Raw genomic sequence first — 144,179 nt, 5'->3', positions numbered from 1 at the left:
TCACTGAGCAGGTTATTGCTGAGCAGGTGCTGCTTGATAGCGCTGTCGATGACCCCTTCCATCACTTTACTGATGATCGAGAGTAGACTGATTGGGCGGTAATTGGCCGGGTTGGATTTGTCCTGCTTTTTGTGTACAGGACATACCTGGGCAACTTTCCACATTGCTGGGTAGATGCCAGTGCTGTAGCTGTACTGGAACAGCTTGGCTAGGGGTGCAGCAAATTCTGGAGCACAAGTCTTTAGTGTCATAGCTGAAACATTGTCAGGGCCCACTGCCTTTGCAATATCCAGTGCCTCCAACCATTTCTTGCTATCACGTGGAGTAAATCAAATTGGCTGGAGACTGGCAGCTTGAGATGCTGGGGACCACTGGAGGAGGCCGAGATGGATCATCCACTTGGCACTTCTGGCTGAAGATTGTTGCGAATGCTTCAGCCTCATCTTTTGCACTGATGTGCTGGGCTCCTCCATAATTGAGGATGGGGATATTTGTGGAGCCTCCTCCCCCAGTGAGTTGTTTAATTGTCCACCACCATTCACGACTGGATGTGGAAGGATTGTAGAGCTTAGATCTGATCCATTGGTTGTGGAATCATTTAGTTCTCTGTCTCTTACTTGCTGTTTATTCTGTTTGTTATGCAAGTTGTCCTGTTTAGTAGCTTCACCAGGTTGACGCCTCATTTTTCGGTCTGCCTGGTGCTGCCGTGCCCTCCTGCACTCACCATTGAACCAGGATTGAGTAGAATTCTGCTGCTGGTTCAGCACAGTGGTGGTGCCACACACTATGATGGAAGACATCCTCAGTGTGAAGACAGGACTTCACCCCCCACGAGAATTGTGTGGTGGTCACTCCTACCGTTACTGCCATGGACAGATGCATCTGTGTCAGGCAGGTTGATGAGGATGAGGTCAAGTATGTTTCTCCCTCACTACCTGTCGCAGTCCCAGTCCAGCAGTGATGTCCAGCTTGGCTGTGGTGGTACCATTGAGCCACTCTTGGTGATTGAAGTCCCCACCCAGAGTACATTTGGTGCCCTTGCCACTCTCAGTGCTTCCTCTAAGTGGTATTCAACATGGAGGAGCGCTGATTCCATTGGCTGGGATGGCCCAGTGGTTAGCACTGCAGCGGCAATTTAGCACGGTCAATCCATAAGACCATAAGACATAGGAGCAGAATTAGGCCACTTGGCCCATCAAGTCTGCTCCGCCACGCAATCATGGCTGATATTTTTCTCATCCTCATTCTCCTGCCTTTTCCTCATAACCCTGATCCCCTTATTCATCAAGACCATACGTATCTCTGTCTTAAAGACACTCAATGACCTGGCCTCCACAGCCTGCTGCCTAACCCGCACATCTTTGGACTGTGGGAATAAACCGGAGCACCCGGAGGAAACCCACACAGACACGGGGAGAAGGTGCAGACTCCGCACAGACAGTGACCCAAACCGGGAATCGAACCCAGGTCCCTGGCGCTGTGAGGCAGCAGTGCTAACCACCGTGCCACCGTTAATGTTAGTGGGAGGGAAAGGAAAGGTTTTATGAAGTGAGTAATTCTCTGTCAGGGAGTCGCACGGAAATGTTGTGATCGATTCAGTCATCCGAATCTCTCCACTGAATGACTGCCTTGGAACTCCGCATCCTCCATCTGTTGTCCTCTGTGAATGAACCATCCACATCCATTCCTCGTGACATCTGTGCCCTCTTTAACATGTGAATTGAGTCACACGCAGGCAGCATTGCCCGGGACTGGGAATCTCCGCTCCATCTGGGAGCCGTTCACCTGCACCAGGGAAAGTAGCATTTGTTTGAAAGCTGTGGCTTTGCACTGGGCTGGGAATTCAGGACTGAATCCTCGATGGAGCAGTGCTGTCAGAGCTGTTGGCTCGTGGAGCAGAAATGTTGTGTTTTTTTAATTTGGGAACATTCTGAAATTTACTTTCCAGATTTCCTCCAAGCGGCGGAAAGTTGTAATGGGTTTCAGATATAAAATATATTTCACCCGCAAAGGAGTTCAAAAACAATCTTAATCTCTCACACTCAGCTCAAGCACTCCCTCTGCTGACTTTATAGCGTAAATTGAGTTTGTCCTGTTTGTGAATCAGAACTCCCACTCACCTGATGAAGGAGCAGCGAGCGCTTCGTAAGCTGGTGGCTTGTGCTACCAAATAAACCTGTTGGACTTTAACCTGGTGTTGTGGGACTTCTTACTGTTTATAGCTTACTGCAGTATAGCATCACCACACTCTCTCAGGAGACTAAGGAAATTTGGCATGTCAGTTACGACTCTCACCAACTTTTACAGATGCCCCATAGAAAGCATTCTTTCTGGTTGTATCACAACTTGGTCTGGGCTCCTGCTCTGCCCAAGACCGCAAGAAACTACAAAAGGTCGTGAATGTAGCCCAATCCATCACGCAAACCAGCCTCCCATCCATTGACTCTGTCTACACTTCCCGCTGCCTCAGAAAAGCAGCCAGCATAATTAAGGACCCCGGACATTCTCTCTTCCACCTTCTTCCGTTGGGAAAAAGATACAAAAGTCTGAGGCCACGTACCAACCGACTCAAGAACAGCTTCTTCCCTGCTGCTGTCAGACTTTTGAATGGACCTACCTCGCACTAAGTTGATCTTTCTCTGCACCCTAGCTATGACTGTAACACTACATTCTGCACTCTCTCCTTTCCTTCTCTATGAACGGTATGCTTTGTCTGTATAGCGCGCAAGAAACAATACTTTTCACTGTGTGTTAATACATGTGACAATAATAAATCAAATCAAAATCAATGATATGATTGGTCACACGGCATCAGGTTAAAGTCCAACAGGTTTATTTGAAATCACAAGCTTTCGGAGCGTTGCTCCTTCCTCAGGTGAAGTGAAATATCAAATATACCTGATGAAGGAGCAGCGCTGTGAAAGCTTGTGATTTCAAATAAACCTGTTAGACTATAACCTGGTGTCGATGTGACCCCTCACCTTGTCTACCCCAGTCCAACGCCCGCATCTCCACATCACAAAATATACTTACACACATTCATATACATCGATGCACATTCTCATACACACAAATGTACAATACTCACATGCACAAATAACTTGACACATATATACACACAGATGTACTCACACACGTACATAGACACGGATACACTCACACATACATATGTTATTGCTCACACACACAAACATACATACATTAAAACCAGGAATCGAGCAGTATTTCACAGACAGGACGAGGACCCATGTAAACCAATCAGGTCAATTCCTAGAATTCATGAGGGCTACAGCAGAAATCTGACAATGAAACTTCCTGTAAGGACCTCTTCTGGGGCAGGTGGGACCTGTACAAGAGGGACGGGTTACACCTAAACTACAAGGGGACCAATATACTTGCAGGGAGGTTTGCTAGTGTTATTGTGGAGCGTTTAAACTAGATTTGCAGGGGGATGGGAACCAGAGTGCCAGAGCAGATAGTGGAGCAGGGGTAAAAAGACAGGTTAGTTCAAGCAAAATCACAAATGGAAGGGTAGAGTGTGGTGGAAATAACCTTTTGAGGTGTGTCTATTTCAATGCCAGGAGTATTGTGGGGAAGGCAGATGAGCTGAAGGCGTGGATAGACACATGGAAATATGACATTATAGCCATTAGTGAAACTTGGCTACAGGAGGGGCAGGACTGGCAGCTCAATGTTCCAGGGTTCCAATGTTTCAGGTGGGGGGGGGTGGCACTGTTGGTCAGGGAAAATGTTACAGCGGTACTCAGGCAGGATAGCTTGTCTACAGAGGCCCTATGGGTGGAGCTGAGAAACAGGAAAGGTATGACCACATTAATGGGGTTGTATTATAGACCACCCAATAGTCAGCGAGAATTGGAGGAGCAAATCAGCGGAGAGATAGCTGACAACTGCAAGAAACACAAAGTTGTGATAGTAGGGGATTTTAATTTTCCACATATAGATTGGGACTCGCATACTGTTAAAGGTTTAGATGGGGTAGAGTTTGTAAAATGTGTTCAGGAGAATTTTCTACATCAGTATATAGATGTGCCAACTAGAGAGGATACGATATTGGATCTCCTATTGGGAAATGAGTTAGGGCAGGTGATGGATGTGAGTGTGAGGGAACACTTTGGATCCAGCGATCATAATGCCATTAGTTTCAACCTGATCATGGATAAGGATAGATCTGGTCCTCGGGTTGAAGTTCTGAACTGGAAAAAGGCCAAATTTGATGAAATGAGAAGGGATCTGGGAAGTGTGGATTGGCACAGGCTGTTCTCTGGTAAGGATGTAAATGGAAAGTGGGAGGCCTTCAAAGGAGAAATTTTGAGTGTGCAGAGTTTGTATGTTCCTGTCAGGATTAAAGGCAAAGTAAATCGGAATAAGGACTCTTGGTTCTCGAGGGAGATTGTAACACTGATTAAGAGGAAGAGAGAGTTGTATGAAATGTACAGGCAGCAAGGAACAGATCAGATGCTTGAGGAGTATAAAAAGTGCAAGAAGCTACTTAAGAGGGACATCAGGAGGGCTAAAAGAAGACATGAGGTTGCTTTGGCAGACAGAGTGAAGGAAAATCCAAAGAGCTTCTATAGGTATGTTAGGAGCAAAAGGATAGTGAGGGATAAAATTGGTCCTCTTGAAGACCAGAGTGGTAGACTGTGTATGGAACCAAAAGAGATGGGGGAGATACTAAATGGTTTTTTTGCATCCGTCTTTACTGAGGAAACGGGCATGGAGTCTACGGAAATAGGGCAAACAGATAGGGAGGTCATGGAACCTTTACAGATTAAAGGGGAGGAGGTGCTTGCTGTCTTGAGGCAAATCAGAGTGGATAAATTCCCAGGACCGGACAGGGTATTCCCACGGACCTTGAGGGAAGCTAGTGTTGAACTTGCAGGGGCCCTGGCAGACATATTTAAAATGTCAGTATTCACGGGGGAGGTGCCGAATGATTGGAGGGTGGCTCATGTTGTTCCGTTGTTTAAAAAAGGTTCCAAAAGAAATCCGGGAAATTATAGGCCAGTAAGTTTGATGTCGGTGGTGGGCAAGTTATTGGAAGGTGTGATAAGGGATAGGATCTACAAATATTTGGATAGACAGGGACTTATTAGGGAGAGTCAACATGGCTTTGTGCGTGGTAGGTCATGTTTCGCATATCTATTAGAGTTTTTCAAGGAGGTTACCAGGAAAGTGGATGAAGGGAAGGCGGTGGATGTTTTCTACCTGGATTTCAGCAAGGCCTTTGACAAGGTCCCTCATGGGAGGTTAGTTAGGAAGGTTCAGTCGCTGGGTATACATGGGGAGGTAGTAAATTGGATTAGACACTGGCTCAATGGAAGAAGCCAGAGAGTGGTTGTGGAGGATTGCTTCTCTGAGTGGAGGCCTGTGACTAGTGGTGTGCCGCAGGAATCGGTGTTGGGTCCATTGTTGTTTGTCATCTATTTCAATGATCTGGATGATAATGTGGTAAATTGGATCAGCAAATATGCTGATGATACAAAGATTGGAGGTGTAGTGGACAGTGAGGAAGGTTTTCAAAGCTTGCAGAGGGATTTGAACCAACTAGAAAAATGGGCTGAAAAATGGCAAATGGAATTTAACGCAGACAAGTGTGAGATATTACACTTTGGAAGGACAAACCAAAGTAGAACGTGCAGGGTAAATGGTAGGACTCTGAAGAGTGCAGTTGAACAGAGGGATCTGGGAATACAGGTACAGAATTCCCTAAAAGTGAAGTCACAGGTGGATAGGGTCGTAAAGAGTGCCTTTGGTACATTGGCCTTTATAAATCGGAGTATCGAGTATAAAAGTTGGAGTGTTATGGTAAGGTTATATAAGGCATTGGTGAGGCCGAATTTGGAGTATTGTGTACAGTTTTGGTCACCTAGTTACAGGAAGGATGTAAATAAGATTGAAAGAGTGCAGAGAAGGTTCACAAGGATGTTGCCGGGACTTGAGAAGCTGAGTTACAGAGAGAGATTGAATAGGTTGGGAATTTATTCCCTGGAGCATAGAAGAATGAGGGGAGATTTGATAGAGGTGTAAAGATTTTGATGGGTATAGATAGAGTGAATGCAAGCAGGCTTTTTCCACTGAGGCTAGGGGAGAAAAAAACCAGAGGGCATGGGTTAAGGGTGAAAGGAGAAAAGTTTAAAGGGAATATTAGGGGGGGGGGCTTCTTCACGCAGAGAGTGGTGGGAGTGTGGAATGAGCTGCCGGATAAAGTGGTAAATGCGGGGTCACTTTTAACATTCAAGAAAAACTTGGACGGGTTCATGGATGAGAGGGGTGTGGAGGGATATGGTCCAAGTGCAGGTCAGTGGGACTAGGCATAAAATGGTTCGGCACAGACAAGAAGGGCCAAAGGGCCTGTTTCTGAGCTGTAATTTTCTATGGTTAGCCAGGGCTAAAACTCTGAAAGAAAGACAGCGCTGGCCGGAATCTTACCAATGTTCTCGCCGGCGGGATTTTCCCATCCCGCCACCCAACTCTCAGAATTCACTGCAGCGGGAGCAGGGCGTGAACGGCTGGAAAAATCACGCCCTGGTTGAAAAGCCCACATTAGTATTTCTCGCACACTAATCTAGAACATAGAACAGTACAGCACAGAACAGGCCCTTCGGCCCACGATGCTGTGCCGAGCTTTATCTGAAACCAAGATCAAGCTATCCCACTCCCTATCGTCCTGGTGTGCTCCATGTGCCTATCCAATAACCGCTTAAATGTTCCTAAGGTGTCTGACTCCACTATCACTGCAGGCAGCCCATTCCACACCCCAACCACTCTCTGCGTAAAGAACCTACCTCTGATATCCTTCCTGTATCTCCCACCACGAACCCTATAGTTATGCCCCCTTGTAATAGCTCCATCCACCCGAGGAAATAGTCTTTGAACGTTCACTCTATCTATCCCCTTCATCATTTTATAAACCTCTATTAAGTCTCCCCTCAGCCTCCTCCGCTCCAGAGAGAACAGCCCTAGCTCCCTCAACCTTTCCTCATAAGACCTACCCTCCAAACCAGGCAGCATCCTGGTAAATCTCCTCTGCACTCTTTCCAGCGCTTCCACATCCTTCCTATAGTGAGGTGACCAGAACTGCACACAATATTCCAAATGTGGTCTCACCAAGGTCCTGTACAGTTGCAGCATAACCCCACGGCTCTTAAACTCCAACCCCCTGTTAATAAAAGCTAACACACTATAGGCCTTCTTCACAGCTCTATCCACTTGAGTGGCAACCTTTAGAGATCTGTGGATGTGAACCCCAAGATCTCTCTGTTCCTCCACAGTCTTCAGAACCCTACCTTTGACCCTGTAATCCACATTTAAATTAGTCCTACCAAAATGATCTGTTGCAGTTCTTTGAAAATTAGTCCTTTGAAAATTAGTCCTACCAAAATAATCTGTTGCAGTTCTTTGAAAATTCCAGCCACAAATCCAGCATTTATTTTCTAACTTATACCAAAGTCCACTGCTCATCCTTTCCAGTTGTTGCAGTGTTTCCACCGGGAGATACCAGCCAGGCAGGAAATGGCCTATTTGGTCATTGAGCTGTTACTGTTTACAGTGTTCCTGGTGAGAGAGTGACTGCATTTACTTCCGTGACAAGACCGGAATCAAAGGTAAATCACTCGGAAACACTTCCAGACACTTAAAGCTGCAATGTAAATGAATGTACTAAATCACATCACATTCGCAGTCCAAAGATGTGCGGGTTAGGTTGATTGGCCATGTTAAAATTGCCCCTTAGTGTCCTGGGATGCGTAGATTAGAGGGATTCGCGGGTAAAATATGTCGGGATATGGGGGTAGGGCCTGGGTGGGATTGTGGTCAGTGCTTCCGATGTGGGATGTGGGAGTTCCTGCAAACACCTAGCTTCCCAGAGGTTCATATATGTGCCAGGTGCGTGGAACTGCAGCTCTTGAGGGACCGTGTTAGGGAACTGGAGCTGCAGATCGCTGACCTTAGCCTAGTCAGGGAAAATGGGAGAAAAATTGACAGCAATTATAGGCAACTAGATACACCGGGGCATCGGGAGAATGACACGTGGGTCACAGTTAGGAGGAGTAAAGGGCAGAAGGGTAAAGTACAAGGGAGGACTCCAGAGGTGTCTCAAAATAGGAAGGGCTTGGTGACAGGTGTGAGAGGGGAGGGGAGTGGACAGTTAGAAGAGGGGTCACCTATGGTTGTCCCACTCCAAAACAGGTACATTGTTTTAGATAGTGTGGAGGAGTGTGCCTCTCCAGGGGTAAGACACAGTGACCAGGTCACTGGCACACAGTCAGGCTCTGTGGCCCGGAAAGGGAAGAGAGGGGTTAGGAGAGCGATAGTGGTGGGGGATGCGTCAGTTAGAGGCACAGACAGGCGATTCTGTGGGGGCGAACGGGACTCCAGGATGGTAGTCTGCCTACCTGGTGCTGGGGTCACGGATGTCTCCGAGCAGATAGGAGGCATATTAAAAGGGAAAGATAAAGAAACGGATGTCATTATACACATTGGTGGAAATGACGTAGATAGGAAGAGTAGGGGGGTCCTAAGAGAGCAATTCAGGGAGTTGGGAAATAGGTTAAAAAGTAGGGTCACTAGGGTGGCCATCTCTGGGCTGCTCCCAATGCCTCGTGCCAGTGAGGCTAAGAATAGGGAGTTGGTTCAAATGAATGCCTGGCTAAAGGACTGGTCCAGGAGGGAGGGCTTTATTTTCATAGACCAATGGGAGGTTTTCAGGAAAGGATGGCACCTGTACAAGAGGGAGGGGTCACATCTAAGTTGGAAGGGCACAAATATCCTGGCTGGGAGCTTTGCTAAAGCAGTTCGGGGGGGTTTAAACTAGTATGGCAGGGGGGTGGGGATCAAACTATTAGGTATATAAGTGTGGTGGCTGGGGACGAGCTTGGGGCTGGGACAAGGCTGGCAAAGAAGAGGAGCACTCTGGGGGAGGACGACCTCACTGAGCCTGGGGGTCTGGAGTGCTTATACTTCAATGCAAGGAGCGTAGCAGGTAAAACAGACGAACTTGGGGCCTTAATGCGCACGAGGAATTTGGATGTGGTTGTGGTGACAGTGACTTGGTTGAAAGAGGGACAGGACTGGCAGCTGAATACTCCAGGGTACAAGTGTTTTAGGCGAGACAGAGGAGGGGCCAAAAGAGGTGGGGGAGTAGCGGTATTGGTTGGAGAGCATATTACAGCGGTGCAGAGGGAGGATAATTCGGAGGAGTCGTGTAGCGAGTCACTCTGGGTGGAGCTTAGAAACAGGAAAGGCGCAGTCACTATGTTGGGGGTGTACTACAGGCCCCCCAACAGCCCAAGGGAAGTGGAAGAATGGATATGTCAGGAGATACTGGATAGGTGCAGGAAATATAGGGTTGTTGTAGTGGGAGACTTCAATTTCCCTGGTATTGACTGGAAATCGCTGAGGGCAGGGACTCTGGATGGGGAGGAATTTGTAAAATGTGTACAGGAGGGTTCGTTGGAACAATATGTGGACAGCCCGACTAGAGAGGGGGCTATACTGGACCTGGTACTGGGGAATGAGCCCGGTCAGGTCTTCAAAGTTTTGGTTGGGGAACATGTGGCAAATAGTGACCACAATTCTGTTAGCTTTAGGATAGTGATGGAAAAGGATGAGTGGTGTCCCAAGGGTAAGGTGTTGGATTGGGGGAAGGCTAACTTTATTGGGATCAGGCAGAAATTGGCAGCTCTTGATTGGGAGAGGCTGTTTGAGGGTAAATCCACATCTGGCATGTGGCAGTCTTTTAAGGAACGGTTGTTAGGGCTACAGGACAAGCATGTGCCTGTAAAAAAGAAGGATAGGAAGGGTAGGATTAGAGAACCGTGGATAACCAGGGAAATTGAGGGACTGGTCAAAAGGAAAAGAGAGGCGTATGTTAGGTCCAATCAGCTAAAAACGGAGGGAGCTCTGGAGGAATACAAAGAAAGTAGGAAAGAACTCAAACGGGGAATTAGAAGAGCAAAAAGAGGTCACGAAATGTCCTTGGCAGACAGGATTAAGGAGGATCCCAAGGCATTTTATTCATACGTTAGGAACAAAAGGGTTGTCAGGGAAAAAATCGGACCTCTCAGGGACAAAAGTGGGGAATTATGCTTGGAGCCCAAAGAGGTAGGGGAGATCCTAAATGAATACTTTGCGTCGGTATTCACAAAGGAGAGGGATGTGTTGACTGGGAGCGTCTCGGAGGGGAGTGTTGAACCGTTGGAGAAAATCTCCATTACAAAGGAGGAAGTGTTAGGTTTGTTAGAGAATATAAAGACTGACAAATCCCCAGGGCCTGATGGAATCTATCCAAGGCTACTCAGGGAGACGAGAGGTGAAATCGTTGGGCCTCTGACGCAAATCTTTGTCTCGTCACTGGACACAGGTGAGGTCCCAGAGGATTGGAGGATAGCCAATGTGGTCCCGTTATTTAAGAAGGGTAGGAAGGATAACCCGGGTAATTATAGGCCGGTGAGCTTGACGTCCGTGGTGGGGAAGTTGTTGGAGAAGATTCTTAAAGATAGGATGTATGCGCATTTAGAAAGGAATAAACTCATTAACGATAGTCAACATGGTTTTGTGAGAGGGAGGTCATGCCTCACTAACCTGGTGGTGTTTTTTGAAGAAGTGACCAAAATGGTTGACGAAGGAAGGGCCGTGGATGTTGTCTATATGGACTTTAGTGAAGCGTTTGATAAAGTCCCTCATGGTAGGCTAGTGAAAAAGGTTGGATCCCATGGGATAAAGGGGGAGGTGGCTAGATGGGTGGAGAACTGGCTTGGTCATAGAAGACAGAGGGTGGTAGTGGAAGGGTCTTTTTCCGGCTGGAGGCCTGTGACTAGTGGTGTACCGCAGGGCTCTGTATTGGGACCTCTGCTGTTTGTGATTTATATAAATGATCTGGAAGAAGGAGTAACTGGGGTGATCAGTAAGTTTGCGGACGACACAAAACTGTCAGGACTTGCAGATAGTGAGGAACATTGTCAGAGGCTACAGAAGGATATAGATAGGCTGGAAATTTGGGCAAGGAAATGGCAGATGGAGTTCAATCCTGATAAATGCGAAGTGATGCATTTTGGTGGGAATAATGTAGGGAGGAGCTACACGATAAATGGAAGAACCATAAAGGGTGTAGAGACGCAGAGGGATCTGGGTGTGCAAGTCCACAGGTCTTTGAAGGTGACGTCACAGGTGGAGAAGGTGGTGAAGAAGGCATATGGCATGCTTGCCTTTATAGGACGGGGCATAGAGTATAAAAGTTGGGGTCTGATGTTGCAGATGTATAGAACGTTGGTTCGGCCGCATTTGGAATACTGCGTCCAGTTCTGGTCGCCACACTACCAGAAGGACGTGGAGGCTTTGGAGAGAGTACAGAGGAGGTTTACCAGGATGTTGCCTGGTATGGAGGGGCTTGGTTATGAGGAGAGATTGGGGAAACTGGGGTTGTTCTCCTTGGAAAGACGGAGGATGAGGGGAGACTTAATAGAGGTGTATAAAATTATGAAAGGCATAGATAGGGTGAACGGTGGGAAGCTTTTCCCCGGGTCGGTGGTGACGTTCACGAGGGGTCATAGGTTCAAGGTGAAGGGGGGGAGGTTTAACACAGATATCAGAAGGACATATTTCACACAGAGGGTCGTGGGGGCCTGGAATGTGTTGCTGGGCAAAGTGGTGGAGGCGGACACACTGGGAACGTTTAAGACTTATCTAGATAGCTATATGAACGGAGTGGGAATGGAGGGATACAAAAGAGTGGTCTAGTTTGGACCAGGGAGTGGCGCGGGCTAATTGTACCTTGTTTCTCATTTCAAGGCCTCATTCTATGATCATCTTGCTGGTGCCAGTACAGAGCGAGACTGCGGATAGTTGGGAACCTGTCTCGGGGGCAGGGAATTCATATGGTGTTCGTGGAAGTGGAAATGACTAGGGTTGGGAAGCATTTTCCGATCAGGGCCATTGTGATCTCCTGGACTCGTTTCGATCGCCTCATGGGGTCGGAGAGGAATTTCCCAGATTTTTTTTCCCCATATTGGCCCTGGGGTTTTTCACTCTGGGTTTTCGCCTCTCCCTGGAGATCACATGGTCTGGAATGGGGGGGTGGGGGTAAGTTAATAGGTTGTGATGAACAAAGCATCGTAGCTGTGAGGGACAGCTCGGTGGATAGGATATTAGTATGTAGATAGGCTGGAAAATTGGGCGGGGACCCTGGATTCAGGATTCAATCCTGGACCGGGGAGCGGCGCGGGCTTGGAGGGCCGAAGGGCCTGTTCCTGTGCTGTATTGTTCTTTGTTCTTTGTGGTCGGTGCAGACTCGATGGGCCGAATGGCCTCTTTCTGTACTGTAGGGTTTCTATGATTTCTATGATTTCTATTTACCCAACCTGGACAGTAACTTACGAGAAGTTCTGTGCCTTTTATTTGTCCCTGGGTCCTGTAACCTGCAAACATTGCCATGCGAAGCAACTGTGACTTTATTTGATAAAAGCAAATTACTGCGGATGCTGGAATCTGAAACAAAAACAGAAAATGCCGAAGATTTGATTTGATTTTGATTTGATATTTTTGTCACGTATTAGTTTACATTAAAAATACAGATAGACATACCGTTCTTAGAGAAGGAAAGGAGAGAGTGCAGAATGTAGTGTTACAGTCATAGCTAGGGTGTAGAGAAAGATCAACTTAGTATGAGGTAGGTCCATTCAAAGGTCTGATGGCAAAAGGGAAGAAGCTGTTCTTGAGTCGTTTGGTACGTGACCTCAGACCTTTCTATCTTTTTCCCAACAGAAGAAGGTGGAAGAGAGAATGTCCGGGGTGCGTGGGGTCCTGAATTATGCTGGCTGCTTTTCCAAGGCAGTGGAAAGTGTAGACAAAGTCAATGGATGGGAGGCTGGTTTGTGTGATGGATTGGGCTTCATTCACGACCCTTTGTAGTTTCTTGTGGTCTTGGGCAGAGCAGGAGCCCCATACCAAGCTGTGATGCAACCAGAAAGACTGCTAGAAACTCAGCAAGTCTGATAGCATCTGTGGAGAGAGAACAGAGACAACGTTTGACCTCTCAGAGTCATCGAGACTTGAAATGTTGGTTCTATTCTCTCTCCACAGATGCTGTCAGACCTGCTGAGTTTCTAGCATTTTCTGTTTTTGTTGTGTTGAATTTATCCAGTTACCTGATCTCCTCAAAGCAACAGGAGATGAGAACACTCGTTTCTCAAGTGGAGTCATGTTTGTGGCCTGTGTTCCTTTGCTTCTCCTTTTGCCCAACCACCCACTGCCAGACCACCTCTCCCTTGTATCTCAGTGTCCAATTCTCTCTGTCTTCCAGGTTTGGAATCGTTACGAGACAGTGCTCACTCCACCCCTGTGCGATCCACCTCACACACGGATGCCTTTGGTACTCGTACGACAGGCAAGATCTTCTCCGCCGAGGGCAGTGAATCCACCTCCGTGATAGCAGATGAGCTCTACAGCCCCGCCAACAGTGTCCTGCCCACCCCGGTGTCTGACCCCAGTCTGGAATCAATCCTCCCTCGGCAAACGAATGGCAACACCAGCAACTGTGGCATCGAGGAGGAGAAGGAGTGTGACACTGGCACGCCCGCAGAGCCCGAGGAGCCAGCCAGAGGAGCCAGTGCCTTACCTGAAGGTGTTAGTGACAGGGCCGAGAGGGAACAGGTGAATACATTTGTTTTAAGTGTGGTCCGTTTACTGCTTGTGACAATTGGCCTCCTCTTTGCCTTGCTCCTGCTCCTGATAGGGCTTACAGAGTCAGATATTGACGTTGCTTTTTTTCGTGATATACGTCAGACACCCGAGTTTGAACAGTTCCATTATGAATACTTTTGTCCCCTCAGGCGATGGTTTGCCTGCAAGGTGCGGTACCTGCTAAACCTTCTCACTGACACTTGACATCATTCAATCTGAGCTAGCGGCCCAGGGACATTGAGAAGACAAGATGGTATCACGTATGGAACAGTCTGGGCTCCCCTCCTCCCCCCTCTCTCCCTCTCTGTGGCACCATCGGGCATGTAACGCCACCTTTAACAGATGAATTCAACCACTGTTGGGAGACTTTGTGAATCATCACGATTTCAAGAAGGAATTTGAAATAAGGAGGGAAATCTACATTCAACACCTTTCCCTTCCACCCATAACCAACATGAAGTTCTTGAGACTGTTGTGCTATATAAAAGTCTATTAGAATAAGTGATTAACTATTAGTAGCCCCCAGGAACCGAGTAACAAAGTGTAAAGTTTTGTTATTGTGATGTTGAAGAGGTGTCCTGTTTCCTGGCTTTAATAAAAGGACCGAGACGATCCCGTGATATTAATATTAGTAACAACAAGCCTCTATGTTTAAATATAACCCAGTATTCTGGTTTAGTGAAGAGAGATTTTCCCTCAGAACTGTTAGACTTTTAATGTTTGTTAATCATTTCCTTGTAATATTTTAACAATTTGACAAAAAAAAACTTATTTTGTTTATTGAACGCTTTCCAGCTTCACAGGACATCCTTAAAAATCCCTGGATAGGTTTTTCCACACTGACTAGAGCAATAAATCTGCAAAAAGAGGCTAAAAATGGAAGCATTGTTTGAGGATTCAGACTGTTCAAGTTTTTAAGATTGGAATAAAGAGAAGGCAGGGGAGCAATGATGAGTGCTTTTCATTGTGTACATATCTCCCCCACCCAACATCCCCACCAGAGTTGTCCCTCTCACTTCTTGCTCAGCCAATCGTCCCAGTAAGAATTGCACTGGCAAAAGGAGGATAATCAGTTAAAAGGAGCACATGTGTGTGTGTGTTTGTGTGTGTTTGTGTATGTGTCCGTGTGTGTGTCTGTCTGTGTATGTGTGTGTGTTTGTGTATGTGTCTGTATGTGTATGTGTCTGTGTGTGTATGTGTCTGTGTGTGTGTGTATGTGTCTGTGTGTGTATGTGTCTGTGTGTGTGTGTATGTGTCTGTGTGTGTATGTGTCTGTGTGTGTATGTGTCTGTGTGTGTGTGTGTCTGTGTGTGTGTGATTGCTTTCATTTACAAGTCAGTACAGATGATGAGGAGTCGTGAAGCAGTTGTGCAGCAAGGATCCGGGAGCCCCCTGCTGGTTTTGGGTTCTTTTTTGCAAAGGTTGAATCGCAATGAAAATATTTGTGCCAAACCCAGCAACATGGTGGGCACAGTGGTTAGCACTGCTGCCTGACAGTGCCAGGGACCCAGGTTCGATTCTGACCTTGGGTCACCACTGTGTGTGCGGAGATGGATTATCGGGGTCAGTGCATGGGTATGATGCTCTGTCAGAGATTCTTTGATTTGATTTATTGTCACGTATTAGTATACCGTGAAAAGTATTGTTTCTTGCACGCGATACAAAGCATACCATTCATAGCGAAGGAAAGGAGAGGGTGCAGAATATGGTGTTACAGTCATAGCTAGGGTGTAGAGAAAGATCAGCTTAATGCAAGGTAGGTCCATTCAAAAGAAGTCTGACAGCAGCAGGGAGGAAGCTGTTCTTGAGTCGGTTGGTACGTGATCTCAGACTTTTGTATCTTTTTCCTGAAGAAAAAAGGTGGAAGAGAGAATGCCCGGGGTGCGTGGGGTCCTTAATTATGCTGGCTGCTTTGTCGAGGCAGTGGGAAGTGTAGACAGAGTCAGTGGATGGGAGGCTGGTTTACATGATGGATTGGGCTATATTCACGAACTTTTGTAGTTTCTTGCGGTCTTGGGAAGAGCAGGAGCCATACCAAGCTGTGATACAACCAGAAAGAATGCTTTCTATGGTGCATCTGTAAAAGTTGGTGAGAGTCGTAGCTGACATGCCAAATTTCCTTAGTCTCTGGGATTCTGTGGGGTGGCATGGCGACACAGTGGTTAGCACTGCTGCCTCACAGCGCCAGGGACCTGGATTCATTTCCAGCCTTGGGTAACTATCTGTGTGGAGTTTGCACGTTCTCCCCATTTCTGCGTGGGTTTCCTCCGGGTGTTCCGGTTTCCTCCCACAGTCTGAAAGATGTGCTTTGGATTGACCATGCTAAACTGCTCCTTAGTGTCCCAAGGTGTGTAGGTTAGATGGATTAGCCATGGGATAAATGTGTGGGGTTACAGGAATAGGGTGGGGAGAGGGCCTGGGTAAGTGACTACATCAGATGATGGGCCGAATGGCCTCCTTCTGCTCTGTGGGGATTCTATTCTATGAAAGCGAAACAAGTAGTTTTCTTGCTTTTAAGTTTGGTGCAAGTATCTCCTCACTTTCTGAGAAATGAGTAGAGTAATATTGTCCCAACTCCACAACACACATCCCTCCTCCCCTACAGATTCACAAGGTTGTAACTATCAGGAAAGGCTGGGGCCTCTTTCTCTGGAAAAGAGAAGATTGAGATGTGACCCAAGTCTTCTACGATTTGCAAAGATAAGAGTATGAAATGAGACCAGTATTAGAGGCTATCGATATAAGGTAACTGCTAACAAATCCATTCGGGAATTCAGGAGAAACCTCTTTATCCAGGGAGTGGAGAGAATGTAGAACTCAACTGGCTCAAGGCGAGTTGAATAGTTCAGATGTGTGGTGTGAGAAAACACCTTTTCACACAGCGAATGGTTGGGGTTTGGAATGCTCTTCCTGGCAGTGTAGTGGAGGCAGGTTCAATCAAGGCATCAAAGAGAGCATTAGATGATTTGATTAGAAACAATATGCAGGGTTTTGGGAAAAGACAGGGGAATGGCACCAATTATGATTACATGATGGGCTGAATGGCCTACTTCTGTGCCATAAAAAAATGGTGATACACAAGTACATGAGCGAGAAAGGAACGGAAGTGTATACAGATTGTGAAGTGGAAGGGACATAGACCAATTGGACCAAATAGCCAGTTACCATGCCATTACCTCTGTGTAATTCTATGTCAATATCAAGCCCCTGTGAGTGATGCCAATAGTGCGCAGGACAGGGTGAGAAATTGCTGCTGAAGCTGTGGAATAAAGCTGGTTCATGTTCACTACAGCATATTAATTTTCCAGCATTGGCAGAGAATAATCATTCAAAAAATGAACAAATGAAAGGTTAATATGAAATTTAACCTGAAGTGTTTGCACTTTCTGATTTAATAGCTGGTGATCGGAGAGCCAGCACATTCCTGGTGTCTTGCTTGGAGGAATGCTTCCATAAGCCTTGCTTTGTGCTGCCGCAATGTTTAGTTACACTTCCGTTGATAATTTCCATTCAAAAGATGGAACCAGATCAATTGTTGAGGCTGCCAACCCTTCATTGACCTGTCCCACACCGGTGCTTGAGGCTCACAGTAACACAGTACTGACATGACAAAAATGATGGCAAGGCGACATTCTGATGCTCATTGTGGGAAGGCAGGTTACTCTCATTGAAAGTCATCTTGTAAAAAATGTTTTTTTTAATCCATTCTTGGCATTGCTGGCTAGGACCAGCATCGATTAGTCATTTCTAATTGCCCTCCAGGAGATGGTGATGAGCTGTTCAGTTGGTGCAGGTATATCGTGCTTTTTCTGTAGCAGTTTGATATGACTCATTTCAGAAAGCAGTTGAGAGTCAACCGCATTGCTGTGGATCTGAGTCACATGTCGGCCAGACCAGGTAAGGACGGCAGATTTCCTTCCCCAAAAGACATTAGTGAACTGTACAAGTTTTACAATAACCTGGTAACTTTATGGTCATTATTAATAAAGATCAGATGTTTTCTCCAGATTTATTAATGAGCTGAATTTAAATTCCACCGGTTGCAATAATGACGATTAAACTCATGTCTGGGTGACTAAGTCCTGTAATTTTATCACTCTGCTACTTTTATTATTCTCCCATTCTGTTCATTCTCAGAATGTGTGTGTCGCTGACATTTACTGCCCACTGGCTCTGAACTTTGAGTCACTTCAGAGAGCAAAGGGTTGACCATGTTGATGTGAGACTGGAGTCACACATGGGGTCCAGAGTGGGTAAACACATTGGGGCTTTATTCCCCAAAGGAACAGGTTTTATCAACAGCCTGACAACTCCTGGTAATGTTCACAAATAAGTAAGAAGTCTCTAACACCAGGTTAAAGTCCAACAGGTTTATTTGGTAGCACGAGCTTTCGGAGTCTCGCTCCTTCTTCAGGTGAGTGAGGAGCTGTGGTCACAAACAGGGCATATACAGACACAAACCCAATTTACAAGATAATGGTTGGAATGCGAGTCGTTACAGGTAATCAAGTGTTAAAGGTACAGACAATGTGAGTGGAGAGAGGGTTAAGCACAGGTTAAAGAGATGTGTATTGTCTCCAGCCAGGACAGTTAGAGATTTTGCAAGCACAGGCAAGTCATGGGGTGGCACGGTAGCACAGTGGTTAGCGCTGCTGCTTCACAGCTCCAGGGTCCTGGGTTCGATTCCCGGCTCGGGTCACTGTCTGTGTGGAGTTTGCACATTCTCCTCGTGTCTGCGTGGGTTTCCTCCGGGTGCTCCGGTTTCCTCCCACAGTCCAAAGATGTGCAGGTTAGGTGGATTGGCCATGCTCAATTGCCCCTTAACTTTCATAGAATTGTAGGTTAAAGGGATTGTGGTCGGTGCAGACTCGATGGGCTGAATGGCCTCCTTCTGCACTGTAGGGTTTCTATGATTTCTATGGGGGTTACAGATAGTGTGACATGAACCCAAGATCCCACTTGAGGCCGTCCTCATGTGTGCGGAACTTGGCTATCAGTTTCTGCTCAGCCGAGTGTCGTGAAGGCCGCCTTAGAGAACACTTGCCCGAAGATCAGAGGCTAAATGCCCGTGACTGTTGAAGTGTTCCCCGACAGGAAGTGAACACTCCTGCCTGGTGATTGTCGATTGGAGTTCATTCATTCTTTGTCGTAGCGTCTGCATGGTCTCCCCAACTTACCATGCCTTGGGACATCCTTTCCTGCAGCGTATCAGGTAGACAACATTGGCCGAGTCGCAAGAGTATGTACCGTGTACCTGGTGGATGGTGTTCTCAAATGAGATGATGGTATCCGTGTCGATGATCGGGCACATCTTGCAGAGGTTGCTGTGGCAGGGTTGTGTGGTGTCGTGGTCACTGTTCTCCTGAAGGCTGGGTAGTTTGCTGCGGACAATGGTCTGTTTGAGGTTGTGCGGTTGTTTGAAGGCAAGAAGTGGGGGTGTGGGGATGGTCTTGGCGAGATGTTAGTCTTCAATCGGTGACATGTTGAAGGCTCTGAAGAAGATGTCGTAGCTTCTCCGCTCCAGGGAAGTACTGGGCGACGAAGGGTACTCTGTCCGCCGTGTCCCGTGTTTGTCTTCTGAGGAGGTCAGTGCGGTTTTTCGCTGTGGTGCATCGGAACTGTTGATCGATGAGTTGAGCGCCATATCCTGTTCTTACGAGGGGATCTTTCAGCTCTGTAGGTGTCTGTTGCGATCCTCCTCATCCGAGCAGATCCTGTGTATACGGAGGGCTTGTCCGTAGGGGATGGCTTCTTTAGCGTGTTTAGGGTGGAAGCTGGAGAAGTGGAGCATCGTGAGGCTATCCGTGGGCTTGCGGTACAGTGAGGTGCTGAGGTGACCGTCCTTGATGGAGATGTGTGTGTCCAAGAATGCAACCGATTCCGGAGAGTAGTCCATGGTGAGTCTGATGGTTGGATGGAACTTGATGTCATCATATAGTTGTTTCAGTGATTGTTCACCATGAATCCAAAGGAAGAAAATGTCATCGATGTATCTAGTGTATAGCATCGGTTGAAGGTCCTGTGCGGTGAAGAGGTCTTGTTCGAAGTGGCCTTCACGACACACAACGCAGAATTGCTGAGCAGAAACTGATAGCCAAGTTTTGCACACATGAGGACGTCCTCAACCGGGATCTTGGGTTCATGTCATAGTATCTGTAATCCCCACGACTTGCCTGGGCTTGCAAAATCTCACTAACTGTCCTGGCTGGAGACAATACACATCTCTTTAACCTGTGCTTAACCCTCTCTCCACTCACATTGTCTGTACCTTTAAGACTTGATTACCTGTAAAGACTCGCATTATCTTGTAAATTGACTTTGTGGCTTTATATGCTCTGTTTGTGAACACAACTCCTCACTCACCTGAAAGCTCGTGCTACCAAATAAACCTGTTGGACTATAACCTGGTGTTGTGAGACTTCTTACTGTGCTTACCCCAGTCCAACGCCGGCATCTCCACATGAATGTTCAGAAATACCAGCTTTTGTTCTCTGAAATATTAATTCAGCACATAAGCACTACATTATACAGTGACTTCATTGTAGTGTTAATGTAAGCTGATGTGTGACTAATTCATAAATCCAGTAGAAATGGCAGAGGTGCTCAATGAGTATTTTGCCTCGGTTTTCACAGAGGAGAAGGACCTGGGTGGATGTACTGCGGGCGTGCGGTGGACTGAAAGGATTGAGTATGTGGACTTTAAGAAAGAGGTTGTGCTGGAATCATTGAATGGCATCAAGATAGATAAGTCGCCGGGTCCGGATGGGATGTACCCCAGGTTACTGTGGGAGGCGAGGGAGGAGATTGCAGAGCCTCTGGCGATGATCTTTGTGTCGTCGATGGAGACGGGAGAGGTGTTGGAGGATTGCAGATGTGGTTCCTGTTTTCAAGAAGGGGAATAGGGATAGCCCAGGTAATTACCGACCGGTGAGTCTAACCTCAGTGGTTGGTAAACTGATGGAGAAGATCCTGAGGGACAGGATATATGAGCATTTAGAGAGGTTTAGTATGCTCAAGAATACTCAGCATGGCTTTGGCAAGGGCAGATCGTGCCTTACGAGCCTGGTGGAGTTCTTCGAAAATGTGACTAAACACATTGACGAAGGGAAGGCGGTAGATGTGGTTTATATGGATTTTAGCAAGGCGTTCGATAAGGTCCCCCATGCAAGGCTTCTAGAAAAAGTGAGAGGGCATGGGATCCAAGGGGCTGCTGCCCGGTGGATCCAGAACTGGCTTGCCCAAAGGAGGCAGAGAGTGGGTATAGATGGGTCTTTTTCTAAATGGAGGTCGGTCACCAGTGGTGTGCCCCAGGGATATGTTCTGGGACCCTTGCTGTTTGTCATTTTCATAAATGACCTGGATGAGGAAGCAGAGGGATGGGTTGGTAAGTTTGCCGACGACACGAAGGTTGGTGGGGTTGTGGATAGTCTGGAGGGATGTCAGAAGTTACAGAGGGACATAGATAGGATGCAAGACGGGACGGACAAGTGGCAGATGGACTTCAACCCAGATAAATGCGTCGTGGTCCATTTTGGTAGGACAAATGGGATGAAGGAGTACAATATAAAGGGAAAGACTCTTAGTACGGTAGAGGATCAGAAGGACCTTGGGGTCCGGGTCCATAGGACTCTGAAATCGGCCCCGCAGGTGGAGGTGGTTAAGAAGGCGTATGGTGTGCTGGCCTTTATCAATCGAGGGATTGAGTTTAGGAGTCCGGGGATAATGATGCAGCTATATAAGACCTCGTCAGACCCCACTTGGAGTACTGTGCTCAGTTCTGGTCGCCTCACTATAGGAAGGATGTGGAAAAGATTGAAAGGGTGCAGAGGAGATTTACAAGGATGTTGCCTGGATTGAGTGGCATGCCTTATGAGGATAGGCTGAGGGAGCTCGGTCTTTTCTCCTTGGAGAGACGAAGGATGAGAGGAGACCTAATAGAGGTGTATAAGATGTTGAGAGGCATAGATCGGGTGGACTCTCGGAGGCTTTTTCCCAGGGTGGAAATGGCTGCTACGAGAGGACACAGGTTTAAGGTGCTGGGGGGTAGGTACAGGGGAAATGTTAGGGGTAAGTTTTTCACACAGAGGGTGGTGGGCGAGTGGAATCGGCTGCTGTCAGTGGTGGTGGAGGTGAACTCAAGAGAGTCTTTTAAGAGACTCCTGGATGAGTACATGGAGCGTAATAGGACGGAGGGTTATAGGTAGGTCTAGAAGGTAGGGATGTGTTCGGCACAACTTGTGGGCCGAAGGGCCTGTTTGTGCTGTAGTTTTTCTATGTTTCTTACATTGCTGTGAAGGTTACCTTTTAAAACAGGCACAAAACAGCAGGATTTTAGAAAAGGAATGTTTAATTGTACCACATTTTAAAAATTGTTTAATATTTCTACTCATCTTCCAATAACAAAATGTGGAAACTGCTCATTCATCTCTGCGTAAAAACACTTGAAATTTTGCTCCTAAATTCAGAAAAGGTCTTGGAGTTTGCACCACCTCCACAGGGTTTTTAAAACTTTTAAATTGTTTAAGAGAATGAAGCCTAGCATTCTACACTGGCTCTGCACTGAGAATATGTTTCAATCCCTGCACTTAAGTTTGCAGACCTTTAGAAAGCTTGGTCCACCTGCCGATCACTGCATTTTAAATCAACACTCACAAATGCGTAGCTAACCTTCAGGTTCCAGTGAATACAGAATAATGTAAAAACAAAAGATTGTGGATTCAGCAAATCTAAAATAAAAACAGAAAATGCTGGATAAACTCATCAGGTCTGGCAGCTTCTGTGGAGAAATAAACAGTTAATGGTGAGTCTGTGTGACTTTCCGACCTCCCCTCTTCAGCTCTGTAGGAATAGAATCCACGGGGGTCCAAGGGGATATTGCTTTGTGGATCCAGAAGGCAAAGAGTGGTTATAAATGGGTCATATTCTGAATGGAGGTCGGTCACCAATGGAGTGCCCCAGGGATCTGTTCTGGGACCTTTACTCTTTGTGATTTTTATAAATGGCCTGGATGAGGAAGTGGAGGGATGGGTTGGTAAGTTTGCTGATGACACAAAGGTTGGAGGTGTTGTGGATAGTGTGGAGGGATGTCAGAAGTTGCAGCGAGACATTGATAGGATGCAAGACTGGGCGGAGAAGTGGCAGATGGAGTTCAACCCAGATCAGTGTGAGGTGGTTCATTTTGGCAGGTCAAATAGGATGGTGGAATATAATATTAATGGTAGGACTCTTGGCAGAGTGGAAGGTCAGAAGGATCTTGGGGTCCGAGTTCATAGGACGCTCAAAGCAGCTGTGCAGGTTGAGGCTGTGGTTAAGAAGGCGTATGGTGTACTGGCCTTCATCAATCGAGGAATTGAGTTTAGGAGTCGTGAGATAATGTTGCAGCTATATAGGACCCTGGTCAGACCCCACTTGGAGTACTGTGCTCAGTTCTGGTTGCCTCATTACAGGAAGAATGTGGAAGCCATAGAAAGGGTGCAGAGGAGATTTACAATGATGTTGCCGGGTTGAGGAGCATGCCTTATGAGGATAGGTTGAGTGAACTCAGCCTTTTCTCCTTGGAGAGACGAAGGATGAGGGGTAACCTGATAGAGGTGTATAAGATGTTGAGAGGTATTGATCGAGTGGACAGTCAGAGGCTTTTTCCTAGGGCTGAAATGGTTGCCACAAGAGGACACAGGTTTAAGGTGCTGGGGAGTGGGTACAGAGGAGATGTCAGGGGTAAGTTTTTCACTCAGAGGGTGGTAGGTGTGTGGAATGGGCTGCCAGCAACGGTGGTGGAGGTGAATTCGATAGGGTCTTTTAAGAGACTTTTAGATAAGTTCATGGAACTTAGTAAGATAGAGGGCTATAGGTAAGCCTAGTAATCGCTAAGGTGGGGACATGTTCGGCACAACTTTGTGGGCTGAAGGGCCTGTATTGTGCTGTAGTTTTTCTATATTCTATGTTCTAGAACATAGAACAGTACAGCACAGTACAGGCCCTTCGGCCCTCAACGTTGTGCCGAGCTTTGACCGAAACCAAGATCAAGCTATCCCACTCCCTATCATTCTGGTGTGCTCCATGTGCCTATCCAATTTGTTCCTTGAACAAGCTCCACTTTTCATTTGTGCCTTTCCCTGACAGTTTCTGTTCCCATCTTATGCTCCCTAATTCTTGCCTAATCGCATCATAATTACCCCGCCCCCAATTATAAACCTTGCCCTGCTGTATGGCCCTATCCCTCTCCATTGCAATAATGAAAGACACCGAATTGTGGTCACCATCTCCAAAGTGCTCTCCCACAAACAAATCTAACACTTGGCCCGGTTCATTACCCAGTACCAAATCCAATGTGGCCTCACCTCTTGTTGGCCTATCCACATATTGTGTCAGGAAACCCTCCTGCACGCACTGTACAAAAACTGCCCCATCCGAACTATTCGACCTATAAAGGTTCCAATCAATATTTGGAAAATTAAAGTCACCCATGACAACTACCCTGTGACCTCCACACCTATCCATAATCTGCTTTGCAATTTCTTCCTCCACATCTCTATTACTATTTGGGGACCTATAGAAAACTCCTACCAACGTGACCGCTCCTTTCCTATTTCTAACTTCAGCCCATATTACCTCAGTAGGCAGATCTCCCTCGAACTGCCTTTGTGCAGCCGTTAAACTATCCTTGATTAACAATGCTACTCCTCCACCTCTTTTACCACCTTCCCTACTCTTACTGAAACATCTATACCCCGGAACTTCCAACAACCATTCCTGTCCCTGTTGTAACCATGTCTCCGTAATGACCACAACATCGTAGTCCCAAGTACCAATCCATGCTCCAAGTTCACCTACCTTATTCCGGATGCTCCTTGCATTGAAGTAGACACACTTCAACGCACTTTCCTGTCTGCCGGTACACTCCTGCGACCTTGATACCTTCCTCAGTACCTCACTACACTCAAACACTGGCTTCTGGACTACAGCTCCTTTTCCCATCCGCCTGACAAATTAGTTTAAACCCCCCCCCCCCCCCCCCGAAGAGCCGTAGCAAATTTCCCTCCCAGGATATTGGTGCCCCTCTGGTTCAGGTGCAACCCTTCCTGTTTGTACAGGTCCCACCTTCCCCAGAATGTGTTCCAATTATCCACGTAACTGAAACCCTCCCTCCTACACCATCCCTGCAGCCACATGTTTATCTGCACTCTCTCCCTGTTCCTTAACTCGCTATCACGTGGCACTGGCAACAAACCAGAGATGACGAGGCTAATTTTAGTGGGATTAGGCAGAAATTGGCAGCTGTTGATTGGGAGAGGCTGTTTGAGGGTAAATCCACATCTGGCATGTGGGAGTCTTTTAAGGAACAGTTGTTAGGGCTGCAGGATAGGCATGTGCCTGTAAAAAAGGAGGATAGGAAGGGTAGGATTCGAGAACCGTGTATAACCAGGGAAATTGAGGGATTGGTCAAAAAGAAAAGAGAGGCGTATGTTAGGTCCAGGCAGCTAAAAATGGAGGGAGCTCTGGAGGAATACAAAGAAAGTAGGAAAGAACTCAAACGAGGAATTAGAAGGGCAAAAAGGGGTCACGAAATGTCCTTGGCAGACAGGATTAAGGAGAATCCCAAGGCATTTTATTCATACGTTAGGAACAAAAGGGTTGTCAGGGAAAAAATCAGACCTCTCAGGGACATAAGTGGGGAATTATGCTTAAGAGCCCAAAGAAGTAGGGGAGATCTTAAATGAATACTTTGCGTTGGTATTCACAAAGGAGAGGGATGTGTTGACTGGGAGTGTCTCGGAGGGGAGTGTTGACCCGTTAGAGAAAATCTCCATTACAAGGGAGGAAGTGTTAGGGTTTTTAGGGAATATAAAGACTGACATATCCCCAGGACCTGATGGAATCTATCCAAGGCTGCTCAGGGAGATGAGAGATGAAATCGCTGGGCCTCTGATGCAAATCTTTGTCTCGTTACTGGACACAGGTGAGGTCCCAGAGGATTGGAGGATAGCTAATGTGGTCCCGTTATTTAAGAAAGGTAGAAAGGATAACCCAGGAAATTATAGGCCGGTGAGCTTGACGTCCGTGGTAGGGAAGTTGTTGGAGAGGATTCTTAGAGATAGGATGTATGCGCATTTAGAAAGGAATAAACTCATTAACGATAGTCAGCATGGTTTTGTGAGAGGGAGGTCATGCCTCACTAACCTGGTGGAGTTTTTTGAAGAAGTGACCAGAATGGTTGACGAGGGAAGGGCCGTGGATGTCGTCTATATGGACTTTAGTAAAACGTTTGACAAAGTCCCTCATGGTAGGCTGGTGAAAAAGGTTGGATCTCATGGGATAAAGGGGGAGGTGGCTAGATGGGTGGAGAACTGGCTTGGTCACAGAAGACAGAGGGTGGTAGTGGAAGGGTCTTTTTCCGGCTGGATGCCTGTGATTAGTGGTGTTCCACAGGGCTCTGTATTGGGACCTCTGCTGTTTGTGATTTATATAAACTATCTGGAAGAAGGTGTAACTTGGGTGATCAGTAAGTTTGCAGATGACACGAAAATGGCTGGACTTGCAGATAGTGAGGAACATTGACAGTGGCTACAGAAGGATATAGATAGGCTGGAAATTTGGGCAAAGAAATGGCAGATGGAGTTCAATCCAGATAAATGCGAAGTGATGCATTTTGGTAGAACGTAGGGGGGAGCTATACGATAAATAGCAGAACCATAAAGGGTGTAGATATGCAGAGGGACCTGGGTGTGCAAGTCCACAGATCCTTGAAGGTGACGTCACAGGTGGAGAAGGTAGTGAAGAAGGCATATGGCATGCTTGCCTTTATAGGACGGGGCATAGAGTACAAAAGTTGGGGTCTGATGTTGCAGTTGTATAGAATGTTGGTTCGGCCGCATTTGGAATACTGCGCCCAGTTCTGGTCACCACACTACCAGAAGGACATGGAGGCTTTAGAGAGAGTACAGAGGAGGTTTACCAGGATGTTGCCTGGTATGGAGGGGCTTAGTTATGAAGAGAGATTGGGTAAACTGGGGTTGTTCTCACTGGAAAGACGGAGGATGAGGGGTGACCTAATAGAGGTGTATAAAATTATGAAAGGCATAGATAGGGTGAACGGTGGGAAGCTTTTTCCCAGGTTGGTGGTGGCGTTCACGAGGGGTCATAGGTTCAAGGGGGGGGGGGGGGGGGGAAGGTTTAACACAGATATCAGAAGGACGTATTTTACGCAGAGGGTGGTGGGGGCCTGGAATGCGCTGCCAGGCAAGGTGGTGGAGGCGGACACACTAGGAACGTTTAAGACTTATCTAGATAGCCACATGAATGGATGGGAATCGAGGGATACAAAAGAATGGTCTAGTTTGGACCAGGGAGCGGCGCGGGCTTGGAGGGCCGAAGGGTCTGTTCCTGTGCTGTATTGTTCTTTGACAACATGGTTTGCCTTGGCTCTCAGCTTCCACCCTAGCTCCCTAAATTCCTGTTTTAAATCCCCATCCCTTCTTTTACCTATGTCGTTGGTACCAATGTGTACCACGACTTGTGACTGTTCCCCCTCCCCCTTAAGGATCCTGAAAACACGGTCCGAGACGTCACGGACCCTGGCACCCGGGAGGCAACATACCATCCGTGAGTCTCTTTCGCTGCCACAGAACCTCCTATCTATCCCTCTAACTAACGAGTCCCAAATAACTATTGCTCTCCCCCCGTCCCTTCTGAGCCACAGGGACGGACTCAGTGCTGGAGATCCGGTCACCGTGGCTTACCACTGGTAGGTCGTCCCTGTCAACTGTATCCAAAGCGGTATTCTTGTTGCCGAGGGGAACGACCACAGGGGATCCCTGCACTGACTGCTTCCTCCCAGCCCCTCTCACCGTCGCCCATCTATCTTCATTCCTCGGAGTAACTACATCCGTGAAGCTTCTATCTATGTACTCCTCTGCCTCCTGAATGATCCGAAGTTCATCCAGCTCCAGCTTCAGTTCCCTAACGTGGTTTTTGAGGAGCTGGAAATGGGTGCACTTCCCACAGGTGAAATCAGCAGGGACACTGACGACGTCCCTCACCTCAAACATTCTGCAGGAGGAACATTGCACTGCCTTCACACCCATCCCCTCTAGATAACTTGCTGATACAACAAGAAAAAGAAAGAAAGCCTACCTTCTCTCACTCCGAGTCTTTTTTTTAGGTTAGGGGAGGGGGGAGGGTGTGATGGATTGCACAGTGGGAGAGGGGGAGTGGCAAAGGGAGAGCAGAATAGAAGGTCAGGAATTGCGGGGGTGCTAAGGAGCGATTGACAAAGTTTCATGGACATGGGCGGCACAGTGGTTAGCACTGCTGCTTCACAGCTCCAGGGTCCTGGGTTCGATTCCCGGCTCGGGTCACTGTCTGTGTGGAGTTTGCACATTCTCCTCGTGTTTGCGTGGGTTTCCCCCAGGTGCTCCGGTTTCCTCCCACAGTCCAAAGATGTGCGGGTTAGGTTGATTGGCCAGGTTAAAATTGTCCCTGAGATGCGCAGGTTAGAGGGATTAGCGGGTAAATATGTGGGGGTAGGGCCTGGGTGGGATTGTGGTCGGTGCAGACTCGATGGGCCGAATGGCCTCCTTCTGCACTGTAGGGTTTCTATGATAAGACAAAGAGAGTGTTAAGGGTAGCATTACAGACCAAAGGTGGTGCTGTTAATAGCATAAAGGTAGGATGGCAGAATGTGTTAAATTTTACCTTTATGCCACCATTGCATCTTTTTTCAGTAATTAACGCCACCATTAACGCTCCCTTTGTCATGGCTATGACATCTTTGTGGATCTCTCCACCATCTGTCCCGGTTTCTATTCTGCTCCACCTTCACCACCCTTCTCTCCAATTGTATAATCATTTCTCCCCCTCTTCAGTTCTGTAGAAGAGTCACAGGGACTCAAAACATTAACTCTGTTTCTCTCTCCACAGATGCTGCCAGACCTGCTGAGTTTATCTAGCATTTTGTGATTTTATGTAAGAATACAGCATAGTTTGGGGGGAGGGGAGTGGTGCCACACCAATGGGAGATGCAGGAGAATTTCAAACGTAACAAGCAATATTGAAACTTCACGATGGTAACTATAGAATCTTCACTGAAAACGCAATAAACTCAAGTCCCCGTTGTTTTTGAATGGAACTCTTTGACTTTGCAATTCAGATACAATAAAGGCAACACTTGACAATAAAAAAAAAGTAAAAATGTTTTGAACCATCCCCAAGCAGCTCTGTTCAAGACTGCGTCACCAATGCTATCAGTCTCCAGCAGACTGCAGTTCATCAGGAGTATTGGAAACTGCAGCCTGTTCTGTTTGACCCACATTTTCAATCTAATTACTTAGAATACTTTTCTAATTTGATTCCTGTCACTTTCTTCTCATTATGAAAAGTTTCTCTCCTAAAGTCAAGTGGACTAAGGTCATTCCTACCCATTCAATGGTGATTTTTGAGAAGAGGGGCAGATTAAAAATACCTCCTCATTCCACCTGCCTGTTCCCATTCGCCTGGACGCACGAGTTTTGTTGCGATTTCTAGTCTGTACATGCTATTTCATTAACTGTGTACTGAAAGCTGCCCGTCTATCAATTATAATTTAATAGGGCAGATATAAAACCCAAATTCCAAAGGATCTTTCTCCTGAATCATATAGTGCATAGCCTGACAACACGCCCCCTTCACCCTCACAATGACTGAGAGCTTTGGCCCACACATTCAGCAGGGAATCCCACTATCGTCCACTTAATGAGCTGTCCGTGAAGACATGAAGGCGTCCACTGGAGTTTCCACCAACCAGGATGTTCTTTGTTGGGTGCATCACATTAATGGAGCACACCGAACCCAGCCAGTCTGCGTCCCTGAATTCATGCACTTTGGAGCCGGTGTCGTGGAACACTTCTATTTGCCTCGGTCTGGCCATACTACCCACAACAAAACAATCGTCCCTTTTCGGGTCCCATACAGCTCGGAACTTAGTCAGCCAGCGCCCAGTGTAATTGTTGTGCCTGTTTAAAACAACAAGAAAAGGTTAATAATCCATCGACACAGGTTTACAAAATATTCACAGCAACTGCTCCATGCTGGCGTTAGTGCTGTACACCAGTCTCCTCGTTTCTCCCTCTTAGCATCTTTCCATTTCCTCCTCCTCTCTGTGTTTATACAGCTTCCCCTTCAATAGATCCACGATATTAGCAGCTAGAATCAAAACATGTATAGTTAGATAATAATTCCGTCACCTCTGGAACCAAGGTTCTCTCTTATGTTCTGTTTTCCAGATAAAATCATACGCCTCTGGTGACTATTTTGGAAGTTGTGCACATGACCGACAACTTCTTGCTTTCCTCCCCCCCTCCCAGCCCCTGATCCATAATACCTATCCATCAGGGGAGGTGGTGGCGTAGTGGTATTATCACTGGACTAGTAATTCAGAGACCCAGGGTGATGCTCTGGGGCCCCGGGTTCGAATCCCATCATGGCAGACGGTGAAATTTGAATTCAATAAAAATCTGAAATTAAAAATCTAAAGATGACCATTGTCGATTGTCTTAAAAAACCCATCTGGTTCACTTATGTCCTTTAGGGAAGGAAATCTGCCGTCCTTATATGGTCTGGTCTACATGTGACTCCAGGCTCACGGCAATGTGGTTGACTCTCAACTGCCCTCGGGCAACTAGCAATGGGCAATAAATGATGGCCAGCCAGTGATGCCCGTGTCTCATGAATGAATAAAAAAACAAATAAAATAAAACCACTCCTCGAAGAAGCCAGCACTTGTGCATGCTTTATTTTGGGTGTTCACCATTGGGTGGACTAACCTGTTTGTCCACTGATTACTTCCTTTTCAAACCTTCATACCAGTCTCCAGGAAGAATTAACAATGTTCTGCTCCTGTTTCCACTCTCCAACATTGGACAATCTGCCTGTCCATGCAAAGAGTGAGAATTGAACTCCGGGTTCACACTCCCGAGTCCTAACCCATGACACCTATCGGATATTGGAAGCAAATTAGTACTAGGCAAAAAACAGAACTGACTGCAGGATAGAGCAGGATCAAACAGTCTATTAGCACTCACTGTCTGGACTTGCGCAGCTTTGGAATGGGACCCCAGTATTAAATCGGGGTTGGGGTGGGTGAACAAAGTGAAGTCTCAGGAATGAGAGTACTTTCCGAAGGAGCTTATTTCAACTTTAACATCTCTGACACATCACAGATTAATCTGTCATTTCAAAAAATGGTCACTTACGCTATTGACGCCACAACAGGAATCTTGGGAATTATGGCACTTGTGTCAAATATTCTGCAACAAATTATTTAAAGATATTTTAAAAGATTTAATCCAATGAGAATCCGAGTGTTAAATATAAAAACTAATAAACCAAAAGGGTAGTTTTTTCTGGAAATTATCAAATTTTATTTTAAATAAGCAAAATAAATTCCCCCCTTAAAACGGAGGGTTCCTGGTAAATTAATTGTTCATCAAATCAGTGCAGCATAGATCCAATTCCATTCTCCATGGAGTGCAGGATAAACACCAGAATGGAACAGTCAAAGAATAAAGAGCAATAAAGCACAGGAACAGGCCCTTCGGCCCACCAAGCCTGCGCCGATCATGTTGTCCTACCTAGGCCAACCACCTGTATCCCTCTACACCCCACCTGTTCATGTGCCTATCCAGATAAGTCTTAAATGTCGCTAACGTGTCTGCCTCAACCACCTCACTTGGCAGTGCATTCCAGGCCCCCACCACCCTCTGTGTCAAAAAACTTCCCCCGCACATCTCCACTGAATCTTTCCTCCTTTACCTTGAACTTGTGCCCCCTTGTAATTCTCATTTCTACCCTGGGATAAAGCTTCCAACTCTTCACCCTATCCATGCCCCTCAGTCGTGCTGAATGACCTACTTTCTATGTCATTCTATCCTCACTCTTACTGTAAAGAATCACAACCAAATCCATTCACACTGTTCCAAATAGCCAACAGTTCACTAGTTATTTGTGTTTCAATGTTGTAGCACACAGAGATTGCCTATTGTCAGACAAGGTAATGACTTCAAAATCTAAACTTCACAACCTCCAGTTCTGGTCCCTCAAAATGGCATTGCTACGAGTGTACAGCACCCTCCCTGAATCAGCTTCGGAATAGTGGCAGCTAATGGAAATGCGTTGGATGGAGGTAATGCTCTCAAGGCAATCTAAGGAATGAAGGAACCTCCCCACTACATCTAATACTAGCACTGACATAGGAGGATCAGTAAGAGAAATCACATCAAATAAAAAAAAAAGCAAACTTTGGCCTTCGGTTCTCTGGTACAATTGAACTTTTGAATTAACCATTCAGATATGTTCACTCTGCAACTTGTTACCTGATTCTATCGTCCATGCTGATTGTCACCACTCGATTACCAGTAATTGGTGAAAAGACGGCAGAGTTTACTTTCTTTGTGTGTCCATTCATGTGAGCTACAGCCTTATTGTGCGATTTCTTTAGATTCCGAATATCAAAGATAGTTGCAGACCTTGCAAAAACCAAAGGAATAAGGTCAGTTTCTGCCTCTCAGCCAGGAGTTCATTAATTAATGGCATTGGAATAGAAATTAAAAATCAGTGACCTTTGGATCAGGAATAGGCTATTCACTATACCAGGAGAAGGCTATTTAACCCCTTAAGCCCATTCTAACATTCAATGAGATCACGGCTGATCTGTAAGCTAAGTCTATATACCCACCTTGCCCCATATCCTTCATATCTTTGGATAGTAAGCAACTACCAATGAGAGATTTTAAATTAACAATTAATCTAGCAGAAATGACTATTCATGGAAGAGAGATCCATTGAAATGTTTCCCAATTTCAGGCCTGAAAATGGCAGTTCCATTTGGTTAGACCCGCAGCTGATTTGTTTCTTAACTCCATCTACTTTCCTTTGCTCCCCACCCTCAATAACCCCATTGAACATAAAGTTCAACAGACCCCCAGCCTGATCCGTTACTTGGGGAAGTTTCACATTTCTATTCTTGTATGAGAATAGAATGAAAGGTTTTTATATCAAATGGAAAGATCAGTTCCTCTAACATAGAAATTAGGAGGAAGCCATTCGGCCCTTCTAGCCTACTCCACCATTCAGTGCGATCACGACTGATCCTCTATATCTCTAGAATCCGTATAGTGCAGGAGGCCATTCGGCCCACTGGGTCTGCACTTACTCTCCAGAAGAGCATCTTACCCAGGTCAAACCCCACCCTATCCTCGTAACCCCCCACACATTTATCCCACTAATCCTCCTAACCTGCACACCTTGGGACACCAAGGGGCAATTTAGCGTGGCCTATCCACCTAACCTGCACATGGGAGGAAACCGGAGCACCTGGAGGAAACCCACGCAGACACGGGGAGAATGTGCAGACTCCACACAGGCAGTCACTGAGGCAGCAGTGCTAACCACTGTGCTACTCTGTATCTATCTACTTCCTTCTTAAAGATATTCAGTGATTTGGCCTCCACAGTCTTCTGTGGTAGAGAATTCTGTGGTAGAGAGGTTTACCACTCTGAATGAAGAAGTTTCCCCTCTCGGTCTCTGCCCTCCCATCCCCCTCCCAGTCTAGCTTGTTCATCTGGAGTTTACTATAGTTCAGTCGCAGCTCAGATTCATTGAAAAAAAACATCTGACATCAGAGAAGTTGATGAATGTTTTGGAAAAAGCTTTCGTCCACCCTCTGATGTGCAGAAAAAACAGCAATGCCAGTAACAATGTTTTCTAAGTAAGCTTACTGGTCTCCGGCAGTAACAAAGTATTGCCGATGTACTGGGTGAACACTAACTGTCCGCAAATGGTTTATGCCCAGATATGCATCCGATTCTGCTGAAGTGCTGTGGAAGGAAAACAAAAATGTCATTCGATTTGGTAACGTGTAGATATTCATCGTTTGCTACAACCGAAACAAGCATTAACAGTGCCTGCGCTAGTCTAGATTGTGCATCTGGAGTTAACGATAGTTCGATAACACCTTAGATTAATGAAAAAAAAATATTTTAAAAATTATTCATTCATGGGACATGGGCGTCACTGGCTGGGCCAGCATATTATATCCTTAGTTGCCCTTGGAGGGCAGTTGAGAGTCAACCACATTGCTGTGGCTCTGGAGTCACATGTAGGCCAGACCAGGTAAGGACAGCAGATTTCCTTCCCTAAAGGACATTAGTGAATCAGATGGGTAAATCAGAGATATCAGGGAAGCTAATAAATCTTTTGGAAAAAGTTTTTGAGTGCTTTTGTCCATTTTTTGCTGTATTCCACACGCCCACAATAAGCTTTTAAATAAACTGAAAATATTTAAATTCCATATTCTGCAATAACATGAGTATTTTGAATCTTTACCTTCACTCGGACTTCAGCCTCACCAAATCTGGGATTGGGACAAACAGCTAATGTAACATGCATGGTGCTAACTGGGGATTTCAGCATGTACGGTGTACACTTTTGTGTGTACATCTGTATGTATGTGTGTCCCCTCTGCAGTGAAACCAATCGCAGAGAACCCCTTTCCCAAACCAGGATGCAACATGCGGAAAGAATTGCACTCGGTGAAGGTGCATTTATTTAGCACCTTTCACACCCAAAGTGCTTCACGTCTTATTGATTGAAAATGCAATCAATTTGTATAGAGTCAGACAGTGCAGAAAAGGCCCTTTGGCCCATCGAGTCTGCACCGACAACAATTTACCACTAAAGTCGCACGAATCCCATTTTCCTGCACTTGCCCCATATCCTTGAATGCCATGATATTTCAAGTCCTCATCCAAATACTATTTAAAAGTTGTAGAAGGTTCTGTGGAAGGTCAATGGACTTGAAACATTAACTCTTTTTCTCTCCACAGATGCTGCCAGACTTGCTGAGCTTATCCTGCATTTTCTGTTTTTATTTCAGATTTCCAACATTGGCAGGAGTTTGCTTTGAGTTGAGTTGTTGCGCCTGTTATACTGATCCCAAGCCAGTTAACAGTACACTAATACTTTTCTTGCTAATGGATTTATTCAGAATGCGGTGCAGTATTTGTTTGCTTCCAACCAACTCAGTTTCCCAGCAACTTCTCTTTACGTTTTGAGTTTAAAAACAGATGGGCAAACTAACAAAACAAATTAAAAAGTGACAGCAACAAAAAATAAAATCTTAAAGGAAACTTATCATGCTGCAGGTTAGGCCGCATTTGGAGTATTGCGCACAGTTCTGGTCACCACACTACCAGAGGACATGGAAGCTCTGGGGAGAGTGCAAAGGTGGTTCACCAGGATGTTGTCTGGTCTCAAGGGTGTTGACTATGAGGACAGGTTAAATAAACTAGGTTTGTTTTCACTGGAAAGACGGAGGCTTTGGGGAGATCTCATAGAGGCTTACGAAATTATGAGAGGCATAGATAGGATGGATAGTCAGAGGCTTTTTCCCAGGGTGGAAGTGTCAATTACAAGGGGCTACAAGTTCAAGGTGACAGGGGGAATGCTTAAGGGAGGTGTGTGTGTGTGTGTGTGTGTGTGTGGGGGGGGGGGGTGTTTTTTTACGCAGTGAGTGGTGGGTGCCTGGAACGCGCTGCCAGAGGAGGTGGCAGAAACAGGAACATTAGCAACATTTAAGAGGCATCTGGATGGGTAGATGAATAGGGAGGGAATAGAGGGATATGGACCGAGTAAGGGCAGAAGGTTTTGCTTTTAGTGTAGTTAGGGCATCATGATCGACACAGGCTTGGAGAGCCGAACGGCCTGTTCCTGTGCTGTACTGTTCTTTGTTCTTTATTACATCAAATTAAAGTGTCATTTTGGGGGCCAATGATGCCCTCCAGCACCTGTGGTGCTCACCAGTTGCGGAAGAATTTCTCTTTGCATCCTTTTGTGTGATACGGGTGAAATAAAGTGGACTGATAATGAATTGACAGGTTAACAAATGAGTTATTGGCCAATATTGACGAATATTTTTCGTCAGTATTCACACAGGAAAAAGACAATGTTGTCGAGGAGAATACTGAGATACAGGCTATTGGACGAGATGGGATTGAGGTTCATAAGGAGGAGGTGTTAGCAATTCTGTAAAGTGTGAAAATAGATAAGTCCCCTGGGCCGGATGAGATTTACCCTAGGATTCTCTGGGAGGCTAGGGAGGAGATTGCAGAGCCTTTGGCTTTGATCTTTATGTCGTCATTGTCTACAGGAATAGTGCCAGAAGACTGGAGGATAGCAAATGTTGTCCCCTTGTTCAAGAAGGGGAGTAGAGACAATCCCTGGTAATTATAGACCAGTGAGCCTTACTTCTGTTGTGGGCAAAGTTTTGGAAAGGATTATAAGAGATAGGATTTATAATCATCTAGAAAGGAATAATTTGATTAGGGATAGTCAACACGATTTTGTTAAGAGTAGGTTGTGCCTCACAAACCTAATTGAGTTCTTTGAGAAGGTGACCAAAGAGGTGGATGAGGGTAAAGCAGTTGATGTGGTGTATATGGATTTCAGTAAAGCATTTGATAAGGTTCCCCACGGTAAGCTATTGCAGAAGATACGGAGGCATGGGATTGAGGGTGATTTAGCGGTTTGGATCAGAAACTGGCTAGCTGTAAGAAGACAGAGGGTGGTGGTTGATGGAAAATGTTCATCCTGGAGTTCAGTTACTAGTGGTGGACCGCAAGGATCCGTTTTGGGGCCACTGCTGTTTGTCATTTTTATAAATGACCTGGATGAGGGCGTAGAAGGATGGGTAGTAAATTTGCAGATGACACTAAAGTCGGTGGAGTTGTGGACAGTGCGGAAAGTTGTTGCAGGTTACAGAGGGACATAGATAAGCTGCAGAGCTGGGCTGAGAGGTGGCAAATGGAGTTTAATGCGGAAAAGTGTGAGGTGATTCACTTTGGAAAGAGTAACAGGAATACAGAGTACTGGGGTAATGGTAAGATACTTGGTAGTGTGGATGAGCAGAGAGATCTCGGTGTCCATGTGCATAGATCCCTGAAAGTTGGCACCCAGGTTGATAGGGTTGTTAAGGCGGTGTACGGGATTGAGTTTCGGAGTCAGGAGGTCATGTTGCAGCTGTACAAAACTCTGGTGCGGCCGCACTTGGAGTATTGCGTACAGTTCTGGTCGCCGCATTATAGGAAGGATGTGGAAGCATTGGAAAGGGTGCAGAGGAGATTTACCAGGATGTTGCCTGGTATGGTGGGAAGGTCTCATGAGGAAAGGCTGAGGGACTTGAGGCTGTTTTCATTAGAAAGAAGGTAAGAGGTGACTTAATAGAGGCATACAAGATGATCAGAGGATTAGATAGGATGGACAGAGTCTTTTTCCTCGGATGGTGATGGCTAGCACGAGGGGACATAGCTTTAAATTGAGGGGCGATAGATATAGGACAGATGTCAGAGGTAGGTTCTTTACTCAGAGAGTAGTAAGGACGTGGAATGCCCTGCCTGCAACAGTAGTGGACTCGCCAACACTAAAGGGCATTTAAATGGTCACTGGATAAACATATGGATGATATTGGAATAGTGTAGGTTAGATGGACTTTAGATTGGTTTCATAGGTCGGCGCAACATCGAGGGCCGAAGGGCCTGTACTGCGCTGTAATGTTCTATGAGTTGAATCGATAGCTTCTTAAGGGAGCTCTGCAACAAAAGGACAAAATCCCAAAGGAAATTTATAAAATCAAAATGTCATTCTGGGGGGTGGAGAAAGCACTGTGCCCACCAATCACGGAAGAGTTTCTCTGTATACTCTTCTCAATTAAACAAAACTGTAATGGGGTGACAGCCCCTGGGGGCACTGTAACTACAAACACAACTTCAAAGGAAATTTAACTAATTAAACCAAAATATTATTTTTGGAGAATTTCCATTTATAAGTACTTAATTAAACAATGCCCTTCACCCGTCTATCATAACAATATCATTAACATACCATTAATACTGACTAACACCACTAATTTACCATTAACATTGACTAACACCACCAATTTAACAAAGGGCTCAAATTGTTCACCTAAGGGTTTATAAATTGTGAACACACTTTTACTAACAGGTGCCTACCTTGGGGTCCGCCTGTCCACTACAGCGACATCTCCATCCCAGTGACTGACAATCAATGTGGAACCATCCTCACTCAAGAAGTCAAAGGCAGAGCAATTCCATGTGTTGGATGTGTACACCTAGAAAACAGGTTAAGTGCAAGGGGTAATGTTAAATGCAACTAACTACTAGAAAAGGAAAAGCACCCAATCAAGTTAGAAAGATGCACAAGTTTCCTTGGACGGCATTTCTACTTGAGAAGTTGGTGCTAAACAAAGTTCAGACACATTTGAGCAATAAGGTAAAAGCAAACTGGAATTCACTGGAATTTCATATTCAGTTCTAACCAAAGGAAAGATGACACCAGATCATTCCCTGTGGAGACAGCAAAAAGGGAACAATACAGTTTGTAACAGGAGAGCGGAGGAGCTGGTGTAGCGCTGGTTCGTATTGGGTGTATATTCTACTATTAATTTTAAATCATTGGAATGAACATAAAATGATTATAGCCCGCGAGCTGCCATTGTGTTTGTGCAGGCTGTGTGAAAGAGTTCATCTAGTGCCACCCCTAGTTCATCTAGTGCACACATTTCCTCTTTATATTATGACCCAATTCCCTTTTGAATGCCTCAACTGACCCTGCTTCCACCACTCAGGCAGCGCAACGTAGATCCTAACCACTCACTGTGTGAGAAAGATTTACCTCATGTTGCCATTGCTTCTTTTGCCAATCACCATAAACCGGTGTTCCATGGTGCTCAAACCCTCCACAAATGGAAATAGTTTCTTCATAGCTACTCTGTACAGACCCCACACGATTTTGAACACCTCGATCAAATCTCTTCTCCAAGGAGAACAGTCCCAACTTCCTCAATCTAAATTACTTAAGTTCCTCATGCTTGGAATCATAAATCCCTACAATGCAGAAGGAGACCATTCAGCCCATCGAATCTGCACTGACCACAATCCCACCCAGGCCCTATTTCCATAACTCCACATGTTTACCCTGTTAATCCCCTGACACTAGCATGGCCAATCAACCTAACCCGCACATCTTGGGAGGAAACCGGAGCACCCAGAGGAAACCCATGCAGACACGGGGAGAATGTGCAAACTCCACAAAGACAGTGACCCGAGGCCAGAATTGAACCCGGGTCAATTGGCGCTGGAGGCAGCAGTGCTAACCACTGTACCACCGTGCCGTCCTAACCTGGAATATTTTTTGCATCCTCTCTAATGTCTTTACATCCTTCCTAAAACATGGTGCCCAGAACTGAACACAATACTTTGGGTTGTTTTATACAAGCTTAACATAACCTTTGTCTGCCATGCCCTTACCGATAAGCCCAAGATGCCGTATAAACTAATAAGAGTGCACATTATTCGGGACGTACAGGTGATTTAAATTCCTGTTGAACATTTCTCTTGTCTTGCAGCTCTCCCCATCCCAACTGATGCCTTCTGAAATCTATAAAAGATGCTGTGAATGAATGAGAAAGTAGTACAGGTGCATGGAGGCTCCCCCTTCAGCGATCACTTTAACTCCACATTTTCCAAGTTTCCTCCTTGAAAATCATGCTTCTGATCAAGAGTCCTCTAAACTCCCTGAGCGCCAAACACAGCAAGATACCCATTTCACTGGAAGCAACACTCCAGCCAAAGTAGTATTGGGATTCATAGCGTGACTACAATTGGAGAATTTCTACTTCGCTGTGTGATATTCTTCCGTGTACTGAAGGTGCCCAGAACAGCAGGGCTTAAACCAACTTCAGACGCGGGAGTCAAACAGCACGTTTTTGTGTCTCCAACCACCAATGCAACACATTCAAGCCTGCCCATTCATATAAACCCCACAGGAAGTGAGACGGTTCAAAGAGCTGTGGTCCATTTTACCTCATCGAAGACAGCAGCAGCTACGTTCCCACAGCGAACGGTCCCATCATTGCTCAGTGACAGCAGCTCAGCCGAGTTAGAAGGTGAAAAATGCAAACAGTTAACAGCGCCAATGTGAAGCCTGAACTGATGGATGGCATCAGCCTCGGAACTCTGCAAATAAAACACACAAGCGAGCCCAATCAGAGTTAGACTATACAAAAAAAAAACATTTCTATAGCGCCTGCCCGAACTTCAGTGTTTAACAGGTGCATATATCCATCAGGCAGTGGAAGACATCCTGTAATTCACACTGATTTACTGTTACACTATAGTTTGGAATCAACACTGGTTTCCACTCTTCCCGTCCGGATCCTCTCCCTGCTCAGAGGAAACCGAGGAATAACCCAGCTCCTAAGTACAGGCTTCAATGAGCATCACCTGCTCCCAACTCACACTGAAGCTCGTCCAAGTTTATTCTCAACATTATCATTCAGGATGTTCCCTTTAAAGCCAATAAAAGTTCTTTCTGAAAGGTAGTCACTATTGTAATGTAGGAAACAGGTAGGCAGTCCAAAGATGGAGCCGGAACGAGGCGACTTCTTGCAAGCTGTGCCCAGCATACCTGCTAATTCTATCTTTTACTCTCCTTCTCTATGACTCTAACACTACATTCTGCACTCTCTCGTTTCCTTCTCTATGAACGGTATGTTTTGTCTGTATAGTGTACAAGAAACAATACTTTTCATTGTATACTAATACATGTGACAATAATAAATCAAATCAAAAGTTTATACACAACATGCACCTGTCTGTGTGGAGTTTGCACATTCTCCCTGTGTCCATGTGGGTTTCCTCCGGGTGCTCCGGTTTCCTCCAAAGTCCAAGGATGTGCGGGTTAGGTGCATTGGCCACACTCAGTTGACCCTTAGTGTCCTGGGATGCGTGGGTTAGAGGGATTAGCGGGGTAAATGTGTGGGACAACGGGGATAGGACCTGGGTGGGATTGTTGTTGGTGCAGACTCGATGGGCCGAATGACCTCCTGAAGGGTTTCTATGATTCTCCTTTACACAGCAGTGTGACAATAGACAGATAATCTTTTACTGATGTTGGTTGAGAGATACATATTGATTAGAACACCAGGAATAAATCCCCTGCTCACCTTCAAGTTTTACAGGATCTTTTATGTCCTAAGGGAGCAGACAGACCTCGGCGTAGCACTCACACGGAAGACGGCACCTCAGACAGTGCAGCATTCCCTCACTATTGCGCTGGGTAGTCTGCCTAGATTTTGTGCCAAGTCTTAGGAATAGGATTTGAACCCATGAGGCAAGATACCCTTTTCGTCACAGCTGACACATCACTGCACTGCAAATGCAAACATTCCCAGCATGGAATGAACCTGGAATCACGAGCATCTGTTACTCTCTTCAACCCCCTCTCCGGAAAACTGCCGACCCTCATTTAAACCAACTTCCCCAACTGCTCAGGATTCCACCTTGTAGAAGGTCACAGACACAAATTCATCTCAATCATTCCACAACACAGGTTGGTTGTAACAAAAAGGGCCATTTCTATAGAATCATAACTATTTATACAGCAGCAAACGCATGTGGATTAGATGCAATTCGTCCGATCAATGTATTAACAATGAAATGCAAACTTCCTCTTCATTTTTCTGTATGTAACTCATTTTGGTCCCTACGTTTCAAACCAGCTAACAACCAGCAAGCTCTATAGAGAGAAAAACTTGAAGTCTATTTATTTATTAGTCACAGGTAAGGCTTACATTAACACAGCAATGAAGTTACTGTGAAATTCCCCCAGTCGTCACACTCCGGCGCCTGTTTGGGTCAATGCACCTAATCAGCACGCCTTTTGGACTGTGGGAGGAAGCCGGAGCACCCGGAGGAAACCCACACAGACATGGGGAGAACGTGCAGACTCCACACAGACAGTGACCCAAGCTGGGAATCGAACCCGAGTCCCTGACGCTGTGAGGCATCAGTGCTAAGCACTGTGCCAACGTGCCACTCCCAGAAATATTGGATGTTTCTGCTATGTTTTGAACTGGTGAACATTTGAGGCGAATGTGATCACCACTACACTACAGAAACAACTAGCATTCCTGACCGACGGAAGTCACCTCTGGTGAATGTGAGTGCACTTGGTTTTATTCAAAGTGATGGGGGTGTTCTCCCCTGGTTAACTTTTAATCACAAACAGAATCTCTGCTATTTGTGGGAGTTTGTGAAGCAGAAAATGATTGCCCCTGTTCCCTACAACAGTGACAATGCTTTAAAAAAAAAATTCATTGGCTGTAAAGTACTCTGGGATGTCCAGAGATCACAAAAAGAACAAAGAACAAAACAGCCCAGGAAACAGGCCCTTCGGCCCTCCAAGCCTGTGCCGCTCATTGGTCCAACTAGACCATTCGTTTGTATCCCTCCATTCCCAGAATGCTCATGTGACTATCCAGGTAAGTCTTAAACGATGCCAGCGTGTCTGCCTCCACCACCCTACTTGGCAGCGCATTCCAGGCCCATATACTATAGGAATCAAAGTCTTCCTTTCCTGTATCACAAATGGTAAAAACAAAGAGTACACTGACCAGATCCCAAAGTCCGACATGTCCATAAGTGCTCCCTGCAGCCACCAGGAACTTGTGCTGAGACGGATGAAAAGCCAGTGAGCAAATACGGTTTGTTGTCACTTTTGCAACAAAGCCTTCCTGGACGGTCATCTTGTTCAAACTGGACTTGTACCTAGTCAGAGGGATAATGGTGAGGGAACGGGTTTATCAAAAATAAAACTTATAAAAAACTGGAAATAATCTTGTTTATTTAAAAATCAATCTCAGACCGAAGAAACTTACTTTTTCAATTCTACTGGCTGCTTTCCTTTAATGCGCATCTCACCCTGGAATAAAAATGTACTAAGTGTTAAATTAATGACAAAATTAAGAGTCCTTTGTTTGGCAATTCAGTTCAAGTTGTCAACATTTTCTGCTTTAGTTTGACTGAACACCAAAATTAAGTTTTTAATGTTAATATTACTTTGAGTTGGAGACGACGCAGGATGGGGTCAGGAAAAAAGACAACATTTAAATTTGAAAAGGTTAAGATACTGAAAAAGTATTGGCTAATTATAAAATCTCCTAAAAAACAATTGCAGTAACAATCAGCTTTTACACACATCTATATATTTCATATAATTAGAAATACCTAACCAAATGGTAACATGGCAGTTTAACGTAACTTTGAAAAGCACTTACCCAGCTGAACGTTACATAAACTAGGTATCTCTTAAAAGGGAGCAAAGCCATTAACCTTGAGACGGCACAGTTGCAAAAGTGACAACAAACCGTATCTGCCTCACAGCGCCAGGGACCCAGGTTGAATTCTGATCTCAGGTCACTGTCTGTGGGGAGTTTCACATTCTCCCCATGTCTGCGTGGGTTTCCTCTGGGTGCTCCGGTTTTCTCCTGCACTCCAAAGATGTGTGGGTTAGGTTGATTGGCCATGCTAAATTGACCCTAGTGTCAGGGGATTAGCAGGGTAAATATGTGGGGTGACGGGAATAGGGCCTGGATGGAATTGTGGTCGATGCAGACTCGATGGGCCAAATGGCCTCCTTCTGCATTGTAGGGATTCTATGATTCTATGAATATTGACTGAGAACTATTGGCCAAGTTTTTAAATTCTTGTGCAAGGATCAGTATGTCCGTACAGCGAGCCTGGAACCCTTTAAATCGCTGGGCTATACTCAACAACTAAGTTTGAATTAACTTTGCCAGTACACAAATGTCTCAGTTCAACTGTAGTGGAATACCTGACTAATCTCCAGCCATGTGTTCATCAGATTCTCAGTTATTTCGTTCCCCTCTTCATTTCCAATCATTTTCACAGGTCCAGAAATCTATGGAAAATAATATAACCAATATAGAATTACACAGAATATACAGCACAGAAACACGTCATTCGGCCCAACCAGCCCATGCTCTCAGTTAGGATCCACTTGAGCATTCTTCCATCTTCTCACTCTCTCAGCATTACCTTCTTTTTCCTTTCCCGTCATGTATATCCAGCTTCCCATTAAATGTATCGATGCCACTTGCCTCAACTACTTCCTGTAGTAACAAGTTCCAAACTCTCACCTTCAACATTAGTGTAACATTTCCTTCCATAAGCTCTAGTCAAGTTGGGGGAATTAGCTCAGATGGTAGAGCGTCAGCTTAGCACATGAGAGATAGTGGGATTGATGCCCACATTCTCCACTTTGATTTAGATACATGAATTGACAGGCAATAAAGGGATATGGACTACATAAAGGCAAAAGGTCTTTCGGAAAGCCTCTTAGTGTGTATTTTGTCCAACGTGATCTTCACATCTGCGTGGGGTAGGATGTAAGCAGCCGTCAGGGTAGCAGAGGTGAACACCCGCGGAAGGTAGTAGGGGCGGCATTTTAGCGTCAGCTATTATAGGTCCGGGGAGCTAATTTCTACTTCAACCCCTGTCCATATCAACGGGGATGAAGTAGAAATGGTCGAAAGCTTCAAGTTTTTAGGTGTCCAGATCACCAACAACTTGTCCTGGTCCCCCCACGCCGACATTATAGTTAAGGAAGCCCACCAACGCCTCTACTTTCTCAGAAGACTAAGGAAATTTGGCATGTCAGCTACCAAATTTTACAGATGCACCATAGAAAGCATTCTTTCTGGTTGTATCACAGCTTGGTATGGCTCCTGCTCTGCCCAAGACCGCAAGAAACTACAAAAAGGTCATGAATGTACCCCAATCCATCACTCAAACCAGCCTCCCATCCATTGACTCTGTCTACACTTCCCACTGCCTCGGAAAAGCAGCCAGCATAATCCAGGACCCCACGCACCCCGGACATTCTCTCTTCCACCTTCTTCCGTCGGGAAAAAGATCCCAAAGTCTGAGGTCACGTACCAACCGACTCAAGAACAGCTTCATCCCTGCTGCTGTCAAACTTTTGAATGTGCCTACCTCGCATTAAGTTGATCTTTCTCTACACCCTAGCTATGACTGTAACACTACATTCTGCACACGCTCACTTCCTTCTCTATGAACGGTATGCTTTGGCTGTATAGCACGCAAGAAACAATACTTTTCACGGTATACTAATACATGTGACAATAATGAATCAAGTTATGTGTCAGCACAGGCTTGGTGGGCCGAAGGGCCTGTTCCTGTGCTGTACTGTTCTTTGTTCTTTACATGTACCAGTTTAGATAGTTGGTTATGCAATGAATAACTATTCTTCTCAAGCATCACTAGTCTTGAAATTCAGTGAGAATACATTGGATAGTCGAATAAAATTCCTACATAAATTACAATCAGTAAAAACAGACAATTTGCAAACCCACCCAGCAGACTCTACAGTGACGGTGAAAACATTAGTAAATTTTTCATATTTTTAAAGATATTTTCCAAATAATATTTTTATGTAGAGATTAGCAGCCTAGGTAGGGACCTGACTGTTCTGATGACTTCTGCAACTCAAATATTAAGCTGGATTTTCTCTTCACAGGAAGTCCTCGATGAAGTTACTACTGCTTGCCACCGTTTGCAGTTTTTCTCCAAAACAATTTTCTTTGCTTTGATGGTTTCTAAATGATCTGATAATAACACAGGATGCAGTTTGAAAGTGGCTGTTCGTGTCACAGGCTTGCCAATCCAGTTAACAAACTCTCCTTCCCCAGTGAAACCAGGTCCCCATTAAAGCAAAAGAGAAAATGCTGGAAAATCTCAGTAGGTCTGGCCGCATCTGTAAGGAGAGAAAAGAGCTGACGTTTCGAGTCCAGATGACCCTTTATCAAAACTAAAAGGCAGAGAAAGTGGGATATATTTACGCTGTAGGGTGAATGAATGAAAGATGGGTCATAGTCACAGAAACCAGGGGAAAGGCTGCTAACGGCAGCCCATAGAGAGAATAGAAGGTGTGAATGGCCAAACGGCAGAGAAGCTGAAATCAGAGGATAAACTGTGACAGATGAAGATGTGGGGGGAGGGGGGAGATGGGTGGGAGAGGGGTAAAATTGTCTTTTACCCCATTAAAGTAAAATCAGTTCAGTTCCAAACGGAGAGCTGTGGCCAGCACAAAAAAAAATGTTCACACACACAAGGCTCAGACGGTGTGGGAATTGGAAGTATCGCACTGTAGGCTGGCGTATTGTACCATAGACCTGGTTACAGTGTACTGCTGGGACAGAGCAGAGTGGTCGCGATCTTGCATCTACCTACATGGCACTGAAATATCCTACAGCACCAACCCCATCCCTATCAAAATCGGGCAAGCACAAAGGAAATGTTCAGCGATCAACTTGCTGCAAATCCTGGATTCAGACAGAAGAACAATGATCACATTGTGCAACAGTTACATTGTTGAGCCAGTGCTTTTCACCTGTCTTTGAACAATGCAATTGTACGTGACTGCTATACAATGACAGTGAAACACACCCTTTCTTCTGGCTCCTCTTGTGTTTCGATCGGTATTTCTGGCAGTGGAATGCCTTTTGGGTCCAATCTCAGTAGGCGCATTGAGCGTCGAATTATAGGTTGCTCTCCAGAGCTTTTAACCTTCTCTCTAAAATACAAAAAAAAAGTGTCAGGCTTGTAAATAAGCTGCATGTGACAGGGCGATAAAAATAAAACAAAAATACAGTTAAATACGAACAGAACAGCAATTAACTTTTCTTGTGAACTTTCTGCCACTTACACGTCAAGATTTATTTTATTTCCCCTTGAACCGGCTCATAACAATTAATTTCCCTCCTTGGTTATCATCTGCAATTTCATCCATTTATGAACTCTAATACTGACATATCAGCTCCAATGCTGACTGGGTGGCACAGTGGTTAGCACTCACAGTGCCAGGGACCCGGGTTCAATTCCCAGCTTGGGTCACTGTCTGTGTGGAGTTTGCACATTCTCCCCGTGTCTGCGTGCGTTTCCTCTGGGTGCTCCGGTTTCCTCCCACAGTCCAAAGATGTGCGGGTTAGGTGCATTGGCCGTGCTAAATAGCCCTTTAGTGTTAGGGTGATGAGCAGGGTAAATAAAGTGGGGTTGCTGGGATAGGGCCTAGGAATGTTTTGGATGGAGGCTCAATGGTCTCCTTCTGCATTGTCGGGGTTCTAGGATTGCTGTCACACCTCCTCACCACATCTTACTACAATAACTCCTTTAACAAGCAGCTTTGTGGCCTACTGAGTCGAGATTTACAATGAACCCCAACATTTGTGAACCATTTATTTCCTCTTTGTGAATTTCAGAAGTTCCTTCATTGGTTTATTCACTTTAAAGTCACTCTATAACTCCAAATTGATGCAGTTAAGGGATATGGGGATAGAACAGGAAAGTGAAGATCAGCCATGATCTTCTGTAATAGCAGAACATGCTCATCGCTTCTCGGCCTTTTGGCTAAGATCAAGTGTAGTATGGTCGGCAGCCCATGGTCGGCCGCACTTGGTCGAGGTCATTGGGTTACACTGAAGCTTCATATGTTTCATATGAAGCAATTTTTTAAAGTGGCATCTCGGCCTTTTGGCTAAGATGCAGATGAGCTCAAGTCTTGGAGGAGGAACCTCCCCCTTCTCCAATCAGCTTGACTCATGTAGATCAGGCCCAGGACAGGGTGGTTTGGTCGCTCGCCCTGTCTTGTCAGCCTGGATCTGAAATGTCTCAACTTGTTGAGACTCTGAATTGGATTTGATTTGATTGAATTGGGAAAGTATTAAAAAAATAGCAGAACATGCTCAAGGGGCTATGTGGGCTACTCCTATACTTATGTTGATTCCTTTTACAAGGTTATTGCAGCACCCCACTTATTTTACCCTGCTCATCACTGACACTAAGAAGCCGCACGGCCAGTCAACCTAATCTGCACATCTTTGGACTGTGCGAGGAAACCGGAACACCCGGAGGAAACCCACGCAAACACGGGGAGAATGTGCAAACTCCACTCAGTGACCCAAGTTGGGAAATAGGTGCTGTATAATTCAAAAATACTTGTGTTTAACTTCCAGATCCTCTTTAATCACAGCATATCCAAAAGCATACCTTCTGGGTGCAATCTGTCTCTTTATTGGCCGCCTTTTACCCAGTTCTCTGAGTCTTTGAGCAGTCTGTAAGACAAAAGGAACAAATCCCTTTGCGGATCAGCAGTTAGCATTTCAGTTTGATATCCAAAATACTTAAAACAGCTCGAGCTTTGCCAAAGACAAAACACGTGACAGGAAGAAGTGTACCAAGGATTGGTGAAGACTGGGTCAACTCCCTTAACCGAGCAGTAAACTGAAAGAACAGCAACACTTGCCGTGGCCTAGCGTAACCCTAGCGCCCTGTCTGAGCTTAGTCCTGGTGATCCAGCAGCGTGATCCTGTGGTGTCTGGAGAAACAGCCTACAGGTAGGTGAGCAGAGCTGTGCAGCCAGCGATTTGCAGCATATGGCGAGTTGTCATGTGCCACATCGAGGAATCATGAAATGGTGCAGCACAGAGTGAGGCCATTGGGCCCATCGTGTTTCTGCTAGCTCTTTGGCAGAACGATTCAGTTAATTCCCATTAATTTTCCCTTCAAGTATCTTCTCATTGAGAGAATTGAAGGTTATGGGGAGCAAGCAGATCAGTGGAATGAATTCATATTGAATTGAACCATATGGTGCAGAGAGGCCACTCAGCCCATCGTGTATGCGCCGGCCAAAACGGAGAAGAAAATAATCTAGCACTCATTTTAATCCCATTTTCCAGCACCTGGTCCGTATCTTTGTAGGTTTCAGGTGCAGTTCCAGGTACTTTTTAAATGAGTTGAGTGTTTTGGCCTCAACCGCCAACTTAGACACTGAATTCCAGACACCCACCACCCTCTGGGTGAAAACCTTTTTCTTCATGTCCCTTCTATCCATCACCTAAAATTTATGCCCCCTGCTAACTGATCCCTCAGCTAGGGGAAACAAATCTTTCCTGTCTACCCTGTCTGGGCCCCTCACAATCTTATACACCTCAACTATGTCACTCCTCAGCCCTCATTGTTCTAAGGAAAACAACCCAAGCCGATCCAATCTCTCCCCATAGCTGCAATTTTTTAATCCTGGCAACATTCTTGTAAATCTCCTCTGCCCTCTCAATGGTGGAGCAGACTTGAGGGGCTGAATGGCATCCTCTTGTTCTTCATGTTCTTATTCCATTCCCTCCTGCCGGTTACTATTGAATCTGCTTCTATTACCCTCTCAGTGTATTCTTGACCATAGCTCACTGTGTAAAGAAAAATGTTTCCCCATGTCACCTCTAGCTCCTTGCCCAAGTATCTTATAATCTGTTTACTGACACATCTGCCACAGGAAACAATTGCCCTTCATTTATTCCATTCGCCCCTTCCCAGTCGCTTCATTTGGGGAAGCACGGTGGCACAGCGGTTAGCACTGCTGCCTCACAGTGCCAGGGACCCGGGTTCGATTCCGGCCTCGGGTCACTGTCTGTATGGAATTTGCACATTCTTCCCATGTCTGCGTGGATTTCCTCCGGGTGCTCCGGTTTCTTCCCACAGCCCAAAGATGTGCAGGTTAGGTTGATAGGCCATGATAAAATTTACCCTAGTGTCAGGGGATTAGCGGAGTAAATATGTGGGGTTACAGGGATGGGCCCTGGGTGGGATTGTGGTCGGTGCAGACTCGATGGGCCGAATGCCTCCTTCGCCTGTACCTGACGAGACAAAGTACAGGAATGAGATAGAGAATCTGGTGAACTGGTGCGGCAACAATAATCTCTCCCTCAATGTCAACAAAACAAAGGAGTTTGTCATTGACTTCAGGAAGCACAAAGGAGAACATGCCCCTGTCTACATCAATGGGGATGAAGTAGAAAGGGTAGAGAGCTTCAAGTTTTTAGGTGCACAGATCACCAACAACCTGTCCTGGTCCCCCCCCCATGCTGACACTATAGTTAACGCCTCTACTTGTCAGCTATGACAAGTCTCACCAACTTTTACAGATGCACCATAGAAAGCATTCTTTCTGCTTGTATCACAGCTTGGTATGGCTCCTGCTCTGCCCAAGACCGCAAGAAACTACAAAAGGTCGTGAAAATAGCCCAATCCATCACGCAAACCAGCCTCCCATCCATTGACTCTGTCTACACTTCCCACTGCCCCGGCAAAGCAGCCGGCATAATGAAGGACCCCACGCACCCCGGACATTCTCTCTTCCACCTTCGGGAAAAAGATACAAAAGTCTGAGGTCACGTACCGACCGACTCAAGAACAGCTTCTTCCCTGCTGCTGTCAGACTTTTGAATGTGCCTACCTTGCATTAAGTTGATCTTGCTCTACACCCGAGCTATGACTATACTACATTCTGCACTCTCTCGTTTACTTCTCTATGAACGGTATGCTTTGTCTGTATAGCACGCAAGAAACAATACTTTTCACTGTCTGTTAATACATGTGACAATAATAAATCAAATCAAATGACATGTCAGTCATGACTTAGTCTGCAGAACCAACAAAATCCTGGTGGCACAGTGGTTAGCACTGTTGCCTCAGCGTCAGAGACCTGGGTTCAATTCCAGCCATGGGTCACTGTCTGTGTGGAATCTGCACATTCTCCGTCTGTGTGGGTTTCCTCCGGGTGCTCTGGTTTCCTCCCACAATCCAAAGATGTGCAGGTTAGGTGGATTGGCCATGCTCAATTGCCCCTTAGCTTTCATAGAATTGTAGGTTAAAGGAATTAGTGGGGTTGCGGGGACAGAGCCTGGGTAGGTTGCTCTGTCGGAGAGTCGGTGCAGACTCGATGGGCCAAATGGCCTCCTTCTACACAGTAGCGATTCCATAGTCCTTCTTACCTCTAGCATGCTTAAAGATGCAAAGAACTGGGCATTTTCCTGAACGTTTTTCAATCGCTTCTTCTCATACGCCGAGAGCTGCTCAGATTGCTGATGAAAGTAAAACAAAATATATTAAAATTAGAGGGTGAGAGCTCCTGCAGTAAACAGATTCCTGCTGCACTCACTTCCTCCATACTCTTGGCCAAGGCGTTGTAGGTAGCAACTTTTGCCACAGCTGTGGGAGAGGGCAAACAGAGTGTCACTGGAAAGTTTGAGTCCCGTTGGGTAAAAAATGAGTTGTGCTCAAATGAAAGGTGAAACAAGCTATAGAAACACTATGCAGAATGTCCGTAGAGAATTAACCCAATGTGGAATTGTGCAGGCTGAGATATTCAGAATTCATATTTTAATGATGAAAGTAAAATAAGTTGGAACAATTTAAAATCTTTGTTGATTTATCTCTAATTGAGCCAAGGCTGGGGGGGGGGGGGGGGTGGAGGGAGGCGATTGAGGTGTACAAATTTATGAGGGACATAGATAGGAAGAAACTTTTCCTCTTAGTAGAAGGGTCAATAACCAGGGGGCATAGATTTAGAGGTGATTTAAGGAAAAGCTTCTTCACCCAGAGGGTGGTGGGGATCTGGAACTCACTGCCTGAAAGGGTGGGATTAAAGTAGATAGGTGCTTGATGGCTGGTGTGGACACCATAGACCGAAGGCCCTCTGTGCTGTAAAACTCTTGACTAAATAGAGTGGAATCATAGAATCTAACAGCATAAGCCCACTGACATCTTCATTCGCCCACTGCAATGGCTCTTTGGCAAAGTTATGCAATGGGCAGGGTTGATTACTCTGAGAAAGTAAAATAGAGAGATACTTTGACTAGGATGGGGCTTTCATAATTGGCACAGGGAACCAAAAGCCTGGTCAAAGAGAAGGTTAGCGAGTGTCTTAGAAGAGGAAAGAGCGGTGGAGGGCTTTAGTGAGTGAATTCCAGAGATTAAATGAATAACATTACTCAAAGCGGAAGGGGAAAGCCGAGTTGGGGGAAAGCCGAGTTGAGGTTAAACAGATTTCTTACCGCCAAAGGAAGCTCCTCATCGCCGCTGGAAGCAGAGTCACTTTGGTTTGAGGAGAGGCTGTCTGCCTCTATGGGGGTTGTTGGCACAGGAGGGATATCCCCCCGCTGCTCGGTGCCAGGCCCGGTCATTCTCCTCTTCAGCCTCCGGGAAGAGGAGGCCGGCGCCGGGGCCTTTCGGCCACTCGGCCGCTTTCGGCTCTGGCCGCCCGGCTGCGGCCTCCCCGAAGCGGGCACTGGGCGCAGCGAGCGCCGGTTCCCCATCGGCTTCATCCACAAGGCTCAGCCCGCGCCGACAACGCGCGATTTTAACCAGAGCCGCGGCAATTGGGTGTCGGCGGGCCCGGGGTTAAAGCCGCTGCTTTCCCGCGCTCCGTTAGCCGCTCAGATAGGGCACTTTCACACCCGCCATCTTGGAACCGCAAAGCCTGCTGGGAGATCCGGAAACCCCGCCCACTCAGGGGGAGGGGATTAAACCCATCAAAACCCTGCAGATATCAACATTAAAGGTTTAAGTTTTATGTATTAGTGTCACAAGCAGGCTTACATTAACACTGCAATGAAGTTACTGTGAAAATCCCCATGTCATCACACTCTGGCGCCTGTTCGGGTACACTGAGGGAGAATATTTAGCATGGCTAATGCACCTAACCAGCATGTCCAACTGGGACAGGAAACTGGAGAACCTGGAGGAAACCCACGCCGACACGGGGAGAACGTGCAGACTCCACACAGACAGTCACCCAAGGACGGATTTGAACCTGGGTCCTTGGTGCAGGGAGGCAACAGTGTTGACCACTGTGCCACCATATTAACAGCTTCTAAACTCCCCAGGCACACGGGCTGGGTAACATTTCTCTGCAAAGGTTCACTGGAAACATTAAACTCAAACTAACCAGTTATTGTCATCTGGATTACTGCCTGGGAAAGTGGAGGGAAGCAGGTTCAAGAGCAACTTTCAAATGGAATTTGGACACCGACCGTGCTGTCAGGGAGGGATTCTCAAGATTTTGATCCAGCAACAGTGAAGGAACGGCAATATATTTCCAAGGGCAGCACAGTGGTTAGCACTGCTGCCTCACAGCGCCAGAGACCCAGATTCGATTGCAGTCTTGGGTAACTATCTGTGTGGAGTTTGCACATTCTCCTCATTTGTGTGTGCGTTTCCTCCAAGTGCTCCAGTTTCCTGTTCATAGGGGGATTGCAGGGTAAAGATGTGGGGTTACAGGGATAGGGCCTGGGTAAGGTTTTAAGTTTTTTAAGTTTATTTATTAGTCACAAGTAGGCTTACATTCACACTGCAATGAAGTTCCTGTGAAAATCCCCTAGTCGCCACATTCCGGCACCTGTTTGGATACACTAAGGGAGAATTTTTGGACTGTGGGAGGAAACCGGAGCACCCGGAGGAAACCCACACAGATACAGGGAGAATGTGCAAACTCCATCTAGACAGGGACCCAAGCCGGGAATCAAACCCAGGTCCCTGGCGCTCTGAGGCAGCAGTGCTAACCACTGTGCTACCGTGTCGCCCTGATGCTCTGTCGGAGAGTCAGTACAAACCCAATGGGCCGAATGATCTCCTTCTGCACTGAAGGGATTCTATGATTTTAAGTCAGGATGCTGATTACTTCAAGGGGAATCTCCAGCTGGTGGTGTTCCCAGGTCTCTGCTGCCCCTGTCCTTCTAGATGGTTGGGGTTGTGGGATTAGATGGCCAATGCACCGAACAAACACGTCTTTTGGACTGTGGGAGGAAACTGGAGCACCCGGAGGAAACCCATGCAGATACAGGGAGAACATGCAGACTCTGCACAGAAAATAACCCAAGCCAGGAATCGAACCCGGGTCCCTGGCATTTTAGGTGTTGGTTGAGGGATAAATATTGATCCAGGATACTGGCAAGACTTTCTCTGCTCTTTTCTGAATAGTGCTGCAAGATATTTTACCCCCACCTGAGAGCAGATGAGGCCCTATCCTGAGATGAAGATCTGCATAGGATTATGTAAGTATTTGAGGGATTAAACTGATTGAGGACAACTGCATCAGATCCAAATCAAACATTTGGAAATTTTAGGCATGCCCTCACTCTACAAAGGTTTTCATTCAGTTATTTAGTTGCTGCAAAGACAATGGTATTTCAGAATCTGAAATTTTCAGTTTTCTGAAAAACTCAATTTTAGCAATTTGCAGTCTGGACATTAAGGTTTAATCATAAGGTTTATCATTCTTACATTCAGAGTAAGACATATAGGTGAACTCCTCAGTTACATGTGGTTTGTAGAAGCTCACAAATCTTTTATTGGAACATGTGTGTTAAGATGATGCATTTTAAATAAAATCTAGATTTTCTGAACGTTGAATTAGCTGAAACCCAAACTGAAAATCCAGTTTTGAAGGCATGAAACACAGAAACCCAGTTAGAAAGATGTATTTTGGGACCTTTAAATTAGTGGCCGGCAAACTGCAGCCCAGGGGCCCCATGCCACCCACCCATCAGGGTTCTGAAGGCAGCCTGCGAGGCATTTTGTTGACTGTTGCCCAGATTCCACTGGTTTCTCTCTGTGTAGTTTTTTTTACTACTGGTATGACTAAACTGATATGCACGTAAAGCAAGGGCATAGCTCAACACCACCTTCTCAAGGGCAACTAGGGATGGGCAATAAATGCTGGCCAGCCAGTGACGCCCATGTCCCATGAATGAATTTTTTAAAAGTGAAGTGCGTGCTGATTTTACACAATGACTGAGAGCCATGCATTCCCTCTGTATCCAATCAATGTGCTTACTGCTCTGGTTCGATTGGCATGCCTGCAAATTCTATGTGCGCAGGTTCAGTTAGAACAACAAAGAACGGTCCAGCACAGGAACAGGCCCTTTGGCCCTCCAAGCCTGCGCCAATCACGTTGTCCTACCTAAACCAACTGTTTATATCCCTCTATTCCCCGTTTGTTCATGTGCCTATCAAGATAAGTCTTAAATGTGACTAACGTAACTGCCTCAACCACCCCACTTGACAGTGCATTCCAGGCCCTTACCACCCTCTGTAAAAAACTTCCCCCGCACATCTTCACTGAACCTTTCCCCCCTTATCTTGAACTTGTGCCCCCTTGTAATTGTCATTTCTGCCCTGGGAAAAAGCTTCCAACTCTTCACCCTATCAATACCCCTCATAATTTTATAAACTTCTATCAGGTTGCCCCTCAACCTCTGTCTTTCCAGGGAGAACAATCCCAGTTTATTCAATCTCTCCTCATAGCTAATACCCTCCATACCAGGCAACATCCTGATAAATCTTTTCAGTACTCTCTCCAAAGCCTCCATGTCCTTCTTGTATTGTGGTGGCCAGAATTGGACACAGTATTCCAAATGTGGCCTAACCAACATTTTATACAACTATAACATAATTTGCCAACTTTTATACTCGGTGCCCCATCCGATGAAGGCAAGTATGCCATATGTTTTCTTCACCACCTTTTCCACCTGTGCTGCCACTTTTAAGGATCTGTGGACCTATACTCCCAGATCTCTGTGTGTCGATGCTTCTGATGGTTCTGCCATTTATTTTATAGCTCCCACCTGAATTGGATCTACCAAAATGCATCACCTCGCATTTGTCCGGATTAAATTCCATCTGCCATTTCTCCTGCCATTCCAGCCTATCTATATCCTGCTGTATTCTCTGACAATCTGCATCATGACCCGCAACTCCACCAATCTTAGGATCATCCATAAACTTGCTAATCAAACCAGCTACGTTTTCTTCCAAGTCATTTATATATATTACAAACAGCAGAGGTCCCAGCACTGATCCCTGTGGAACACCACTAGTTACAGGCCTCCATTCAGGAAAACACCCTTCCACCGCTACCCTCTGTCTTCTATGGCCAAGCCTGTTCTGAATCATCTAGCTAGTTCCTGTGCGATTTCATCTTTTGCACCAGCCTACCATGTCAAATGCCTTACTAAAGTCCATGTAGATAACATCCACAGCCCTTCCCTCGTCAATCATTTTTGTCACCTCCTCAAAAACTCAATTAAATTAGTGAGACATGACCTCCCACGTACAAAACCATGCTGTCTGTCGCTAACAAGACCATTCAGTTCCAAATGCGTATAGGTACTCTTCCTAAGAATCTTCTCCAACAGTTTCAATGTCACTGACGTCAAGCTCACTGGCCTATAATTACCCAGAGAACAGATCCAACCAGAAGTCACACTGGGTGTGATGCAAATAAGGTAAGTATAAATATTACTTTTGTTTTTACCATTTGAAGCTGATGATTGTTCTATTAATACAGGAACGATTAAGCATTTTCTACAACTTATGAAATTTTTGGTGTGCATTAAATGTATTTAATCTTATTCATGGGATCATGGTTAGTGAACAAGCCCAATTTAAATCTGAAGGAGGGCCACCCGTGCAGCCCACTCACTTGTCAAGGTTGCCTGTCACTGCTGTAAATGAAACTCAATTTGTCGGAGTATTTAAAATTTGTCAACTGAGTTTATGGATAAGGTGCAATAACAAGAACCTTAAACAACAGTCTCAAGGCTCACTGTTCCAACTCACTGCACCATCCAGGCCATCCCTTTGTTGTTCAGTTGTCATTTTGTGTTTGGCATTCTGTACAGAATATGCGAGGCACATTAAAGATGCATGAATCAGCTATTCATAGAATTCCCTAGTGCCATTTGACCCATCGAGCCTGCATCGACAACAATCCCATTCAGGCCCTATCCCCGTAATCCCACGTATTTACCCTGCCAATCCCCCTGACACTAAAAGGCACTGTGCCACCATTACTGTATATTGACACAAGCAGGGTACCTGTAGCAGGGTGTGTGCAAAGATGTACTTAATTCAATTTCACAACAAGTCACAGGGTTCAGTTGTCCTCTGCTAAGTGAAATCATATATTTATTGGACAGTTAAAAAAAATCAAAATTTATTTCTATGTTCTGCATTAATGGAAGAGGTAAACCTCAGCATTGTACAGAATGACAGATCAAAGACTGGGGGCTAGATTTTATGTACTCCCTCCCCACTGAGTGAGTTTTGGGGTACCACCACCTTCACGCTCAAACCTGAGCTCACCCCCATAACAGAGTAGGTGTGAAGGTGGCAAAATCAGCCACCTGTCTATCAAATTGAAATAAATAATCAAGAATCAACTGAGTTTATCCCTGATAACAGCCTGTCCTAACGCAGCTGGCAAGGACAGGCTGGCAGAAGTTGGCAGTTCATTAAAAAAAAACCCTTTTATTAAGGCAGAAAGGAAAGGGGGTGTGTTATCTTCAAGGGGTTGCCCAACCCGTTCGCACTGCTGCCTCACAGCTCCAGGGACCCGGGTTCGATTGCTGGATTGGGTCACTGTCTGTGTGGAGTCTGCACGTTCTCCCCGTATCTGCGTGGGTTTCCTCTGGGTGCTCCGGTTTCCTCCCACAGTCCGAAAGATGTGCTGGTTAGGTGCATTGGCCATGCTAAATTCTCCCTTAGTGTACCCAAACAGGCGCCGGAGTGTGGCAACTAGGTGATTTTCAGAGTAATTTCATTACAGTGTTAATGTAAACCTTGTGACTAATAAATAAACTTACTTACTTACCCCCTTAAGATAGTACCCCCAACCCCCCCCTTTCTTCCTATCCGCCTGCCGGCAGAACCTATCACCACCAACCTTTAAGTGGTAAGACCCTTCCTGCCAAATTGCTTATCGCACGCTGGGATACATTTCGCCTTCTTCCTGGGACGGTAAGGGGTGAGGGGCAGCGGCGACAAGGAGGCAGAAATCCACTGGTAGGCAATTTAATCATTCTGGCTGTGGGGCAGGACTCCCACCAACTTTACCTTGGGGTGCCACGGTGGTTAGCACGGCTGCCTCACAGCGCCAGGGACCCAGGTTCAATTCTGGCCTCGGCTCACTATCTGTGTGGGGTCTGCACGTTCTCCCCGTGTCTGCGTGGGTTTCCTCCGGGTGCTCCGGTTTTCTCCCACACTCCAAAGATGTGTGGGTTAGGTGGATTGGGCTATGCCAAATTGAAAAATTGTCAGGGGGTTAGCAGGGTAAATAAGTCAGGTTATGGGGATAGAGCCTGGGTGGGATTGTGGTCGGTGCAGATTCGATGGGCTGAATGACCTCCTTCTGCACTGTAGGGATTCTATGTCCTCCAGTGGTCAGGGAGGTGATGGGAGAAGGAGGGGTGCTGGGGGAAGTGGGGGGGGGGGGGGGGGTGCACCCCCACCCCCGGGATTTCTCATTATGTAATTTTCTGGGGGAGTCAGGCAAGTGCGGAGAAGGGAGGAGTGCGAAGATAAGAGAGGGAAGAGACGAGGAACCAAAAATGGATCAGCAACCTGCGACACTTAGGGCCACCGAATCTTTCAGCCAGGATAACCTCCCAGAATGGTGCGGACAAATGGGCGAAGGTCCTGGATATTCAACAAGGTGAGGGTTGATCACCAGGGGAAAATAAACACACACAGATCCCATTGAGTTTTGCAGTAGAAATAATATTTCTAAATATGCAAACCAGGCCTCAAGATTAAAATTTAATTTGTGTATAATTTATGTATATTTAATCAGAAATACAGACGTTACACGCAGTGTTTAAATAAAACAGGTTAGCAGCAAACTTAGCGAAGCTAATTGCTAAATTTAACTCATGTAATTACAGCCCATGAGAAGAACAGGTCTGTTAAATAAACAACTCGATTGGGATCAAATACTGAGCGAATGCAAAAAAAAAATAACTGTACAAGACCCTGATCCCAAAAAGCCAAATATTCCTCAGACACAACTTATCATACAAATTTAATTCCTTTCCCAAATTCGACCACTTCGGTGTCTGTGCAAAGTAGCTTTGGACTCTGATCAATGCAAGTGGCAGTGTAAGTTGGGAGATTTCTGAGCAAAGCTATAGGCTGGAGGGGCAGGACCGCTCCAGGTAGCTGCTGATGCCCTGGTTCAGGTTCGCGGAGAGTGTCACGTCAGTGCCGCTCGATTCTCTTCAGTCAAACGGCGCACTTTGCAATCAGCTGAAAACAATAGTTTCAATCTGCAGCATCTGTTCACCTCCGAGTTCAGCAGCCCTGGAACTCAAATTCAGAAACATGCTGGGGATTCTATTTCCTTTTTTAAACACAGCCCAAGCAGCATCCGTCTGTTTGTGTCACAGCTGTGTCACGGGGACTGCACAAGTCTGAGCAACGCTTAGCTAAATGAGTACGAGGGCTTGAGGAAGGGCCGTTGACTGGTGTTGCTGCGAGGAACCGGTAGCGGCATTACCCCTGGTCGTCGGCTGCCCGCTGCGGGTTTGGGGCTGAAATGTTTTGTAGTCGTTGCAGCCTTTGTGTTCGAGCTGCATGAAAGACAAGAAGAAAACAATGATCAGATTGATTAGATTGTATTACACCGATATAATAGTCAAATATTTACCAAGGAACGTTACCCCCTCAATCGAGCAGCATACACCATTGTCTAAATGGCATTAAACTGATGGGAGTGTCTGTTCATTCAGGTTGATGTGAAAGATCCTAGGGCACTGTTCCAGGAGGAGCAGCAAATTCTTCTCTGTCTCCTGGAGAACATTTGATCCTACAGCAACATCGCTAAATGTGGATTAACTCAGTAAGAAGTCTCACAACACCAGGTTAAAGTCCAACAGGTTTATTTGGAATCACGAGCTTTCGGGGCGCTGCCCCTTCATTAGGTGAGTGTAGATTAACATGTAGATTAACTAGCCCTTCATATCCATTGCTGGTTGTGGAACTTACTGGATTTGCCTACACAATGATGTGAGGCCATTCAGCCCCTTGAGGTCCTGTATGACCATTCAATTAGATTCTGATTAATCGGTCTTCCAACTGCCATATATCCATCCTTAATACACTTGCCTAGAAAAAAATTGTTAAACATTTTCAACTAATCTTAGCCTTAAATAACCTTTTTTCCCAATTATTTCACGGGATATGGGCATCGCTGGCAAAGCCCTTGAAATCACCCTAAACTGAGTGCCTCGCTCGGCCATTTCCAAGGGCAGTTAAGAGTCAACCACATTGCTGTAGATCTGGAATCACATGTAGGCCAGACCAGGTAAGGACAGCAGATTTCCTTCCATAAAGGACATTAGTGAACCAGATGGGTTTTTACAACAATCAATGATAATTTCATGTCACCATTATGGAGACCAGCTTCACATTCCAGATATTTTATTTGAATTTAATCAGCTGCTGCAGTGGGATTTGAACCCTCGAACCCAGGGCATTGGCCTGGGTTTCTGGATTTCTGGATGCAGTGACATTACCACTACACCACCACTATTCTGGGTGAGATTTCCACTCCTGTGTGTGTGAGAAGGTGCTACTTGACATCTCCCCTGAGCTGTTGTAAGCTAATGCCCCCCCTATTCCCCCACAAGAGGAATCAGTTTCTCTCATCAATCACCTTAAACACCTCGATTAGATCAGTTTGTAATGCTGAAGAGAATACAAGCCTACCGTCAGAATTTAATCCTTTAAACTCCGCTACCATTCAGTTGAATCTGCCCTTCACTTCATCCAAGACAATATGTTTTCCTGAGATGTAGTGCCCAGATGTAGTGACACAGTCATTCTTATGGAATCATGCCTTACAGATAATGTCCCAGATAGCACTATCACCAATCCTGGGTATGTCATGTCACACCAGCAGGACAGACCAGCAGACAGTGGTATACAGTCAGGAGGGAGATGTGCTGCAAGTCCTCAACATCAACTCTGGACCCCATGAAGTCTCATGCCACCAGGTCAAACACGGGCAAGGAAACTTCCTGTTGATTACCACGTTCCGTCCCCCTCAGCAGATGAACCAGTACTGCTCTACGTTGAACACCACTTGGAGGAAGCACTGAGGGTGGCAAGGACGCACTATGTCCTCTGGGTGGGGGCTTCAATGTCCATCAACAAGAGTGGCTCAGTGGTACCACCACAGCCGAGCTGGCCATCGCTGCTACACTGGGACTGCGGCAGGTAGTGAGGGAACCAACAAGAGGGAGAAACATACTTGACCTCATCCTCATCAACCTGCCTGTCGTAGATGCATCTGTCCATGACAGTAACGGTAGGAGTGACCACCGTACAATCCTTGTGGAGACAAAGTCCCATCCTCACATTAAGGATACATTCCATCGTGTTGTGTGTGGCACCGTGCTAAATGGGATAAACTTCAAACAGATCTAGCAACTCGAGACTGGGCATCCATGAGGTGCTGTGGGTCATCAGCAGCAGCAGAATTGTAACCAAACACAATCTGTAACCTCAGGGCCCGGCAAATCCCCCACTCTCCCATTACCAACAAAGAACAAAGAACAGTACAGCACAGGAAACAGGCCCTTCGGCCCTCCAAGCCTGTGCCGCTCCTTGGTCCAACTAGACCAATCGTCTAGGGGGATCAACCCTGGTTCAAAGAAGAGTTCAGGAGGGCATTGCCAGGAGCAACACAATGAGGTGTCAATCTGGTGAAGCTACAACATAAGAATACTTGCATGCCAAACATCATAAACAGTAAGTGATAGGCAGATGTGATGATAGCAGAGCAACTAACATAAACATATATATTTTGTTTTTTTGTTTAAGGGGAATGTCTAACAGTTAAGCTGCTTCATTTGTTATAGTTATATTTAAACTGTTATTAAATAAAGTTTGTTTTACTATAAAAGATTCCTAAGTTTGTCAGCAGAATTACTCTGGAGCGAAACATTCTACCCTCACATTTATACCAAAATAGAAAAATTGTTGGGGTCTGGTCAGGTGTCCTAATGTAACTTGGGGTTCTGGTCCAGCACCCTAACACAGAGCTAAGCAATTCCATAACCAATGGATCCGATCCAAGCTCTCCAGTCCTGCCACATCCAGCCGTGAATGGTGATGGACAATTAAACAACTCACTGGAGGAGGCGGCTCCACAAATATCCTCATTCTTACTGATAGAGGAGCCCAGCGCATCAGTGCAAACGATAAGGCTGAAGCATTCGCAAGAGTCTACAGCCAGAATTGCCGAGTGGATGATCCATCTCGGCCTCCTCCAGAGGTCCCCAGCATCACAGGAGTCTGCCTTCAGCCAATTCAATTCACTCCCCATGATAGCAATTAATGACTGAAGACCCTGGATACAGCAAAGGCGTGGGCCCTGACAGCATTCCAGCTACAATCCTGGCGACTTGTGCTCTGGAACTTGCTGCACCCCTAGCCAAGCTGTTCAAGTTCAGCTACAACACTAGCATCTAGAAGGACAAGGGCGGCAGACACCTGGGGAACACCATCACCTGGAGGTTCCCCTTCAAGTTACTCACCACCCTGGTTTGGAAATATATCGCCGTTCCTTCACTGTGGCTGGATCAAATTCCTGGAACTCTCTCCCTAACAGCACAGTGGGTGTACCTATACCTCATGGACTGCAGCGGTTCAAGAAGACCACTTACCACCACCTTCTCAAGGGCAATTAGGGATGGGCAACAAGTGCTGGTCTGTCCAGCGATGCCCACATTCCTAAGTTAATTATTTAAAACTGCATGATGGTGCACGACGGGGATGTATAAGGTGCAATTATTCCTGTCGGTGATACTTCAAGTTCAGAATGTTGTGAAATGGCACCCTCCAGTGGCTAATTTGGATATGTACAGATCAGTGTGCAACAGAAGCACAGGTCCCAAGTTTGAATTGGTCAGCTTAGAGTAGCAGAGATGCCACATGGTTAGCCTCAGTACCCTTATCCTGGGGCAGGGAAGAAGAAAAATGTGACTGCAATCCTAATATCTGTTTGCAAAATGTGTCATGTTTGTGCTACTTCACTTAGGGTGAAGGATACACTATCAACAGTGCAGAGATAAATCTGGAAAGAGTCAGTCAGGGTGAAGGGAAATGTGTAAGGATTATGCGATACCTGTTTCTGGAATCTACAGTTTACATAATGACTGGCACATTCGCAACAACAGTCAATGTATTTCCAAACAGACTATAGTATGTCAAACAGAGGCACTATCCTTGATTTAACTGTGAAGGTATGTTGTATCGTCGGGGGGTGTGGATGATCTGGGAGAGGTCATGTACCTTTTTGAAGATTGCTGGTTGTTGTATCCAGTTTTCCTTTTCTTTGTCTTTTTGTAATGCGATCCTTTTTTGCGTTTTCTGTTGCCTGTGTTTTTGTTCCTATTGAAGTACATCGAGGTTTCCTCATACTGTTCTTCCTCATCCTGAGATTTTCCACAGTCTATCCAGCTGTTGGAAGCCCCGACTTGAGCCGTTTCCTCCTCTGTTATTGTAAAGAAGACATTGTAAACTTCTTTCCTTTTTCACAATGAGTCAATGTCCACCAACTTCGTCTTAGGAACAGACTTCAGGAGTTCAACCTCTCACCTTGTGTAAACATAAGCTCATCCAAACTCTGCCCGTGTCCTAAGTTTAAGTTTAAATTTATTTATTAGTGTCACAAGCAGGCTTACATTAACACTGCAATGAAGAGACTGTGAAAATTCCCCAATCGCCACACTCCAGCGCCTGTTCATGGTAGCACAGTGGTTAGCACTGCTGCTTCACGGTGCCAGGGACTCGAGTTCGATTCCCGGTCTTGGGTCATTGTCTGTGTGGAGTTTGCGCGTTCTCCCTGTGCCTGCGTGGGTTTCCTCCGGGTGCTCCGGTTTCCTACCACATTCTGAAAGACGTGCTGGTTAGGTGCATTGACCTGAACAGGCGCCGGACTGTGGCGACTAGGGGAATTTCACAGTAACTTCATTGCAGTGTTAATGTAAGCCTTGCTTGTGACTAATAAACTTTAACTTTAAACTTTACTGAGGGAGAATTTAGCATGGCCAATGTACCTAACCAGCAAGTCTTTCGGACTGTGGGAGGAAACCGGAGCACCCAGAGGATAACCATGCAGACACGGGGTTAAATTGACCAACTCTCATTGACCCAACACCCTGTGCTCACTGACCTACACTGGTTCCTGATCCAGTAAGCCTCAACATTAAAATTCTCACCCTTATTTTCGAATCATCCCTCCCCCCCGCTTCGCCCTATCTTTTTAATATCTTCCAGTCCTACAATCCTCCAAGATTTCTGCACACCTCCAATTCTGGCCGCTCACATATCCCTGATTTGAATCCGTTCACACGGGCAGCCATGCCTTCAGCTGTTTCAGTCCTAAGCTCTAGAATTCTCTCTCTCTGTCTCTCACAACCTTTAACAAACTGGTTAAAATCTACCTCTATAACCAATCTTTTGGTCAACCTTTGTAATATCTCATCAAATGTTGTCTGATTACGCTCCCATGAAGTGCCTAGTGGCATTATACTATGTTAAAGGTGCTTTATAAATGCATAGAATAGAATCATATAACATATATACAGAATCTCTACAGTGCAGGAGGCCATTCGTCCCATTGAGTCTGCACCGACAACAATACCACCCAGGCCCTATCTCCGTAACCCCACGTATTTACCCTGCTTATCCCCCTGACACTAAGGGGCAGTTTAGCATGGCCAATCCACCTAACCCACACATCTTTGGAGTATGGGAGGAAACCGGAGCACCCGGAGGAAACCCACGCAGACACGGGGCGAACGTGCAAACTTCGCACAGACAGTCACCCATGGTTGGAATTGAACCCGGGTCCCTGAGGCAGCAGTGCTAACCACTGTGCCGCCCTTACAATACAACACTGTGATTCCTGTTGGAAAGTGAGCTGAGTGAGAACAGCTAACTCCTTCAACATATCCTCCGTATTCCTTTCTCCCTCATGTGTTCAGCCAGCTTCCCCTACAATTCATTTATGCTAGTTGCCTCAATTTCTGCTCGTGGTACTTAGTTCCACATTTTCATCACACTCTGGTTTAATAAGTTTCGCACAAATAATTTATTGGGTTTAGAGATGATCTTTTATGCAAGACCCTTGAATTTTGACACCCCCACAAGTGGAGGCGATTTCTCTGCATCCCAATCCTTCCATAATATTCAAAGACCTCCATCAGGTTTGCCTGAGAAATGACCCAACCTGTTCAGCCTTTCCTGGTGGTTATAACTTTTCAGTTTTGGCATCATCCTTATGAATCTCTTTAAATCTTCTCCAATGTCCTATATCCTTTTCATAGCATTGAGACCAGAAATGCAATGCACTCTAAATGTGTTCTAATCAAGACTTATTACAAGTTTAACTTTCCTGCTTTTCAATCCTATCCCTCCAGGAATAAACTCCAGTGTTTGATTTGCTTTTTTAAACATGGCCTTACCAATCTGCATTGCTACTTGTAGTGTTTTGAGTATTAGCAATCTTACATTCCTTTGTGCCTCTACCCCACTCACTGTCTGGTTACCTAAGCAGTGAGGACACGGCCTCATTATTACTCCCAGCGAAACCCACAATCTATACTGAGGTTAATTTGGCAATCTCACACACATTCTGCAAATTTATTAATATCTTATTGTACCTTGTTGCAGTCTTCCTTTGACTCCACATGTGAGGGCTGGCACGGTGGCACAGTGGTTAGCACTGTTGCCTCACAGCACCAAGGACCCGGGTTCGATTCCCGGCTTGGGTAACTGCCTGTGTGGAGTCTGCACGTTCTCCCCGTGTCTGTGTGGGTTTCCTCCCACATTCCAAATACGTGCTGGTTAGGTGGATTGGCCACACTAAGTTGCCCCTTAGTGTCAGGGGGATTAGCGAGGGTAAATGCACGGGGTATTGGGGATAGGGCCGGGATGGGACTGTGTTCGGTACAAGCTCGATGGGCCGAATGGCCTCCTTCTGCAATGCAGGATTCGATGAAATGGCCGCATGGACAAGGCTCGGCTGGGCTGGTATCACCTGTGGAACTGGATCCTAATTAGCTCCTAAAGCAAAAGTACCCCTGGGTGAGCGGCTGATAGGGACTGTCCTGCCTGCTGAAGATGCTTTACATATCGCAAATGGGTGAGACTTCCGTTACCTGGCAACTGCCATTCAGAGTACTTCTGGAGAACATCGATGACTTCACCTCCATATTTATCCAACTTGTCCTCGGTGACTCCGTCAACCTGCAGAAGGAGCTCCGGATCCGGTGACAGCGACTCTGCGGCAGACACATTCGGCTCATTAATATCCTTTGAGTGACAAATTGGACACCCGGTGCTGACCCAGTTGTTCTGCAAGTGGGAATTGCACATTTTTCTGCAACAATCTGGAATTCACCTGAATATTACTTGTTTTGTCCCAACTTTTCACTTTGTTTTTATTGCAGTTTCCATTTACTTTTGTAAAAATAAATAGGTTAACAGGAAGATAAATGCAAAACGCTGCGGATGCTGGAATCTGAAACGAAAACAGAAAAATGCTGGAAAATCTCAGCAGGCCTGACAGCCTCTGTGGAGAGAGAATAGAGCCAACGTTTCGAGTCTAGATGACCCTGCTCTGACGAAGGGTCCTCTAGACTCAAAACGTTGGCTCTATTCTCTCTCCACAGATGCTGTCAGGCCTGCTGAGATTTTCCAGCACTTTTCTGTTTTTGTTGTGAGGCTGACAGCAAGCTAGGCTGCTACTCTGGAAGAGTAAGGTGAATGTTAAGGACAGCCCCTGCTCTGCAATCTAAACCCAGTTACAATTTGTCCAGAACATTCAACCCAGCATTAGGAGAAATATGAAAGAGTCAAGGATTCACCCAATCTGCCGGATGTTAGTACTGTCTCATTATCTCTTAAAACACTGATTATTGTGGTGGAGAAAATACCCGAGAGAGTTGACCACAAAATCCATATTGTTACTCAGACTGCAGTACTGAAAAAAGACTTACAATGATATAGCACCTTGCATGAATACCAGATGATCAAAGTGCCTTACAACCAATAAATGTACTTTTGAGATGTTCACCGTTGTGATGTAGGAAACATGACAGCTGATTCATGCACAGCAAGCTCCCATAAACAGCCACATAATAGTAACCAGATCAACCAGGGCGGCATGGTAGCACAGTGGTTAGCACTGCTGCTTCACACCTGGGTTCGATTCCCGGCTTGGGTCACTGTCTGTTTGGAGTTTGCACATTCTCCTCGTGTCTGCGTGGGTTTTCTCCAGGTGCTCCGGTTTCCTCCCACAGTCCAAAGATGTGCGGGTTAGGTTGATTGGCCATGCTAAAATTGCCCCTTAGTGTCCTGAGATGCGTGGATTAGCAGGTAAAATATGTAGGGAGATGGGGGTAGGGCCTGGGTGGGATTGTGGTCGGTGCAGACTCGATGGGCCGAATGGCCTCTTTCTGTACTGTAGGGTTTCTATGATTTCTATGATCAGTTTCTGTGATGTTGATTGAGGAATTAGAGGACACCAGGGGTAACTCCCCCTGTTCACCTTCAAAATAGTGCCGTGGGATCTTTTACTTCCACTTGAGATGGCAGATGGGCCTTGTTTTAGCAGCTCATCAGATAGATGGCCACCTCTGACAGTGCGACACACACTCAGTACACTACAGTGTCAGCCTTGATTTTGTCTCCCAATCCTGGAGCGGGACTTGAACCTTCCGCCTTCTGATTCCAAGGTGACAATGCTGCCCCCTGAACCACAGCTGACATATGATTGGTCAGAGCGGTGCAAAGGATCCCCAAACACTATTTTGAAGATAAGCAGGGGAGTTTTTCTCTAATATTTATTTCCTCATCCAGTGCCACTGGAACTGGTCATCTGGCCATTATCACATCCCTTTCTGTGGGAGTTTGCTGTGTGTAAATCAGCTGCCACGTTTCCTACAACTTCACAACATTCTTCATTTGCTCTAAAGGACTTTGACACTGAGGTGGTGAAAGAGACTGTACAAACACAAATCTAATTCTTTCAACAGAATCCTCATCAGGAATTTCATCACGTAATGGGAGATTAACAGGTACAATTGCCGGAATTTTACCACCTCGCCTGCGCCAGAGGCTCGCAGAACGGAATTCTCCGTTGGCCTCAGGCAGGATTTCACAAGCCTTGCCCAAGCGAGGTTGTATAATAGCACCCAATGTATTTCCAAATGGCAACAAACTCCTGGTCTAAATTATTGTGATTGCAAAAGAGCAACATTTTTCCCCAATGAGACAGATAACTCCCCCCCCACCCCCCCCCCCAATACCTGTCTTTTTCATGTATACCTGCAATCCTTTTGATGGTGGCAGTGCTAAAAATGTTGAAGTAATGGACACCGTAGACTTTTCCCAGGCGCTTGCAGAGCTCAGTGAGCTCAGCAAGACACTGCTTAACCATCTCTTCCCGTTTGGAAACATTCTTCGTCACTGAATTCCTCTGCTTCCTGATGCTGCTGGCGTTATCCGTCTCCTGAAATTCCACCTAGGGTCAAAGAATAAAATGCTCCCCAGTGTCACATCATGTTTAAACATCTCAAAGCTCTTCCAACCTTTGGAACGCAATGAGGAGAACCAATATAAATTAGATTGCAAGTATCAATACAGGAGATTGATCACATAAAAATGGGACACACCTGTAGGAAACCCGTCAGGACCTGCTGTGCTCTCTCTCCAGCCGTCACATAAGCAACTGCTTGATCATTGGCCGTGATGTACAAATCCTCACACAGAATCTTATCCAGCACCAGCTTTCGAAACAGTCGCTCCACGTTGTGACGGGAATAGGCGGCCCCTGCCCCGAATATACCAGATTGGATCCTGGCATTTTTACAACCTAGTGGGGAAGTTCAGTTAGCGTTCAGGCATTTTACGTGTTCCGAGAATAAATTCCCAAACTGAACTTTAGATAAAGGAGATGCATTTGATCACGTCTCTCAAAAGGGGCTTACATTTCCCCCCAAGTCTGCAACAATGTAAGAGAACGCATGTGTGCCATCAAAATTCCCAACTATAGCCCCATGTCGAGTTTTTGATAAAGGGGATTCAATGGTTAACATTTCATTCCTTTAGCCTGATCTTGTCCAGGTGTTGCCTTTCACCACCTCAGGACATCCCAAAGCCTTCTCCAGCCAACGACGTAAGTTTAAAGTTACTGCTGTAATGTAGAAAAGATGGAAGTCAATGTGTTTTGCAAGCTCCCACACATGTCAATGAGCATAATGTGGAGCTGCCAGCGTTGGACTGGGGTGGGCATGGTAAGAAGTCTCACAACACCAGGTTAAAGTCCAACAGGTTTATTTGGCAGCACGAGCTTTCGGAGTCTCAGGAGACTGATTTCTTGCTCCACTATTTGAAGAGTGCAGGGAGTTCCCGACCAACAATCCCTCCTTGACCAACACCAATCAAAACAGATTGTTGGGTTATTTATTCTTGCACCAGTATTGGAAACCTTGTGTGGACAACTGGCTGCTGTATTTACACCGGTAATAACATGGACTCTGCCCCAAAGCAATCCATCAGTTCAAAGTGCTTTGGGACATCACGAGGTGATGATAAGATGCTTTAGTGGGAGATAGTGCAAGCGTGAGGTAAGAAATGAGAACAAGCAGGCAAAACGAAGAGAAATCCACCATGTACAAATCCATATGACTTTAAGATGAAAGGAAAGTCCTTCTCTAATTAACATTTCACAAACTCTACACGGCGCCACATTCGCTTATCATTTTGTGTTCAAATACCCATTTTCCCCATCCTGTCCTCCCCAGATAACCTAGAAACAGCCAACTCCCTGCAAGTAATCTGCACTCACCGAGGAAGATATCGACGAGCATGTTCAGGGTTAGCCTGCTGGAGGGCTGGTTTGCATTGTACTTTCTTCCATTGACGCTAGCACAATGCTCCTGAGCAAATCTCACAATGTTTTTCACTTCATCCGTGACATTTCTGGTCCTGTAATTCTACAAGGAGGGATGAGGTTAAAAAAAGTAACTCACTAACATTTCAGGACTAGTAACAGTAACCACCAGTAATTCAGCTGAACTTACTTTCTTCCTGAGGCAGTTGTCACAAGTTACTTCTGGGTGTTCCTTACAAAACTGGGGATTAAAGTCATTTTCCCCAAAGTAGGCCAGCAGCTGAGTCCTGCGGCACTCCACCACATTCTCACAGTAATGGACCATGTTGAACAGGTTGTTGAAGTGGGTCTGTTTGGTGAAGTGGTTTCCGTCTTTCTCCACTGTAGAACACACGTCTCACTTGTTAGGTCAGGTTAGTGGAGATCACAACATGCATCAAAGAGACAATGGCTCGGAACTTGCTGGGACGCTGCAACTCACGGCCTGCCCCGTTTGTTAGAAATCTTTCCCTCACCCTTCAGCTCAAACCATTTTTGTGCCACAAATTGCTGGAAGTGCAAGGGGCAAGGTCAGATAAGGTCAACAGAACCTCAGTGAAGACCATCTCTGTAAACAAATGAGATTAAGACGACAGGTCGGACAGAAACCCAGTGATGTCAAATCAAATAAAGAAATAAAAAGGGAAAGAAAAATTGGATCATGAGAGAGAAAAGAAAAAGACAGGAAGGAAAGTCATAGTTTTTTGTTAAGATTCTGAATTTTAAAAACTTTGAAGAACAATTTACTCGTTGCAGGGATGGGACTGCGCTGTTTCAACTGTTCCCTTTCTGGGCCTGCAAAGTTGATCAAAAACATAAATCCCATCATTAAAAGGGTTCTTAAATTGTGAAATACCAGCCGTCATTCTCGAGTTTAGTTTTATTTGTGATACAAAGGACTTGGGGTTTGTGCACGGGTTTCTCGAGGCCAATGCAATTTCATAGAATCATAAAAGCGCTACAGTGCAGAAGGAGGTCATTTGGCCCATCGAGTCTGCACCGACTCTCCGAAAGAGCATCTTACCCTGGTCCTCTTCCCGTAACTCCACATATTTACCCTACTAATCCCCTTAACCAGACATCTTGGGACACTAAGGGGCAATTTATCATGGCCAATCCGCCTAACCCACACCCGTTGGAGTTTGTGAGGTAGCTGGAGCACCCGGAGGAATCCCAGCGCAACACTGGACTATTTGACAGCTTGCTGATTTGCTCCTGCTCCAGAGACTTTATTCTAATTCCACAACGCTCTCAGCTGCCATTCACACTGGCTGCTCACTCACTTTGGATAAGGCGCCTGATCCTGGTGACATCACTGTAACTGTAGAAAAGAATACAATGGGACGTCTCTCCGTCCCTCCCTGCACGGCCCGACTCCTGGTAGTATCCTTCCATAGACTTGGGTAGTGTGGCATGGATCACATAACGAACATCTGGCTTATCAATTCCCATACCAAAGGCGATGGTGGCACAAATCACCTGGTGGAACACAGGTCAAAGGTGAGCCATTCTGTCAGCCTTCAATACCCCACCATCATCCTCCCCGTACAACACAGATCATCACTTCCCTTTTACATATTATTAGGCTTATTTGCAAATTTTGCTAAAATACCAACAGCGAATATGAGGGGACAAGTTTTACACCGGGTTTCAAAGGTATGTCCTTAGTCTCTGCAAGAAGAAATTGCACAAGATTAGTTTGCTTCTTCAATAAATATTTTTACTGGCAATTTAAATTAAATAGAATGGTACCAGAGATGAGAGGCTTCAGTTATCTGGAGAAACAGGGGTTGCTCTCCTTAGAGCAGAGAAGGTTAAGGGAAGATTTAATAGAGGTGTTTAAAAACATGAAGGATTTTAATGGAGTAAATAAGTAGAAACTGTTTCTTGGCTGAAGAATCAATAACCAAAGGTCACAGGTTGGAGGGAAATGGCAAAAGAACCGGAGGGGAGATGAGGAGAATTATTTTACACAGCAGGGAATTATAAATAAAAGCCAACAGGGGCGTAGAATTAATTAGAAAACTCTTTCAAAGGGCTGGCATGGACACAATAGGCTGAATGGCCTCCTTTGATGCTGTATCATTCTATGAAGTTAGAGAAACAAAGCTTGAGAGAAGAGTTGATAGATGTTCAAAATCATGAGAGGTCCATACAGAGTAGACAGACAGAAGCTGTACCCAATGATGGAAGGATTGAGAATCAGAGGACACTGACTTTAGCTGATTGGCAAAAGAACCAAAGATGACATGAGGAAATAATATTTTTACTCAGCGTATGGTTACGATCTGGAATGCACTGCCTGAAAGTGAGATGGAACAGATTCCACTTTCAAGAGGTTTGGATCTGGAGAAATATTTGCTGGGCTCCGGGGAAGAGATGAGGAGAGTGAAACCAGGGGAGTTGCTCTTGCAGGGAACCAAAATGGATTCTCAATGGGCTAAATGGCTTGCTGTGCTTCAACCGGTTTATGATTTTGGGCACTGTCATTGGCTGAGGGAGTAGGTTGTAGATTGTTCTTTAGTCAGTCACTAAGAGGCGTGCAAGAAGAACCAAACCCACCGATCGGGGATGATAATCGTGCCCTGGATTCTAGGGTTCCTAACCTGGCAGCCATCTTGGTTAATCCATTTGTTTTGTACCAGATCCCTGTCAGAGTCCTGGAGGCCAGCATGATAGGCCAACGCAGCTATTCCATTTCTCTTCAGTGTTTTAGACACCGTGTCACACTCATACCGAGACAGACAGTATATAATGCCGGAGTCACCTGTTAATGGGACAAATAAGGGAATTAGAGCTGCATAGAATTATTACTTTTAAAGGATAGTCCCTTTGTGTGCTAAGCACTATCAAAGCTAAAGCAAGAAAGAGAGCTACAATAAATCAGCAATTAACCTTAGATGGTCAGGATTGACAATCCTACAGGATTTGACCCGGAGTCTCCAGAACTTGAAGATTTATCATTCTTACGCTTAAATGTCTGATTAAGAAGCCAAAGCTCTGAGTGGGAATGCCACTTAAGCATCTGAATGGCAATGTTCCTGTCTGACTGTACTTGTAAAACATTTCTGTGCTGTGGAAATGCCGGCGTTGGACTGGGGTGGGCACAGTAAGAAGTCTCACAACACCAGGTTAAAGTCGGCCGTTCTGATTTGATTTTGATTTGATTTATTATTGTCACATGTATTAACATACAGTGAAAAGTATTGTTTCTTGCGCGCTATACAGACAAAACATACCATTCATAGAGAGTGCAGAATGTAGTGTTACACCCTTCACACCCTTTATTCTCTCTGTGGACAGCTATTAGCAGTCTTTTCCCCTGGTTTCTATGGCTACGACTCATCATTCATTCCCTCACGCTGCAGTATAAATATCTCCCACTTTCTGTGCCTTTCAGCTTTGACAAAGGGTCGTCTGGACTCGAAACATCAGCTCTTTTTTCTCCTTACAGATGCTGCCAGACCTGCTGAGATTTTCCAGCGTTTTCTCTTTTGGTTAAAGTCCACCAGGTTTATTTGGAATCACGAGCTTTCAGAGCGCTGCTCCTTCATCAGGTGAGTGAAGGTAGGTTCACAAACACGGCATATATTGGCAAAGACACAACTGCAAGATAATTACAGATTGGAATGTGAAGAATGGTTGGAATGCGAGTCTTTACAGGGAATCAAGTCTTTACCGGTAGGAACAGTGTGAGTGGAGAGAGAGATAATCACAAGTTAAAGAGGTGTGAACTGTCTCAAGGGCATTCAGCCTCCAATCTTCAGGTAAGCGTTCTCCAAGGCTACCTTCAAGACACACAACAATGCAGAATCGCTGAACAGAAACTGATAGACAAGTTCCGCACGCATGAGGATGGCCTCAACCGGGATCTTGGGTTCATGTCACACTACATGCAACCCCCATCAAACTGTCTGGATTTGCAAAATCTCACTAACTGTCCTGGCTTGAACCTCTTTAACCCGTGCTTATCCCTCTCCATTCACCTCGTTTTACCTGTAAAGACCCGCATTCCAACCTGCAATTATCTTGCAATTGTGTCTTTGTCTATATATGTTGTGTTTGTGAACTTACCTCTACTTACTTGATAAAAGAGCAGCCCTCCAAAAAGCTTGTGATTCCAAACAAGCCGGTTGGACTTTAACCTGGTGTTGTGAGACTTCTTACTGTAACCTTTCTGTGTACTCGGGGACTAGACGGTTTCTACATTAAGCTGCAGTGCCACAAATTCAGCTGGTGTTTAGCATTGCCAACCTCCAGGTTTGGTCTGTAGTCTCCAGAAACTGTTTAATCCCCAGGACATTGATACACACAAACCCTGGGAGAAAAAGCATGGAGGTATTAATCAAAAAATTGTGGTTTTATTCCATTTTCTGTTTCTTAGTTATAATAATATTGGAGATTGGTAAAGGGCTGTTTGATTAAGTCTAGAATCAGGTAACAATTGTTTTCCGATTGCTTTGAGAAGGCAGGCTTTATAAAAATAGCGATCAATGGAGGGTATATGGGGGAGGGCATGACAAGGATGGATATGTCAGGTGATCAATGGCAGGAATGTAGGGAAGGGTGGGCCGAGGCAGGTAGAGGGGGTTTGATGAAAAGGATTTTGAGTTTTAAAAACTTGGTACCTGAGGAAATAAAGATTGGATTAGGCCGCCCGAGCTTCGCGATCGTACACTGCGCTTCAATGTCAACACACTGCAATACACAGGAAGGGGAAGAATAGAATGGAACCATGTTTCCTTACAACACAACAATGATTGTGCTTCAAAGGAACTCACGGGCGTCATTGGTGAGAAACTCATTTGGTTCATCATTACGTTACTGACCAAAAACACATCCCTCAATTCAATAAAGCATTCTCACTTACAAACCTGCAATCAAAGTGAAATGGGTTTCGCTTCAACAACAGCAGGTGCCATGTAGCCCACACTACAGCCTGAATGTTTCATCCAGCAGGCGGGTGCACTTGGTGAGTCAGGGAGCAAGCGCAAAATGCGCTTCTGGCTGTGGTCCGACCCCGGAATGCGATTTCGTGCTGGTCAGCTAATTAATGGGCAGCCAGCGTGAAACACATGCTGGGGAAGGCTCATTTAAATTTTATTTCATTCCTGACAGTTCATTTCACCCTGGACCAAGGTTGAAGCTAAAACGTAAAGGCCACCTGGCCAAGCGGTCCACCTGACAACTGTAAAAGCAGATAGGCCACATAAAAGTACATCCAATTGGCCCCCTGATGAGCTACGTTGCCTGCTCGATAGTCAGCAAGGGCATTGCCAACTCTGGCACACACCCTCCAACCAAAATATTCTGCAAGTGCACGATGACATTGGAACTCACGCCTGCCTGAACAAGGTAAGATTCTGGCCTACATTGCTACTGACTTTCATTTCACTGATCAAAGTAAAATCATCTGCTTCGGTGTAAATTCAGGAGCACGTAACAAACTTTACAGACAGTGAATTACTTTAAAGCACAGTCACTATTTTAGTCGGTAAAATATTTTGTTTGCAGCCAGATCCTACACAAAGGGTGGGGACAGCTACCCACACGAAGGTTAGGGGATAGTTACCTCCATGAAGGCTGGGGATAGTTACCTATACGAAGATTGGGGATAGTTACCCACACGAAGGTTGACAGGTTCCCAGTTGCTTTATACAACCTCCCACTTCCCTCTCCCTTGAGATGTGACCAGTCACAAGCTCCAATGATGATCTACTTGATTCATGAGGCCATTGAAGCCCAAAATACATTGGGTGTGTCATGTAGTCCATGTAAATATTTAGCTCTGTCAAGAGTCATTGGGTTCTGTACAGAAATGGATTGGTTCCATCCAGGCGGCCATAGCCACCTGCATGCCACCCAGTCGATGCTTACGTGGATAGTTTCTCTGGATCCATTCAGTGCAATCTTCAGCAATCTTCTTGGGCTTTTTTGGCAGGACCTCATACTTGAGATTGTGTCTGTTGAAGCTCATGGTGAACCTGCAGAATATCAGCATGAAGCCTTAATACTAGAACTCCATACAACAAGAAGCAACAGCCATCTCTCGGTCGCTACCCTATACTAACACGACAGCACTGTACAAATACTGCAAATTGAAGACTTCCCTATGCAGCCCACTTCCCAAACTCATTGTGGGAAGTGCAGAGCAGAAGCAGAGAACTTCCTGCATCAAAATGAGAAGGGAAACTGGAGGTTTGCATTACTTTGGTTAATCGCTGAGGTTTGTGAGCAGCCAGTTATACTGACAGACTACAGAGCAGGGAGATCAGGGGCAAGGGAGGTGTAAGAGAAAAGAAGGAGCTTGAACTTATGTGGCACTGTTGATGTCCCCTGGATCTCCAGAAACATTTCACTGTCAATTCATTATTTAGTGTAGTTATGTTGGTAAAAATGGTGGTTAATTTGGAGTAAGAAGTTTAACAACACCAGGTTGAAATCCAACAGGTTTATATGGTAGCAAATGCCACATTTGCATTTGGCATTTGCTACCAAATAAACCTGTTGGACTTTAACCTGGTGTTGTTAGACTTCTTACTGTGTTTACCCCAGTCCAACGCCGGCATCTCCACATCATGGTTAATTTGGATACAGCAAAAAAGATAAATTACATTTTAATCTGTTTTTAGCAGAATTGGTTGAGGGATAAGTATTGCTCAGGGTAATGGGGGAAACTGCTTTCTCCTCTTCCAATATTACCACGGGATCTTTAACGTTCCCTTGCAAGGGCAGCCAAGGTTTTGGTTTAATAGCGATGCTCAGAGACAGCATCTCAGTCAGTGCAGTGCTCCTCAATATTAGCCTACATTTTGTAATTGAGCTCTGGCGTGGAGCTGGAAGCCACAACTTTCTAACTCAGAGGCACAAATGCCATCACTAAGAGCCACTTAAAGGAGACAAACCACATAACTATGTCAAAAGAATAAACCTCGCTTTAAGGAAGAAGACATTAATATAACAGATAGAAATGTTGCTGAAAAAGGGACATGCTGTTGAAACTTTGCTTCTTGCACTCATCAGGACAGATTTGCAAGAATACCAAATCTCAATGGGAATCATAGAATCATAGAAATCATAGAAACCCTCCAGTGCAGAAGGAGGCCATTCGGCCCATCGAGTCTGCACGGACCACAATCCCACCCAGGCCCTACCCCCACATTTTTTACCCGCTAATCCCTCTAACCTACACATCCCAGGACTCTAAGGGGCAATTTTTTAACCTGGCCAATCAACCTAACCCGCACATCTTTGGACTGTGGGAGGAAACCGGAGCACCCGGAGGAAACCCACGCAGACACGAGGAGAATGTGCAAACTCCACACAGACAGTGACCCGAGCCGGGAATCGAACCCGGGACCCTGGAGCTGTGAAGCAGCAGTGCTAACCACTGTGCTACCGTGGTACCGGAACAATTTATACTGCATAAAAAAAGGATGCTGATTGGTTGGCAAGTGGATTCTGGTTGGTAAGGGCATTGCCATGGAGAATGCACCAGGAAATAGTTAACTGCCAAGATTTTGTTTAAATTCAAACCAGGCAGATCAATTCCTTGATTGGTCAAGGAATTGACAGGGGGAATGAACCAGATAAGCCCACTTTCATTGGACAATATAGGTATTAAGACTCCAACTATAAGATTGGCCTTATTGCAACTTTTATCCTCCAGGATAATGGCTACCTTGATCAGATCTTTGCCCGCTGTACATCGCACAACAAGAATGGTAACAAGAATGGTTCCAGGGATGAGAAACTTCTGCACTGTAGGGATTCTATGATTCTAGAAGCTACATATGTTCACATACAGGGCCCTGTTCTTTGCAAACAAACAGAACATGTCCACATATTTTTCAACCAAACAAAAGCTTGAGGGACAGCCATTCCCTTGTTCATTCCCCATGGTAATACCTTTACTAGAGTCCACTGGCCAACCAATCAGCTCATGTAGTATAAATTGTTCCCTTTGAGATTTGGTATTCTGGTATTTATCCTGATGAGTGCAAAATGAAACATTTTGACATTTTGTCTCTTTCAGCATTACTCAAGTTCTGTATTATCAAATGACTGTAACAGATATAGTGCGGCATCTCAACGCTTGAATTATGTAATAATGGTGCACAGTGCACCACAGCAATTATACAATGAGTATACTGATTGTAATCTCAACGACTAGCACTTCTGGGGGTCCGCTTTGCAGTACTGAGGGAGGCTGCACCTTCAAAGGTGACACCATTTCAAAGAGACATGAAGCTGAGGGTTCGTCTGCCCTCTTAGGTGGATGCCAAAAATCCCATGGTACCATTTCAAAGGAGATCTGGGGATTATCTCATCATTATCACACTGCTGTTCGCAGGAGTTCGCAGTGTACAAATTCGTTGCCACATTTCCTACATTACACTCGTGATTACACTTCAAAAAGGGCTTCATTGGGTGTAAAGGTGCTTAAACATGCCCCGGGGGTCAAAAGAGGTGCTATATAAATTCAAACCTTTCTTACTTTATAAGATTTATTTTATAAAAGTATAGAGGAGAAAATAGACTCAATTTTGATCCAGAACTAGGCACTAAAGATTGGCCTTGCTGATGGCCACTTCTCAACAGAAACATTATGACAAGAAAGATGCACCTATAATTTTAAAAATATAATGAATTTATAATGATCCCATGGTATTGCTCACAGGGTGTCAGAAGATTGAGGTTTAGATGCACAGGAGTATTATACTGCAGGATGGTATTACTCTGCGGCTAAGATGGAGCTGTGTGCAGTATCTCCAAGGCCACAGGTCCAATTGCTGGGGAGATTTGTTCATAGACTGGCAGTGGTTTTTAAATCCCTGGCTCCTCCCCAGTCAGAAGGAACCATCAGGCAATAACTGGCTCTCTTTTCTCTTTGTAAAAAAAAAAAACCAAGTGTGACAGCTGAGATGTGACACATTTTGCAAGACAGGCAGATGAGTATTCGTGATCATTGTTTTTGTGAACCGAAACTCGTCCCACCTCTCCCACAAGAGGCAAAGCTACATACACCTGAGGGTTCAGCATCTTGAGCTGGTTGAGAATATCTTTCTGGACTCGTGGTGTGGCTGTGGCTGTCAGAGCCATCATTGGGATCGAGGGAAACTTGGTCCGCAGCTCGTTCAATCTCTTGTAATCTGGGCGGAAATCATGACCCCACTGAATAGGGATAGAAACAGAAATAGAGTTAATTTCTCACAGACGTCAGAACTAAGTGAGGAATGAGCATAAGGAGCTGACAAAAACATATCTTTCTGCAGAAGCCTTTAGTGGAAATAAGGATGCGCGGGGGGGGGGGGGGGGGGGGGGTAGGGCAATCAGCTAACAGCATGCTTCTTACAATACATTAGTCAGTATTGTTCATGGTGGCAAGATCTCAGAGCACTTTACAAAAAAGCAGCAAATCACAGAGTACAGTTAACAAGATTGATTTTACGGTAGGGAGAAAGGTGGCAAAACAAAGTGCTACTGCAATGTGGCAGGGAAATAACTCACAGTTGGGAAGGATGAAGGGTGAGAATTAAAGCGGGTAAGAAAACCAAGATTGAGCAGTCATGTGGACCTGCTACAGCAAAGACAGCAGCTGGGGACTCAACTGGTGTACAGCTAAAACGGACTCTTTCAGGTGGAGATTAATTACAGAGGGACCCCATCCTTCTGCACCCGCCAATAGGCCAAACAACTTTCTTCTCTATATCTCGGCTATCTTGTTCTATCAAACCTCAGCACGCGAACAGTGACAGTGCAGAATGACATTTTGTAATACAGGATTCTCTTCAACTGTTGCCACCACTGAGATCTTAATGGGAAACTTCTCAAAGGAGATCTTTTGTTTGTACAAGCCGCTGCGAGCTGTGATATGCATCGTAAACCGCAGCCTACGCTCATTTGGTACCAATTTACAAGATGAATCATGGCTTTGAGCAGCAGGTAAAATATTGAAAAAGATATCGCTCTCTGCTATTCCCGAGGGGGTTTGTCAGCTGAGTGCATCCACCCACTCAAAACATACTCCTCCTGGTGACTGTTGAAAAACAACAGGAAGCTCGCCGTCACCACCAGTGAAGCAGCACATTCCGGGTCTGGTTCCCAATCGGTGCTGTATTACCTCCTCCTCTCAGTTAGGGTGCTACAATTAGCTTCAACACCCGTGGAAAAGGGAGGGTGGAACGAACCAGCCAGCATTTCTCTCCCTAATCCTCATTCAGTGATACCCCAACGAGAAACGGAGACATGGGCATTGGCTGCAAGCAGCATCAGATTTGGCTATCACTCAGTGAAAGGAGAGGCAAATAATCAATCAGTGGCAAGTAGGATAGACAGAGCCTTCATTTCACACACCAGTTTGCATTCGACAAGTGATGCTCCCCACACCCACCCTTTTGATGCACAAACAATAAAAAAACGCATTTATATAAACCTTTAAAGGCCCCAGAGTACTTCACATCTAATGAGGCGTGGCCACACAACAAGATCCCACAAACAGCAATGCGATAAACAAGAATCTAATTTGTATTAGTGACGTTCGTTTAGATGTAAATATTGCCAGGACACCAGGCAGAACTTCCCTGCACTTTTTCAAAGACTCACTAGACACTTTTTCCATCTACTTCAAAAGGCAGTTGGGAGCTTGGTTTAAAGTTTCATCCAAAACCTTTGGTGATGTTAGATACTATGACACTCTCTCAGTACTGGCACTACAGTGTCCATATAGTTCATGTATTTAACTCTCTGGAGTGGGCTTTGAATTGGATACCTTGTGATTCAGAGAGTGCCACCACCGAGTTGAGGCTGAAATTCAGAAATAGAAATAGAAATAGAAATAATGAAGCCAGTTACCTGGCTGACGCAGTGAGCCTCATCGATAATAAAACGAGCCAGAAGCTTCCTCTCGTACAAATTTACCAGCGCTGCAATCAGTCGGTTACTGGCACTGACCTGGATTAAAGAGGAGAATCAAAGTTACTGGACCCAGGAAAATGCTTCTTAAAAAGTTCACCCTGGGAGTGTGGGCACACTCAGATCTCTAGTTCACTGAGAAGATGGTGGTGGGACATCTTCTTGAACTCACAGCGCCATGGACCCGGGTTTGATTCCCAGCATGGGTGACTATCTGTGTGGAGTTTGCACATTCTCCCCGTGTCTGCGTGGGTTTCCTCCGGGTGCTCCAGTTTCCTCCCACAGTCCAAAGATGTGCGTGTTAGGTTGATTGGCCATGGTAAATTGTCCCTTGGTATCAGGGGGACTAGCTAGGGTAAATGCCTGGAGTTATGGGGATAGGGTCTGGGTGGGATTGCAGTCGGTGCAGAATCGATGGGCTGAATGGCCTCCTTCTGCACTGTAGGATTCTATGATTCGACTGCAGTATCTTTTTGGTACAAAGGCTGGCTGCCTGGTCCACTTTGGAGCACGGTTAAGAGTCAACCACAGCGAAATTACAAATCTGCTTGTGGTTTTGGTACTAAAAGAACTTTCAATATTTCCACAAACGATGGAACCAAGGTCATTACAATATGCCACAGTATACAGTTCCAACTCTTCTTGCATTTATGATGTGTGATGGTATTGCTCACTTGAGGTGGGTCTACTTTTCCTCACCCCCATTTTATGTGTGCTTTCTTTTACATTGAACCCTTGCTCTAATCGTGTGCAGTTATAAACTGCTCAGTTATGATATTAGAACTGGACATTCAGCTTCTTTTTTCAAAGGGAATGTGTTCAGGGTTTTATCTTGAATTTTTTAAAACTGATAAATATCAGGGGAAATAGTCAAACATTCTAGAAGGAAAAAACAAATGGTTAAAAAAAAATAGTTGCGCGCAACATAGCAATCTCTACCACATCGATAAAATTAGAAAACTTCTGTTCATACATATTTCCTACCAATTCTTCACATTTTGTGGTCAGGTCGCTGCAACATAGAGAGAGAACTGCAGCAACATTGCAATGAGTGACATCAGGGCAATAAAACCACAGGAGATTCACACACCCCCCCCCCCCGAGCCCTAATTTCACTAAAGGGTTATATTCCTACAACAATCCCAATTTACAACTGCATTGAGAGGAGTGCGTGTCACTGGGAAGCGGATTTATAGCATGGGCCCTTCATATACAACCCACAATCTTAGATCTACGACAGAGAGAGAGAACAACTTTAAGCAGATAATCAGGATGAGGGATCATTTGCTAATCTGACCGAAAGAGGCTCACCTTCTCAGGTGTGCAGTAAAGCAGCTTCACAGCAGGCGTTTTCATGGACAGTTGCATGTACGTATCGGCAGCTTCAGAGTCACTCTTATTCCCAGTTAGGTGCGTTGCTGGGATCTGGTAATGAAACATTAAGGACACATTTTAAACATTTTCGCAGCCCTTCCTTTCCTCCATGCAAGATTCTCAATAGTTTGCTCCTGCTCACTGGATCTATGTAAGCGTTTTAACAACACCAGGTTAAAGTCCAACAGGTTTATTTGGTAGCAAATACCATAAGCTTTCGGAGCGCTGCTCCTTCGTCAGATGGAGTGGAAATGTGCTCTCAAACAGGGCACAGAGACACAAAATCAAGTTACAGAATACTGATTAGAATGCGAATCCCTAAAGCCAACCAGATCTTAAAGATACAGACAATGTGGGTGGAGGGAGCATTAAACACATCTCCACATCATGACTGGATCTATTCACAGCTCTCGGTTTCTGTCTCTCGGGTTTTAGGTGGGTGTTGGAATGTTTCCACACTCACTCGCCCTCTGAATCTGGCCCTGACTTCCCTTCCATTGTAGATTGAGACTGGCCTCTTCCCACCATAGGATTTGGAATTTAGCTTTGACCAGGAACACACTATGTCGGTAGTCACAGGGTTCAAATCCATCTCTTACAACCAAACTGTAAATTGTGTCAGTGTGCTCAAGTGGAGGGGCCCCATTCCCTCTCACCTGTGTAACGCATATTAAACAGTGTAACCCTCTGATCTTTCCACATCGGTCAATGTCATTAAAGATCTACATCTCCCCTCACAAGCAGTTTTAACTTTATTTATTAGTGAGACAAGTAGGCTTACATTAACACTGCAATGAAGTTACTGTGAAAATCCCCTAGTCGCCACACTCCGGCGCCTGTTCGGCTACACTGAGGGAGAATTTAGCACGGCTAACGCACCTAACCTGCACATCTTTCGGACTATGGGAGGAAACCGGAGCAGCCGGAGGAAACCCACGTTGACACGGGGAAAATATGCAGACTCCACACAGACAGTGACCCAAGCCGGGAATTGAACTGGGGTCCCTGGCGCTGTGAGGTAGCAGTGCTGACCACCGTGTTGCTCTTATTTGCCACCTTTCCCCATAATATAAACTATTGAATGATAAAGCACAGAAGGAGGCCATTATGCCCATCTGGTCTGTGCTGGCTCTTTGAAAAACCTATTCAATTAGTCCCACTATTTCCCTTCATGACCCTGCAAATGTTCCCCCTTAAAATATTTATTCAATTCCCTTTTGAAAGTTACTATTGAATCTATTTCCACTGCCTTTCAGAGAGTACATTCCCGATTATAACTCGCTGTGGTTAAAAAAAATCTTCATCGCCCATCTGGTTCTTTTGCCAATTATGTTAAATTTGAGTCTCTGTTAATAACCCTTTGGCCAGGAAACAGTTTCTCCTTGTTTATTCCATCAAAACCCCTTAATATTGAACACCTGTATTGAATCTCCACTCAACCGTCTCTGCTCAAAGATGAACTTGAGCATCACATGCAAATACCTGTGTTGAAAGAGTCCCGCTTATTCTGTAGTCATATTGTTACAGCACTCCAGAGAAACAGGAATGCACTTTGATCACTGAAGCAAGCAAAGTGATGTTTAAACTCACGTCAAACAAGGTCAGTTTCTGCACCTGATCCAGGATCAGTGACCTGAGAGGGGAAATCACTACAGTGACTCCTGGAGTGAGACAGGCTGGCAGCTGGTAACACAGGCTTTTACCACCACCTGAAACAGACAGAGGGGACAAATCACAACAGAGAAATGCAGGCTGAAGCAGAACCAGAGAATAATCTACACAGCTCTGTAATTTAGTGACTTTTTCTTTCGCCCCCAGGTTTACCTTCCTCTACACCACTGCAAGTGGGAAGGGATTGTTCCCACTGACTTCACTGACATTCAGTCCCCTGCTACCTGGGCGGCACGGTGGCACAGTGGTCAGCAACGCTGTCTCTCAGCGCCAGGGACCCGGGTTCAATTTCGGCCTTGGGTGACTGTGTTGACTTTGCACATTCTCCGTGTCTGCGTGGGTTTCCTCTGGGTGCTCCAGTTTCCTCCCAGTCCAAAGACATGAAGGTTTGGTGGACTAGCCATGGTAAATGCACAGGGTTATGGGGATACGGTGGGATTTGGGGGGGGGGGGTGCAGGCAAGGGGTGGTTGTCTGGGTAAGACGCTCTTTTGGAGAGACGGTGCAGACAGGATGGATCAAATAGAAACAAAGAAAAACTACAGCACAAAACAGGCCCTTCGGCCCCACAAGTTGTGCCGAACATATCCCCACCTTTTAGGCCTACCTATAACCCTCCATCCTATTAAGTCCCATGTACTCATCCAGGAGTCTCTTAAAAGACCTTATTGAGTTTGCCTCCACCACCACTGACGGCTGCTGATTCCACTCGCCCACCACCCTCTGTGTGAAAAACTTCCCCTAACATTTCCCCTGTACCTACCCCCCAGCACCTTAAACCTGTGTCCTCTCGTAGCAGACATTTCCACCCTGGGAAAAAGCCTCTGAGAGTCCACCCGATCTATGCCTCTCAACATCTTATACACCTCTATTAGGTCTCCTCTCATCCTACGTCTCTCCAAGGAGAAAAGACCGAGCTCCCTTAGCCTATCCTCATAAGGCATGCCACTCAATCCAGGCAACATCCTTGTAAGTCTCCTCTGCACCCTTTCAATCTTTTCCACATCCTTCCTGTAATGAGGCGACCAGAACTGAGCACAGTACTCCAAGTGGAGTCTGATGAGGGTCTTCTATAGCTGCATCATTATCCCCGGGCTCCTAAACTCAATCCCTCGATTGATAAAGGCCAGCACACCATACGCCTTCTTAACCACCTCCTCCACCTGCGGGGCCGATTTTAGAGTCCTATGGACCCGGACCCCAAGGTCCTTCTGATCCTCTACAGTACTAAGAGTCTTTCCCTTTATATTGTACTCCTTCATCCCATTTGACCTGCCAAAATGGACCACTATGCATTTATCTGGGTTGAAGTCCATCTGCCACTTCTCCGCCCAGTCTTGCATCCTATCTATGTCCCTCTGTAACTTCTGACATCCCTCCAGACTATCCACAACTCCACCAACCTTCGTGCCGTCGGCAAACTTACCAACCCATCCCTCCACTTCCTCATCCAGGTCATTTATGAAAATGACAAACAGCAAGGGTCCCAGAACAGATCCCTGGGGCACACCACTGGTGACCGACCTCCATTTAGAAAAAGACCCATCTATACCCACTCTCTGCCTCCTTTGGGCAAGCCAATTCTGGATCCACAGGGCAGCAGCCCCTTGGATCCCATGCCCTCTCACTTTTTCTAGAAGCTTTGCATGGGGGACCCTATCGAATGCCTTGCTAAAATCCATATAAACCACATCTACCGCTTTCCCTTCATCGATGTGTTTAGTCACATTTTCGAAGAACTCGTAAGGCACGATCTGCCTTTGACAAAGCCATGCTGAGTATTCTTGAGCGTACTAAACCTCTCGAAATGCTCATAAATCTTGTCCCTCAGGATCTTCTCCATCAGCTTACCAACCACTGAGGTTAGACTCACCGGTCGGTAATTTCCTGGGCTATCCCTATTCCCCTTCTTGAAAATAGGAACCACATCCGCAATCCTCCGGCACCTCCCCCGTCTCCATCGACGACGCAAAGATCATAGAACATAGAACAGTACAGCACAGAACAGGCCCTTCGGCCCACGATGTTGTGCCGACCTTCATCTGAAACCAAGATCAAGCTATCCCACTCCCTATCATCCTGGTGTGCTCCATGTGCCCATCCAATAACCGCTTAAATATTCCTCAAGTGTCTGACTCCACTATCACTGCAGGCAGTCCATTCCACACCCCAACCACTCTCTGCGTAAAGAACCTATCTCTGATATCCTTCCTATATCTCCCACCATGAACCCTATAGTTATGCCCCCTTGTAATAGCTCCATCCACCCGAGGAAATAGTCTTTGAACGTTCACTCTATCTATCCCCCTCATCATCTTATAAACCTCTATCAAGTCTCCTCTCAACCTCCTCCGCTCCAAAGAGAAAAGCCCAAGTTCCCTCAACCTTTCCTCATAAGACCTACCCTCCAAACCAGGCAGCATCCTGGTAAATCTCCTCTGCACTCTTTCCAGCGCTTCCACATCCTTCTTATAGTGAGGTGACCAGAACTGCACACAATATTCCAAATGTGGTCTCACCAAGGTCCTGTACAGTTGCAGCATAACCCCACGGCTCTTAAACTCCAACCCCCGTTAATAAAAGCTAACACACCATATGCCTTCTTCACAGCTCTATCCACTTGAGTGGCAACCTTCAGAGATCTGTGGATATGGACCCCAAGATCTTGCAATCTCTTCCCTCGCCTCCCACAGTAACCTGGGGTACATCCCATCCGGACCCGGCGACTTATCTATCTTGATGCCATTCAAAGATTCTAGCACAACCTCTTTGTTAAAGTCCACATACTCAAATGGCCTCCTTCTCCACTGGAGGGATTCTATGATTCTGTTCTACTAAAAATACTGATTACCCCATCATCACCTTACCTACTGTTTGTAAGATGCTGTTGAGCATAAACTCACTGCTGTACATGGCCATATAATAATAATTACCCTTGTAAAATAATTGATTGGTTGTGAAGTTTTTTGGGATATCCCAAAGGTGCCATGAGGCATTCTTGCTTTGAAAACATCAGCTCCTCCACCTTTATCAACAGAACTTTCGATGGAGCTATACTTTACTAATAATTATCATAGAGATATCACAGAAAAATAAACAGACACACGCAACATAAGAGGGAAAACACCAGCATTCATTGGAAAGCACGGCACTGATATCTGCCTTATTTAGCTGTATAATACACCAGGTAAGGCAAGTGGTTGCGACAGCCCAGATAGCAGTGATATGTTGTCATGGTACAGTTACCGTTATAACTAGGAGCCTTGTATGTTCGACAACAAAAGCAATTTTTAAACGCAATCAATTCACTGAACATTTGATTTGGCGATCAGTCTTTTGGATCAGATATGAAACCCCGAGGCCCTGTTTATCCAATCTCCAGCGTCTGAGCAATATTTATCCTTCAACCAGCATTACTAAAACAGACACTTGGTTATTATCACACAGGTGTTTGTGGGAGATTTCTATATACAAATTCTAATGGAGTAAATGCGGCAGACAACAGTGACTACACTTCAAACATATTTAATTGGCCAAGAAGCACATTGGGACAACCTGAAGTCATGAGGATGAGTGGGCGTGAAGGTAGAGAGTGGGCATAAGGGGGGGTGCAGCCAGCACAAGGCGGGTAGGAGAGGGAGAGAGAGCGCAAGAGGGCAAGCGAGATGGTGAGGGAATGTGAAAGGGCGAACAAAAGGGTGACGGCGAGAGGAAGAGCAGGAGGGCAGGTGAGGGGGGAAGGAGAGAAGCTGAGTGAGGGGGACGGCGATGGAGAAAGAAAGAGAGAGGGCAAGGGAGAAAGAAAGGGAGATAGATAAAGAAAATAGGAGATAGAAAACAACTGCCATCCATCAAGTCATTTAAAATCGGTAATTAGAAACATAATACAAAAAGCACACTTAATATCAAATAACCACCCAAATTATTTGAGGCACATGTTCCAATATGTCTTGAGTACATACCTGTGGGCATCAAGATGAAGCAGTCTTCACCCAAAAGAGCAGCATTGATTGCTTCCAGTTGGTTCGTTCGAAACCGGTGCAGCCCAAACTTCTTGTGAAAAATACACATCATGTCCTTGGAATGGGAGAAATGGAAGCCACGGAGTTGTTCCAGCACAGGATTTTTTGGATGCCTTTGTTCTGATAAAAACATAAACGCACTTTCAGACTGTTCATTTTATAAAAGTCACCTCACTGCTGTTTTACATGTCCTGGTGTTGTTAGTGTCTCCGCTCTTGAAGACATGAAGTGGTCTGCTGGGCAGGGTAGTAAACAGTGACAATAACAGATTTGAGGAGGGCACAGACAGGCTGGTGAAATGGGCAGATGGAATTTAATGGAGAATAACGTGAACTGTTGCATTTTGAGAGAAACAAAGTAGACAGCCTTTTCGGATAACCTGAATGCTACTATTTTGAGGGGGTGAATAGTCACAAATTCTTAACGTGGTAGGGCACAGTGATAAAGCAGTTAAAGTGTATTTGGCATTGTAATTAGGGACACTGAATACATAAACAAGGAAGTCACGCTAAGAACAGGGAGCAGGAGTAGACAATTCAGCCCCTCGAGTCTGCTCCGTCATTCAATATGATCATGGCTGATCTTGCCTCGGCTTCCACTCCACTTTCCTGCCCGTTCTCCATAACCAAACTTCTATCCAAGCTAATAATTTACCGCATATCCCATGAGACATTACCTTGTGTATTAATCTTTGGTGCGGCACCTTATCAAACACCTTCTGGATGTCCAGATATATTACATCTACAGGATCCCCATTATCCACTTAAATCGTTACATATTTAAAGAACTCTAGCAAATTAGTCAAACATGATTTACTCTACATAAAAGCATGCTGACTGATGGATTGCCTTTTGACTTTCCAAATGTCCTGTTATTACTTCCTTAATAATGGATTCTAACAATTTCTCAGCAACAGATGTCAAACTAACTGGTCTACAGTTTCCCTCCCTTTTTAAATAAGGATTTTATTATTGGCATTTTTCCAATCATCGGAACCTTTCCCACATCCAGGGAATTTTGGAATATTGTAACCAATGGATCCACCATCTCCGCTGCCACTTCCTTTAAGACCCTAGAATGTAGGCCATCAGGCCCTGGGGAGTTGTCTGCCTTCAATCCCAATAGTTTGCTCAGCAGTTTTTCCCGATTGATGATGATTGTTTTAAGTTCCTTCCTTTCTATTATCCCTGTATTACTCGTTGGAATTTAGAAGGCTGAGGGGGGATCTTATAGAGACCTATAAGATAATGAAGGGGCTGGAAAGGGTAGAGGTGGAGAGATTCTTTCCACTTAGAAAGGAAACTAGAACGAGAGGGCACAGCCTCAAAATAAAGGGGGATCAGTTTAGGACAGAGTTGAGGAGGAACTTCTTCTCTCAGAGGGTGGTGAATCTCTGGAATTCTCTGCCCACTGAAGTGGTGGAGGCTACCTCGTTGAATATGTTTAAATCATGGATAGATGGATTCCTGATCGGTAAGGGATTTAGGAGTTATGGGGATCAGGCGGGTAAGTGGAACTGATCCACTTCAGATCAGCCATGATCTTATTGAATGGCGGGGCAGGCTCGAGGGGCTAGATGGCCTACTCCTGCTCCTATTTCTTATGTTCTTATGACCTGTTACTATCGCGATGGTACAGTATGCTCCACCGTCAAAACCGAGACAAAATATTGATTTAGCATCTCCGCCATTTCCGTGTTCTTCACCATTAACTCCCAGTCTCACCCTCCAAGGACCAACATTCACTTTAGCCACTCTCTTCACGCTTGTATATTTATATAAACTTTTGCTAAACTTTTTATGTTTTGTGCTAGTTTTCTTTCATAATTTATCTTTGCTCATATTATTTTTTAGTAACTCTTTGTTGATCTTCAAAAGTTTCCCAATCTTCCAGCCTGTCACTCGCCTTTGGGACATGGTAAGCCTTAGTTTTTGTCTTTATGTTATCTTTAACTTCCCCACCTTAGCCCTGGATTTTTCTTCTCCCTCTGACAATCTTCCTTCCTTTCTTGAATATATTTTTATTGGCAGGAATTGAATATCTCCTTAAACATCTGCCACTGCTCATCAACTGTCCTACCTTTAAGTCTTCCTGCCCAGTCCACTGGGGCCAAATCTGTCCTCATGCCTATATAATCACCTTTGTTTAACTCCAGAATGCGAGTGTGGGACTCCAATTTCTCGCCCACAAATTGAATTTTGAATTCTTTCATACTATGATCACTCTTCCCTAGAGGATCCTTACCTATGACATCACTAATTAATCCCTCATCACACAACACCAAATCTAGAAAAGCCTGCTCCCTGGTTGGTTCCACAATATGTTGCTCCAAGAAGCAATCCCGAATACATTCCATGAACTCTCCCTCGAGGCTACCCATCCCAATTTGATTAGTCCGGTCTATGTGTATATTAAAATCATGCATGATCATTGCCGTACCTTTCTCACAGACCCCAATAGTTCCTCATTTATTCTGTGCCCCACTGCGGAACTACCGTTTGGGGGCTTATATATTACTCCCACCAAGGACTTCTTTCCCTCATTTCTACCCAGACTGACTACATCATGATCTCCAGTGCCAATATCATTTCTCTCTACAGTACTGATCTCTTCCTTCACTAAAAAGCTACATAACTTCAGACTCCACACAATCACCCGAGGCCAGAATCGAACCCAGTCCCTGGCGCCGTGAGGCTGCAGTTCTAACCACCAAACTGTCATTTTACTGAGCAGAATATTTATTTATTACCCTGGTCGTCGGGTCTATTATCTACCCTCATGTGGAACACTGATTACCTGTGGAACCCAGCACAGTTTGAGATTTTTTGATGCTAGCTGTTGTCGAGGGACATGACGTGTATTCACTGTCAGCTCGTACTGGAGTTCTCTTTTCCCAGGTCGTCTTGGTTCCTCCCTCTCGGATTGGCTCAGCTGCCGCGTACGATGACAAGTTCACTGCAGGGTGACTTGGCGAATTCAGAAAACACTCTGGCACCTCCTCTTCCTCCAAATCATTGATGTCAAAATTATCAATGTCAAAGCTATCATCAAAAGTGGATTCCTCTTCAATCCCACACCTCTCACCGTTGCTGCTGGAGCCTGTTCTTGCAGCAGATACACACGAAGGTTTGTCTCGGTCACTTGTACGGTTGGCACTGGGGGACTCGTATGGGATGCGATTAAGTGGAGAATACTTGGATTGAGAGGCACTCGGTGGCGAGGCCTCATTCCCTCCTCTCGGAAGATGACATGACTTATTCTGCCAGCTCTTGGCAGCAGATACAGCACTGTTCCTTCCTGCTTGTGCGGAGCTTTCATCCATTGCAAAGAAATCTGTAATACTGAAAAAACTATCCCCTGGCACAGCTGAGGCATTCAAAGAAGATTTCTTGAATGTAAATGTTTTAGGGGAACTCAGTCCCTGGGTTGAATTGAGAGAGATCGGAATGGGTGATGCATCTGTGGAAATATTACTCTTCACAGTGTTCAGTTTGGGCAATGTAGCAGTCCTCGAGATACCTCCATTATTCTGATCAGCCAGAAGTTTCTTCCTAGAAGAGAAGATACCATTTTTTTTGTTACGTCCTCCATCAGACTTTCTGTAAATGAGCTGTAAAGCACTAAGTTTTTAAAGTTTATTTATTAATGTCACAAGTAAGGCTTACATTAACACTGCAATGGAGTTAATTTCACAGTATTTTAGGTTGTTCGGGTCAATGCACCCTAACCAGCGCGTCTTTCAGACTGTGGGAGGAAACCGGAGCACCCGGAGGAAACCCACGCAGACACGGGGAGAACGTGCAAACTCCGCACAGATAGTGACCCAAGCCGGGAATCGAACCCAGGTCCCTGGCGCTGTGAAGCAGCAGTGCTAACCACTGTTGCCACCATGCCGCCCATATCTGGAATATCTGTAGGCAGACAGTTGCCAAATACAGTGCCCAGTAGTTCCTAGTTATGGTACAGGCGATCAGAGCAGGTAATAAAGAGAACCTCTGCATTACCACTTTGTACCACTGGAGGGAGATCCAGTTATTGAGCATGGTGAAAAAGGGCAGACTGGAGAAAAACAATGATCTCAGAGGTTGTAGTAATCGGGAGACTAAATTCGATGTTAATTATGTTTATAGTCAGCAGGTGCTGGGCACTAACTGGGGATTTACTGAGCACCTACAGATGGTCACAGACTGAGATAAGAGGCAGGCCAGCCAGGAGAGCATTGGAATAGTTGGAAATAATTAAAGAATATACCTTTAAGGATCTCACTATTTTGGTTCAAAGAGTCTTCAATACAATGGAGTGAGAGCCAGCACCTACCGGATCTCCCTCTGCTGAAGCAGCTGACTTGCACAGGACAGAAGCTGTAGTTCGCTCTCAGGAATCCGGTCAACAATTCTACAGATATCTTCCATGACTTGGATCAGCTGTTCACTGTAGCCGATCGGTGCGACTGTTTCATATCAAAATAGACAAAGTTGGCATCCTAATCTACATAAATTCTCTCAAGTTTAAATATTCAGAAATGCAGCCAATGCACTGAAAGGCTATCACCAAGTTAAAAAGGATAATTTTTAACATGCTGGACAAGGCTGATCAAAGGTTAATAATACACTGAAACCACTAGGGATAAACAGCAGGTCATAGAAATCATAGAAACCCTACAGTACAGAAAGAGGCCATTCGGCCCATCGAGTCTGCACCGACCACAATCCCACCCAGGCCCTACCTCCATATCCCTACATATTTTACCCACTAATCCCTCTAATCTATGCATCCCAGGACACTAAGGGGCAATTTTAACCTGACCAATCAACCTAACCCGCACATCTTTGGACTGTGGGAGGAAACCGGAGCACCCAGCGGAAACCCACGCAGACACGAGGAGAATGTGCAAACTCCACACAGACAGTGACCCAAGCCGGGAATCGAACCCAGGTCCCTGGAGCTGTGAAGCAGCAGTGCTAACCACTGTGCTACCGTGCCGCCCAAGGTAAGGGGTAAGTGTACGACTCAAGAACAGCTTCCTCCCTGCTGCCATCAGACTTTTGAATGGACTTACCTCGTACTCAGTAGATTTTTCTCTACACCCTAGCTATGATTATAACACTACATTCTGCACTCTCTCCTTTCCTTCTCTATGAATGGTATGCTTTGTCTAAATACACACAAGAAACAATACTTTTCACTGTATACTAATACATGTGACAATAATAAATCAAATCAAAGACTTTTCACCTCACTCTATCAGCAAAAAATCTAGATTTATATAATTACACCATCCCTCCAATGACAATTCACATTCAAAATGTGGGCATAGGAATTGATAACAAGAAAGTTAACAGCGCGTCAGTGTAGGTATGAAGATATTTTAATGGTACAAACACACTAACTAGGAGCAGGAGTAGGCCAGTTAGAACTTTACAATGGTTACAGCACCGAGGAAACCTTTTGGCCCATCACGTCCTGTGCTAATTTTTGAGCCACGACTGAACATTCCTCCACCACACTCTCAGACAGTGTATTCTAGATCCTAACCACTCACTGTGTGAATGTTTCTCAAGTAGATTCAAGTTACCTGTAAAGACTCGCATTCCAACCATTATTTTGTAAATTGAGTTTGTGTCTTTATATGCCCTGTTTGTGAACAGAACTCCCACTTACCTGACGAAGGAGCAGCGCTCCAAAAGCTAGTGGCTTTTGCTACCAAATAAAACCTGTTGGACTTTAACCTGGTGTTGTGAGACTTCTTACTGTGTCCACCACACTCTCAGACAGTGTATTCCAGATCCTAACCACTCGCTGTGTGAATCTGTCTCCACCACACTCTCAGACAGTGCATTCCAGACCCTAACCACTCGCTGTGCGAATCTGTCTCCACCACACTCTCAGACAGTGCATTCCAGACCCTAACCACTCGCTGTGTGAATCTGTCTCCACCACACTCTCAGACAGTGCATTCCAGATCCTAACCACTCGCTGTGTGAATCTGCCTCCACCACACTCTCAGACAGTGCATTCCAGACCCTAACCACTCGCTGTGCGAATCTGTCTCCACCACACTCTCACACAGTACACATTTCAGATCCAAACCATTGGCTGCGTAAAAAAGCTTTTTCTCATGTCACCATTGGTTCTTTTGCCAATCATCTTAAATTAGTGTCCACTGGTTCTCAATCCTCAACCAATGAGAGCAGTCTCTCTCTATCTATTTTGACCAGATCCCGCATGATTTTGAACACCTCTATCAAACTTCCTCTCGATCTACTCTTCTCCAAGAAGAAACCAAGCTTCTTGATTGTTCTCTGTATCATTTCCAAAGGTTTCACATCCTTCCTAAAGAATTGTACACAATACTCTAGTTAGGGTCAAGCCAGTATTTTGTAAAGGTTTTGGTGTTTTTGTGTTCCAATTTATAAAGCCCAGACTCCTGAATGTCTTCTTAACCATTTTCTCAGCCTATAAAAGGAGGAAGTCTCAACTTGTCCACCAATAGGTTACAACTCCTACCCTTACCTGTTCTATTATTTGATGTGCACACGGGTACTTTGCTGGGTTCCCTTTCGTGTGGCTGTGAACAAGTTGAGGAGATAGATTTTTCTCTGGACTGCACAGTTTCTACAGAGTCGCTGTGGACAGAGATTACATCAATAAAGGGTTATATTTTAAAATACAATTGTTAGTTTTGTCTTCCACAAGCTTTCCTAGTTCTAGAATGGGTTCTCTGACCCATGTGGCTTTTGCTACCAAATAAACCTGTTGGACTTTAACCTGGTGTTGTTAAACTTCTTACCATGTCAGAGAGCCAGCAACCAGCAGCAAATGTAGGATTGTAACAAATTTAACATTTTTACTGGGATCGCAAATATCCAGCAGCCTCACAGCACCCGGATTGTGAACCAGCAGGAGGTCAACCGGGGCAGGAGGATGGGGTTTGGGGATGACAAGTGGGCTTAACCCACCCACACCACCCAAATCCCCGACCCCCAATCCTTGCACCTCACCCCCAATCCCTGCAACCCCACCGCCTCCAGTGCATGACCTTATGTGCGAACAAGTCAAGGCCATCATCCTCTCAACCCTGTTCCGTCATTCAATGTGATCTTGGACATGACGCTAAATTGCAGAAAGTTTCTTGCAATGCCCAACTCTGCATTCCTCCCTGAAACAGCATCACTGTTTTGTGCAATCTTGTGCGAAGGTTGCTGTACTTATCTACCAGTGTAGGCAACGTAAACAAGACTCCATTTATTGCCAATTGCAGGCTGCCCTGAGTTATTCTTTAAACCAGATTACTCTCTGCGGTGATAATGCTCCCAAAGTAATTCTTTGCACAATGAAGCATTTGTGAGAAATAATGAGGCACTGTATAAATTTTATTTTTAACACGATCAATACTGCTTTCTACTAGGCTTGGTAACTCCTCCCAATGGGATTCCTGAGTGAGATCATTAACCTGAGCCATTTAAACGCAATGCAACAGAAAATACAAGTGAAAGATGGAAAAACAGGAATAATAAAGCCATACATAACTCTTGACAGTGCGGTTATGCAACCCATGACAACTTGGCTGACAAGATAACATTGAGAACAAAAACGCTGGGGGCAAATGTTGGCCCAGACTTTGCTGCAGTGGTGGCCAATCAACTCCAACCTTCGATTTGAATATTGTTGCATCACAATTTAAAGGAAATATGATAACAGCAGGGAGAACAAAGAACAGTACAGCACAGGAAACAGGCCCTTCGGCCCTCCAAGCCTGTGCCGCTCCTTGGTCCAACTAGACCAATCGTTTGTATCCCTCCATTCCCAGGCTGCTCATGTGACTATCCAGGTAAGTCTTAAACGATGTCAGCGTGCCTGCCTCCACCACCCTACTTGGCAGCGCATTCCAGGCCCCCACCACCCTCTGTGTAAAAAACGTCCCTCTGATGTCTGAGTTATACTTCGCCCCTCTCAGCTTGAGCCCGTGACCCCTCGTGATCGTCACCTCCGACCTGGGAAAAAGCTTCCCACTGTTCACCCTATCTATACCCTTCATAATCTTTATGGCAGCAAGACATCCGGGACCTTGGTGAATGACAGAAATAATACTTTATTTCCTTGATCAATGAGATTTAAGGATGGAGAAGGAAACAGGGGAACGATGGTGGGGGAATTTGGGTGGATTAGAGTCAAAAACAGGTTCAGCAGGAGAAATAAAGGGAGACCAAAAGATCGGATCACAGAGAAAAACAGACAGACACAAAAATAAAGAAAAAGGCTAACAATCTCTAAGAACAGTTTACTAGCTGCAGGAGTGAGACTCCATGGTTTAAATTGTTCCCTGTCTGGGTCAGAGAGGTTCAGTGGCTTTGCAGGAACACAATTATTTACCTTGTTAAGTACCAGCCCTGACTTTCAGTCACAAGTTTCACAGATAATGAATGCACAGATTCAGCAATGCTTTGAGACTCACAGGGAAATTGAGGGCGAGTGGCAGTGGAAATTGTCGAACAACTTGTGATGATATCTAGTTCACGGGTATTTCCTCCTCACCACAAGATGCTGCATGATTTATACACTAACAACAGCACTTGCCATTATGCTCAGTGTTACACTGGCAGCAAATTTTACATTCTATAACTCAGGAAAGTCTCTTAGTGGAGAGGGTCAGAATATTACACTCCCAACCAGGGGATGACACCAACCTCTTTCCTTCCAATCTGCTGTAAAAGCAATCGTTTATATAGGACAAACCTGAGACATTTCAGGAACGACGGTAGAGACAGCTGATCACTTTCAGGAGACGGCGGAATGCAATCTAACTCGGAATCCTCATTCTCCAGGTCTCTGGTTGGTGCACAGTCTACGGACATGGAATTCAGTGGCGGCTTACTGTTAGGGCAGCTGACGGCACCTGTTTGGTTAACTAAACGAATCACAGAAAGTTAAATTGCAGATACAGCAAGCAATAATCTTCAGCCTGAAGTGCCGAGTGGATGATGCAACTCAGCCTCAGTCTTCAGACATTTTGCTTCACGCCGCAGGATATCAAGAAATGGCTGAAGGCACTGGATGCTGCAAAGACAATGAGCCCTAACAACATTCCGGCATTGGAACTGAAGACTTGAAATTCAGAACGTGTGACGGCCCCAGTCGAGCTGTTCCAACACAGCTACAACGCAAACATCTACCCAGCAATGAGGAAAATTCCCCAGATAATTGGCCAGGTTGGATTTGTCCTGTTTTTTGTGCATGTCCTGTACACAAGAAACAGGACAAATCCAACCCGGCCAATTATCAGCCCATCAGTCTACTCTCAATCATTAGTAAAGTGATGGAAAGGGACATCAACAACGCTATCAAGCAATGACGCTCGGGGGTCACTCAACTCCTGACCTCATTACAGTCTTGGTTCAAACATGGACAAAAGAGCTGAAGGCCAGGGGTGAGGCGAGAGTGATTTTAAGGCAGCATTTCACCAAATATGGCATCAAGATCCTGAGCAAAACTGGAATCAGGGAGAATTACGGGGAAAACTCTATGTTGGTTAGAATCATACCTGGCACATAGGAAGGTGGTTGTGGCGGCTGGAGGTCAATCATCTAAGTTCCAGTTCATCACTGCAAGAGTTCCTCAGGGTAGAGCTCTTTGCAGCAGAGATTACTGGAGTGCCCTCATTGACTTTTCCCATGCCTAGCCCAGGGCACTAAGACCAACTGCAGTGACTGACTGAGATCAGCTGATTCTGCACAGACCAGGGATCGAACCTAGGATCTTTAGGATTTAGTGGTGTTCTAGGACCAACAATCCTTAGCTGCTTCACGGTTGGAAGTGGGGATGTTCGCTGAAGATTGCACAATGTTCAGCACCATTTGCAACTCCTCAGATATTGAAGCAATTCACATCCAAAAGCAGCAAGACCGGGACAATATTCAGGCTTGGCTGACAAGTAGCAAGTAACATTCACACCACATATGTGCCAGTTAATGACCATCGCCAACGAGAGAGAATCTAACCATCGCCTCTTGACATTCAATGGCATTACCCTCACTGAATCCCTCATTATCAACATCCTGGGGGTTATGATTGACCAGAAGCTGAACTACACTAGCCACACTGTGGCTACAAGAACAGGTCAGAGGCTAGGAATTCTGTGGCAAGTAACTCATGCCCTGATTCCCCAAATCCAGTTCACTACCTGCAGGGCACAGGTCAGCAGTGTGACGGAATACTCTCCACTTGCCTGGATAAGTGCAGCTTCAACAACACTAAAGTTTGACAGCATCTAGGATAAAGCAGCCGACTTGATTGCTACCCCATCCACCAGCATTCACTCCCTCCACCCACTGATGAATAATGGTAGCAGACTATACCATCCACAAGATGCAATGCAGGAATTCACCAAGGCTCCTTAAGCAGCACCTTCTAAACTCACAACCATTACCATCTAGAAGGACTAAAGCAGCAGACACATGGGAACATCTCCACCGAGAAATCCCTCTCCAACTCATTCACCATCCTGACTTGGAAATGTATCACTGTTCCTTCACTGTGTGGAGTCACAATCCCAGAACTCCCTCCCTAACAGCACTGCGGATGTACCTACACCACAGGGGCTGCAGCGGTTCAAGAAAGCAGTTCACCACCATGTTCTCAAGGATAACTAGGGATGGGCAATAAATGTGGCCTAGCCAGCGAAGTCCACATCTTGTAAATGAAAAAAAGTGTATTGTATGGTGACCGTTATTAGAGGGAGATGGAGTACAAGAGTAAGAAATTGCTCCAATTGCAGATGAGGCCACACGTGGAGAACTGTGGAGTTTTGGCCTCCTTACTCATGGAAGGACAGTCGTGCCTTAGAGGAGGTACAACAAAGGTTCAGAAGGCTCATTCCTGGAAAGGTTGCCTATCGGGGAGATTGAGTTGAAGGACCTATATTCTCCAGAGTTTAGAAGAATAAGAGATGATCTCATTTAAACTTATAGGATTCTTAGAGATTTTGACAGGGTAGATGCTGAAAGGCATCTAAAGCACAGGGACACAGTCTCAGAGTAAGGGGTTGGTTATCTAAGACTGAGATGAGGAGAAATTTCTTCACGTAGGAGGTTGTGAATTTTTGGAATTCTCTACCCAGAGAATGTAGATTCTTAGCCAGAGGAGATGCAAGATTGAGATCAAAGCATTGTTGGGCACTAAGGGAACGAAGGGTTAACAGGATAGGGCAGGAAAGTGGAGTTGAGGTCGCAGATCGGTCATGATCTTATTTAATAATGGAGCAGCTCTTAATCTTACAATCTAACTGATTCACAGCACACAATAATGGCAATACATTTATAAAGCAACTTTAAAGAGAAGTGCATTGGATGTCCATTTTATAGAAGCACTGAGGCAATGACAACTTGCATTTATATAGCAACTTTAACATAATTAAAAACATCCCAAAATGCTTCACAAGAATACAATAGGATTAAATTTGAACTGAGTCACGTAGACAATTATGAGGACTTTTAACCAAAAGCTTGGTTAAAGAGGTAGTAGAGTTTTTGATGAGCTTCAGTTGAAGAGGGGGTGCAAAGATGGGAGGCCAGCTAAGTGAACATTGGAATAGTCAACAGACAAAAATTAGGAGAGGCAACGAGTGCCTTAGTCAGAGAGAAGAATTTTAAGGTGACACCTTAGAGGAGGAAAGGACATAGAGATGTTAGGGACAGAACTCGAGGGCGGGGACCTAGGTAGAAACTTGGTGGCTCTGGGGAGGGGAATCTCTGGGACACATTTGCATGAACAGCAACCAGGCAGACAGCAGATTTATCACATTCTCTGGGCCACTAACAGACTATTGACCAAGCTCAGTAAGAATCAATGAATAGCAGAATTCACCTTTACAATCTAGTCACTTGGGACTGTCCGTCAACTACAGGTTTGGGGCAACTTCTTATTCCGAGAAACCTGTATCATTTTAATTTTTAAAACTAAATGCCAAATCTCTGTGAAACTTAGGCAACAGCAGGTTAGATTTCATAGCAAAGAGCAGTTTGCAGATATTTTGCCTCATGAATATGGATGGATTTGTGACTGAAATACGCACCCAGCTGTTTCACGCTATACTGGAATCTACTTAAAGCAGTTTATTAATTTTCAACAACTCAGAACAATAGAATAAAATTCATCTTACTTTTCTCTTCTTCATCCTCCTTCCCACTGCCATCTGATTCATTGTCGCTCAAGATGATCCTTGCCGATGAAGAACTTTTCTTCCTCGGGGGGAAAAACTCGACGCAGTCTTCATCGTCACTGTGTGGGAACTCCTTCTGGGAGCTGTCCAGGCAGATGACAACTTCATTCGCATCCTTTAACTCTGTGCTGGGCTCACTTGGAGCCGTATTGTCCTTGGTCTCTTCACCATCAGCATTTCTCAGAGGAAAATCGTTCCCAGTTGGGTGTTTGGGAGAAATCCGTCTGCTGCTATTTATATTCTTCGGTTTATTAGGTTTATGCACTGGTTGCTCTGTGCTTGAAGGTGGATCTATTCTCAAACTATTACTTTCACTCCAAGGCGTTTCAAAATCATCCAGATCATCCCAGTCATCCAGGCTAATAACAGAGGGAAATGACTGATCAGGGTCAAGCTTCTTGGGAACAGGGCTCGTTACTGCAGCCTGCCTCAGAGGAGAACCAGGTAACAAAGCAGGAGCCGTTTGTAAGGTCGATTCCGATTGCTTGACAGTTTCTTTCCGGAAGTTATTGATTTTTGGCTGCTGCTCGTTAGGTTTTGTCGAGCACAGGATTGATTGTGGTTTATTCACGGCGACATTCTGAAAAGCATTCACATTCCTGTCCCTCAGAGCGCAGGTACCGGTTACTCTTTGGATACTGGATGTTCCAACAGTGCCTGGGAGAATCTTCTTAAATGTGAATGTCCTGTCAATAATGAATTAGATTCAAATGTAAACCTTGTTTGGAGATGTGCTGATGGTACATGGTATTAATCCTAGGCATACTTAACAGGGTCAGAAAAGACATTGCTTTCATTTGACATTCCTTTCTCTTTCTAAAAGAATTTGCAGGATGCGGGTATTGCTGACAAGCTGCTACTTACATCCCATCCAGAGTTGCCAAGGCAATTCAAGCATCTAACCATCTCCCCTTAACATTCAATGGCATTCCCATTGCTGAATCCCCCACTATCAATATTCTGGGGCCTACCACTAACCAGAAATTGAACTGGACCAGCCATATAAATACTGTGGCTACAACAGCAGCTCAGAAAATGAGAATTCTAAGTTGAATATCTCACCTCCTCACTCCCTAAAGCCTGTCCATCTACTAACAACAACCCAGGGATGCAATGGAACACTTGTCAATTCCCTGGATGAGTGTGGCTCTAGCAATACTTAAGCTCGACACCATAACCTGCTAGATCAGCGCCCTATTCACCACCTTAAACATTCACATCCTCCACCACTGACACCCAATGGCAGCAGTGTGCATCATATACAACATGCACTGCAGCGACTCACCGAGGTTCCTTCAACAGCACCTTCTAAAGCATGCAGGTGCAGCAGGCAGTGAAGAAGACAAATGGTATGTTGGACTTCATAACAAGAGGATTCCGAGTACAGGAGCAGGGACATCTTGCTACAGTTATACAGGGCTTTGGTGAAGCCACGCCTGGAATATTGTGTGTAGTTTTGGTCTCCTTATCTGAGGAAGGATGTTTTGCTATGGAAGGGATACAGTGAAGATTTACCAGACTGCTTCCTGGGATGGCAGGACTGAAGTAGGAGAAGAGATGCGGAGTTTAGAAGAATGAGAAGGGATCTCATAGAAACCTATAAAATTTTAACAGGACTAGACAGGGTAGATGCAGGGAGGACATTCCAAACAGTGGGCGAGTCCAGAACCAGGGGTCATAGTCTGAGGATATGGGGCAAACCATTTAGGACTGAGATGAGGAAAAATTTCTTTCCCCAGTGGTAAGCCATTCTCTACCACAGAAAGCAGTTGAGGCCAAAACATTGTATGTTTTCAAGGAGTTAGATATAGCTTGGGGCTAAAGGGATTAAAGGGCATGTGGGGAAAAGCAGGAACAGGTTATTGAGTTGGATGATCGGCCATGATAACGAATAGCAGAGCAGGCTCAAATGGCCTATGTAAAACTGTAACCCCTACAACCTAAAAGGGGGAAAGGCAGCAGATACATAGGAATCTGCAAGTTCCCCTCCAAGCCACACACTGCTGACTTGGAAATATATTGCTGCTCCTTCACTGTCACTGGGTCTAAATCCTGGAACTCCCTCCCTTACAGCATTGTAGGTGTACCTACCCCCCCAGATGGATTGCAGTGGTCCAAGAAGGTGGACAACCACCATCTTTGCAAGAGCAATTAGGTAGGGATGGGCAATAAATGTTGACTTAGCCAGTGAGGTCCACATCCCATGAATGGATAAAAAAAATAGCTACTTCTCTTTTGAAGGTTATTATTGAATCTGCTACCGCTATATTTTCAGGCAGTGCATTTTAGATTACAACTCACCGTGTATTTTTTTTTCATCATATTGCCAGGTTTGACAATCATGATTTCTTTAACAAGAGACCACTGATTCATAGTCAGCAGATGCCAGCTAGTGAGTTGATCGTACTTCACATAAAACCCAGTGATTGTGTGGGATAGAACACTCAAGACAGATGTATAAGCAAACACAGTTAGATGCATATACGGCTTCAAATACAATTTTTTATAAAAGGAAAGAAGTGCATCACGAATATACATTTTAATCATATATCCACTGGTAACACAACCACAAAAGTCAATGTACTGGATATAGGCACAGCATATGTCCATTACACAGAATTGCATTACCTCACTTTGATCAGATGTTCAATACATACCCTTGCTTGTGTTTCCCAAGTGAGAGCCTGTTGTGGACCCCCTTCTCTGAGTGAAGCTCCAGATGTTTCTGGAGGTTGTTCTGTGGTAAGCACGTCATTCTGTAGAACAACCAACTTAAAATAAGCTTTATCCTATGTTTGTGTAAATGTCCAGTGACGGCTTAATTTATATTCCTTCTTTCAAAAAGAAACGTTTTACTTTCTCTCTGCACCACCCCTCCCTGGTCAGATGGCCTCCTCCCAGATTTCTGTCAATGCTGCGATACAACGATCTATGTGGAATAGCACAACATGAGCTAAGACAACTCCAAATCTGCTTTTCTTTCAATCTCCAAAAGTCATATTTCCTTAGTTTTGTTCACATCAAACAACGACGAGACAGAGTACAGGAATGCGATAGAGAATCTGGTGAACTGGTGCGGCAACAATAATCTCTCCCTCAATGTCAACAAAACGAAGGAGATTGTCATCGACTTCAGGAAGCGTAAAGGAGAACATGCCCCTGTCTACATCAATGGGGACAAAGTAGAAAGGGTCGAGAGCTTCAAGTTTTTAGGTGTCCAGATCACCAACAACCTGTCCTGGTCTCCCCACGCCAACCCTATAGTTAAGAAAGCCCGCCAATGCCTCTACTTTCTCAGAAGACTAAGGAAATTTGGCATGTCAGCGACGACTCTCACCAACTTTTACAGATGCACCATAGAAAGCATTCTTTCTGGTTGTATCACAGCTTGGTATGGATCCTGACCTGCCCAAGACCGCAAGAAACTACAAAAGGTCATGAATGTAGCCCAATCCATCATGCAAACCAGCCTCCCATCATTGACTCCGTCTACACTTCCCACTGCCTCGGCAAAGCAGCCAGCATAATTAAGGACCCCATGCACCCCGGACATTCTCTCTTCCACCTTCTTCCTTCGGGTAAAAGATACAAGTCTGAGGTCATGTACCAACCGACTCAAGAACAGCTTCTTCCCTGCTGCTGTCAGACTTTTAAATGGACTTACCTTGCATTAAGTTGATCTTTCTCTACACCCTAGCTATGACTGTAACACTACATTCTGCACTCCCTTGTTTCCTTCTCTATGAACGGTATGCTTTGTCTGTATAGCGCGCAAGAAACAATACTTTTCATTGTATGTTAATACATGTGACAATAATAAATCAAATCAAATTCAAAATCAAATCATTAAGTCAGAAGGTTGAGGGTTCAAGTTCCACTCCAGGAAAAATTTACAGCAGAGCAGTGGGGGCATTCAAAAAGGAACTGGGGAGAGTACAGGTCCAACATGATCTCTATAGGGAGAAATGTAGGAGCAATAAGTTCAGGGAACCCTGGAATTGTCTGGGACAATTCGGGACTGGATAAGGAGGAAGAGAATGGCTTTCAGCAAGTCCAAATGGAGCAATTCAGCTGTGGACTGAGAGGAATGTAGGAAGTGCAAGCTTAAGTTAGCAATTAGAAGAACAAAAAGGGGACATGAAAAAGGACTTGCAAACAAGATTGAGGAGAATCCTAAGATATTCTATAAATACATTAAGGGAAAGAGGTTAACCAGGGAAAGAGTAGGACCAATAGAGACCATGGGGGCAATCTGTTTGTGAAGCTGCAGGACATTGGATGAATACTTCTCATTGGTCTTATTGTGTGCAGTTCTGGTCACCTCACTATAAGAAGGATGTGGAAGTGCCGGAAAGAGTGCAGAGGAGATTTGCCAGGATGCTGCCTGGTTTGGAGGGTAGGTCTTATGAGGAAAGATTGAGGGAGCTAGGGCTGTTCTCTCTGGAGCGGAGGAGGCTGAGGGGAGACCTAATAGAGGTTTATAAAATGATGAAGGGGATAGATAGAGTGAATGTTCAAAGACTATTTCCTCGGGTGGATGGAGCTATTACAAGGGGGCATAACTATAGGGTTCATGGTGGGAGATATAGGAAGGATATCAGAGGTAGGTTCTTTACGCAGAGAGTGGTTGGGGTGTGGAATGGACTGCCTGCAGTGATAGTGGAGTCAGACACTTTAGGAACATTTAAGCGGTTATTGGATAGGCACATGGAGCACACCAGGATGATAGGGAGTGGGATAGCTTGATCTTGGTTTCAGATAAAGCTTGGCACAACATCGTGGACCGAAGGGCCTGTTCTATGTTCTATGGTCTTCATTCAGGAAAACATAGGTACAGAATTCAGAAAAAAGGACTGTAACAACCTTGAGCAGTTTTACATAGGAAGGAGGTATTGGAAGCTTTGGCAAGACTTAAAAATGGACAAATCCCCAGGCCCAGATGAATTGAATCCCAGGGTGAAAATTCTGAAGGAGGGAATTAATCTCCACTTGGAAAGACATGGGTTGATTAGGGATAGTCAGCATGGTTTTGTCGGAGGGAGGCCATGCCTAACAAATATGATAGAACTTTTTGAAAAAGTGATCAAGTGTGTGGATAAGGAAGTACAGATGATGCAGTTTATATGGATTTTAACAAAGCCTTTGACAAGGATCCACATGGGAGACTGATTGAGAAGGTTGAAGCATATGGAATTCAGAGAAACCTGGCGCGTTGTATCCAAAAGTGGCTTAGTAATAGGAAACAAAGGTGGTGGTGGAAGGCTGAGTGACTGGAGGCTGGTGTCCAGTGGCATACCACAAGGTTCAGTGCTGGGTCCCTCATTGTTTGTTATATACATAAATGATATAGATGTTATATATATATATAAATGATATAAATGATAACATGGGAAGAATGATAAATTTGCAGGTGAACCAAGATTGGTAGGGTAGTTAGTGAAAAAGGTTGTAGGTTACAAAAAGATATAGATGGGTTGGGCAGTTGGACAGAGCAGTGGCAAATGTTATTTAACCCTGATGAACGTGAGGTGATACACTTTGGAAGAAGTAAGAAGAAAAGGGAATATTTAATGAATGGCAGGACACTAGGGAGCTCATAGGAACAGGTGGATCTTAGGGTACTTACTCACAGATTCCTGAAGGCAGCAGAGCAGGTGAATAGGGCAGTTAAGAAGGTATATGGGACACGTGCTTTTATTAGTCGTGGCATAAAATATAAGAACAAGGAGGTTACATTGGGGTTGTACAGTACATTGGTGAGGCCACAGCTGGAGTACTGTGTGCAGTTCTGGTCACCTCACTATAGGAAGGATGTGACTGCACTAGAGTGGGTACAGAGGAGATTCACCAGGATGTTGCCTGGGATGGAGCATTTGAGCTATAAGGAGAGACTGGATAGGCTTGGATTGTTTTATTTAGAGCAGAGAAGACTGAGGGGGGGAACATGACTGAAGCGTATAAGATTATGAGGAATATGGACAGGGTAAGTAGGAAGCAGCTGCTCCCCTTGGTTGAGGGATCATATTTTTAGATTAAGGAGCAGGAGATTCAAAGGGGATTTGAGAAAATAAATAACTCAGAGGGTGGTGAGAATCTGGAATGTGCTGCCTGGGAAGGTAGTGGAGGCTGGAAACCTTACAACCTTTAAAAGTATTTGGATGAGCACTTGAAATATAACATTCAAGGATATGGGAAATGTGCAGTGTTAGCGCAGCTTTAGTCATAGTTGTCAGTGCAGTCTCGATGGGCTGAAGGGCCTTTTTTGCACTGTACGAGTCTATGATTAGATGCTGCCACAGTCCCTTTAAGAAGCCTGTAATCATGCTAAACCAAACTGTGCCCTTCAAAGGGAGGGCAATGATTGCAGACCTGTCTCGGTCCCTTTAAGGGGACAGTAGCCAATACAGACCAACTCCAGTCCTTGTAATGGGACTGTAATCATTGCAAACCTGATTCTGCCTGATTAAGGGGACGGTAAGCATTACAGACGAGTCTCAGTCCTTTTAAGGGAACTATAGCCATTACAAACCAATCCCAACCCTTCGAAGGGGACAGTGGCCATTGCAAACCAGTCCAGGCCCCCTTTAAATGGGACTGCACCAATTCCAACCAGAGGTGGTCACTTTAAGCGGACTTAAAGAGGACCATTGCAAACCGGCCCGGCCGCATTAAGGGGGCAGTAGCCGCGGCAGCCCGATGCCGACCGCATTAAGGGGACTATAACCCAGGCTCCGCTTACCCGCTCCAAGTTACCGCGCAAATCCCGCCAGCGTCTCCAGGAAGTGCTCCTGGAGTCAAAGGTCCACTTCCGCCGCCGGTTTCTATGGGAACCGCTGCCATGCCGCTCAGTCAGAAGCTGCGGCAACACAGCGCAGAGGCCAGAGCCCGAGCCCAGAGCCAGAGCCCAGAGCCAGAGCCCGGGCAATGGGCCAGGTTGGTGCCAATATTAGTGAATAGTTACAAACATTGTCCCAGGGACGGGTTTATAAACTCCCTCCCCCCAGCCCCCTGTGCATTGCTGGATCTGCTCGGGGAGGCGGTGGTATTTTCACTGGATTAGTAATCAAGGAACAAATAGCGAGACATCTGGATATAAATTGTCCCATTGGTAAGACGCAGCATGGGTTCATGAAGGGAAGGTCATGTTTGACTAATTTGGTGCAATTCTTTGAGAACATTACATGTGCAGTGGACAATGGGGAACCTGTGGATGTGGTGTATCTGGATTTCCGGAAGGCATTTGACAAGGTGCCGCACCAAAGACTGCTGCACAAGATAAAGGTGCACGGTGTTACGGGTAATGTATTAGCATGGATAGAGGATTGGTTAACTAACAGAAAGCAAAGAGTGGGGGTAAATGGGTGTTTTTCTGGTTGGCGATCAGTGACTAGTGGTGTGCTTCAGGGATCAGTGTTGGAACTGCAATTGTTTACGATTTACATTGATGATTTGGAGTTGGGGACCAAGTGTAGTGTGTCAAAATTTGCAGATGACACTAAGATGGGTGGCAGAGCAAAGTGTGCAAAGGGATATAGATAGTCTAAGTGAGTGGGCAAGGGAGTGGCAGATGGAGTACAATGTTGGTAAATGTGAGGTCATCCATTTTGGTAGGAATAACAGCAAAATGGACTATTATTTAAATAGTAAAAAATTGCACCATGCTGCTGTGCAGAGGGACCTGGGTGTCCTTGTGCAGGAACCTCAAAGAGTTGGTTTGCAGGTGCAGCAGGTAATTAAGAAGACAAATGGAATTTTGTCCTACGTTGCTAGAGGGATGAAGTTTTAAAACAGTGAGGTTATGTTGCAGCTGTATAGGGTGCTGGTGAGGCCACACCTGGAGTACTGTGTACAGTTTTGGTCTCCTTGAGAAAGGATATACTGGCACTAGAGGGGGTGCAGAGGAGATTCACTAGGTTGATTCTGGAGTTGAGAGGGTTGGCTTATGAGGAGAGACTGAGTAGACTGGGGCTATACTCATTGGAATTCAGAAGAATGAGGGGAGATCTTATAGAAACATATAAGATTATGAAGGGAATAGATCAGTTAGAAGCAGGGAAGTTGTTTCCACTGGCGGGTGAAACTAGAACTAGGGGGCATAGCCTCAAAATAAGGGGAAGCAGATTTAGGACTGAGTTGAGGAGGAAATTCTTCACTCAAAGGCACAAACTCTGCGGCTCAGAAGGGGCATGGGTGGGGATGGTGGGGACTTAGAAATGGAAAAAAAGTTTTAATAAAGAAGGAAGACACTTCCATTCGTGAGGATGTCACAAAGTGCTTCACTGAGTTAACTATTTCTTGAAATGTCACTGTTGCTCTGTAATTAAATATCACAGCCATTTGCAGGTTTACAAAAAGCAACCAAATAATAAAAAAGACAGAAAATGCTGGAAAATCTCAGCAGGTCTGACAGCATCTATGGAGAGAGAATAGAGCCAACGTTTTGAGTCTGGATGACTCACGATGTTAGTTGAAAGATAAATGTTGATCAGAGCGGGAGAGTTTCCCTGCCACGTATTCTTCAGTAGTGCTATATTATCTTTTATACCCACAAAAACAGAGACCCCATTTAATGTCTCTTGCAAAATTCCGCAGTCCCAGCAATGTATCTCTCCAGGGGTGGCACAGTGGTTGGCACTGCTGCCTCACAGCGCCAGGGACCCAGGTTCAGTTCCAGCCTCGGGTGACTGCCTGTGTAGAGTTTGCACGGTCTCCCTTTGCCTGCGCGCGTTTCCCCTGGGTGCTCCAGTTTCCTCCCACAGTCCAAAGATGTGCGGGTTAGGTTGATTGACTCGGCTAAATTGTTCCTTAATGTCAGGGGGATTAACAGGTGAAGAAGGGGATTCCTAACCAATAGGATTCATAGCAGAATTCAGTCCTTAAGAGGACAAAGGATCAGTAAAGAGTTAAATGATTATTAGGCAAGCTAACACAAACAGCTTACACATATCTGAATGTGGTAAGCAAATCAGAACAAGTAGTTATGAATTTAAAACATATATGCTGATATTTTAAATGTATTGTTCAAATTTGTCAAGCAAAGTTACCGAAAGGCATGGTGGTAAATGTCAATAGTTTAAAGCCAAAGGTCTGGGAACCGGTTAGTCAGCAGTAATCTTATCGGGATTTTCTATGAGGGTCCGTATTCTGCAACTGACTCATCAGAGTATGACCTCTGAGCCTTTGAAGGATCGAAATAGAATGAAAAAGGCTCTATTTCCCTCAGTAGAGAGGTCAATAACCAATGGGAAGATTAGAGCTAGGGAGTTGAGATGAATTGTTTTCACCCAGAGAGTGGTGAGGATCTGGAACTCACTGCCTGAGAGGGTGTTAAAGGAAGAAACCCTCATCACAAAACAAAAACTTGGATACATACTTGAAATGCCATAGCCTATATGGTTACAAACTAAGAGTTGGAGAGTGGCATTAGGGTGGATAGCTCTTTTTTGACCGGCACTGAGTAGAACAAATGGCTTCCTTCTGTTCTGTAAGTTTTCTACATTTATATGAAGTAAGCTGACTACTGACAAAATTAATATAAGTTGATAGTAATATGTTTTTGTTCTGTGCTGCTTTGATTGCAAGTTAAAAGAATCCATTGATGGATATTGGGATCGCTTCTCTATAAATAAGACTTTTTTGTCACCTCATTCAGTTCATCACAATCAGCAACATACTTAGAACACAAGAGGAGATGTGCAGGAAATAGGAAGGGAATGGGCAGTGTTTATCTTCAGCGATTGGAATTAAGGTAAGTTGTTGGACGGAATGGAGGGAGCTCAATGCTATAGAGAGGTGGGTAAATATTTCCATCCCCTGACACAACACAAAAATATAAATAAAATGTGAAAATAACCTGATGCCGGTGGTGCTGAGAATTTAACATACATATCAATATAAATACTTGATCGCAAAAGGGTAGAAACTTTATTGCAGTAAAAAGAACAGAAAATGAAACAAAAATGAATTACAAGAGTAGAAATTATGATCCACACTATTTTTGTGCAAATGCTTAACAGTTTCAATTATTTCAAATGTGTGTGAAAATAGCACTTGAAGAGTTTCAACATATTAAATGGATCTCGAAATCTGGAATTCTCTCCCTCAAAAGGTTCTTGAGGTTGGAGGTCAACTGGAAATTTCAAAACTGAGATTGATGGATTTTTGTTAGGTATGATAATTAAAGGCTACAGAACCTAGGCGGGTAGATGGAGTTAAGTTATGGATCAGCCACGATCTAACTGAATGACAGAACAGGCATGGAGGGGCTGAATGGCCTCCTTCTTGTTCCAGTGATCTTAGGTATTTGTATGAAAGCACCACGGATTTAAGTTTCCAGCCTGTAATAATATCACTAACCTAACCAACATCTATCAGACATGAAGACACCCTGCCTGATTGATGAGGTTGAAATTGAAACCAAAGAGTGAACTTATTTTAAGTATCAAATTACAGCAGATGCAAGCCTACCAGCCCTATTCACATTGCAACACACAGCAAAAGTATTTTCAAAGTGATTCACAGTATAAATCTGATTCATTTTTTAATATTCCTGCAGCTACAGGAAATCCAAGCACGTCAATCAGCACCAGAGGAAAGGGCTGTTCTTCAGACTGTCCAAAGCACCTGTCCTGCAGGTCCAGATTGGACACGGCCCATGGAGGCTGGTTGTCATTCTGCTTGCCTCTCTTTCTTGGCATTGTCCATGCCCTGGTAGCTATGGAAAGAGTGTGTGCAAATGTCCTCCAGCATACTTGAGCTCTTGTGCAACTGGTGAGGACCAGGGGGTCTGGAGTGTGTAATTATTATAGTTACCAGTGTTTTTATTTAGGTTTATAAAGTTTCCTTTACTTTTATAATTAAGTTCATTATTCATTGTAAGGAAGTTTTGTTTGTTTGTTTGATTGGTTAGTGGCAGTGTCACTTTTTTTAAAAAGGGAACTGGAAAAATACAGGTTAAAATTGAAATTGCTGCCTCTTGTCTTTAGCAGATGGCAAATCTATGGTTGGCAAGTCTGTACTTGACTCCCATTCTTGTCAATTCCTGCCCACTCAATGTTGGTTACTCTTATACAGGCGATGACCTGCCTTTTTTATCCAGTTACGATGACAGGTCTGAATCCGAAACATTAATCTGCCTTTGTTCTTTTCAGATACATACATAGAAACCCGACAGTGCAGAAGGAGGCCGTTCGGCCCATCGAATCTGCACCGACCACAATCCCACCCAGGCCCTACCCCCACATATTTACCCGCTAACTACGCATCTCAGGGACAATTTTTAACCTGGCCAATCAACCTAACCCACATCTTTGGACTGTGGGAGGAAACCGGAGCACCCGGAGGAAACCCACGCAGACACGAGGAGAATGTGCAAACTCCACACAGACAGTGACCCGAGCCGGGAATCGAACCCGGGACCCTGGAGCTGTGAAGCAGCAGTGCTAACCACTGTGCTACCGTGCCGCCCCACTGTTGAGGAGATTTCCCTGTATGTCAAAACGTATTTTGCTTTTGTTTCAAGTCTATTTATTAAAGTTTAGCTATGGAATTCTGATAAGTGAGTGAAGCCCATTGACAGAAAAATTTTGTTTTGGTCTCGAGCTTGAGATAAAAATTGATCAATTTGTATTTCATTGCAACAGATTTATCATTCATCTCGGAATACAATCAGCACTTCTATTTAAAAATTCATTCGTCACAAAAAAGATTCTTTTTATAAAATGGATATTTGCCTCTAGTTGTAATTTGACATTGACTGGATTTAATGTCGTGAGCATTTAAAACTGATCACAGATCATCTTATGCCCAGAAAAATCAGAAATACAGTCAATGTGTAATTTGAACTCGATGCAATTCATAATAAGAAACAGTTTGGAAAGCAGGTAGATTATTAGTATTTTTTGAACTGTTATCAGCATTGTAAATGTTTCCCTTGTGTCACATCAGCCTTGCGATTTAATAAGATCTGGGCCTGGGATTCCACAGTATCTGAGCAGCCCCATCATCTCAGAGCAGTGGGATGGGGTAGGAAGCACACGCAGCCAAGCCACACATGTTCTTCCCCTGTTCAATGTAGAAATATCTAAAAAAAGAAAGAGAAAGAAAGAACTTCTATAGCGACTTTTTCAAGCACAGGATGACAAAATGCTTTACAGTCAGTTACATCTTTTGAAATGTAGTCACTGCTTTATTGCAGGAAATGCAGCAACCAATCTTACACATAAGCTCCCATAAACAGTAAGATAAAAGCAAATTACTGCGGATGCTGGAATCTGAAACAAAAGCAGCAACTGCTGGAAAATCTCAGCTGATCTGACAGCATCTATGGAGAGAGAACACTCTAGTCTCTCCACGGAGGCTGTCAAACCTGCTGAGATTTTCCAGCATTTTCCTGTTTTTGACCCACAAACAGCAAGTTGGAGACACGGCAGTCATAAAAAGTTTTGCCTAAGTGTATTTCAGGGTTAATGCACAGTGACGAGGCTATTTCTGGTAGTTGAGTAGCTTTGTTACTGTAAGGCGTGATCAAGTGGCTCTTGTCTCAGGATGGCCAGCACTTGTACCACCATCATGGGTCCTTGCAATTCACTCAACCAAAGGTAGTTCAGCTCTTATTTATTAAGTAATTTACTTAATAAATAAAGTTATTTAAGTTATTTATTAAGTACACCAAACAAAATAGGCTCACATGAAACTGGTCACACACTGCTTTCTTGAGAGCATTACACATTCAATCTCGACAAATAACTTTCTAAGTCACCTTCACGCACTCCTATCCTGTCCTTATCTTTTGCAGCCCTGATGTGGCTGTGTTCTGTGTATACACCAGGTGAGAGCAATTGCAGCCCCTGTTCCGTCATTTGAACGAGCTCACTTCCACTCCTAGTTCCATGAATATTACAAGATCAATTGATTTTTGGACATTAAGAGAATCATAGAATATGGGAATAGAGTGAGAAAGTGGAGCTGAGGTAGAAGATCAGCTATGATCTTAATCGCGGAGCAGACTCAAGGAGCTTTCCTTTTAGAGGACAAAGAACAAAGAAAATTACAGCACTGGAACAGGCCCATCGGCCCTCCAAGTCTGCCCCGACCATGCTGCCCGACTGAACAAAAACCTTCCGGGGACCATATTCCTCTATTCCCATCCTATTCATGTATTTGTCAAGACACCCCTTAAAAGTCACTATCGTATCCGCTTCCAATACCTCCCCTGGCAGCGAGTTCCAGGCACCCACCACCCTCTGTAAAAAAACTTGCCTCATACATCTCGTTGAAACCTTGCCCCTCGCACCTTAAACCTGTGCCCCCTAGTAATTGACTCTTCCACCCTGGGAAATAGCTTCTGACTATCCACTTTGTCCATGCCCCTCATAATTTTATAGACTTCTATCAGGTCACCCCATAACCTCCGTTGTTCCAGTGAGAACAAACCAAGTTTCTGCAACCTCTCCTCATAGCTAATGCCAGGCAACATCCTGGTAAATCTTTTCTGTACCCTCTCCAAAGCCTCCATGTCCTTCTAGCGACCAGAATTGAACACTATATTCCAAGTGCGGCCAAACTAAGGTTCTATAATGCTGCATCATGACTTGCCAATTTTTAAACTCAGTGCCCTGGCCGATGAAGGCAAGCATGCCGTATGCCTTCTTGACTACCTTCTCCACCTGCGTTGCCACTTTCAGTGACCTGTGTACCTGTACACCCAGATCCCTCTGCCTATCAATTCTCTTTAGGGTTCTGCCATTTACTGTATATTTCTCATCTGTATTAGACCTTCCAAAATGCATTACCTCATTTGTCTGGATTAAACTCCATCTGCCATCTCTCCACCCAAGCCTCCAACCGATTTATATCCTGCTGTATCCTCTGATGGTCCTTATCGCTATCCACAATTCCATTAACCTTTGTGTCATCCGCAAACTTATTAATCAAACCAGTTACATTTTCCTCCAAATCATTTATATATATTACAAACAGCAAAGGTCCCAGCACTGATCCCTGAGGAACGCCACTTGTCACAGCCCTCCATTCAGAAACACACCCTTCCACTGCTACTCTCTGTCTTCTATGACAGAGCCAGTTCTGTATCCATCTTGCCAGCTCACTTCTGATCCTGTGCGACTTCACCTTCTGCACCAGTCTACCATGAGGGACCTTGTCAAAGGCCTTACTGAAGTCCATGGAGCCAACATTCACTGCCTTACCCTCATCAATCATCTTCGTCACTTCCTCGAAAAACTTGATCAAGTTAGTGAGACACGAGCTCCCCTTCGCAAAACCATGTTGCCTCTCGCTAATACATCCACTTATTTCCAAGTGAGAGCAAATCCTGTTCTCGAAAAATCCTCTCCAATAATTTCCCTACCACTAACGTGAGACTCACCAGCCTGTAATTAACTGCATTATCCTTGTTACCCTTCTTAAACAAAGGAACAACACTGGCTATTCTCCAATCCTCTGGGACCTCCCCTGTAGTCATGATGTGGAGATGCCGGTGTTGGACTGGGGTAAATGCAGTAAGAGTTTTAACAACACCAGGTTAAAGTCCAACAGGTTTATTTGGTAGGAAACGCCATTAGCTTTTGGAGCGCTGCTCCTTCGTCAGATGGAGTGGAAATCTGCTCTCAAACAAAGCACACAGAGACACAAACTCAAGTTACAGAATACTGATTAGAATGCGAATCTTTGCAGCTAATCAAGTCTTAAAAATACAGACAATGTGAGTGGAGAGAGAATTAGGCACAGGTTAAAGAAATGTGTATTGTCTCCAGACAGGACAGCCAGTGAGATTCTGCAACTCCAAGCAAGCTGTGGGGATTACCGATGGTGTGACATGAACCCAAGATCCCGGTTGAGGCCGTCCTCGTGTGTGGAATTTGGCTATCAGTTTCTGCTCAGCGACTCTACGCTGTCGTGTGTCGTGAAGGCCGCCTTGGAGAACGCTTACCCGAAGATCAGAGGCCGAATGCCCGTGACCGCTGAAGTGCACCCTCACAGGAAGAGAACAGTCTTGCCTGGTGATTGTCGAGGGGTGTTCATTCATCCGTTGTCGTAGCGTCTGCATGGTTTCCCCAATGTACCATGCCTCGGGACATCCTTTCCTTGTCTACCTGATACGCTGCAGGAAAGCATCCCTTCAGAATGCTTTCTGCCCATTCAGAGACATCCTGGACCCTGGCACCAGGGAGGCAACAGACCATCCTGGAGTCTCTTTCACGTCCACAGAAGCGCCTATCTGCACCCCTAACTATAGAGTCCCCCATAACTATTGCTGTAGTGCACTTTGTCCCTCCCTGCTTAACAACATGGTGTTGTTACCAGTGGCACCAGCCATGGTGCCACCTGCTCTGGCTGCTGCCGTTATCCCCTTTTCTTTTTCCGGTGGTTAAATAAACCATGAAAATTTATACCTCAGTCAGTACAATGTTTTTACTCAAGTGATTAGCACGTAGGGTGGGAATGAAAGGATACCTCGACACTTCAAATATCGAGCCTGGAACCTCCCTCCACTCAAAATATCTTAACCAGCTGAGCCATTGGGATAGTTCACGATATTAACCTTTATAAGATACTCTCCGCAATTCCCATATTTGCTGTTAAAAGAATAAATCTTATTTTACTACTTTCAAGAAAATATACAGACCCATCAATTCCCCAGTTGGGGCCCCAGGAGTTCTTCACAATCCAGTACTTGGTTCCGTTGGACACCCCGTATCCCACAGCCAGAACAGCATGATTCACTTTATCTGGGGTTGAACTGCAGTTTGGGCTGTTGAAGATTTAAGTTTTAAAAATCATTAGTTCCACTTTCTATTCAATACATCAAAATTCTGATATTTATGTGCAATACCATTCAACTTTTCCCATTGGCATTTATAATGAGAACTGCCAATGTAAACTTGTCACGCTGCAATTACAGCACCACCAGTGGTGCAAGGCTGTAATTGCAGTGACAAGTTGACATGGGCAGTTGCCATAAATGTAGCCATTAGAATTTATAATGTATGACTTTGAAATGGAGACTGAATTAAGGTCTCTGACCTGGTCCAATCATTCACATATTTCTAACCCACTTCACCTCAAGAAGCATAGAATCCCTACAGTACAGAAAGAGGCCATTCATCCCATCGAACCTGCACTGACAACAATCCACTCAGGCCCTATCCCCATATATTTGCCCTGTTAGCCCCCCTGACACTAAGGGGCAATTTAGCATGGCCAATGCACCTAACCTGGAGTGCGGGAGGAAACCGGAGCACCTGGAGGAAACCCACGCAGACACGGGGAGAACGTGCAAACCCCACACAGTCACCCAAAGCCAAATTGAACCCAGGTTCCTGGCACTGAGAGGCTGCAGTGCTAACCACTTTGTCATTGTAACACTGTGACTTGATCTTAACTCCTGGTGTGTAGCACCATTGAGAAATCAACGCTAATTTCCAACAAGAAACGCTGAAGAAAAGCAGATCTACCAGAAATATCTCAAACATCTTCAAGGATTCAGAAATTTGCAGGTTAAGATTTAAAACAGAGTGTTATATAATTGTGATGTAGAATCATTTTATCCGGTAGTAGAGTTATGGAATCAAATATTGGGGAAGATGTTTGAATTGAACAGTTTGAATTGTCCACAAGACAATGAGAAGAGACAAGGGTTTGAAAGAATAGAAACATTAGTGGATTTCAATGCGAGGTCATCCATTTTAGACCTAAAAGGATAGAACAGTATACTTTCCAAATAGTAAAAAGCTAGAGACAGTGGGGGTACACAGAGATTTGGGATTCAAAGCACACAGGTCTTAAAATTGTCCTGCAGAGATACAGAAAATAATCAAACAAAAAGCTGGCCCATGTCTAGAGGATAGGAATACAAGAGGGTAGAAGTCAGGCTTCAGTTATATAAAGCCCTGGTTAAACCAGACCTGGAGTCACTGAGAAGTTCTGGGTACTGCACCTTAGGAAGGACATACTGGCTTTGGAGAGAGTGCAGTGCTGATTTCCCAGAATAATTATTGAACTCCAAAATGTTCATTTAGGAATGATTAACCAATTAGGGTCCTATCCCGTGCAAGTTAGAAAGTTAATAGGCAATTTGATTGAAATTTGCAAGTTATTAAGAGGAATAGGTCAGGTAGATAGAGAGAAACCTTTTCTACTGGTTGGGGAATCTAAGACTAAGGGCATAGTGTGAGATTAAAGCCAGACCTTCAGGAGTGAAACGAGGAAACACTCCTAAAATCTAAGGGTGGCAGAAGCTTAGAATTCTCTCCCACAAGTGGAAATTGCTGCTGGATCAATTGTTAAATTTATAACTGATAGATTTTTCTTAAGCAAATTAATTGAGATAAGGGGTAGAGGTCGGTATGTGAAGTTGGGTCAGAGATCAGCTATTGAATGTTGGAACAGGCTTGAGGGATTAAACATCTGACTCCTATTCAGATGGGGAAGTTGTTGGAGAAGATTCTTAGAGATAGGATGTATGCGCATTTAGAAAGGAATAAACTCATTAACGATAGTCAGCATGGTTTTGTGAGAGGGAGGTCATGCCTCACTAACCTGGTGGTGTTTTTTGAAGAAGTGACCAGAATGGTTGACGAAGGAAGGGCCGTGGATGTTGTCTATATGGACTTTAGTAAAGCGTTTGACAAAGTCCCTCATGGTAGGCTAGTGAAAAAGGTTGGATCTCATGGGATAAAGGGGGAGGTGGCTAGATGGGTGGAGAACTGACTTGGTCATAGAAGACAGAGGGTGGTAGTGGAAGGGTCTTTTTCCGGCTGGAGGTCTGTGACTAGTGGTGTTCCGCAGGGCTCTTTATTGGGACCTCTGCTGTTTGTGATTTATATAAATGATCTGGAAGAAGGAGTAACTGGGGTGATCAGTAAGTTTGCGGACGACACAAAACTGGCAGGACTTGCAGATAGTGAGGAACATTGTCAGAGGCTACAGAAGGATATAGATAGGCTGGAAATTTGGGCAAAGAAATGGCAGATGGAGTTCAATCCTGATAAATGCGAAGTGATGCATTTTGGTGGGAATAATGTAGGGAGGAGCTACACGATAAATGGAAGAACCATAAAGGGTGTAGAGACGCAGAGGGACCTGGGTGTGCAAGTCCACAGATCTTTGAAGGTGACGTCACAGGTGGAGAAGGTGGTGAAGAAGGCATATGGCATGCTTGCCTTTATAGGACGGGGCATAGAGTATAAAAGTTGGGGTCTGATGTTGCAGATGTATAGAACATTGGTTCGGCCGCATTTGGAATACTGCGTCCAGTTCTGGTCGTCACACTACCAGAAGGACGTGGAGGCTTTGGAGAGAGTACAGAGGAGGTTTACCAGGATGTTGCCTGGTATGGAGGGGCTTGGTTATGAGGAGAGATTGGGGAAACTGGGGTTGTTCTCCTTGGAAAGACGGAGGATGAGGGGAGACTTAATAGAGGTGTATAAAATTATGAAAGGCATAGATAGGGTGAACGGTGGGAAGCTTTTCCCCGGTCGGTGGTGACGTTCACGAGAGGTCATAGGTTCAAGGTGAAGGGGGGGAGGTTTAACACAGATATCAGAAGGACATATTTTACACAGAGGGTCGTGGGGGCCTGGAATGTGTTGCCGGGCAAGGTGGTGGAGGCGGACACACTGGGAACGTTTAAGACTTATCTAGACAGCTATATGAACGGAGTGGGAATGGAGGGATACAAAAGAGTGGTCTAGTTTGGACCAGGGAGCGGCGCGGGCTAATTGTTCTTTGTTTCTCGTTTCAAGGCTTCATTCTATGATCATCTTGCTGGTGCCAGTACAGAGCGAGACTGCGGATAGTTGGGAACCTGTCTCGGGGGCAGGGAATTCAGATGGTGTTCGTAAAGCAGAAGTGGAAATGAATAGGGTTGGGAAGCATTTTTTGATCAGGGCCAGTGTGATCTCCTGGAGTCGTTTCGATCGCCTCAGGGGGTCGGAGAGGAATTTCCCAGATTTTTTTTCCCCCATATTGGCCCTGGGGTTTTCACTCTGGGTTTTCGCCTCTCCCTGGAGATCACATGGTCTGGAATGGGGGGGTGGGGGTGAGTTAATAGGTTGTGATGAACAAAGCATCGTAGCTGTGAGGGACAGCTCGGTGGATAGGATATTAGGATGTAGATAGGCTGGAAAATTGGGCGGGGATCCTGGATTCAGGATTCAATCCTGGACCGGGGAGCGGCGCGGGCTTGGAGGGCCGAAGGGCCTGTTCCTGTGCTGTATTGTTCTTTGTTCTTTGTTCTTGTTCTATTCCCGTGACTCCCCACCTGCATCTCCCATATTGAAGGAGTGTGGGTGACAGATGGACTCATGGGATCTCTCAGGAAATTCAATGCAGTAGGCCACCTGATTGAGCCTGAACCTGCTGCGAGCTGAGAACACAGGCACAGTCTCCAGGCTCCGCACAGGCCCAGATCAAAAATCCAACCAGTTTATCAACCTTGGAGGAGATCAGTAACAGTAATGGACAGCCTGGCAGATCCCTCGGGCGCTGCCAAGTTTCCAGCCGCTCAATGCTTGAGGCTCATCCTGAATTGCATCTGCTACATGGGGCAAAAGGAGATTTTTAAATATTTACTATTGATATAACACTTTTCACAATCTCAATGTCCCAAAGCACTTTACAACCAATCAAGTTCTTTTGAAGTATGCTCACAGTTGTAATAGAGGAAATACAGCAAGCAATATGCCCACATCAAGCTTCTACAAATAACAATCTGATAACGACCAGACAACCCATGTTAATGATAATGGTTAAGTCATAAATATTAGTCGGGACAATTTCCCCTGCTTTGTTTACAAATATTGCCCTGAGATCTTTATGTCTGCCCGGGAGGACAGATTGGGCCTCAGTTTAAATGTTTCATCTGAAAGGGGCACCTCCAGCATTCCCTCAGCACTGTACCGGGAGTGTCAGTGTAAATTATGTGCTCAAGTCTCTGGAGTGGGGCTTGAACCTGTAACCTTCTGACCTCAGAATCAAGGGCCCTATCCAATTAATCATGGCTGACACCATGAGTCTCTTTGACTTCCAAGGCGGATTGGAAAACGGCTAATGTTACGCCGCTGTTTAAAAAAGGAAATAGACAAAAGGCGGGTAACTACAGGCCGGTTAGCTTAACGTCTGTGGTTGGGAAAATGCTGGAATCCATCATTAAAGAAGAAATAGCAGGCCATCTGGATAAGAATGGTTCGATTAAGCAGACGCAGCATGGATTCATGAGGGAAAAGTCGTGCTTGACGAACTTGTTGGATTTTTATGAAGATGTGACTAGTGCGGTTGACGGGGGGGAACCGGTGGATGCGGTGTTTTTGGATTTCCAAAAGGCGTTTGATAAGGTGCCTCACAAAAGGTTGCTGAAGAAAATTGGGTCACACGGAGTTGGGGGTAGGGTGTTAGCATGGATTGGGGATTGGCTATCTGACAGGAAGCAGAGAGTCGGAATAAATGGGTGCTTTTCTGGTTGGCGGATGGTAACTAGTGGCGTGCCGCAGGGATCGGTACTGGGGCCTCAACTATTTACCATTTATATAGACGATCTGGAGGAGGGGACTGAGTGTAGGGTAACAAAGTTTGCAGACGACACAAAGATAAGTGGAAAAGTGAATCGTGTGGAGGGCATAGAAGGTCTGCAGAGAGATTTGGACAGGCTGAGTGAGTGGGCGAGGATCTGGCAGATGGAGTATAACGTTGACAAATGTGAGGTTATTCACTTTGGAGGAAATAATAGCAAATTGGATTATTATCTAAATGGAAAAAAATTACAACATGCTACTGTGCAAAGGGACCTGGGGGTACTTGTGCATGAGACGCAAAAACCCAGTCTGCAGGTGATCAAGAAGGCAAATGGGATGTTCAAAGAACAACAAAGAACAAAGAACAAAGATGTTGGCCTATATCGCAAGGGGGATAGAATATAAAAGCAGAGATGTCTTGCTCCATCTGTACAGGGCATTGGTGAGGCCGCAGCTGGAATACTGTGTGCAGTATTGGTCCCCTTATTTGCGGAAGGATATATTGGCCTTGGAGGGAGTGCAGAGAAGGTTCACCAGGTTGATACCAGAGATGAGGGGTGTTGATTATGAGGAGAGACTGAGCAGATTGGGTTTGTACTCGTTGGAATTTAGAAGGCTGAGGGGGGATCTTATAGAGACCTATAAGATAATGAAGGGGCTGGATAGGGTAGAGGTGGAGAGATTCTTTCCACTTAGAAAGGAAACTAGAACTAGAGGGCACAGCCTCAAAATAAAGGGGGGTCAGTTTAGGACAGAGTTGAGGAGGAACTTCTTTTCTCAGAGGGTGGTGAATCTCTGGAATTCTCTGCCCACTGAAGTGGTGGAGGCTACCTCGTTGAACATGTTTAAATCACGGATAGATGGATTCCTGATCGGTAAGGGAATTAGGGGTTATGGGGATCAGGCGGGTAAGTGGAACTGATCCACTTCAGATTAGCCATGATCTTATTGAATGGCGGGGCAGGCTTGAGGGGCTAGATGGCCTACTCCTGCTCCTATTTCTTATGTTCAGTGAGGGTGAGTATAGGTGCACTAGACAATATTGTGCTAACAACTCTGTTATTTGCAACTTGGGATGGAGTCATCAGCCTTCACTTTGGGCAGTCATGAGTCCCTTTCGGTGGACTTGTGTCCCCTGGTCTTTTGGTCCTGCAACTTTTATCTTCCTAATCATTTTCAGGAAGAGTCATTGTTATAATGAGAGTTTGTACCAAAGCTTTATCTAGTCCTGATTGTGGTCCATTAGCAGACTGAACTGAGACTCAGTGTTAACCTCCCAACTCTGAGTTGTATGGGTTTGGGCCCCACCCATAATGAGTGGAGACAAGTGCTCCGATGACTGAATACTGGGTTGGTGTCCGGGGAGAGGGGGGGGGGGGGGGGGATGGTAAAAAGTGCCTGATGTGAATGAAATGGTAACCACTCCATCAAGCTCAGTATCTTAGAAGGGAGTTTTTGAGTCAAGCTATATCCTCATAAAATGGGACTGTGTTATGGAAATAATTCAGCGCACAATCTGCATGCTGTAAATCTGTGGAAGAAAGGGGTTTCCCATGGTGTATTGCAGAAATGATTCATTGAGAATATCTTTCAGATGAGATGTTAAGCAAAAGCCTTTATTTCTACCCTCCAAGGTGGGCATAAATCCCGTGACCAGTGTTCTGATGAAGAATATTGGAGACTTCCCAATATCTTGGGCCAACTAATATCATTAATAATTACAGTTTGTGGGAGCTATATTGATTATGCTTCAAAATACATAACTGGCTGTAAAGCTTGCGTGCCCTCCCTTTCTTCCTCCTTCCCTCCAACATGGAGTAGTTCAGAGAAGCACAATTGCCTTGCCTTGCCACACAGATTCTTTTTTGAAACCAAGTCCTACAATTAAAATGTTATTGATGTTTTTGGTAAGGCCAGCGTTTATTTGCTCATTGCTGGGTGCCCTCGAGGGTGGTGTTGAGCCATCTTCTTGAAAGTCAAGAACTTACTTGGAATAAACACCTTTGGTGTAACTCAAAAAGTCATCAGTCACTTCAAAGGCAAAACTGACCGGGTTCAGGTTTGCCACAGCATCCACCATTCCAGCTTCATCATACTAGAAAACAAATCGGGATTTAGATCAATGCTTTTTGTCAGGGTGAGGAGTAATAATGTACTCTAGATTCAGAATTGCAATTCAACCGGTTCTATTAATTTCAAATAAAATCAAGGGCTTTAATCCTATTGGGAATCAGCTGAGATCTTTTATTAAACTGGTTTCTGGATTTAGCTCAGAAAAATACAGAAATGGGTTGAAATTATTGAGCGAGCACTAATACACTTAGGGCCCGATTTTACCAGGGTGCGAAAATGTGGTAAAGTTGGGTGTGAGGCCATTAACGCGATCCGCGCCCGCGCAGATTGCTACTTTACCGAAACCCGGGAATGGCGACGATCTGCTTCGCACCCAAAACGGGCGCAACGGCGATTTCAATGCATTTGTATGCATTTAAATTGAATTAATGAACTGCCCGCCCAACTTTATCAGCATTTTCCCCTTTACCACCGTGTTTGCCAATCCGGAACCACGCCATAATGGACCTGCTAAATAAAAGTCTGAATCGGGCGCTCCAGCTGCTTAAGAGCGCGTTCAGAGCTTCCAACGCCTCTCTGACTCAGATCAGTGGTGGGGGCGGGCGCGGGGGGCGGGGGGGGGGAGGGGGAGGGAGGCGGGTCAGATCATTCTCTGGTTGCGGGGGGGGGAGGGGAGTGAGGCCAGATCGTTGTCTGGTGGGGGGGAGGGGGGGGGGGAGAGGAGGGCCGATCGCTCACTGGTTGAGGGGGGGGAGGAGGCAGATGGACCTCTGGTGGAGGGGGGGGGGGCAGATGGATCTCTGGTGGGGACCCAGAGGGGGCAGGGGGGTCCGCTGCCACTCTGCAGGTGATCGGTGGGGGGGAGAGGGGCAGGGGCGGTCTGGGTAGCGGGGGGGGGTGGGTGGATAAGGGGGACAGCGATGTCTGTGGGTAGCAGGGGGTAGGTGGATAAGGGGGACAGCGACGTCTGTGGGGGCCATCGCTCCTGCTTTTCACTCCCGGGCCGCTTTCTCCGCTTTCCGCGGCCCGGGAGCAATCTGACACAGGCGCACTTTTTCAAATTGTTTTCTAACTGCGCATGCGCTGTTCAGAGCTCCGATCGTTTCGGCTGTGCTAAGCCCCGCCCACAGCAGGAATGGGACCCCCAATTCTTTTTTTCAGGCTGAGTGCGTATGGGGGGCGCCTGAAAGCAGATCTCCAAGTCGGATCTGCAGTACGCCCAGATTCAGCACTTAGATTGAAAATGGTAAAGTCAGGCCCTTAGTGTCATAATATGGTTATTGAAAGACCTGCAACCTACCTCAGTGATGTTGACTATTTCCTTGACAAATGCAGCAGCTTTGCTGGGCTGGAACCTACAAGGTCCATCCTGAGATAATCACAATAGAACAATTAATTGCTTCAGTATCTTGCTGGTTTGACATTCTCTGCTTATTGGAGAGGTCAGTCCTGAAGTGGTGCTGACTTTCGAAGTCTCAGTCTCAAGATTGTGATGGAAATCTGGAATATTAAACTAAATTGTGAGAGGACAAGGAGACTGCGTGTGATTGTGTGAAATGATCACAGTGAATTGGAGGCCAATGGAAATACAAGTGGGGGGGTATGTAAAATGGGGTGCCGCCAATGTTCTCTGTAAGCTGCCTGCATGAAACTACACTCCACTCCAAATGGTACCAAAAGGCCGCTCACAAATTGTCCCCTTTAAGATACCATTGGTATGATTCCCGCCTTGAGTGTCTTACCCGCTGGAGCAGAGTTAATCTCAAAACACCTATTTGCCCAAACTACTTATGCACACACATTTTTCAGTGTTTTGAGTTTATTTGCATATTCCCCATCCTCTACAATGGAGCTATTTCTACTGGCATTTGGATGCTAGTAAATAACTCCATATAGGGCAGAGTCTAGTTCACTGTGTCCCCCGACAGCCTGCCATTTTGAAATGTATTTGTTATTGGTTCATTTGCAGAAAGACTTGTGATAAAAACACTGCGCCCCCATTAATTGAGGCACACTCTACCAACATTGGACAGTTTAAAAAAAATGTAAAGTCAGACCTTTCCTTCATAAGGGTAATCCTGTTCTCTTTCCAGTCCATGGTTGTATTTAATATATTCAAAAGCTTGACTTGGCAGTCCCCTGAAAAGCATTAAAAACAATAGTGTAAACATGAAATAGATACTTATAAAATACTAACCCAACGCCTCGACTTTCTCAGAAGACTAAGGAAATTTGGCATGTCTGCTATGATTCTCACCAACTTTTTCAGATGCACCATAGAAAGCATTCTTTCTGGTTGTATCACAGCTTGGTAAGGCTCCTGCTCTGCCCAAGACCGCAAGAAACTACAAAGGGTCATGAATGAAGCCCAGTCCATCACACAAACCAGCCTCCCATCCAGTGACTTGGCAAAGCAGCCAGCATAATTAAGGACCCCACGCACCCCAGACATTCTCTCTTCCACCTTCTTCCATCGGGAAAAAGATACAAAAGCCGGAGGTCACGTACCAACCAGCTCAAGAACAGCTTCTTCCCTGCTGCTGTCAGATTTACCTTGCATTAAGTTGATCTTTCTCTACACCCTAGCTATGACTGTAACACTACATTCTGCACTCTATCCTTTCATTCTCTATGAATGGTATGCTTTGTCTGTATAGCGCGCAAGAAACAATACTTTTCACTGTATACTAATACATGTGATAATACATGTAAGAGCATGGTATTGTTTAAGGGCAGAATTACATTACAATGGATGGTGTCCGCTTGATGTGGAGATGAACTCAATCGCTAATGTTTCACCCACTCGGAGGTTGTGATGAGAGGGTAAAGTAAGCAGGACTGAGTATTCATTTTGAAGAAATGACTCACTAATGGTCACCTATTTTTCTCATGTTCAAAAAGACATAATTGGAAACTTAATGTGCCACTGATTCACTCACCCTGAGCACCCATGGTTTTTAAAGTTCTGAGCACAGTCTACAAGTTGTTGTTCCGCCTATGGAAAGATTTAAGATATAAAAATCTACTCCAGTATGAGGACGGATGTATCATATCATTCCAAAGATTAACAAAGTTTTGTATAACACTTACCAGTGGAACGAGTTTCCCTGACTTTATTGCAATGACAGATTCCAAGCAGCCGGTGGTTGAAAAGGTCCAGCAGCTTCCACACCCACCCTGGAGTAGAATACAAACTCGGACTGAAAACAGGGGCAAAGTGGACAATTGTGTGCAATTTCAAGCTTAAAGCTACTCGGATAAGATTATGGTGCTGGGTCCATTTACTTGTACCTTTCTGATTAACTTACTTCTTTGACCAAGGTTTTGACCAACTGACAATCTCCTTCTGTGCTTCAATGTCATTTTTTTTATCTGGTCACAATGCTGAGAAGCACCTTGTGACATTTTACTATGTTAAAGACAACATAAATAGTGTTGACAGAACATAGTTGACTAAGCAATGAACTGCTGCCAATGTTCCTTTAAACCTCGTAGCTACAGCAATTCGAAAGTCCCCTTGCAGACTGCACACAAGTCAGCCCCTTTACTGCATGTGTGCAGCTGTGCAAAAAAATTAGAGGACATGCACTTAAGTAAATTAGCCGCTCACTCCATAAAAAATTGAACAGGATGCTGCCTGCTACAGGTCTATATAATAATTAAAGGGTTGGATAAAGCCCCTGTTTCTAGATAATTACAGTTGAATAGAATGGGAAGGAGCAGGAGACATTGAGTTTAAACTATGGAAGAGTAAGGATAGGATATTGGGCAGCTCTTGTCTTCCCCAGGGAGTAGCAAGTCTCTGGAATGTTACTGGTTGGTTCCAAAGGAAGCTGGATCGATTCTTGAGTGGGACACATCACATCATGTAGGTCAGTGTGATCTCCTGGATTTTGGTCTCTTAGAGGGATAAGAAAGAATTCACCAGTGGATTTTTCCTTTTTGACCCTGCATTTTTGCCTCTCCTGGGAAATTACATGGCTGTGGGAGGGAGGAAGTGTTTAGTCACAATGCTCTAGCCAGCATGAATTTAGGACAGTTTTGTATGTATAGATATTCATAAGTCTGGGTAAACACTGACTGAAATCAACTCCTGAATGCAGTTTCTGCTCATAGAATGGGCGTGAAACAGGTCAAGGGTTACTCCACAGTTTTTGATCAGCCATGAATTGGAACAGGCTAGAGGGCCGAATGGCCTCCCCCTCTTCTTGTGCCCACAGATAACAGGCCCACATTAACAGGTATCAGTGTACTAATTAATGTGTCTCTGGTGGGTTTGTGTCAATGCATTTTCAGCCACACATGCCAGGCTATATGGCGCTCTGTCTATGGACCAGGTCAGACGGGGACAAAATAACTACATCCTCTGTATGGGTACACTGCTCAGTCAGACAAACAAATATATGAGGGGAATTCAGTGACCCAGCACACTCAGAACTCACTCTCACAGGTACTTTGAAAACTGAGGAAAAGTTCATATTCAGTATCTCTACCATAGATTTTGGTTGGAAGAGGATATTAAGGGTTATGCAACCATGGCAAGTGGATGAAGTTATGATGTAGATCCACCGTAAAGTAATTGAATGACAGAACATACTCAAGGAGCTGAATGGTCTCCTTCTGTTCCTTCATTTTCCAAAAAACTTCCCAACTATCTAAACAGCTAATTACTGTCCTGTGTGTTGCTTGCCAGTCTATTTATTTATTTGTTATTTTCCCCTCTATATTTTCCTACCTTTGCTTATTTTGTATTATTAGCCCCAGTAAGGAGAGGGTTGCTGGCTATGTTTCTGTAGAAGGCATCGCAATCAAGAATGATCCAGTCCCTGGCCAATGACCAAGTGCCCCTGACTCAGTCACTGGACGGCAAATGGAAACAGATGCTTTTCACTTTCCCTGCCCAGAGTTTCTTGGTTGAACCATAGTGGTCCTCAAGCGAGTGACTAATCTAGCCCTGACTGACAGCCTGGCCTTGGGCCTCCTGATCTTTGTGGCTCAGTATAGATTGCTATTGTTTCATTATCACCTCTCTTGCACTATCCTCTCTTTTGTCATTGAATTACTTTTTCCCTTCACCCTTCTAACCCTCTCCCTTTTACTCACTCACCTGCTTTTCCAGCTGCCTGGAGCTACTATGCTATTCGTGACAAGGATAATTTGTTAATTCCCTTGTCAATACACCTAAAGTCCACACTGCTGCAGTGACTGGGATTGATTTTACGTGCAGGATTTGTATTGTATTCACTGCATGGGTCCTCCATTCACTGCATTTTACTGGAAAATAATTCTGCATTTATCAGAAGACATTGCAATAGTTTCAATTGTGAGTTCTATTTGCTGTAGTTCATAGAGACTCTTTTTAAATAGACTCTGTAGACTGCTGTGGTGGGCTATTTAAATAAAGTCTGTTTTCTGAGTAAATAGACTTGACCTGTTGTAAATTAGAGTGTTTGCTGTGTGTCCTGCCATATGCCCCAACCCCCTCCAACTCATTGGCTGCTAATGCAGTTTCATCTGTACTGTTCTCTGCCTCTGCACTTGTTTAAAACTTTTGGTCCGATTTTATCTCTGTGTAAGGGAATAGGTTTTGAGCGAGTTAAAATCAGGCCCATTAACTCAATTTCTCTCTTCACAAATGTTGCCAGATCTACTGAGCATTTTCCGGTTTTATTTTGGTCTTCCAGCATCTTCAGTATTTTCATTCGATTCGAGCACAAAGAAATGAGCTTTACCTGATTCTTCACGGCAGTGACATAATTTCCTTTTTCTCTCCAGTCTACAGACTCGGGGAGCAGCTTCTCACTGCTGTAATGGTTCCCTCGTGTAGCTGAGCAGTTCTGTTGGGGAAGGGTAGAGGAATAAAAAAAAGTTTAACCCTGGAACTACTGTGGTCTAGGTCCTGCTTTTCCCCCCCTCAGCCTAGAAGCTAGCTATAAATTGTCCAACTCCATTTATGGTTGGGATACACCAGGTGAATAATGTGAGATGTGACATGTGGCAAGTGTAGAGATGCTTGGGAGGGATCCTCCATAACATCTAGGTCCATTCTACCATCTCCCCAGCACCTCCTCCATTTCCACAACACTTCCCATGTAATACCTGCTCTTGCTTCCTTCCCACTGTCCAGTGCCCAAAAAAATTCTTCCTGGTTAAATAACAATTTACCGTTACTTCTTTCAATTGAGTATTCTCTGCTCATGATATGCCTTCCTCTACATTGTAAGCAGTCTCACAACACCAGGTTAAAGTCCAACAGGTTTATTTGGTAGCACGAGCTTTTGGAGGGTCGCTCCTTCATCATGTGAGGAGCGGCGCTCCGAAAGCTCGTGCTACCAAATAAACCTGTTGGACTTTAACCTGGTATTATGAGACTACTTACTGTGCCTACCCCAGTCCAACGCCGGCAACTCCTCTATATTGGTGGTTCACTTAGTTGAACATCTTGATTCAGTTAGCAAGTGTGACTCTGAACTTCTGGTCGTTTGCCATTTTAATTCTCTGTCTTACACCCTCTCTGATACGGTGGCACAGTGATTAGCACTGCTGCCTCACAGCGTCGTTCCCGGCTTGGGTCACTGTCTGTGTGGAGTTTGCACGTTCTCCTCGTGTCTGTGTGGGTTTTCTCCGGGCGCTCCTGTTTCCTCCCACAGTCTGAAAGATGTGCTGGGTAGGGACATTGGCCATGCTAAACTCTCCCTCAGTGTACCCGAACAGGCACCAGAATGTGGTGACTAGGGGATTTTCACAGTAACTTCATTGCAGTGTTAATGTAAGTCTACTTGTGACACTAATAAATAAACTTTAAACTCTGTGTCCTTGGCCTCTTGCACTGTTCCAGTGAAGGTCAAGGATCAGCTTTCATCTTTCAATGAGGCCTTCTGGGTTCAACATCAGCTTCAATAAATTCACATCAGAGCCACTGTTCCCAATTTATTGGAGAGCAGGAGATGGCAATGGTTCTGCTGTTGTCTGTTACAACTCCTCCAGACCAATCTTCCTGTGCTCGTCACATTATCATCTCCTATTTCCTTTTGTCATTTAATCACTCCTGCCTTCCACCTGGTCACACACCTTCCCTTTTGCTCTTTCCTCATCAGCGCACACCCACATTTGGGCACCGTTCGTCCTTGCTCTGTATCCAATCTGAGCTCCTCCATTGCACCCCCCAAGTGAGGGTGGGTACAGGTTGAGTGTGTTGGGGGGGGGGGGGGGCATGGGTAGTGAGGGCAAGTGCCCCGATACAGCAGGCTCATCAACATGACATTTCTCCCAGTGCAGGGGGCTCCTCCATTTGGCTCTGCCGCCTCCAGTGCTCCATCAATCCTGTCCCGAACTTCATAATGACCACCATTCCGTATCAGGCAGCAGCAGTGATCGCTGGTTGGCGGCTTTTCCAATGCCAATGCCTTTCTTTATGAAGCAAGTGCCAGTGCACAAAATGTCAGACTGGCAGGGCTAGAAGGGAAAAGGGTAGAGCAGCACCAAGATTAGCCAAGCAGGCACCTTGTGCCATGTGTGTGCCAGTATTGGGGATTCAGGCAGGCTTGGGTTCAGCCACATTTCTGGTGTCTTTGTGTATGGCTCAACACATGGAAATTCTCCATATATTGGCAGTGATGTTGCCTGTGTAATTTCTGTTTGCACATGATCTGAAATGGAACAATGAACGCACACAGAATGGATTTTCATTTTGGAAATTGATTTTTTTTCCCCCAGCCTGTTTAAAGCCTATTACAGTTTAAACACCATAGAATAGAACCATAGAATCCCTACAGTGCAGAAGGAAGTCATTCAGCCCATCATGACTCCACCGACTCTACGAAAGGGCATTTTATCCAGGCACTCCCCCGCCCCCAATCACCACCACCCCATATCCCCGCAACCCCACGCTACCATGGCTAATCCACCTAACCTACACATCTTTTGGACTGTGAGAGGAAACCAGAGCACCCGGCGGAAACCCACGCAGACACGAGGAGAATGTTTGTGTGGAGTTTGCACAGTTGCCCAAAGCTGAAATCGAAATGAACTGTTTAATAAGACACTAGATGGTTCATTTACTTTCTTGAAATCAAAACAATGGTTTTATCATTATCTCATTGTATTATTTACCTGACAGGATTCACTGATCCATCAGCTCCTATGTTTCCTTAGATAATCCCATTAGTTTTAAAGAGCTTCCCGCCCATGGCTAGGCTGAGTCTAAAATTTGTTCCAGAAACAAAGCTAGAGTGATCATTTTCCTGATAAATACTGTACACCATTGCTAAGCTTCAAGGATTTGTTCAACCTGGCTGGTTAGTTATAGCTGGAACAAATCAAAACATTGCAATAACTAACCAAACAGAAGGAAAGAACAGAGAACAAAACTAAACTCTAGTAAATTGTACAGACTACCACACCGTAGAGCAAGCATTGCTTATAAGAATAAGGCACAGAACACAGAAAGCCAGGCACAGGGTAAGGAAAGAAGAAAAGAAAGACATAGATTTATATACTGCCTTTCACAAGCCTCAAAATTCCCTCAAAGTCTACAGCCAAAGAAGTACATTTGATGTGTAATTACTGTTGTAATGTTGGAAAATGTGGCAACTAATTTGTGCATCATCAAACTTCCACAAACAGCATTATAATTCAATGTGACAGCAAGCAAATAAACTTTTTTTGTGATGTTGATTGAGGGATAAATATTGGTCAGAACACAAGATGACTAAGGCTCATCTAGACTCGAAACGTTGGCTTTATTCCCTCTCCACAGATGCTCTCAGACCTACTGAGATCTTCCAGCTCTTTCTGTTTTTGTTGCACAAGACTATCCAGCTCTTTTTCAAAATTGTGCTGTGGGATTTTTTACATCCACCTGAGAAGGTGGACAAGGCCTCTGTAATGCCTCACACCCTCAGCAGAAAGGCAGCACCTTTTTGACAATGCAGCACCTCTGACAATGCAACATTACCTTAGTATTGGCACCAGGAACCTTGGCGTAGATGATATGCTCATGTCTCTGGAGTGGAACTTGAACCCACAAGCATCTGGCTGAGAAGGTAGGGTGCTACTACTGAGTAGCACTTTGAAAGAATATAGAACAGAGCATGGACACACAAGGAGCTGGGATAAGGGGTGAACACGGTAATTTACACTGCCAAACCCCCCTGGTGTTCCCTCCCTCTCTGCCTTATTTCTGTTCTGTCTTATTTTTGTTCAGCCTTTTCTACCCTTGGAGATCTGTACACGATCAGCCTTGACCTTGTACTTTTGTGACAGAATTTGGATGGAAACCACAGGTGAGGGACGCAGAGGTCGAACAGAATATGCAGAGGTCCAGCACAAAGCAAGGGGGAGACGAGCAGAAGACCAGATGTTACCTGTGGTTTTTGCAGCAAGTATAGCGACTTAAATTCACTGAAGGTCAAGTCAGAAAACTGGTTGAGTCCCACTGTATTGACAGAATTAACAAAAATAATACATTGAAATGCCTCTCTGGGTGATTGTACGTCACTGCGCTTTTTTATATTTTACGGTACAGTCAACACCCATTGTTCATGACCCCCTCTATATCGCAAATTCGTTTACCTGTGCTTTTAATATAATGAAGCATTCCAAAGCACTTCACAGGAGCATTATAAAACAAATTAGAACATCGAGTCACTTAAGAAGACACTAGATCAGATATTGTTGATCACATGTTACTGTGCTGTAAAATTCCTTTGTGTTCCAGTGAAAGAATCAATTAAACAGGAATACGATTACACAAAAACAACTACATCTGATGTTTTATATACTCGAATAAATATATAATGAGGTCATTCACTTCTGGTCTGCTGTGAGAAACCATTTTGCTGGCTGGGAGTCTAAAACTAGGAACAACATCTGAAAATGAAAGTGAAATTCAGAAACACTTCTCTTCACAAAGTGTGGTAAAAGTTTTGATCTCTCTTTCACCAGCAATTGATAAGGGTGGCTCAGTGGCTAGCACTGCTGCCTCAGAGCGCCAGGGACCTGGGTTCGATTCCCGGCTTGGGTCACTGTCTGTGCAGAGTCTGCACATTCTCCCCGTGTCTGCGTGGGTTTCCTCCGGGTGCTCTGGTTTCTTCCCACAGTCCAAAGATGTGCGGGTTAGGTGGATTGACCTTACTAAATTGCCTCTTAGTGTCAGGGGGACTAACTAGGGTAAATGTATGGGGTTGTGGGGGTGGGGCCTGGGTGACATTGTGGTCAGTGCAGACTTGATGGGCCGAATGGCCTCTTACTGCACTCTAGGGATTCTATGATACAAAGTCAATTGTAAACTAAATTGGAGGTAGATAGATTTTTGTTCACCAAAGGAATTAAAGGACATGGGGCAAGGTCAGGTAAATGGAGTTAAATCACATATCAGCCATGATCACTTTGAATGGCTGAATAGGCTTGAAGGGCTAAATTGCTGCCTCCTTTCCTATTTTTCTTGACATCCCAACCTTTTATGTTCACCTTTTCTCTCTTTTATTTATTCTTATATTCTCCAGGCTATTTGGAAACATAGAAACAAGAAGAGGCAATTCAGCCCCTCAGGTCTGTTCCACCATTCATTAAATCATGACTGACCTGCATCTTAACTCCATGCATAACCATTGATTCTGTAACCCTTCATACCCTTACCTAACTGGAATCAATGGATCTCAACCTCAACTGCTTTTGGGGAGTATTTTCCACTTCCTTTTTGGTGACAAAGTGATTCTTGGCATCGCTCCCTGAACAGCTCAGCTAGAAATTTAAGTTCTTTTCCCTCGTTCTGAACTCTTCCTCATTGGACAACATGCAGCTTAGAACCTAGAACAGTACAGCACAGAACAGGCCCTTCGGCCCACGATGTTGTGCCGAGCTTTATCTGAAACCAAGATCAAGCTATCCCACTCCCTATCATCCTGGTGTGCTCCATGTGCCTATCCAATAACCGCTTAAATGTTCCTAAAGTGTCTGACTCCACTATCACTGCAGGCAGTCCATTCCACACCCCAACCACTCTCTGCATAAAGAATCTACCTCTGATATCCTTCCTATATCTCCCACCATGAACCCTATAGTTATGCCCCCTTGTAATAGCTCCATCCACCCGAGGAAATAGTCTGTGAACGTTCACTCTATCTATCCCCTTCATCATTTTATAAACCTCTATTAAGTCTCCCCTCAGCCTCCTCCGCTCCAGAGAGAACAGCCCTAGCTCCCTCAACCTTTCCTCATAAGACCTACCCTCCAAACCAGGCAGCATCCTGGTAAATCTCCTCTGCACTCTTTCCAGCGCTTCCACATCCTTCTTATAGTAAGGTGACCAGAACTGCACACAATATTCCAAATGTGGTCTCACCAAGGTCCTGTACAGTTGCAGCATAACCCCACGGCTCTTAAACTCCAACCCCCTGTTAATAAAAGCTAACACACTATAGGCCTTCTTCACAGCTCTATCCACTTGAGTGGCAACCTTTAGAGATCTGTGGATATGGACCCCAAGATCTCTCTGTTCCTCCACAGTCTTCAGAACCCTACCTTTGACCCTGTAATCCACATTTAAATTAGTCCTACCAAAATGAATCACCTCACATTTATCAGGGTTAAACTCCATTTGCCATTTTTCAGCCCAGCTTTGCATCCTATCTATGTCTCTTTGCAACCTACAACAGCCCCCTACCTCATCCACTACTCCACCAATCTTGGTGTCATCAGCAAATTTACTGATCCACCCTTCAGCCCCCTCCTCTAAGTCATTAATAAAAATCACAAATAGCAGAGGACCAAGCACTGATCCCTGTGGCACTCCGCTAGCAACCTGCCTCCAGTCCGAAAATTTTCCATCGACCACCACCCTCTGTCTTCGATCAGATAGCCAGTTACCTATCCAATCGGCCAACTTTCCCTCTATCCCACCTCCTTACTTTCATCATAAGCCGACCATGGGGGACCTTATCAAACGCCTTACTAAAATCCATGTATATGACATCAACTGCCCTACCTTCATCAACACACTTAGTGACCTCCTCAAAAGATTCAATCAAATTAGTGAGGCACGACTTGCCCTTCACGAATCCGTGCTGACTATCCGGATTAATCCGCATCTTTCTAAATGGTCGTAAATCCCATCCCTAAGGACATTTTCCATCAATTTACCTTCTGCAGGAGGAAGTGCCAAAAAGCAGCTGTCAGCCTACTTGAGTGAACTTACTTTGGAAAGAGTGTTTACCACTGTTGTGAGCTTCAATCTTTCTTTTGTTCTGGATAAAGATCCGTAGCCTGTGTTCATACTCTTCTGTGTTATAGTCTTTGTTGTGCTGTTTGCAAAGAATAGAAATAAGTGAATTATCACTTGGAATATTGCGGACGACACAAAATTGGCAGGACTTGCAGATAGTGAGGAGCATTGTCAGAAGCTACAGAAGGATATAGATAGGCTGGAAATTTGGGCAAAGAAATGGCAGATGGAGTTCAATCCTGATAAATGCGAAGAGATGCATTTTGGTAGAAATAATGTAGGGAGGAGCTATACGATAAATGGCAGAACCATAAAGGGTGTAGATACGCAGAGGGACCTGGGTGTGCAAGTCCACAGATCCTTGAAGGTGACGTCACAGGTGGAGAAGGTGGTGAAGAAGGTATATGGCATGCTTGCCTTTATAGGACGGGGCATAGAGTATAAAAGTTGGGGTCTGATGTTGCAGTTGTATAGAACATTGGTTTGGCCGCATTTGGAATACTGCGCCCAGTTCTGGTCGCCACACTACCAGAAGGACGTGGAGGCTTTGGAGAGAGTACAGAGGAGGTTTACCAGGATGTTGCCTGGTATGGAGGGGCTTAGTTATGAGGAGAGATTGGGTAAACTGGGGCTGTTCTCCCTGGAAAGACGGAGGATGAGGGGAGACTTAATAGAGGTGTATAAAATTATGAAAGGCATAGATAGGGTGAACGGTGGGAAACTTTTCCCCAGGTCAGTGGTGACGTTCACGAGAGGTCATAGGTTCAAAGTGAAGGGGAGGAGGTTTAACACAGATATCAGAAGGACATATTTGACACAGAGGGTTGTGGGGGCCTGGAATGCACTGCCAGGCAAGGTGGTGGAGGCGGACACACTGGGAACGTTTAAGACTTATCTAGATAGCCATATGAACAGAGTGGGAATGGAGGGATACAAAAGAATGGTCTAGTTTGGACCAGGGAGCGGCACGGGCTTGGAGGGCCGAAGGGCCTGTTCCTGTGCTGTATTGTTCTTTGGAATCAACAACAATGTACATTTATATCTCACTGTTAATGTGGTAAATTGTCCCAAGTTGCTTCACAGGAGCGATCATCAAATAAAATGTACAATCAAAATAAATACGGAGATATTAAGACACATGTCCAAGAGTGTGGTCAAACAGGCAGTTTTGTAGCATTAAGGGTTAATGATAAATATGTAAATATATAGGTTGGGATTTTCCAACCCCCTCATGGTGGGTTTTCCTATGCCGGAGGCGGCTTATCATTGGCTGCGCTGGGATCTCCCAGTCCCGCTGAAATCAATAGCAGTTTGCATAGCTTACCTATCCCACCCCAAGGAATCTACAGCAGAGGTCACCTTTGGTGGGACTGGAAGATCCCGCTGGCAGGAAGGGCTGGAAAATCCTGCCCATCATCTACATCATCACAATGCAAGATCACATGACAAAACAGGGCATGGAGAAAGATAGTTCTCTACAGAACCTTGTGCCAAAAGTTTGCATTGTACACAATGGGTGGGAGAGAGGTAAAATTTAGAAAGGGGAAAATGGGAAGCAAAGGGGGAGAAAAGGTAAGGAGAAGGGGAACAGAGTAGGGAGGGAAGAAAAAAGAAGAAATAAAAAGGTAGAGAACAGTAAAAAATTAAATAAAATGAAAACAAAGGGGTCAAGGTGGGGTAGAGCTAATCATAAGTTGTTGAATTCAATGTTGAGACCGGAAGGCTGTAAAGTGTCTAGCCAGAAGATGAGATGTTGTTCCTCCAGTTTGCGTTGAGCTTTCACTGGAACATTGCAGCAGGCCAAGGACAGATATTTGGGCATAGGAGAAGGATCTTGTGTTAAAATGGCAGCAACCGGAAGGTCAGGGTCCTGACTGCGCACGGACCGAAGGTGCTCAGCAAAGCGATCACCCAGTCTACGCTTGGTCTCTCCGATATAGAGGAGACCACATTGGGAGCAGCGAATGCAATCGACCAAATTGAAAGAGGTGCAAGTGAAACACTGCTTAACCTGGAATGAGTGTTTTGAACCTTGGATGGGAAGCATGGAAGAGGCAAAGGGACAGGTGTTACACCTTCTGCGATTGCATGGGAAGGTGCCATGAGTGACGGGAGAACCTCTCCTGGTTTCTGTGGCTATGACTCATCTTTCATTCCCTCCCCCTGCAGTATAAATATCTCCCACTTTCTCTGCCTTTTAGCTTTGACAAAGGGTCATCTGGACTCGAAACGTCAGCTTTTGTCTCTCCTTAGAGATGCTGCCAGACCTGCTGAGATTTTCCAGCATTTTCTCTTTTGGTTTCAGATTCCAGCATCTGCAATAATTTGCTTTTATCCGGTGTTTCCCTTGAATTATTCGATTCACTTTTGTAAGTTACTTTTGCATGTGTTCCCACTGCCTTTTCAGGCAACGCATTCTAGTTCACAGTAACCTTCTGTACAAGAACAATCCTCAATCTCCTCTGCTTCTTTTGTCAATTATATTAAATCTGTGTCCTCTGCTTGTGGATTCAGTTTCTTCTGCAATAGAGCTTCTTGGAGTACCTCTTGAGGTACAACTTAACATACAAGGGCATGCTTTGTGGTTCAGTGACTTGTTTTGTAGGCAAATATGTCAAATATTTTGTGCACATGAAGATCCTTGAAATAGCAATGATCTATTGTTTGGAGTGATGGAGGAGAAAACAGTGGACAAGTGTCTGGGAGAACTTCCCTTTCTTCCATTAACGCTATGGGATATTTCACATCTACCTTCCAGTGGAACTGCCTTATTCTTTCAGAATAAAGGATTTTGATTTCAAATCTTGGAGACCAAGAGAAGAGTTCATTAAGTTATCAAGCATAAGCAGTGTCCTACTGCAGTGAGACAGAACATGTCGGATACCGAGGGAGAGACACGTTGTTTGGAAGAAGAAATATTTACCATGATCATCCATTCCTTGAAAAAACTTATTTCTGAAAAATAAACAAGAAAGAAGATTGTGAACACATATTAACCATTTTCTTCTCTCTTGTTCTGTAGGCACTAACTCTTGTTGTTCCACTCATATTGTCTCATGTCCACTGCCACTCTCACCAACTTTTATAGTTGCACCATAGAAAAAGCATCCTTTTCTGGCTGAATCACAGCTTGGTATAGCTCCTGCTCTGTCCAAGACTGTGAGAGACCACAAAGGGTTGGGAATGTAGCCCAATCCATCACACAAACCAGCCTTCCATCCATCAACTCCATCTACACTTCCCACTGCCTTGGAAAAGCAGCCAGCATAATTAAGGACCCCACGCACCCCGGACATTCTCTCTTCCACCTTCTCCCGTCAGGAAAATGAAACAAAAGTCTGAGGTCACGCACCAACTGACTCAAGAACAATTTCTTCCCTGCTGCCATCAGACATTGAATGGTCCGATCATATATTAAGCTGATTTTTCTCTGCACCCTATCTGTAAATGCAACGCTATGTTCTGTATCTGATCCTTTCCTTCTCCCCTATGTACTCTATGAATGGTATGCTTTGTCTGTATAACTTGCAAGAAACAATACTTGTCACTGCATCCCAATACAGTGACAATAATAAATCAAGAATCAATATTCTCCCAATCAATACTCTTCCAACTGGCCACCCATCATGTATGGACTTCCCAATATATGGTGGAAGGAGATATTATTCAATTATGAGGGTTGTCACAACACTGTCTGATTTTGTCCTGCATCTCAAGGCATCCTTAACCCAAGGCTATAGTCTCACTGTTGCTGCATTGGCGAGTGTTGTTAATCTCTCTGAGTGATGAGATAAGTAGAGGGCTTCAATATTCATCTGAGGTTGACTTATACAAATGTATGAACATACGATTAGGAGCAGGTGATGACCATTTTGCCCCTTGAGCCAGTTCCACCTTTCATTAGTATCGTGGGTGATTTGATCGAGGCCTCAGTTGTCTGCCTCCACATACCCTTTGATTTCCTTACTAGTCAAAATTCTACCTAACTCAACCTTAAAAATATTCAATGACCCTTCCTTCACTGCTCTCTGGGCAAGAGAAACAGTGTGCTTAATGCCAGGCACAACAGAAGTTACTGTTTGCAGTCTCTTGGGAATGGCCAGGTTGGCCATGGGTGAGACTCCACGTTGATTTTGTAGGCCCATCTTTGGGGACTTATCGTGGATGCATACTCTAAATGGCTAGATAACTATGAAATGAAGTTCACGATTCCTTTTGCAACAGTGGAAAAGTTAAGGCAAACATTTGCCACCCATGATTTACTCAAGGTGTTGGTTTCCGACAAATCGACAGCATTTACCAGCAAGGAGTTTCAGCATCTCATGTCATTAAATGACATTAAGCATGTACATACTGCATCTTACATACTGCACATTACATACCGCACATTACATACCGCACATTACATACCACACATTACCGCCCCTCCTCAAATGGACTAGCTGAGGGGGCTGGAGTTGAAGCAATCGGTAGCGTTTTTATCACACTCTCTAGTTATTCCTATGAATGAATAGTTCTTTAGTTACTCCACTTGGTGGCCGCCACTATTTCCAAGATATTGCATTATCAAAAGCAAGTTCCCATTTTAAAAATTCATTTGTGGGACATGGGCGTCGCTGGCTGGCCAGCATTTATTGCCCATCCCTAGTTGCCCTTAAGGTGGTGGTGAGCTGCCTTCTTGAATCGCTGCAGCCCACATGCTGTGGGTTAACCCACAATAACTTTCCCACATTATGCCCATTCACTTCACCTGTCAATATCCCTTTGAAGACTCCTTATGTTCTCTTCTCAACTTACTCCCCTACCTATCCTTTGTCATCAGCGAATTTAGCAACATTTGGTCCCTTCATCCAAGTCATTGATATAGATTGTAAATAGTTGAGGCCCCAGTACTGATCCCCATGGCACTCCACTCATTACTCCTCACCATCTCCCACATGTGCAGTTTCAGATTGACGCTCTGTCGTAACAGGAAGGCAGATTGTGAAGGTCAAACAGTCCCCAGCAAGGTCAGAGAGAAATATCATCAGGAGAGTCATGCACTGAGGTTAGCTAGTTGAGGGATTGGAAGGAGTGAGTGAAAAACTTACCCACACTTCTGAGCAGGTGCAACAGTCAGAGAAAGGGGTAAAAATCAAGGAGGTGGGGGGGGGGGGGGGGTGCAGAAGAGAGAGAGACTAGCACAGGAGGTGCTCAGGCAAGTCCGGCACAGGGGGTGATTGGCAGTTTGGGGGGTAGTGGAGGGTGGGAGTGCAGGGAGGGACATGGAGGGAGTGTGTCAGGGGACACATTGGGATGGTGCCAATGCCGGCACCCCAAGCACTCTAAAACCGGCTTAGGCTCCGCTCCGACTCCTCCCCCCTGAACTGGTGAGAATCTCACTTCTGTCCAATATGGTAATAGACGGCATAAGATTGCAATTTCAAACTCGCCCAAAAAACAGGTCTGAAACTTACCCGTTTTCTTGCTCATTCAGCATTTAGAATTTTTTTCATAAGATCATGGCCTAAGTGTCAGAACAGCGTGAAAACGGGACTCCTTCACGCTGGTACTTTGGGTGACACTGCAATTTTCCTGCATTCTGTCAATTTCTCTGACAGCTGGGAACCTTGTGCCAGTGAGGCGGGGGTGGGGGCAGAACCTGGCTGCTTCAAACCCCCACCACCCTCCCCCCCCCCCCCCCCACCCCCACACCAACACGGGTCTCTGGCATTGGGCCAATGAGTCCATTGGCATGTCTCCCCCCTCGTCCCCTGTCACAGCCCCACCCTCATGTCATGGGATCATTTACCCAAGAGGGCAGGTGAAACTTTGGTTTAACATCTTATCCAAAAACTGGCACCTCTGACAGTGCAGCAAGAAGCACCTCAGTACCTCACTGGGATTGTCAGCCTCAATATTGTGCTCTGGTTTTTGGAATGAAACCTGAGCCTCTGACCTCCTAATGCAAAGGTAAAAGTCCTACACTCTAAATTCTAACCAACCACAGTCTGTAGTTTTGAACTGTTACCCAGAAACAACATGGAAAAATGGAGTGGTGGCAGGAGATCCGGTGTAATGGAAATCCTGGATTCAAAGTCTCGAGGCACCGGTGCCTAGCTGCCGGAACCTGCCCCAGAACCAGTCAGCCTTTTCAAAAGCAAAGAAACTGGAGACCATTGAGACTTATGCAAATTCTTAGTGTTTTACACGCTTGGATCAAAGCCAGATGTCTACACGGCTGTGTCAATCTGAGTTTAAAATCACTCCCCTTCTCTTTCCTGAGGGACCCGCAAATGTTTCCTTTTCAAGTATATATCTAATTCACTTTGTGAAAGTTACTACCCAGCCTGGTTCTAGCAACAGGCAGAGCACTCCAGATCTTAACAAGCCACTTTCAGAAGGATCAAAATCTCTCCTGTTACACCAATGTAATCAGCTTTCCCCAAGGTTGAGTGAAACAAACAGACATCAGCTTCCTGTGTTTCAAAAAAAAAAGATCTGCTTACCTTTGAAAGAAAATTCTGCCAGACAGCACACAGTATGTGAGACTAGGAAGACTGGGATAAGTGCCTTCAATAGTCCCATTTTCAGTGAGATCTTTTAATAAAGCAAAGGCTGGAATTTCCCCTTTGTGCAGCTCAAATAACTTCGACTTCCTCCTACAGCCGGGCAGCTTCGAAATGACAATCAGATGTGAAACTGGGCAGGGTGTTATAAGCATGGAAGCTTAGTAACAGCCTCTTTTCTAATTGGCGAACATTTGTGACAAGAGGGGGGAGGCAGGGCAATCAGCAAAGGAAATTAGTAAATTGAGATTAGTGCAGCAAAAATGGTGCTGCGCTGTGTTTGAAATAACGATAGAAACTTTGCCAGTTTGGAATTAGTATGAGTTTTCCAGCCCCTCTGGTGTTGGTGCCACCATGTGGTGTGAAAGACACATTGCTGTATTATATTCCTGGCTGTTTTGCAAGGTAATGTCACCTGGAACAAACCAAATGACTGTGTAGAGGTGTGCGATATGAACAGAGCAAATACAGAATGAAAGTACCAGCAAGTTTATTGTGATCTGGGATCCAATAAACCCAAGAACGAGGGCCAGGTTTAGCACAGGCAGAAACAGTGTCGTTTCGTTCCTGAATGAGGAAAAACAGCAACAAGTTAATGGGACAAGGCAGGATTTTACGGCCCTGTCGAGATGGGGGCAGGGCCAGACAATGCGGCAAGCTGCGCAAAATTCCATTAACCTCTGTGGCAGGATTGTAAAATTCCGCCCATAGAGCTTGCAGCACATAAACAGGCCCTTCGGCCCAACTTTTCACATAAGCCTCCTCCCATCCTGCTTCATCACACCCCATCAACATATCTCCCTCATGGGAGTAAACTGCATCCCATTAAATACGGAGAGAGACAAGAAGGCAATTGAGGCAAGATGATTGGTGGAGGGTTTTTGTAGACATTTTGATAGTAGAAAAAGGGTGACCTTTACTGTGTAAAGCTGGGAAAAAGACATGTCCTCTTTCAGGCCTTTTTATGTTGCACCAACAAGAGAATTGTAAGAGGAGAACTGGAAATGTTAGAAATACAAATAATCGTTCAACTGACAATGAGAACTAGATAAGATGAACTTCCCCTCTTCTGTTCCCCTATTGCCAAGACGCCATGAAAAGTTAAGTCTTGTTCATAGAAGTATAACTAGGTTTTAAACAGGTAATCTGAATAATAACGACTGCTGAGTAACTGGATCTGGCTCTGAAAAATTAATGGAATGCTGTCACATTTCTCCACTATGATTAGTCACCAGATTTAAATCACCCTCTGGGTGAAGAAATTTCTCCTCACTTCAGTTCTAAAAGGTTTATCCCATATCCTCAAACTATGACCCCTAGTTCTGGACTCCCCCACCACTGGGAACATTCTTTCTGAATCTGCCCTGTTTAACTTTAACCCTTTAAGTTAAGTTAAACTTAACTGTCTAAGTTTCGATGAGATCCCCTCTCACTCTTCTAAACTCCAGTGAATATAATCCTAACTGACTTAGTCGATAAGATCATGGCTGATCTGATCATGGTCTCCACTCTACTTTCCTGTCAACCCCCTATAGCCTTTGACCCAACCCCCTTGCTGATCAGGAATTATTCTAACTCAGCCTGAAAAATATTCAATGACACTGCCTCCACTGCTCTCTGAGGAAGAGAATTCCGCAGATAACCATCCTCTGAAAGAACAACTTCTCCATCAGAAATTGGAGCCCTCTTATTTTTTAAACTGTGTCCTTCATAATAAGATCACTTCCCATTCTTCTACACTCCAAAGAATACAGGCCAAACCTGCCCAGCCTTTCCTGATTTGTGGGCGGCACGGTGGCACAGTGGTTAGCACTGCTGTCTCACAGTGCCAGGGATCCAAGTTCAATTCCAGCTTCGGGTAACTGAGTGTGTGGAGTCCGCACATTATCCCCGTGTCTGCATGGACTTCCTCTGAGTGCTCTGGTTTCCTCCCATAGTCCAAAGATGGTGCGGATTAGGTTGATTGGCCATGCTCAATTGCCCAATAGTGTCAGTAGATTAGCAGGGAAATGCGTGGGCAAATGGGGATAAGGCCAAGGTGGGATTGTTGTCGGTGCAGGCTCAATGGGCCAAATGACCTCTTCATTCACTGTAGAGATTCTATGATTCTTTGATAACAAGGATGTTGCCTGGATTGGTTGGCATGCCTTATGAGGATAGGTTGAGGGAGCTCGGTCTTTTCTCCTTGGAGAGACGAAGGATGAGAGGTGACCTGATAGAGGTGTACAAGAGGTTGAGAGGTATAGATCGGGTGGATTCTCGGAGGCTTTTTCCCAGGGCTGAAATGGCTGCTACGAGAGGACACAGGTTTAAGGTGCCGGGGAGTAGGTACAGAGGAGATGTCAGGGGTACGTTTTTCACACAGAGGGTGGTGGGTGAGTGGAATCGGCTGCCGTCAGTGGTGGTGGAGGCAAACTCGATAGGGTCTTTTAAGATGAGTACATGGGACTTAATAGGATTGAGGGTTATAGGTAAGCCTATATATAAGCCTAGGTAGGTAGGGACATGACCGGCGCAACTTGTGGGCCGAAGGGCCTGTTTGTGCTGTATTTTTTCTATGTTCTATGTTCAATGATAAGACAACTTCTTCAGTCCAGGAATTAGTCGAATGCACATTTGCTGCTCTGCTTCTAATGCAATTATATCCTTGTTACGATGGCCACAAAAACCATGGGGTATCATCAATAGATCTCCCCGTGGGCTTTGAAGAGTACGAGTTGTCATATTGAGCAAACAGGGTGCTCGCCCAATGGGGAGCAGGTATTTAAACCTGTTACTCCATCCAGATGGTTGTTGGAGATCCAGAGGTGGAGACTACCTGACTGTAAGCTGCAGTCATGGCCCTTTCCTTTGGTGCACTATACAGGGCTTTGGTGATGGAATATTGGCGTTTGGCTGAGTTACTACATTGGGAATGAGGAGAAATGTTTTTCTCCGTTTTCCCTCTGGACAACCTCAAAAGTCAAGAATCTTCTCCAGTAAGAACAAACCATGTGCCTCTTTTTGGAAAACTTGAGCCCTATGGTACCAATGGGGAAGACTGGGCCCGATATGCTGAGCACAGGCATTACTTCTTCTGTGCTAATAACGTTGAAGGAAACAAAAAACAAGAAGTGATATTGCTAACAGCACGCGGGGCCCCAGCTCCCAGTGTGATAAGAAGTCTGACCTATCTGGATGCCCCGACTCAAAAAATGTTTACTGAGCTAGTAAACCTGCAATCCGGAGCCCCCTGTAATTCCCAGTGATATCCCATCAACATGACTGGGAGAACTCCTGGGGAATCTGTCACTGAGTTCTTGGCTCGATTTGGAAATTAGCTGAATATTGTGAATTTGGACTGCCTTTTAATGAAATGTTGTGGGACAGA

The 144,179-nt window shown here is 45.1% G+C and overlaps 4 protein-coding genes and 1 pseudogene across 5 annotated transcripts in view; 2 read left to right on the top strand and 3 right to left on the bottom strand.

Annotated features, from left to right (window-relative positions):
- Positions 1-14,775, top strand: part of frmd5a (FERM domain containing 5a) — a 258,483-nt gene extending 243,708 nt beyond the window's left edge. The window contains exon 16 of the mRNA XM_078241189.1: positions 13,319-14,775. Within this exon, the coding sequence (XP_078097315.1) occupies positions 13,319-13,902 (584 nt within the window). The 3' untranslated portion in view covers positions 13,903-14,775. The remainder of the gene's footprint in view (positions 1-13,318) is intronic.
- A 13,215-nt stretch (positions 14,776-27,990) lies between these two features.
- Positions 27,991-51,931, bottom strand: LOC144511162 (WD repeat-containing protein 76-like). Its single transcript, XM_078241188.1, has 13 exons — positions 51,512-51,931; positions 50,450-50,539; positions 47,673-47,737; positions 46,074-46,200; positions 43,420-43,506; positions 42,464-42,507; positions 42,200-42,353; positions 39,609-39,761; positions 37,737-37,855; positions 33,450-33,548; positions 32,046-32,198; positions 30,927-30,980; positions 27,991-29,687 (listed from the first exon to the last, which is right to left on the bottom strand). Exons 1-13 carry the CDS (start codon positions 51,779-51,781, stop codon positions 29,414-29,416), a joined length of 1,689 nt encoding a protein of 562 aa, XP_078097314.1. The 5' UTR covers positions 51,782-51,931; the 3' UTR covers positions 27,991-29,413.
- On the top strand, positions 47,014-47,228 carry LOC144511589 (U2 spliceosomal RNA; annotated as a pseudogene).
- Positions 51,932-58,036: 6,105 nt separating the features above from the next.
- blm (BLM RecQ like helicase) lies at positions 58,037-106,217 on the bottom strand. 2 transcript variants are annotated; one of them, XM_078241175.1, is made up of 22 exons: positions 106,174-106,217; positions 102,092-102,190; positions 99,375-100,120; positions 95,954-96,125; positions 93,731-93,843; positions 91,535-91,667; positions 90,014-90,768; positions 87,158-87,337; positions 83,116-83,234; positions 81,463-81,576; positions 80,092-80,190; positions 78,263-78,411; positions 75,115-75,221; positions 71,844-72,004; positions 70,521-70,716; positions 69,389-69,579; positions 69,154-69,301; positions 67,979-68,178; positions 67,632-67,827; positions 65,462-65,584; positions 62,589-62,790; positions 58,037-58,861 (listed from the first exon to the last, which is right to left on the bottom strand). In XM_078241175.1, the coding sequence occupies exons 2-22, from the start codon at positions 102,187-102,189 to the stop codon at positions 58,714-58,716; spliced, it is 4,350 nt and encodes a 1,449-aa protein (XP_078097301.1). In that variant the 5' UTR covers position 102,190; positions 106,174-106,217; the 3' UTR covers positions 58,037-58,713. The 2 variants fall into 2 exon arrangements, with proteins under 2 accessions (XP_078097301.1, XP_078097302.1); XM_078241176.1 differs by lacking the exons at positions 95,954-96,125; positions 99,375-100,120; positions 102,092-102,190; positions 106,174-106,217 and adding an exon at positions 94,257-94,380.
- A 3,118-nt stretch (positions 106,218-109,335) lies between these two features.
- On the bottom strand, positions 109,336-141,213 carry ctsh (cathepsin H). Its single transcript, XM_078241190.1, has 12 exons — positions 140,750-141,213; positions 137,185-137,216; positions 134,235-134,340; positions 131,404-131,474; positions 127,771-127,875; positions 125,129-125,215; positions 124,978-125,033; positions 124,096-124,177; positions 123,339-123,407; positions 121,954-122,060; positions 115,081-115,206; positions 109,336-111,516 (listed from the first exon to the last, which is right to left on the bottom strand). The coding sequence occupies exons 1-12, from the start codon at positions 140,826-140,828 to the stop codon at positions 111,441-111,443; spliced, it is 996 nt and encodes a 331-aa protein (XP_078097316.1). The 5' UTR covers positions 140,829-141,213; the 3' UTR covers positions 109,336-111,440.
- Positions 141,214-144,179: the final 2,966 nt, after the last annotated feature.

The sequence above is a fragment of the Mustelus asterias genome, chromosome 24, assembly GCF_964213995.1.
Source record: "Mustelus asterias chromosome 24, sMusAst1.hap1.1, whole genome shotgun sequence".
NCBI classification, from domain to species: Eukaryota; Metazoa; Chordata; class Chondrichthyes; order Carcharhiniformes; family Triakidae; genus Mustelus; species Mustelus asterias.
The sequence above is the reverse complement of the archived record's forward strand: the minus strand, read 5'-3'. Positions and strand labels throughout refer to the sequence as shown.

Bases quoted from the DNA above. Each gene is read 5' to 3' on its own strand.
- ctsh (XM_078241190.1), bottom strand. From the start codon at position 140,828: ATGGGACTATTGAAGGCACTTATCCCAGTCTTCCTAGTCTCACATACT. The intron at 125,216-127,770 runs GTAAAGCTCATT...ATTCTACTCCAG, and splicing joins TCACTGCCGTGAAGAATCAG to GGTGGGTGTGGAAGCTGCTG. The intron at 122,061-123,338 runs GTAGGTTGCAGG...TTTGTTTTCTAG, and splicing joins AAATAGTCAACATCACTGAG to TATGATGAAGCTGGAATGGT.
- blm (XM_078241175.1), bottom strand. From the start codon at position 102,189: ATGACGTGCTTACCACAGAACAACCTCCAGAAACATCTGGAGCTTCAC. The intron at 93,844-95,953 runs GTTTGTCCTATA...CTCTGTCCACAG, and splicing joins TCGTTCCTGAAATGTCTCAG to CGACTCTGTAGAAACTGTGC. The intron at 70,717-71,843 runs GTTAGGAACCCT...GTGTTCCACCAG, and splicing joins TTAACCAAGATGGCTGCCAG to GTGATTTGTGCCACCATCGC.
- LOC144511162 (XM_078241188.1), bottom strand. From the start codon at position 51,781: ATGAAGCCGATGGGGAACCGGCGCTCGCTGCGCCCAGTGCCCGCTTCG. The intron at 43,507-46,073 runs GTGTGTTTCACT...TATTTTCCATAG, and splicing joins AAGAGGAGCCAGAAGAAAGG to ATTTCTGGACCTGTGAAAAT. The intron at 32,199-33,449 runs GTAAGCTTACTT...GGTTTTTGCAAG, and splicing joins TTTGTTACTGCCGGAGACCA to GTCTGCAACTATCTTTGATA.